Genomic DNA, 144179 nt, shown 5'->3' with positions numbered 1-144179 from the left:
CCTTGATTTAAGAATTTGAATTTGTCTTTAAATTCTAGGGAGGACTTCTATCCTTGCCTCTCAAGACTCAGATTTATCTTCCTGGACTCTTTCACAAATTAATCAAAGAAACTGAAACTTATGAAATAATTGTGACGTGAATAGATTAGATTTTATTCACTCTAACGCACCCCTCTTGGGGTATGAGATTACAACATATAAACAACATATAACAAACTATAGTATAAAATTGAGCAACGAAAGCATCATGAGATAGCAACCTAGGCCTTTTAAAAGTTGAATGCAGATAAGAAAATCTTTATATTTCTTTAACAGCTTTAGATGGAAAAGATAATATCAAACAATTAAGGTATTGATGACAAAAGTAATCATGTACCATCAGTATACTACTGACACTTTTGAATATATTTCTTCACATTTTTTATTGTCCACAACCAGTCACATACTACTACTGAAAGCAGTATTAAATATACCAGCAAAGGTGGCCGTAAAAGATAAGTGGTGAAAGTAGCTGGTCAACATCATTATGACACCAAAATCTCTCTGGTGAAAGCAAGAATTCTCTCTCAAAATGTACTCCACCCTTACTGCTCTAAATAGTTCCATGTCTCTCTGCTATGTGATAACATTCTTGGGTCTGAGACTCTGGTAAACATTAGATAAATTTCTTTTAATAAACCATCATGACTAGGATACACAGGGCCCCCATCTCACAAAGAGTAATGATGGATCCCATTAATCTAATCTATGGTAATCCATCAATGTAATAATTCTTTATATAGGAAATGAACACAACACCCCTTTTGCAAGATTATGATGCATGCCCATTGCAATAACATGCATTCTAGATGTTGGTGTGGCTGGCTTTCCATAGTTATTATTGATTGGATCAATCACAACACTATGTGAGACGGGGCATAGGAATGCCTTAAGTTCACAAATGTTATCTAGAGTAGATAGCAACCTACATGTATGCACTGCATTATAATATGAATTGAATTTAATCATCTGTTTAACCAAAATCCCATGCATTGTGCTAGTGCTTAGATCTGCTTTAAATGAAGTTTCATATATTCAGCTTGTAGAAAGTTTATAGTAGCTGTTTGATTTTATCCCGAATACTGCATCAACTAGGAACATTTAATTACATTTAGCATACAAACAAATAAACCTATTTGCTTGCACACTTGTTTTTATGGTATTTATTTATATGAATAAGAGTCTGATAAATCCTGTTTACCAATACCTTTTAAAAAACTTTTTTCTTGAGACAATAACTTTTAACTTTTGTGACTTCGATATTAATGACAAGTAGGAGCTGCACGGACCTACAGGTCCATGGTGGGAGTCTAAGAGACACTTTCTAATTACTTCCAGAAAAAAAAATCACTGCAACTATTTCATCAAATTTCATTTTTAGACATCATCTGATGCCCTTTGATAGAAATCTATATACTTCTGGAAAATGATTATAGATTATCTTTCAAACAAAAAAATATAATTTGATCCTCTTCTTAAAAGATGCATGCTCAGTAAGCATAAAGATTTAGAATCGGAACTTAAATCAAGGGCAAGTATAACTTAATCAATCTACTCTGAATCCATTCTGAAACTTAATTCAGTTATTCCTCAGTGGTCGGCTTAACTTTGACCCATTGTGAGAACAAGGTCAACATTCCAAAGGACCCCTTCCAAAAGAAGCATGAAATATCTCTTGACCTAAAGATTTAGATTTGATCTGTCTGTGTCAAGGTTGACATGAAGTAGGCGTCAAAATTACTCATCTGGTCAACAGATGGAGACATAAAATTGCTTGGTTTGTCACTATGACCAGTGACAGTCATTATAGTTTTCATCATAAAATTATTTGTATATCTTGGTTATTTTTTATGATGTTGATATTTATTACTTGCACCTGTTTCAAATCACTTTCAAGAGACCTACATGTTGAATTCAAAGCCTTTTTGACAAATAATATCTACAACTTTATCTGGCTTTATCCAGAATCCACAGCTTAGAATAATATCCTCCCTCTCTTTCTGATGATGTCTATATGTCTCTGTCTGTCTCTCTCTCTCCCTCTCTTCCTTTCCCCCTCTCTCTCTCATTCATTCTCTCCCTCACAGGCACATACACACACACACACCCACACTTTCCTCTACCCATCTTCTACCATACTACATTGTCTTCAGCTATCAATAGATACATGGTCACAAAGGGAATGCAAAGAGAGGAAATATTGAAGGACTGACTGGAGAGAGAAATGCTGAACCCTTGATGACCTGGTAGTGAACTTTGGGAGATGGCGAGGCAAATGACCCATTAAAAAAAAGATCCACCCCTCATCCATCCATGCTTGAAGATATACACTTGCATTTCTGTACCGCACTATTTGCACACTTTGAAATCAAGCTTCATCAATTCCCTGTATTTTCCAAGGATAGCTTCTTAAACATTAATCTCATTTCTCCAAAGACCATCTCATCTTAGTTGGAATTCATCAATATGTTAGGAGGAGGCCTATAGGTATAGTACATGCAGACAAGACTCACTATACATGTATGCCTTTTATTCCTGCAAGGGGAAAACAATATTGTCTTATATATCAGAAACAAAGATGGTGTTGTGGTTAAAACAAGTAAAAAAAAAAAACTTTCAGGGGCTACTTTTCACAGCATACTGCCTAATTCTGCAACATTGCATAAGCTTTAACATTACAATGAATTGGAATATGTAGTGCTATTTATTTTAGCTTCCAGAGCTCTTTTGAGCAGTTCAGGGACAAAATTACTCAAGCCCTCACATATTTTTTTTTCCTGGTTCTGATTCTTCCTCTTAAAAGTAAAGGGTTGAAGGTTCTAATCCCAGCAATGGTATTGATTCTTATCGTTTTAAATATTTTTCATTAAACTTTCATTCAATTGTTGCTCTATAATATCAATGCCAGGCCAGAAATTCCCTTTAAATGCAATAGTGATGTGGTGTATAGGGATAATAATAAATAATACACACATTATAACACCATACAAGCCTGAAGCAAGTATCATTACCATTGCCTCATACTATACAAAACTAATGAGCCATGGCAGAGATATTTATATGAGGATCATTTGCTACAATGCCAATGTGTACACATAAATACATTTTAAGTATATTGCAGGCTTTACAGAATAAAATGCTTGCAAAATGGGTTGGTGGAAATTGGAAAAGTTAGAAATTAAAAAGGGAAGAAATTGAGAGATCACCACACATTGAATAAGGTTTGACTGCATGGTTATAAAATACTTGTACATGATTCATACGTATATTCCATCATACTATTTTAAATAGGATAACCAGAAGTCTAAGGTCAAAGACAAGCGAAACCATCCGTTCCATTCATACATCTTTCAACTGATGCTGACACACTCCAAGATTTACAAATACATCAATGTCATATCAATATTTCAACTTTAGTAAAAGCCAAAATCAAATAAACTATTAAACTGCATGTATGTAAAGGTTGCTTTACAGGGGTTCTGTAACACAAAGCTTAATGATTAAATTAATCGTAAAATTGATCTTAATGATTGATTGCAAATTGTTGTCAAATGCAAATTTATCACCTTTGATGTACACACCATGGTTTGTGCAAATATGAAAACTTTGTATTGTCACAACTTTCTCATTTATTAGTATTGATCAATGAAATTCTCAGTGCCATGCTTACTGAATTTCCTATATTCATTCAAATCAACTATTTGTAGGGGGGATCTTGACCTTTGACATCTGAAAGGTTAACCATCAATAAACCAATTTTATCAGAGCGGGAAAAGAAATATTACTTTTTTATTATCAGGTGCTACTTCTCACAACCGATTGCCTGAATCTGCAACATTGGAATAGCTTGAACAATGCAATGAATGGGGAATATCAGGGGCTCCTATTTATTTTCCAGAGCTCTTTTCAGCATTTCGGGGCCAAAACCTCCCCAAGCCCCGTGTATTTTTTCCCCATTTTCTTCTGTATCTTGGCTTGTAAGACTTTGTCTGAGCTCAAAGGGCTATATCGCCCAAGCCCTAAATGAAAGAGCATTGTATTAACTTCTCTCAGGAGAACACATCCTCCATCGATCCAACCCGCATCTCTTTCTGAGACGGGGTGTTCTATATTGAGCTCTGTTTACAAGAAACTCCCTAACCAAATCTATCAGCAATAAGAGTAAGATGGCATCAACATAAGCCCTGCCTCCGAAACATAATTCACAGATATGGACTTCGCTCTTATATCAATATACCTTGTACTGACTCCATACAAAGCATATAAACAAAGTCAGAACGGTAGGGAATATATTTATTTGTGCCGCAATCTATCTACAGCTTGAATTGATGCAGTATTTTATTTCCTCACACAAGGTTTCCAAACAAACATGAGTAAATAATATAATCATATTTTTCAATGCTAGTTTTGTGAACCACCAGCATATAATCTGTGTAGTATTATTTCATGTTTCTTATGCATATTTTTTTATGCATATCACGTCTTAACCGGAAAACCCATTTTTTTTAGGCGTTTATCTGGTCTTGAGTGTGTATAACAATATGGATGAGTTCCCTCCTCCTCCCCCCCCCCCCTCCCCCAATTGAAATATTGGTACAAAAAGGTAGTTACATGTATGAAGTTATAAAATGGGTACCCACACATCTGAACTGAAGAAACAAAATAATATAATTTCTAAATCAAACAATGTGGTGCAATTTGGAACCAGTGATACAGAACCTATTGTGCCTTAGTTTCTTACATCACATATATATGAATCTTTATTACCTCTCCTTATAAAATAAACCTGATATAAACAAACAAGAAACCTTTACTATCCTTGCAATCATTCATGTCTGTTGGGTATGTTTATTCACCCTCCTTATCCAATGAAAACAAAACAAAAAAAGACTTTCTAATTGATTCTACATTGGATGCATCCTTTCCCCATCAATCACCGATGCTCTACACACCTACGTCAGGCATGCAGTAAGGTATGCAAGGTATGGTTCTGTCTATCAATCAATGTATTAATAGGCTAGTCTGATCTCCACACACATTTAGATGTCCCTCCTCATTACAGAAGGTAAATTATTAATTCGTCCACTGCCAACTCGTCCACTCACCACATGGTCTACCTTCATTTAGTCTAATGCCATTACGTCCATCAACATTTCGTTTAACAACCAATTGGTCCAATAACCATTTGGTCCAATCATCACTTCGTCTAATCACCATTTCGTCTATTACCATCTCGTCTAATAACCAGTTGGTCTAATACCCATTTTCTTTTCATTCATTTCGCACAATCAACTCTTTAGATTAATTAGACCAAATGGTATATGGACTAAATGGCTATTGGACCAACTGGTTATTAGACGGAATGGCATTAGACTAAATGAAATTAGACCATGTGGTGAGTAGACGAACTGATGATAGACCAAATGGTAGTAGACGAGTTGGCAATTGGACGAATTGGCATTAGACGAATTGGAAATAAACCATTACAGAATATACATGTAGTAATCGTCATTTCAGTTAAAGGTAAAGTTCATCCCAACAAAGGTAAATAAATGAAGAAAAATGTTTTAAAAACACATACAGAAAGTTTCAGCCAAATTAAATGTAAAATTAGGGTATTATCCCATTTTCATTGGCACTATACAGCTATAAGGGCTCTAATTACATTACACTCTCCCTACGTCTTTTTATCACATGAAATATAACAAATACAAATAAATATTTTGAAATATATCACCTATTTTCCTCCAATATCATGCAAATTTTTTGTGGAGATTTTCCCCATCATAAATTCTATCTGTTTTATAATTTTTAAATAATAAGTGTGTGACAATCATTTACAAACTGATCTGTTACTGCAGTATATTGTTTTAATTTATAGAAAAACTTCAAAATGTCATTTTAACCTTTCTTATTTTACATCCAATTTTGATAAGATTTTCGGCACTGGTTCTCAAAATTAGTAAGTAAAATAGAAAGCAAGACAAGCACAGAGTCATGTAGATAAAGACATATTTTTTAAAAAACACTCAGTTTTAAATACAATCCTGATTTTAAAGGTTACCTTTATTAGACCAGTTACAATTAATAAATTTGTATGTAATTGAAAATGACTCTAAGTGGCGTTGTACCAGCGGAACCCCTGCGTGTTGTATAGGATGGCACAGCTAATTAGCGCTCGTTAAGTCTACATCAGGTTCTCATGCGCTCCTCAAATTGGCAAATACAGTACCCTCACTACCCTGGCTATGCAATTAATATCTTGAATCCATATCAATATTTAATATCAACTGAAAGATATTGAGCAGTCTAAGCATGGACTTAATCTATACTTTAAGTATACCATACACTCTATAGCTTTGGGATTTACTGGGGGGGGGGCCACTTTGAAGAAAAAATGGTGTATCACTAACATCAAGGAGCTCCTTGCTAACATTCACAGAGAGCCTTTTTCCTTTTACAACATCTTTTGACAAGCATAAAATAATGACTAAGTTAGTAATTGAGTTGGAGAGAGGGTGGATAGAGCAGGCATTGCCCCCCCCCCCCCTTGGATGTGCTAAGGGGTCTGTGAAATTATTGGTTTTTCTATACAACACATAGGTCTATATGAAAATGAAAATATTGGAATGAGATGATATTCATAAGTTGCTTTTAATTTTCTCTCTGATCTATTGGTAAAATGTAATATCCTTCTCATATAATTAGAGAGTAAAATCATATCATTACTTATATTGTAAAGCACTTTGGGCATGTTAAAATGGAAATATATTAAGTGTTAAAATGTATGTATAGGCTACTTTGTACAAATTCTAACTGCCATATTCAATTAAAGACAACTACTCTAAAGATAGTAATAAAGCAGAACTAGTCTGCAGAAGGTTCCTTTCTAAAATTAGGCCAACCCATGAAGGGATGGAATCCCCATTTCATGCTTGTAATTGCATGTCCGAACGAAGATCCTTAAATGGTTGGAAATTTGACAACAGCAAGTTACGTTCTTTGCTTGATACTGTGTGTTATTCACTCCTGCATCTTGAATGTCATGAAAGCACATTAACAAGAACAGCAGATAGATTTATTATGTACCCCATGCCATTCCGGCTATAGTGTTGTTAGTGAAGATTTTTATCATTTTGTTTATGCTAAGATTGAAATGGTTGACAAGGAAGCCATACATTAAATGATTTACTACCTTAAGATAGCAGAGAGATTGCAATATTGTTACAAAAATGTTCGTCTACCATAGATGTTGAAGAATTAAGATTACATCTTCCCTGTCAATTATTCAACCATTGTATACATTGCATACAGCTTTTGTGAATGTGTGTCAAAAATGAGATAAATTGCACAGAAATTCTAACAATTGTGACATTAAAAATATCACACATTAGCAAGAAAATGTAATTGACCTTTGAAGGTATTTTTTTGTAATGACATTAATAACCTCATGCCCATATTCTGCTATCTACATATCTGATGCTATTCTTGAACAAAGAAACTTTGAATGTTGACTCTCCATTTGTTCATCATAATTGCAGATCCCTGACCAGTAGATTTAACAGAATAAAAGGGGTGATATAAACCAAAGTTGTTGGGGTTTATTTTCGAAATCAAGATTATCAAGAAAGACTAAGTATTGGTGTACATGAGAGAAAAGGGCAGTCTAAAGAAAACTATCACAAACTCTCCTTATGGGGTAATCCTAAATTCAATTCAATAATCCTCTTAATTGACAGAAACTCCTCCAACTTCAAACCAATTATCGAGCCAAAACTGAAACTTGAAATTCAAATTGCCCCTATATCCCTCTTGCCTATATTGACTACTTACACATCTAAAAGGAAAGTCAAAAACAAATATCCGCTGCATTCTCCTCAAGATCAACAGAAATAAAAACAAACTTTCTACTAATTCCATGACAAATATCACATATAACAAAAGAGGTTTAAGTGCAGAAAAGCAGCAGAATAGCATGGAGTTGTAGTTGCACACACAATTCAAAGCCTTCAAAGTTTCACTTTTATAATTATGAAAATAAAACATTAAAAAAAATAGAAATAAATTTTCATGTCAGATGTTAGCATGATGAATAATACTGAGATTGGTAATTTCATAAAGTAAAACATTACTTTTTTTCTGACCTGCCTGTCAGAGTATAGGTACTGCACAGCAGGTGATTTCAGACCCTCCTAATCACCAAAATACACATAAATTTAGGGAAATCGTTCCTGCCTAAAAATACTTTTCAACCTGAACCAGAGAAAGTTCCGGTAGATATGAGCCAACAAGGGGACTCTTGCATTCCTATACAAATCATTCTTCTGGTCTCACCTATGAAGTGCTCATGAATGATTTGCTTTCATTTTGATTTCATTACCTTGGTACTTTCTTGTGAGAAGATTCAAGTAGTCCGGGAAATTCACACTGAAGAAAAATTCATTGTAAAGAATATCAAAATAATAATAAAAAGAATTGGTGAAGAATTGAAGAAAACCATTGGAAAAAATGAAGAAAATTATTAGAATTTAAAGTTTTTGATTTGTGACATCATATAGGAGCAGCTGCCCTATACTGGTAGGTTATGTAATATAAAATCCATAAATTTCAACTATTTTATGGTTCTTCATGACTTTTTTTTTTCTTTCAGGAGCAGGTGTGAAATAATTTCTTTGTTGATACACTCAAGGTTCAATAAAAACAATTTTCTTTTTTTTAAAGAAAATTTTCACTGATTAATGTCAGAAAGCTGCTTGCATATGACGCCACTAATAAAAATATTACAATTCTAATAACTCCTTTAGTAGTTGATGGATTTTCCTCAAACCTTCACCAATAATTGTTATAATTTTCTCTCCAATTTTTACAATAAACTTTTTTTGTCAGGGTGAACTTAAATTTGGTTTACACTCGCACATTACCAAGAATTTACTGCCTGACTGGGTCTGAAAGCTCTTTATTGCCAGGGTTCTGGGTTGCCTGCCTTTCAGCAATGTGATCAGATATTGGGGCTATCTTACATCCCTTCTCCTGTAGCCTGAAATAACATGATTATCAGGAGGATATGTGTGTGTGTCAAGGCATGTACCTGGACGACACTGTACCTAACATCATTTCCTACCAATGGGACTGTGGTAATCAAAATAAGTCTCTCATTCTAGGAATGAAGATAGCCTCACTGGACAATGTCTCGGTTAATTAACCTATTTGTTTTATCGTCTTACTTCCGGAATTACTTAAAAGATAATTAACAGCCACCATTCTATAATCGCTATGATTCATTTTCCTGAAGCCTGGATTGTGGTTTATTGTCTTCATGTGCAAAAAGCAGTAAAAGCATTATTTGGGGCTTTACATCCTTCTCGCGTCAAACTAACTCTCCTATTGTCTGTTGGAGGATGTTCTTTATGAAGGAAAAAGTATCATTAAATGACAAAAATTATGAGGTCATGATGATTTGTGGTTTGATTGCTTTCTTATAATACCAAACAAAATTTCACAAGTTTCATACATTGTAAATTGTCTTTAAAATAGTCAATGCAGTAAACTTCAAATAAAATGCTGAATTCACATTTCAGTATACCAATTAGAATTCTAACTAATCACCCTTGTAAGGTAACTGGTATGTAACTAGCCTTCATGTAGGCCTCCTGTTTACATGGTCCCTGATAGTCCTTTTCAAGTTAGTTACTAATGGAGTTGAAATATTCCTTGTCTTTTCCTTGCTCTCCATCGGCCATCTGAACTGCTATGTATTTCCATCAATTATTTTTCATCTAAGATCTACATCTATGGTCTGTCACAAATCTTGACCTGTATCAATTTCAGAACCAAATCTTGATGTGAAACATGAACTCATACATGATTTTCATTAATGTACTTGGCTTCCCGAGCAACATACTATCATAAGGAACTAGGGATTAAACATTAGTATGTCTAATGCTAGATTGGCGTTACACCCAAAATTTCATTTCCTTCACATTCTATAGACGAACAGAAACATTTCTTGCTTTAGCAAAGTTAAGAGACTAATAAGCGATTACAATATCCTCACACCCAACTGACAGAAGTATAAGATTATCTCCTTCATGAAAATGTTAACTCGAAAGAGAATACAAAATGATCTAATCAATGATTTTTGGGAGGTCATACTGGTCCAGATAATTGGCTTATTACATGACGCTCATATTCAGGAAATCATGATAAGTCGTTGAAGAATACGAGTTTGAGCATTCAAAGAGTGTCTGACTCGTCATTATGACACATGCAGGTGATGTGCTGAATGTAACATGAAATAAATATGACATCAATCTTAAGGGTTTCAAAGACAGACTATTAGTATTACCGACAGTAATTGAATAGGTAGTTATAATGAAATGTGTGATGTTAAACAATTGTCATCTATAAATCATCAATCAATGATTAATAGAAACCATTTCAAACGAACAATTTGTAACCACTTTCAACTCATTATGCCTACTAGATGAGAACATGAAGTCTTCTCTATTTTGTTCACTAACAGTATGTTCATGTTCATTTTTCTTTAACTTCAAAGTCCCACCCCTTTTTTCCCGCTCTCTCTCTCCACTTACAAATTGTGCTGATTGCACTTATATTCGTCAACAATTTGCATGGATTAATAAAATCATGCTGGCCAAAACACAATTCCATTTATTTGATGTTCAGTGAATACAACATCAATGAATGAAATACTGGTCTACTACGATATAAATCTTTGAAAATGAAAAAAAAAATGATTTCTAAATTTTTATATACCAAAGGAAAATAATTCTCACAAAGAAATATCTGAAATTCAAAAAGCTAATAAACTAGAATGGCACACCAAGTTCAAGACATGAGGAGAGCCTGCATGTTAGCTGCAACCCTCCATGTTTACTAAGCCTGCTAAATTAATCACCATGATTTTTTAATCTATCAGGGAAGATGAGGGATTTCACCAATCTCTCTTCATTACACCCATATACCGCAATCCACTCAATTAATATCTTATCAGGAGCACGCTGCTTCAAAATACCAGAAATAGCTCCATTCCAAGTGCACAAAAACCTGTCTGTGTTCCCCTTCACATGCAAGACTAGCAGAATTCCATTCTGATCGGAGTGATAAGATTTTGAATGATGATAAGAGATGTCTTTATATCATTAGAATAATCTCCAAGTCATTAAATTAACCTTTTAAATGGAATCATTGTTCCATGTTTACGGGCAAGGAAATAGTTCAGTTTAACAAACAAATTAGCTCTCATATCAAATGTATCAATGATCATTGCAGGAAATACTTATTTTTATTTGTTTGTACAATACAAATGGATTAATTATGTTGTTTTGCTCTTAAACTTCCATCATCTCATCAACACAACAGCCATTGCCAATGGCTCTTATTTACAATAGACAAAGGGACACACCTTGTGAATTTTTTGGCAAAATCATTACATTTTCTCACCATTTTTTTCACAACATCACACATCTAATTGCTCATAAAAACTTCAAGGACAGGAACTAATCAGAAAGCACTATGGTTATGGATGATGTATCTAGGATCTATTTTAAAAAAAATCATGATCATTATCATTTGGCCAAACACATAATTTAGATAATCCATCATTCAGTATCAAAATGTTTCATATGCATCATTTGAAACAATGCAGTGAATTTTCACACATTATGGAATTATTCAACAATATCATTTTCTGGACATAATAATATTTTGCTTGCCTACAAAGGTGACAAAGATGAGAATATGATTTTTATTTTTACAAATAAATGTGCAATTACCAAAATTTAATTTGATGAATATATCTTGTGTAGATGCTGGAGGTTATTCATACTTACACAAAGCTCTACTTGTTTTATGGTACAGTAAATGTGAATTTGCACGATGTTGAAATCTGCACACAAATTTTGAAGAAAACTTTCATGTTTATTATCTGTCATATTTATTCAACTTCAAGGATGGGAGTTAACGAATGAAGTTGTTGATATGTTCCGTTTCTAAACTTTCTATCGAGCCATTGACTGCTAAATGACTTCATTTCCATTGCCCTTAACACAGGAGCTTAATAATTCTTGCAAGGGATGGGTTAATGGAAAACAAGTTTAAACACCTTTGATCCTTACCTGGAACTGCTGTAATAGATCCCAGAAGACCTCAAGATGGTACAGCAACGGATCCGCAATCTTGAGGATTACCGCACCAAGGCAGGATATTACCAGTAAGGTCGAAGCTACATCCCTGCATAGGTACACCAGCAACCCCACCCATCCCTGAAACCCATCCATGGTAACAATCCACCTGCTACTACTAACTTAAATCCATCGTTTCATCCGTCTACCGGCTGAATTCAATTTCATGTTCATGTTCTACTGCTGCTACTGGTCCCTCACTATGTATGCAGGAGACGTCTTATTGAATGCATGCTCATGTTTCAGAGGAAGGGCAGAAAGATCGAATTGAAGAATCTATTCCTGGTCTGCTATATTCCACTCGTAAGAGAGATGGTGAAGTAATTGCAGAGCTAAGTTTCATTCCATGTAGTCGACAGCGACAACGGGAAATCTCCCTTTGTTTTCATTACAGACAGGTTATCATTCATTAACACGCTGCTTCCACGATAACTACAAATGAGATAACCCTTCACAGAACACACACATGAGGCATCCTTCCTCCCAGTCCTTCAATGGGGTTATCGACTGTCCCACCTCACTGCACTGCACTGCCTTGAGAGAATTCAGACTTTTGACACAAGACATTTACTGATGAAACTTCTTCAATTGTAATAGACACAAACTAAAATATCTTGCAAAAGCGCAAGTATATTGATGCACAGGTCTGCATGGCCTTATGTAACCAGGAATTTTTAGACTCTTTTCTCCAAAAAAAGAAGAAGAAAAGATGAGACAGGGAGAGTCGCCAGGTGCTCTAGATCAACAGTTAATAATTGTAGCGAGTCAATGACCCATTCAGTGGTATTCCTCTCTTCTTTCAAATTATTATACTCTGCCGAAACACTTCAGGAAATACTGTTTAGTAAACAGTGTGCAACTAACTGTGAGATTTGGAAGCAAAGTGTGAAGACTTTACTTTCCTTTCAGATGAGGGAAAACAGTGTTGATAATTTCAGCCTTTGAATAAATAAAACAAAGAGTAAACAGCTAATGAGTGACAGACGGGGAGGTAATCTTTAAGTGGGCATTGACAAATTCAAGGTGTAAATAGACCTAGGTGTAGGTAGTGAACTTCTTTGTAGGAAGAATTGAATCAAAGATGCAGCATGGAAGAATTAATGGATGCAGCTTCCTCAGTATGGACAAATCTCCAGAAAAAAATTAGTTCAGCCCTCAAAAAATAGAAGGAAAAGTCATCTCCTGTAAAGAAAAATATCCTCATAAAAAATTACATCCAGACAAGTACTCATCCTCGTTCCATTTTCAAACTCGTGTCATACTCCAATACGATCCTCCATAATCTACATTAATTATTCAGTGTTCCATCTACCCATCATCACTAGTATGGGACCATGCAAATACACCGTCTCTCTTGATGAACGTCTTGAAGAATCAAATTATGCTGATAAATCCTGAAGGGTTGGTTATTGGTCCATACTGAAGCAAGTAATTAATGAAAAGTGAGGTGATTAGAGATGCAGCATCGGAACAAGGTCTCAAATTATCTAATCTTCATGATGAAACTGAACAAATATGATCCATGTGCTCGGTTTATGAATGCTGAGGGAAGCTAGCTTATGCAGTGAACAGCCCAGCTGATCATCTGAAGTGAAATGGCATCAGTGCAATAAACAACATGTGCTGTCAACGCTAGTAAGTTAGTCTCAAATTCCAGACTTGAGTACTGCACTACGCTCATCTCAACACGATCTGAAATCTCCCACTTCTTGGTGCCTGGTTGAATCATATTGAAACAGAATCCACTTCCATGGTTGAATGATGTCACTGATCTTTACCTAACAAACTGACCACTGTTTTGTGACAATATTTGACCGTTATAACCTGTTATTCAGCCACGAGACATCCCTTTCAACAACAATAAACAGAAGGATCGCTCTCTTGCAGCATCACAGAGATATTGTTTTCAAATCTTTCATACTTCAACTACAGATGTGGCCTTGTTGATTGGAGTAATCTAAACCTGAATACAACAATTTGTTTGTCCCAATGGGTAGTAAAGAATGACATCAACAAAGATACAATCCCCGGGCCTAACCAATGGAACAACTAACATGAAGGGGGCGTGGCAGGTTAACAGAGGCAGTCAAATTCCATACTTACATGTCAAAAGCACTGATAGTTTGGAAGGGTTAAGGGACATTCGTTTACAAGCTCTAAGAAAAAGGGTGCGACTCTGAGCAAGCAAGATCCCTTTGCACACTGAATATTACCTTCATGATATGCTTCATGGTTTTTTTCTCCTAATATCGACATGTCAATGGGTTTAGAAAGTAGACTATGGATGGGAAGGATAGGGGTCTGGTTTGTTGGGCGTGAATGAGTTGAGGGACTGTGTGGTGAGAGTTACAACAGATGCTTTCACCACCAGACAGCAGCAGCAGCAGCAGTCACAATGATACATTCCTCATGTTCTCATATTCACTAGTAACTCTGGTAACACAATCATCAAACAGGTTAACAAAAGCTTTCATGGAACAGCATCTGATATGTTGTTTGTTACCATTTCCATAGAGTTCTATCAAGGAGATATCCTATGCCATTACCCCTAAAAATATATAGAATTTTCTGTACAATCATTATTGATAAATTGAACACTAAACACATGATGACCCAATTCCTGTAGCAAAGCGGTTTATAAAAGAATGAATACTGGGGGAGTCCTTTCAATTAGAATTACCGGTCCCTATAAAACATCAATTGATTTACATTGGATCAAAAGTTATTTTAATACTATTTTGTCAAAAATATCACTGCCCAATAGTAGTGATATCATTTCAAAATGTGGGTCGGTATGCCTTCCTCCATCATAAGACACAGTAATATGTATACAAGGAGCTGATTGCAAAGAAATTGTTCATTATTTTGCGATATACCACAGATGTTTATTTCCGTTATTTCTTTGTATATTGAACGAAATATGAGATTCTTGTATGTAGGCCCAACCACAAGAACAGGAAGCTCTTCACATTACTTATTCCTTTCCTTGTACAACCCAACTGCCCTAGATTTTCGTTCTATTCAGGGTATTAATTTCTCATTCTGTTCTCCAGCTCCCCATCTGAAGAAATGATGCTCCTCCAAAGTGCAATAACTCCTGTTTGTTCGCTAATCTTTGCTTAGCTGCCACGTTAGCTGGCCTGAGAATCAATGATCATCGATTGATCAACATATTGAAGACATGATGATGGTGTGGAGATGAGAAAACTAGGAAGGGCAAATCCTCAGGGTTGCTTGGAGTCCTCAAGAATACATCAAATTGCTAAGGCTTCCAGGTCACAATAATCATCCAGTCATCAATCTTGCACCAAACTTGGAGATGATTATCATTCAGAATGATTTGTCTGCTCTCCGAGACCTAGCCATTCGTCAGAACAATGATCAGTCTCTATGCCAGATTACAGGTACCACTGGAAGCAAATATAGGACTGAAGTCACTAAAATGAGTTAAAACATCCAATATTGGACTGACAAAGGATCAACTAATCCCGCCCTGAAACAAGCTTAAATACATGCTGGACACAGCTCATCAACTCTTAATCCTGCCTATGCTGCAGCGTATTAAATACCAATAAAAAAAAAGACTAGATTTCCAAATCTTGACAGCTAGTGCAACTGTCAAATTGATTCTCGGCCAAAGTCACATCCAAGAATACATTTCACGAATACTGTGACGAGAGAGATATCTGTTCAAAGGCGGGAGTATGATGTTTCTTCCACTACTAACAGATAGAATCCCCAGAGGCAAGTGTCATGATACAAGGCGAGACACTCTTTCGTGAGAAATCAGTCATTCCCCATTCATGTCAAAAGATAAATAAGCCAAGTTGTTCTGCAGTGAAAAGAACTCAAAGAAGAAAGAAAATAGAAATGAATATTATAGGCAGAGCTCTTCAAATGACTGAATTTTTCTCTGTTTTGCAGTCATATCTATTATTACTGCCAATTTTCCTGCGATCATTTCCATTCAGCTCTGAAAGGCTATGATATCATAGCTACACTACAGAATATTTGGCATGCCACTGATTGAGAATGGTTTCAAATCATCATATAAAAGCTACAACAAATGTTTTCTACACCATTCAATGACTATACTTTTCCTGACATCTCTAGCAGTTAATTTCTGGGGTTTTCTTTTGCTTTAATCTTGTCTATATTGTTATGGAAAATGACATAAAAGAACAAGGCACACACCCACAATGGCAGGAGACCCATAACTTATGTGCGTGCAGAGTAAATTGAGCATAATGGATAAAATAGTATTCTTTTCAGCTAGTCGTCACAAATCCTGTTTTCTCACAAAAGAAGTCAATCAACTTCTTTAGTTTCCATGACGTCAATCAAAATCCCCTGATGCCAAAACCGGGCTATATTTATTTTGCCATGTAAAAATGGAAATAGAATGTAATAAACAATCTAGGAAGAAATTGAACTTGAAGCATCTGTCATGTTATGACCCTATTACCTGAAGCCTGACGGGAAAGTTTAGATTTCACAAAATGCAAATTTATAACAAAATAAAAAGTGTACAGATTAACTATGAAAATAAATTCATTTTTAGAATATTCATAAATTTAAAAGAAAATAGCAGAGAAACAATGAAAATTAGATATTGTAATAGAATAGATATTCATTGACAGAGACTTCAGGAATCAAAATGAGATGCAAAATTGTTACCCATCATCCCCCCAACCCCACAGACACAAAATATCACTCTCAAGCTTCCAATTCTGCGCGTTCATTCATCTGAACATGTATACAGACTCCTTATGTAGAGAGCATAAAATCCAGGGAAGTTGGTTTGCCTTGGATTTTTTACTACTTGTGGTAGACTGAATATAATGACGAATGAGCTTCTAGAGTAGAATATGAATGCCATCAGGACTTCTGGTAGGTCTTGGTCATCTAAGGGTGCGTTTATCCGCCACTTTTTTACCCCAGAATCATGATCTGAATCATGATTCAAATCATGATTCTGCAGAATCACGATTGCGTTTAGTCGAAATTGAATATAATCATGATTAGAATCACAAACATGAAACACGAAAAAAGGGGCGTTTGGAAAGACGTTTCTGCAGAATCACGTACGAAAATGTTCGAATAAACGATATCGTGATTACAATCATGATTCTATGACCTCACTGTTGTGTCGGGCTACCAGTTCGGTTTGATTCTTGCCAAGCTCAATGCGCTCTATATGCTCATTGTATGTACATGATTATGTACTATGCATGCATTTCTTGTCATGTTCAAGTTCTGTGTTGGTCATCGCATCGTCCACTACTTTTCATTTTTTGGTCATGTCTTCAACTTCAAGTTCTAGTAAATTAATTAACTGGACAGACAATGATCTCAGTTGTTGTTGAGTATACAGTATTAATATTAAATTGGATCTACGCTGAAATTAACTTCCGAACACCATATTGGATAAACTAACAAGATGAATAGAAGCATATGGACCCTATATGATAGAAGTAAACAAAATGAGGTATAGACTGAATTCTGGAAGCAAAAGATATTTCGAGAGCCGAAACACGTGCGAAAAACTTCCTCTGTCAAACTGCGCACTAGTGATGCGCACTGGATTGGCCCGATTCTGAGCAGAAACAGCATTGGAATGAAGGTCGTCTAAACGCTGATTCTGTGATATTGTGATTCATGTTTGTGTTTTGAATCATGATTCAAATCATGATTCAAATCATGATTCTGGCTTGAGGTCGCATAAACGCAGCCTAACAGTGGTTCCTAAACTCCCAAAGGATGTCTTATTAAGGTTTAGTGAACATCTGATCTTCAATGTATTTGTAAGTACTTCAGAGACCAAATCAACCAACCTAAATCTTGTGAAACTAGAAGTAATAACATCTACATTGATGGTCCCATTTCCCTTCTCCTGTTTTCATACCAATGGTAATCAAAACTGACTAACCATATGGAATGTACCAGTATGTGATATTACAGAGGATGAATAAGGAATTATACTACGTTTAGTCCAAAAGTGAAATAATACAAGCTAAGAACTACCAAGACAAAAATTGCAATAGTCAGTTGAATGGAATCCTTGAAGCTGACCATGCCCCCCCCCCCATTTCCTTACTAATAAGCCAGTTCGTAGTTCCTTTCTGCGCATGATCAAAAGATTCTACGCATGATCAGAGGAAGGTCATTTGTACTAAAGTGACATGGTGGTTTAAAATTTAATGAGATAAGCACCAACTTTGATGTCTTGATTATTCATATATTCTTTTGAATTGTGGTTTTCATTTACATCCACAAAAAACAACAATGCGTCCACGAACGACTGGTATTTCACAGTTTGCCAAGTACATTGTGCAACATGCTATGATATGCATTCAAAGTAGGAATGCAACAAATACCTTCATAAAGTGTTCATTTGTGTGCAGGGCGCCTTTGTAAAGCAGTTTTAAGAACTGAACAGGCCTACCCTGCAGTATAAAATAAATAAAACAAAATAAATAATAAATAAATAAAATATTCTAGTCACCTGGTCTATTCAATTTCTTCATCCTGCTATGTAAGGCAAGCTTACGTAATATTTTGCTTTGAAATCTGCCTATCATAATGAAAGAAATGAAAGGTAATTTGACCAAAATTGTCCATGAAGTAACTACGAACTGGTCTATTGAAAAGCAGTAGACAAAACACCTATAATTTATTATCTTGTCAAGATTTTTTTCCTAAAGCACAATAGTCCCATCCAGTCTACAGAAGAGCCCTGCAATGGTCAAAATATGTGAAATCTATAATTTTTGGGTAAAATTATTTGGTTAATATTTCCCAAAATACTAGCAGTGATGCTTGTTTTTATTTGAGAAAATTTTAGGATATCAAAGTTTTATCATATGACTGAGGATTATAAGACATATTTCTTACCATACAAATATTTAACATTTCTTTTTAGTTTCGTCTGTACAATATGGATGAACTTCAGCTTGAAATACAATAATTTTTAGTCAAGATTATAATTAATGCCAAAAACATTATGGACCACTGCAGAACAGTTCCTTTCATTCAGAAAAAAAGAAATTTTGACACTGAAAAAAAAACTGTAGTCCAAGCGTTCAGTTATTATAGCTGGATGGTTTGAATCATCTGCAGTATCTGCCTGAAGACCTGCTAGAAGGGCTTTCATTTTACCATGGACGTAGGTCCATGATTTTACTGACAAGTTCTGTCGGCTACTCAAAGATCATGAGAGCTTGTCAGGTCTCCTGTCTACACCTCCCAGCAGGGATTGTCCTTAGGTCAGAAATCATTTAAATTATTTCTGAATTATCTGACCAATTAGCCGCACAAATTGACAGAGTCCAGCACTGAGAGCCCCTCTTCGGCAAACTTCATCAAACAAATAAGAATGGAGATGTTATGATCAACTTTTATTTGTGTACATATTCAGAAAGTGACTTGTGTCCTCCTGAAGATACAGGGTGTACTGACAGAGAAAGGAGGGAAGGCAGTCAATACATTAATTTTCTTGCATTCTATATGCAAGTATTTCAAAGTTAAAACACCCAGCCATCTTTCAATATACTCTTTCTTTCTTTCCTTCTCTTTTCAAATAAAATGGAAACCAGACAAGCACACAATGTGTATTCTAACATAAATCACAAATATAAAACAAATGTTCATGCCAACTGAATGAAGTTTATCAACAAATTCAATTCAAATTCAAAGTAATGAATGAGTATACTGTAGTGTAAAGTTGTATTTACAAACTGCTGTTAAAAAAACATTATTTGATAAATGGAATACAACTTCACAAGCAGACTATGATATTCTTCTAAAGTAAGTTACTATGGCTGCGTTTATCCGACCTCAAGCCAGAATCGTGATTTGAATCATGATTGGAATCATGATTCAAATCACAAACATGAATCACAATTACTACAGAATCAGGGTTTAGACGACCTTCGTTCCAACGCTGTTTCTCCTCGGATTCGGACCGATCCAGTGCGCATCACAGTGCGCAGTTTGACCCAGGAAGTATAGGTCAACGTTGGACACTTAATTGGAGGTCGGCGACGTACATGTGATGTGACAACGTGGGGCGCGCGCCTTGGCAAGAACCGGAAATAGCTCGACACAATGACGTCATATAATCATGATTCAAATCACGATATCGTTTATCCGAACATTTTCGTACGTGATTCTGCAGAAACGTCTTTCCAAACGCCCTTTTTTTCGTAGTTCATGTTTGTGATTCTAATCATGATTATATTCAATTTCGACTAAACGCAATCGTGATTCTGCAGAATCGTGATTTGAATCATGATTGGAATCATGATTATAGGGTAAAAAAGTGGCGGATAAACGCACCCTTAGACTCAACCACAATATCTTCATTACTTTTGCCTCCAAGATATTATTGTGTTGGGTTGTTTTTTTTGGGGGGTAATATAATTTTTTGCTGAAGTTTAAAATTTAATAAAGCAATCAAATCCATTTCCTCAATATAGTCTTTTGAAAAATATATCCTTCCAAAATATGAAGGAAATTATCTTTATAAAATAGAAGACTATCATTGCTCCTTTTTCAAGAATATCATATTTCTATATTTTTCCAGCAAGTTTTTCGAGAGGTATTGACCGGAAAAGTATGGAAGATTTTTTTTTTTCTTTAGTTTGTCTTTGGCTATGGGATGGAGCCAGTGACTTGGCCCCCCTCTGGGGGTGAAGAACTCTTTGTTCAACCGCTTCCAGTCTTCTTCATCCAGTGATTCCAGCGGTATCTCTCATCATCCTCCCTACCACTAGAGACCGGAAGAATCACCATGGAGGTGGTGTCTCCTACCAAACCCTTCTCATTCATCTCTAGACCCCAGTTCAAAGAAGGTCATTATCAGATACTATTGACCTCAGATGAAACATGTCTGGAAGACTGGAACAATACAGTGGTAGAGTGGTTGGCACTGAGGGGGTTTAGGGGTTCAATTCATCACTAAGGGCTTTCTTTGCCATCTGTATTCAAAGAAAAAGTATTGAAAATTCAAACCCCATGCCTCAGGTTTAAAAAAAAGATACAGATGATGGAGACAACATCTTCTTGATGATAACATCAAGTCTGTAAACCCTGATTGTCAAACAAGCCATTGTAAGGAAAGGAATAACTATCTTTCTGGAGATTTATATAACAATTTTCAACATTTTCCTACCATCTCCAGACAAGACAATTAAGTGTAGCCAATGTAGTTCAGCAGAACAACTGATGGTACAGAGAATGGCACTGATGGTACAGAGAATGGCGCTTTTGGTCTGAGGACGCCTCTAGATGCGGATAAAAACATCAACCTTTTTTAATAGCAGGACTTAGGCCTCCTCCATCTCAGTCCACCTCTCATGTGGTTTCAGGCCGGCCTCAGTCCTGCAATTACATATAAAAGTGTAATGACAAAGTAGACTAGTGAGATACCGACTTTTTAAGGGTCAAGTCCACCCCAGAAAAATATTGATTTGAATAAATAGAGAAAAATCAAACAAGCATAATGCTGAAAATTTCATCAAAATCGGATGTAAAATAAGAAAGTTATGACATTTTTAAGTTTCGCTTATTTTTCACAAAACAGTGATATGCACAACTGAGTGACATGCAAATGAGACAGTCAATGATGTCCCTCACTCACTATTTCTTTTGTTTTTTATTGTTTGATTATACAATATTTCATTTTTTACAGATGAGACAATAAGGACCAACTTGACTGAACCATATAGTATTAAACAATGCTAGTACCATTTGTTCAGTTAGAAATTAAGTTTTTTTTCACTTGACAATGTAGAGAAAATTAGAATATTTCATATTTCACATAATAAAATACAAAAGAAAAAGTGAGTGGATGACGTCATCAGTTTCCTCATTTGCATACTGACCAGGATGTACATATAACTGTTTTGTGAAATTAAGCGAAACTTTAAAATGTCATAACTTTTTTATTTTACAACCGATTTCGATGACATTTTCAGTGTTATGCTTGTTGGATTTTTCTCTTTTTATTCAAATCAACTTTTTGTTGGAGTGGACTTGTCCTTTAAGCAAAAGTGACATGAAACGCCCTGGTCAGCTTTGAAAAGGGCAACATGAGGCCGGCCACTAGACCGGCTTAGAAGAAATCAGTCGCACGTGTAACAGGGGTAACAGACATATCTCAGTTCCTTGCAAGAAGAGGTTGCGGTATATTATTTAGGGAATTGACCATTGGAGGATATTTAGAATGAAATTTTACCCCATGTTGTCAAGTCACATTTAGATAACATCATACAGGTTTATACAACATGGTAATGTAACTCCTAGAAAACTCCCTGCTTATTGCCAACATATTACTTCATCCCAACTGAACAAGCACTGTATGGTTCATTTCACATTTGCCATACCCTGTACTATTTATTTCTTGCAGGCAGACAAAATATACTTATCTATGAGGGCCACCCACCTTCCCAAGGCGCAGACAATATTCCAAGCCGCTATTTTCAATAAATAGGTATGCAGGGAGCGACAGAAAGGGACATTTTTCATTGATTCTCTCAAGAATAAAAATTCCTTGCTTCCTCTACCATCGATGGCATTGTCCACCAAACAATATCAGTAAATCCAACAGAGGAACTCTAATAGAAATTTTAAAAATCACTCAATTCAGCAAAGGAAGAAAGAAGTAGGCGAAGGAGAAGATTCCTGCTTTGTGTTTATGTTCCTTGAGATCCGATTATGTGAATAATAAATCGCAATTAATCCCAGTTTCTTGCTTGCCACAAATATTTTCATTCCATTCAGATAGCATGCTTAAGATGATTAAAAGGGAGGAATACCTATTTAATGAATCTGCCTACCAAACATAAAAGCAGATTTTCATTCCATGACAGAACAGTTTTTTTAATAAGATACCATACATTATTTACTGGTACTTTAAAAGAGCAAAGACATTGCATGATTGTGTTTCAAAATTCTGATGTCAAGCTAATCAAGACTTTGTGAATGACTCGAAGAGCCAAATACAAAAAATTAATTTTTCAAATAAAATCAGTTTGAACTTGATGTACGTTGATAATTCATACACTAATATCATTATACCGGAGTGTTGGTTCAGTTGGTAGAGTGTCCGTCACACAACCAGGAGGTAGAGAGTTCAAACCCGGGCTAAGTCAGATCAAAAGATGGGTGGTTCTGCTACCCTGTTCATGGTGTTTAATAATTCAAGAGCTATACGTACATCGATCTGGCGCTGCACAGCGGCTGCCGGGCCCACGATCAATACTTCTGTTTCAGATTTCTATTTTGATCAATAGAATATATGGATTTTCATAAATTTGAAACACTTTTATACCATAGTAAATATTTTGTTTTAGGTACACAGACAGTCATAGGGCCTACTTGTAATTTACTTTAAGTTCATTGAAAGAGAAGGTCATTGGTCAAATTATAGAACTTGTGCAGTACACTATCTTTATACAATATTCATTACAAAAAAATATTGTCCAAGATGATGTCCAAATCTCATTTCTCACTGAATAACGAGGAAAAAATCAAACCTATACGAAACTTTATCCTACAGGATGAAATCCTAGCCTGTAAATCTAAACCATTTCCTATTATCCGCAAGAAGTGTTTAACAAAAATACCAGTACTCTCTGGGATTTTCCAGTGCTGATTTATGATTTATATTGAATTTAATTTGGAGCATGGTGTTATCATCTTAAAATCTGGAATTACAAGACTTGAGAACCGAATACAGAAGAGGGGGTGATATTGACTGTCGTTGGTATGTGGGAAGATCAAGACTCTTGGAGCTTGTTCAAACAGAACTAGATACCTCTCTCAAAACACTCAAAATATTCCTGATAATAAGTTAGAAAGCTGGAAGTGAAATATAAAATATATCTCACAGACCCAGACAACAGAAGTCTGCAGCTCATGGTCTCTTTATACAGACCCTTCTCCTAAAACTAAAAAATATGCCCTTCCCCGCCCCACTCCCAGTAAAAAAATATCAAGGTCCTATATTTTGACAATTTATCTCTGGCTTACATCTCCATGTAACAGAATATTTTGGTTCAATGTTAAATGCTAAAACAAATATTTGCTCAATGCTAAACAAAGTTGTTTTGATTTAATTCATGCAAATTATCATTAGCAGTGAATTATGTTGACCCCTCAGGGGCTCAGGGCCCTCCACCAACTTTTGATTTATTTTCATTTGTTCCTTTGACTTTGCCAAGATTACTTTTGTTTCACCTGGCTTTTGCCATTTTGGCTGCAATGGTGTCGTGGTCTTGTGGTTACGACTCTCGTCTTTCAATCAGAGGGACGTGGGTTCGAATCCTAGCCATGGCATGTTTTCCTTCAGCAAGAAATTCACCCACGTTGTGCTGCACTCAACCCAGGTGAGGTGAATGGGTCCAGAATTAATTCCTGAATGAACCAAGTGCCTTTAGCAGCTGGAGCTAAAGCTGGGGTAATATATAGTGCGCCATGAGTAGGTAACTAGATAATTGGCACCACATAAATGCTATATATCATTATTATTTAAAAAAATGCTGCTTCAATAATCCTGCCTTATCAGAAGCTATAAGAGAACAGGGCCCAGGTGAGTGTTTCATAAAGCTGTTCGTAAAGTTACGCACGACTGGTGACCTTTCTTGTGCCACACTATGATCCCTATGTAGCTCTCTTAGCACCTAAGATCATGTTCCAGTCATACGTAAAGTTGTGCGTAACTTTACGAACAGCTTTATGAAACACCCACCTGTTAAACAAATCTTAACAATGATCTAAAAACAATTTTTCGATGATTGGTTGCAATGACCACCATCAACTGTGAAAATCACACATACAATCAATGGTGTCGATACGCAGAAAGTTCTGTTCATCTGGGGGATATTACGTAATAATACAAAGCGCCATCCCCCTAATAAATAGAAAGCGAAAGCGAATGTACGCCCATGCATATAATCAATCACTACACTTTGTGCTACAAGCCCTAGAATCAAAATTAACAAGATATCATACACCATGATTGAAAATCCGTATTTTTAAATCCATATTTCAGACATCAGAAATGAAATATTCCGAAAATTTGTTTTGCCCAAGTGGTCGCGGGTCTGGCAGCCACTGTGCAGCACCAGATCGATGAAGCTCTATCATTCAATCGTTTAATGCCAAACAGGGTAGCAGCAACTCCCATCTTATAACATCTTTTGGCTCTGATGCGGCAGGGGTTTGAACTCCCAACCTCCCGGCCCGGGGGGGGGGGGGGGGGGGGCACTCAGTATATAATGCATAGTGGGTATGTGCCGCGGAGGGGACCCCCATTTTTACACTCAAATTTCCGTTCCAAGGCATAGCATTTTTGTCTTATTGAGAAAAAGAACAAAGAAAGCCGCTCCAAAGCATAGCATTTTCTTCTTATCGAGAAAAAAAGAAGAAAGAAATCCGCTCCAAGGCTTCGCATATTTTCCGTTACGGCCGTGTTGATCTGCTATATGAGCCGCCGTTTTGGTGAAAAGCGGCCGCAGAGCGCTGTCCGACCATCGCATCTGCGGTAGCGCACCCGGCGCACGTGCCGCCGGGCTATGAATACGCAATCACACGCAGTCGACCCGTTCCAAGGACCCCCGTTTTCACAAACATTTGTCGTTCCGAAACCTGTTCCGAGGACCCTCCTTTTTACAATAAGCCCGCTCCAAGGCCCCCGTTTTTTGTCTCGCCCGCGGCACATACCCACTACTTTTTTGGTCGAGTGCCCCCCCCCCCCCGGGCCTCCCGGTTGTGAGACGGACGCTCTACCAACTGAGCCAACACACCGGTTAAGTCCAAATCTCACGATTATGCTTGTAAATTACTTTTATATTGGACAAAATAAGCATGCTCCAATTACACTGATGGTCAGTCATCACGGTCTGTGATCTACTGTGCAATCTTTTTTTTCTTTCATTCTTCTGTTAAGCATAGAAAAGAAAAGTGTCCGCTGTTCCATACCATTCCATTCCATCTATTGTGCAATGTATGGAAAGAATAATTGTCTTTTCCATGCTTAACAAATTTTACAGCTCGAGAGAAGTGAATAATCCTCTCATCAAAAATCAAATTGTAGCAATTTATCACTTATTCAGGGAGAGAATGCTCTATAATGGATGATGTATGACCGTACAGAGCAGATTTGTTGTGCAATTAAGGAGATTTTGCAATAACTGCTAATATTTCATTGCCTGTGAAGTGGACCCTATTCACATTCAACTGTACAAAAACACAGATATATAATAGGCTGTTAATTTAATTTACTTTTCCACTAAAATCCCAGGTAAAATAAACATATAATTTTCAAACAAAAATCAAAAGGACCCCAAGAAGAGCATAAGGCTTACCCAGGCATTATATTTGGGAAAGGACAATTTTTTTTTTCAAAATGGATCTAAATGAAATTAACATGCAACAGTAATACCAAATCTTTTAGACTACAATAACATAAGAAAAGAGGAAAATGCCACTCCACCAGCATTTCAGTTCTCAAAATAATACCTAAAATAGACATATTAATAACAGTGAAAATCCATACAAAAAGGGATGACAGAATTATGATCTTCCACATGTTTATTTTTGTGACTTCCTTGAATGATGCTCCATAAAGTGTGATTTGTGTACTGGTTTATGATGAGTCAATGGGTCTTTTTTCATGAAAGTGTGTATGAACAATATGTCTGAAAATACATTTGATGCAGAGGTAAATATCTGAAAATGTCTGTTTTTAATATACTAGTAACAAAAAGTCATGATCACTCTTTCACACAAATGTCCTTAACACAATAACTGAATCTCCATTTTAAACTGTCATTGTAAAACTCAAGTTTACTTGAAAACTGATCAATAATATAATTATCGGCGCACTTCTTATCACCTTCATCCATTCCATGACACTTTCTTCCTTTGATACTATAATTGGCTACAATGATCAGGATTTGGACGGGATAATCCATTAATCTGCTATATAACCTTTTATGTTAATCCTCTTGCCTGTCAATGATCTTCTTAATGAGAGGCTCAGGTGAGCTGCTCTATTTTTTTATTCCAGAGCAAAGATCAAGGAGAGCATTTCATGAAACAAATAGTCAAGAGATTTTCACTGACTATTTGTTATATGCTACTGAAATCCTTGTATCTGATTGGCTCAGAGCAGATTTGTCAGTGAAGATCACTGACAAGATGCCTCATGAAACACTCACCAATTCTTTCCATCTTCTGAAAGGGATTAACACTGATAAGGAAATAAATAGATACCCCCAACATAAAAGTACAAATCTTCTTGTCAATAGCTTACACTTCAAGTTCAAGTATAAGAAAGAATGAACAACACTATTCAAACTACACAACTGTGTCTTTAATTATTGTCAGCGAGATGGAAATGAATGGATAGTTGTCATTCATGACAACACATTGACCTTACACAAAACGACATCAATTGGACACTTTCATTCTGCACTTTCCATTCTGACCAATCTTCTCTATGTCAAATCATAAACATGATTCTTTTTTTCTTCATGATATATATTGTTTCCTTTTTCAAATCTTCCCCCTCTCTTGTAACTTTGGTTATCAAGACCCATAAGCACCAATTTGTTGGCCTGTGTGATTAAGTACCCACTACTATGTTTTACTCCATGTCTGCAAGAAATTATTTTAAAAATATAGGATGAAATATACAGAATCACAAGTCATATTTCTTATTCAATCATTCCCAAACAATTTCATTCAAGTACGACAATACGGCAACCCGGTGGACTGTACTTTTACGGATGGTGATGATGATGTGTACATGAAGACAGGCCTACCCTCTAAATTCAAGTGATTTAAATAAGTCCTGAATTTGCTGTGGTTAGTGAATAGTAAAACTGCCAATATATATTTATATTTTAACCTCATATATTCAAATTCTAATCATTTTCAATTAAAAATAAATCTCAATGATTCAAATCAAAAACACGTGATCAGCTGGTCACATCCCACACGAATTTATTTCCAATTCCAACAATTTTGAAAGTGCACTTCTCTGGATTAAACATGGAGGTCTCTCTTTTACCTGCATGTTTTAAGATCTACTAATTAGTGCACTTACTTTTATCATATCAAGTGAATTAAAAAAACTTTGTAGTCGTAGCAGGTGCAAGGAGTTGCTTGGTATGCCACCTGTTTAGTTGTAACCACTTCAGTAGCACCACCTACCACTATCTTTAGAACGCGACTTACCTCTATTCTAGCACTACCATCATCACTCCTATCATCAAGACTCCTCCTGATCCTATTGGGTAACAGATCTACCAAAGACCTCACTAAAGATTGCACAAATTCAGCAGCCATGATCAAAATCCACTCCAATGTACTCATCTCATGACCGAGCAAAGGTAAATCTCACTCAAAATCCGTCCCCTCTCTCTCTTCTTCAACCCAGCCACAATAGGAGAGCAAGAGTTCAGGTTCTGATACCGGTGGTGCTGATGATCGTGCGATGGGGGGCTCTATACGGTGCGATGGGGGGCTCTATACGGAGGGGTACCCGGAGGCATGAGGGAGGAGACATCCAGGTTATTACTCCTTCTGATACCAATCCAGCATTCTCCAGTTCAGCAGTCGGGATGGAGATTACCAAGATACAGTTACCGAAAGTACACTCCAACTACAGGAAATCGCTACAATTCGGAATCCATAGAGTATATGCATGAGCTTCAACAGTTGTCAGTCAGTAGCTCATCAAAGTGTAGCATAGATATGACGTAACAAAGAATTGAGAGATGTATGTATTCTTGTTTACCCCTGCGTGTGAAGCGGATTGTGTCTCAAAAAGAGATTGTCTGTTTACACAGATGCATGACTTCTGTATATATCTCCAGGGAAATATAGTCTAACCAGCCACTATATGCTTCTTAATACTCCTAGTACAGTATTTAATTCTGCTAAATTACAATGAATGAAATAAAACTCATAAATTTGACATGTGATTCTTCTTCTGGATAAATATAAAGAGCTGAAACTTATCTAAAAGAGACAAGATAATAACATATTATATTTACAGCAGGTGCTGTCAAAACATATCAATTTTTAAGAATATTGAATTACTGATTGTACTATACGAACCACTCTTGACAGTTTCATCAGTAACAATGTTTCTTGCTGAACTGCCTGGGCAATTTCTCTTCAACTTGATCATTGAATTTCATCACCATGTTTATATAATATGAATAAAGTTTAGATAACACAAAATATAGCAAGACAGACATCTGTGCATATCTCACATGATATATCTTCTGTTTTTTTAGCTTTAATTGTAATTGTATATAGCTTGTACGTGAAATCGATCACAATACATCAGTCCACTGAGATAATCTTTTGAAACTAAATATTTTTATTCATCTAAAAAAAATCATGTTATAATTCTTTAAAAAGTATTATAAAAATAGAAGTAATGGAGATCTAGGTATACATTCATCTGCATGTTACTTGTACTGAAAAAAAAATGATTTAAAATTAATATCGTAATCTAATTTCTAATTTTCTCAGAAATTCTACAGTTCTTGGAGTGTAGGCAAATATCTAAAGGAATCTATACAAAATGGATTAGAAGGAAATGCTTGTTATCCTCCTTTACAAATATGCAAGAGCCTTTTATTTAATATAAGTCAATTCAAAAGTTCAAACTATCTTTACATGCTTAGTGAGATAAACACGTATGGTTAAAATCTTAATTATTTCGCAATGCTTGTGATTTCTTGTGAAAGTATAGATTCACTTGACATAACTGCCCCCCAAGAAAGTACCTACAAAAATGAGGTCACCAAAAATCACATGTGATTGCATGTGCAACAGGACTCTTGGAATACGAGTTACGCTTTATAATTGTTCTGTTTTCAAGCACTCAAACACATTTCAAACCAATTATATGGGATCTCTTTGTGGTTATTATCAGTTTATATAAAACCCCAGCCCAAAATATTCAAGACCTGAATATCAATTGGAGGGTAAGTACTGGAATCTCGTGAAGCCATGCTATGATTTACCAGGAGGCGCGGAAGGAGATCAGGCTATTTCCTTTTGTTACAGAAAAGCTTTTGTTATGGAACAGACAAGGTTTAATCCCTCTTCACCATACTGCAAGAGTCCTTCAAGGATTGGTCACTGAAAAAGTCTGAATGCAAATTAAAATACCTTTCAATAGGCACAACTAAATTTAGAAATAAATCATAGAATAAACAGCGCGCGACACTGGCACTGGTCCGACGGTCCCAGACCAGTAAAAATTGCTGTCGGGCCAGTAACTTTTCAGAAATAGCCAGATTTACTGGTCTGACATGACCAGTAAAAAATATTTCAAACTATTAATATAAATCATATTTTCTCCTCATTAGTAAATAATAAAAATGGCTTAGGCATCTTAAAACATGGCTTTCCAAAATTGATAAATGATTCTCATGAATTATGTTGTGTGTGTGTATATGTGTACTGTTTGTAAGAATTTTTTTTTGGGGGGGGGGGCAATAAAGCCCAAAAAAAGACAGCAAAATAAACAAGTCTTTATTTATGTTTTTCTTTATTTTGGGGGACCAGTGAATTTTAGATTTGGACCAGTAAAAAGTGGAAAATCTGGGTATCTACTGGTCCGACATGAAGGTTGGGCTAGTAGAAAAAAGGGTTAGTGTGGAGCCCTGGAATAAAAGGTTGTTTCCATAGTCATACCCATATTTTTCCCAAGAGGGGCAAGAATAAAACGGACAATAAAAGTTCATTAGCATTTATGAAAACAAGATGAGCAAAGCAATCAATCTGCTGATGAGGGTTTTGTATTGCATATACCATAGCTATATCATCAGTAGAATATTTTACTGAATGATGCTTAATGTTCCTCCTTCTTTATCAATTAATTTCTCTTATCCTCCCCACTAGCGTACCTAAGGGGGGCAGACTGCCCCCCCTGACGAGTCACAACTCATGCAGGGGACGTACCCCTGCCCCCCCTGACAAGTCACAATTGATCCAGGGGACGTTCCCCCCCCCCTTTTGAGAAGCAAAATTAATAATTTGTAATGTAAATATGCAATTAAAGAAAACCGACGTGTGCCCCCTCTTTTGAACTTGAAGACCTTTTTTTTTTTTTTTTTTTTTTTTTGCTTGTCAATTTTTTTTCTGGTACGAAATCCTTCATTTGTGGTTGAAGACTCTTTTTTGGGGGGGACTTGTCAAGTTTTTTCGCGGACGAAATTTCCTCCAAAAACTTTGCCCCCCTTTTGGAAAATCCTGGGTACGCCGCTGATCCTCCCCCACCTTAAATCCCTTCACTTTCTTCCCCTCCACACCACCCCACCCACTCTCTCTATTTCTCTCTTGCATATCTTCCATCGTACTCTCAATTCTAATACCCCTTTCATATTGCGCCTTTCACCGGCGAACTTCACCGGCGAAGTTCGCCAGCGAAGGGGAAAGTGTCCAGTATGAAAGGTACACAGGAGAACTTTACCGGTGAAGTTCGCCGGTGAACTTCTCCACCTCTAGAGGTGGAGAACTTCGCCGGCGAAACTGTTTCACCGGTGAAAAGGCCAGTATGAAAGCAAACCGGAGAACTTCTCCTCTTTAATGACGTCAGAGGTCAATTTTTTTCTCTCCCAAAGTCCCCTGCACCGAGATTCCGCGCGCGATAGTTGCAAGCTCAGCTGAATGCTATGGCCAAGTAGATACCCTCGAACATTTTTTTTTTTTTACTAACAATATTTATTAAAAAGCACTTTTTACATGTATAAAATGTGCTAAGATATAAAAACAAGGTGATATTGTTTGTTTTTATCGTAATACTTCCAAAATATGTTGTAATTAATTTTTTTGATACCTTTTTGTAATAGGTTAGAAGTAATGTTTACAATTTTCTTTCGTTTGTTCTGCAATCGCCCGTTGACTTTCGCCGGGGAAGAAATGTCAGTGCGAAAGGGTACATTTTTTTCTTCGCCGGGGAAGTGAGGAATGGGAGGCGGAGAAGTTCGCCGGCGAAGTTCGCCGGTGAAAAATGAAGAGGGCACTATGAAAGGGGTATAATACAAACTATAGTTTTCTCTGATGTTGGCATTTGCAATAAAATAATAACTTCTATAAAATACATAACTTTTCAACAACATGGAAGTTAATTCTACAGGGTCATGCCACTAGACGAATGATTAAAGCATGTACATGCCAACAGAAAAAAATAATAATTGGGGCAAACTGAAATTTGCTATTGAAAATCATTATGATCCTCTTTACCTTGCCCTGATAACTGACTTTTCTAACATCTCAATTGTGCCCCAAAATAACAGAAATTCCCATGGTACATGTAATACGCTGGTGGGTGAAGAGTAGTCTGCAGGCACAGACCCTCATTGAACTTTGATTAACAAGTGTGTCTCCATGCAAAGACTAGCACATACAAACTTGCTGTTTCAGGGCCTTCAGTACACAAGGCATGAGTAGGCTGTAATTCAGACCCTTTACTCGAGTGAAGGGTTTGCACAGCAGACTAGGTGATGAGCAAGGTGATAAATTGCCAATACATCTATTGCCGACTCGTCTACTCATCCCACGGTCTACCTCCATTTAGTCTAATGTCATTCCGCCCATCAACATTTCATCTAGCAATCATTTGGTCCAATAATCATTTGGTCCAATCGTCACTTAGTCTAATCACCAATTCATCTATGACCATTTCGTCTCATAACCAGTTGGTCTAATATCCATTTTATTTTCATTCATTTCGCCCAATCAACACTTAGTCCAATTAGACCAAATGGTATATGGACTGACTGGATACTGGACCAACGGGTTATTAGACGAAATGGTAATAATTGGACCAAGTATACAGTGGACGAACTGATGGTAGACCAAATGATAGTCGACGAATTGGCATTAGACCAACTAAAAATAAACCAAGCAAAATCTAAAGAAGTAGTTAGACATTAGTGGATGAACAACTGGGTGCAAATGTTATTGTAATTATCATACCATTTTCTCATCAAATTTGACAAGAATTCTTTCATTTCTGCAAAATAACAAGAAATATGACTAATCATCTAATCACTTTGACTACAAGTAGTTTGTTTTAGAAAATCTAGAGTGTATTCCATGTTGAATTGTCAATGATTGACAGTGTGCTCATACTTCATTTTTCAAAGGCAAAAATGTTTGTAAACTTTTTGAAAAAAGGTATGCCGTCAGTTCATTAGATTACTAATAATGCCAAACTTTTACTTTTTTTTTTACAAATTCACATGCATGGATGTTAGTTACAGCTTGAAGGACTGACATTTGCATGACAAATGAACAATCCTATAGTTCAACTTAATATACAGATGCATTAGTGATGCTTCATTATGTTTTTCTTGTAAATTTCACTGTTAAATGCATATGATAAGTTTTTATAAGGAGTTGAACTTCCTTTTGAATTTTTAAGTTTCAATATACATTCTTGCCCCAAACAGTTCAGTGATATTTCAAGTAAACACACCCCTTGAAGGCCCCAAAAACTTTGCCCCCCTTTTGGAAAATCCTGGGTACGCCGCTGATCCTCCCCCACCTTAAATCCCTTCACTTTCTTCCCCTCCACACCACCCCACCCACTCTCTCTATTTCTCTCTTGCATATCTTCCATCGTACTCTCAATTCTAATACCCCTTTCATATTGCGCCTTTCACCGGCGAACTTCACCGGCGAAGTTCGCCAGCGAAGGGGAAAGTGTCCAGTATGAAAGGTACACAGGAGAACTTTACCGGTGAAGTTCGCCGGTGAACTTCTCCACCTCTAGAGGTGGAGAACTTCGCCGGCGAAACTGTTTCACCGGTGAAAAGGCCAGTATGAAAGCAAACCGGAGAACTTCTCCTCTTTAATGACGTCAGAGGTCAATTTTTTTCTCTCCCAAAGTCCCCTGCACCGAGATTCCGCGCGCGATAGTTGCAAGCTCAGCTGAATGCTATGGCCAAGTAGATACCCTCGAACATTTTTTTTTTTTTACTAACAATATTTATTAAAAAGCACTTTTTACATGTATAAAATGTGCTAAGATATAAAAACAAGGTGATATTGTTTGTTTTTATCGTAATACTTCCAAAATATGTTGTAATTAATTTTTTTGATACCTTTTTGTAATAGGTTAGAAGTAATGTTTACAATTTTCTTTCGTTTGTTCTGCAATCGCCCGTTGACTTTCGCCGGGGAAGAAATGTCAGTGCGAAAGGGTACATTTTTTTCTTCGCCGGGGAAGTGAGGAATGGGAGGCGGAGAAGTTCGCCGGCGAAGTTCGCCGGTGAAAAATGAAGAGGGCACTATGAAAGGGGTATAATACAAACTATAGTTTTCTCTGATGTTGGCATTTGCAATAAAATAATAACTTCTATAAAATACATAACTTTTCAACAACATGGAAGTTAATTCTACAGGGTCATGCCACTAGACGAATGATTAAAGCATGTACATGCCAACAGAAAAAAATAATAATTGGGGCAAACTGAAATTTGCTATTGAAAATCATTATGATCCTCTTTACCTTGCCCTGATAACTGACTTTTCTAACATCTCAATTGTGCCCCAAAATAACAGAAATTCCCATGGTACATGTAATACGCTGGTGGGTGAAGAGTAGTCTGCAGGCACAGACCCTCATTGAACTTTGATTAACAAGTGTGTCTCCATGCAAAGACTAGCACATACAAACTTGCTGTTTCAGGGCCTTCAGTACACAAGGCATGAGTAGGCTGTAATTCAGACCCTTTACTCGAGTGAAGGGTTTGCACAGCAGACTAGGTGATGAGCAAGGTGATAAATTGCCAATACATCTATTGCCGACTCGTCTACTCATCCCACGGTCTACCTCCATTTAGTCTAATGTCATTCCGCCCATCAACATTTCATCTAGCAATCATTTGGTCCAATAATCATTTGGTCCAATCGTCACTTAGTCTAATCACCAATTCATCTATGACCATTTCGTCTCATAACCAGTTGGTCTAATATCCATTTTATTTTCATTCATTTCGCCCAATCAACACTTAGTCCAATTAGACCAAATGGTATATGGACTGACTGGATACTGGACCAACGGGTTATTAGACGAAATGGTAATAATTGGACCAAGTATACAGTGGACGAACTGATGGTAGACCAAATGATAGTCGACGAATTGGCATTAGACCAACTAAAAATAAACCAAGCAAAATCTAAAGAAGTAGTTAGACATTAGTGGATGAACAACTGGGTGCAAATGTTATTGTAATTATCATACCATTTTCTCATCAAATTTGACAAGAATTCTTTCATTTCTGCAAAATAACAAGAAATATGACTAATCATCTAATCACTTTGACTACAAGTAGTTTGTTTTAGAAAATCTAGAGTGTATTCCATGTTGAATTGTCAATGATTGACAGTGTGCTCATACTTCATTTTTCAAAGGCAAAAATGTTTGTAAACTTTTTGAAAAAAGGTATGCCGTCAGTTCATTAGATTACTAATAATGCCAAACTTTTACTTTTTTTTTTACAAATTCACATGCATGGATGTTAGTTACAGCTTGAAGGACTGACATTTGCATGACAAATGAACAATCCTATAGTTCAACTTAATATACAGATGCATTAGTGATGCTTCATTATGTTTTTCTTGTAAATTTCACTGTTAAATGCATATGATAAGTTTTTATAAGGAGTTGAACTTCCTTTTGAATTTTTAAGTTTCAATATACATTCTTGCCCCAAACAGTTCAGTGATATTTCAAGTAAACACACCCCTTGAAGGCCTCATAATCCATACAGTAATGTCTAGCAGACTCTAACGATATTTACAGAAATATCCAAGGTAATCCTGACCTAAATGTAGATCAGAAAGTGTTGGAAATAGGTCTGGTTTTTTTAAATCCATGCTGAAGTGCCCATGCGCATATAATTAACGTGATCAACATGGTAGAGCATAAACGTGTAATCTGACCAATGCAGTGATTCCTTTTATAGCATGTCCACAAACAACTGGGAATTTAAAGGTGGTTTTAAAGATAAATTCCAGTTTTGGGAACGATCTCAAAATGACTTTTTACAGAATTTAATATATAATGATCACCAAAGTGTCTGTTTGTATGAATAAAAAATATGTGCCAAAGGATTCTGGAAGAAATTGTGTAATTACTGAGAAATAAGCAAAATAACTGCGGATTCGGTCACTTCTGTGTTGGCGATCTTCAGTGTGATCGTTTTTTAGCTAGATATTATGATTTCACAAAGTTCAGTTTATGTAACTGTACCGGATCCAGATCCACGATGATATATCAATACTTTACCTTGGTTTTACAGACTTTCTCACGAAATCAGTGTTTTACTGCAACTACGTTCATTTAGCTTTTAATAAGTCAAACTTTATAGAAACATATCACCCCGGGACTCTTGGAAGACAACAAATCCATTCAAATATGTAGGCATTCTACCATCACAATGCGCATCTTTCTTCTTTTCCTTTTTTTTTGGGGGGGGGGGATCTCGTTACAAGTTTGGGGAGGAAAATACTGACCAATTTTTCTCTGGTCCCCTCATGGGCCCACTGCATTAATGAAATCCTGGAACCATACTGTCTCTGCTGTGTATGTTTACTTGTTACTCTGAAGATTATTACACTGTACCTCGGTCACATTTACGGCGGCCGTATGGCGAGTCACAAACAGTCATTTTAAACATTTTTTTATGAGCTACAAATAGGTGGTTTGAATTAAAATGAATAAAACTGCTGTTGCTACATACATGTAGGTGAGGAATTTAGGGCACAAAATAAAAATACTGCAATTTTCCAACACAAGAGGGAGCTATTGAATTCTAGAATTTTACTACCTTAAGGATTTCAGTCTGTCTTGTAGAAAGTTCTTTCAGGGGAATTGTTCCTGGCTTCCTTTTTTCACCCCAAATGACATTCTTATTCAATGTTTTCCTGACATAGATCCATTTTGGTATGACAGGGTTGCTAATGAACTATAAACCAATTAGAATATGTTGTTAAGATATTGCTGATGGTAAATGTAGATATGCTGCATCAAACTCAAGAATGCTTTGCGTATCAAAGAGAATAATAGACAAATTGAATCTGTTAAGTAAAATTTGTATTTAAAGCTTACTTATATAATTTATTCTATTCAAATTTGAGTCTAAAACTTATCTAAATTAATATCATAGTATTTCTAGCAGCTTTTTCAACTTGATTTTTTCCTCTTTAGAAGTATTAAAAAGAAGTAGCAGTGGTAGTATTACTAGTAGCAGTAGCAGTAGAAGTAGGCCTATAGTAGTAGTGTGAGAGTACTATCAATATTTCCATATGTCATTATCATTTCATTACCATTCCTACCACTAATATCATCATCAAGTACTGTCTAATATTGTCATAATTTATTCTAACTTGTTGTAGTTAAAAACTGATGAAACATAACATAGATATGTATTCACATTCTGCATTACTATGCCATGCTGTTGGGAAATTGTAAATTTTGTAATCCCTCTTTTAATTCCACTGAGCCAACAATATTTTTGGATAAAATTGCTTGAGGGAACAGTAGTTACCGTATTTCAACTTCCTGCCTTTGCTTATTAATTTCATAAAATGAGCAACAAAGCAGAAAGTGATTGGGAAGGATTGAACTCTGACCTTATGACTGACCTTTGAACCTGAACTGAAAGCAAGGTATGAGTGGTGGATTATGGTTGCTAGGTTATGCCTAAAGAAAACAAGAAATTGAGAGCTTAGCAAACTTTCTCCCAGCCAGGTCATTCATCTCCATAATACTGCACGAAAATTGTAAAAAGGGAGTAATTGACAGATCAACCAAATTACAAGTTCTAGTGATTTTGTGTTTGTCGTACAAAAGAACATATTAATAATATGAATATATGGAACACTGAACGGTGAATTTTGAAAAGTAATTCTACAGAGCCAAGCTGAGTGTCATTAGAAATTGAATGAATGCAACAGAGATCCACAGGCATTTTCCATGTACTGCATACACTCTAAGATTAAAGGTAAAGATCACCCTAACAAAAAGTTTATTGTAAAAACAGAAGAAGACAAAATGATATTGGTGAAGGTTTGAGGAAAATCCATCAAAGATTTGAAAAGTTATTAGAATTCTATTTTTGGATTTGTGTAATCATATGCGATCAGCTTCCCCATATATCTTGTATTACAAAAATCAATGAAATTTTATATATTTTCAAAACAATGAAAATTGTTTTTATTGTACCTTAAGTATATCAACAGACAAATTATTTCACACCTGCTCCTGGAAAAAAAATATTCTTGAAGGGATATTCCAGGCTGAAGATATTCATATATTTATTATATTAATCAATAGAGTAAAATTCACAGAGCAAAATGCTGAAAATTTGATCAAAATTGGATAAGAAATAACAAAGTTATTGAATTTTAAAGACTTGCATTCTTCCGGTCAAACAGTTCTAGGCATGTCTTCATGAATATTCAATGAGCAAACTGATGATGTCATATCCCTACTTGTTCTTTTGAATTTCATTATATTGAATTAGGTTTATTCAACATTTTGCTACCAAGAACTAAAACAATTGGATTGACAACTGATTAAGTGCATTAGTTATTTATTGCCGCAACTTATTTTGTTACAATGGAGACACATCATTTAATACACATGTATGAAAAAAACGAAACAGATGATTTCAAGTAATAACATAAGAAAAAGGAAAGTGGGGATGTGACATCATCAGCCCACCTAATGAATATAACTGTTTAAAAAAAATATTGCTAAATTTTGAATTTCAATATTTTTATTATTTGTGATCCGATTTTGATGAAATTTTCAGCATCTTGCTCAGTGAATTTTACTCTATTTATTTAGATATAAATATTTTCAGCCTGGAGTATCCTTTTAAGTCATCATGAACCATCAAAAATTGAAATTAATTCATTTTATATTATATAACATAAGGGGCAGCTGCTCGTACATGACGTCACAAATCAAAGAGTTCAACTTCTTATAACTTTCTTAATCTTTGGATTTTCCTCAAACCTTCACCGATATGTGTTAATTATTCATTTCTGGTATTTTTACAACAAATTGAATGCACCTTGAGTTTCATACTATATCTGTTTTAAACTGCTCTCCTCCATGGGCAAATCTTAGGAATGTTTAACAAATGACTAATATGATATTTATTTAGCATCATTGTATTGAATTAATATTCTCTTTCACAACAAGCATCACTCCTGTTATTTGCTTCCTTTTAGCCATTGATAGGGTAGAGCAGAGTTCCAAATTTGAGTCAAAGAAGTGTACTTTTATGACTGGTCAGGAAAATAATATTAAGAATAGAGTGTGATTCTATTTGCAAAAGAGAAATTGTAAGTCTCTTTGTGATTTTACTAAAAACATCACAGGTTTTATGAAAAGAAAATTGGAAAAATGCCCAATTCAAGGAGAGTGCCAAGTCCTGTAGAGTCCCCTATTGCCTTTCTCTCTTTTTTTTTTTAAAGTTTTCATAGTGACATTATTATTCATCTGAAAGAAGTACATGACCCTTATACAGTATGAGAGTTTACAAAGGGCCTTTTCACACGTGAATCTTGAATCATCATTGTAATAATGATTGCGATCGTAATCGTGACTGTAATTAGCATTCATGATTCTAATCATGTTCTAGTTTGGTTTCACACGTGCTAAATCTTTGTCAGTAGCCTTATTTTTCACTGGAATCATGATTCAAATTACGATTTTTTACCGTGTGAAAGGGCAGTAAATATCACTGTCTATTTAATGAAGATGTCTCGAGATAGAACATAACAGCACTCTCAAGTTCAGTATCAGTAATCATGATCTTATTCTTGATCTGCAAGCTGTCGGTCTTGGTGAGCTAGGAGTTGTTGTCCTTTACTTCAACCATGGACCTCCTTCAACTCAGGATCAGCTTGAGATCATTGATTTTTAATTATGATTTGACTATTAACCTGAAGAAAGCCTAAAACATGGTATATATACTCTGCAATAAACATTTGAAGGTTTGGTGGGAAAATTAAGTCTTGGTTGAAGTGTCTGAGCTGTTCCAGACTACGTACTTTATTACTGAAAGCTGATTGAACTTTGAAGGAGTTTTAACAATGACAACCAAAAATGTATCTAGTCTATCACAGCAAAATCAAGATTCTATTAAACCAGTCTTGATACAGACATAGCTCAAAGCTAAATGTAACTGAAATAGAAATCCTTGTTATTTCATTACATGTCAACTAAATTGATACCCAAACAAGCCTATTTTTTATGAAGGCCTACATATAGAGTGCAGTATTTTGCCAAATCCAGAAAATATCAAGTACTGCATACAATACAATTAATAAAAAATAAGCTTATGTCTTGTGCAATGTCTTCATGAAGACCCTTACTTTAGAAAAGAGCACCCTTCTATCACGGATCTGCCATGATTTAATATGCATGTATATATGTATCTTGAATAAAAGACAAACTGTTTTATGCGGACAGGGCATTGAGAATATGACCTTGAGTTAAATGTCTAGAATCATTGACTCATAAAGTTATACTAACAAGGAGACTATGCAACAGCAATCAACCGTGTACTAGTTTTCATATTAGACATCAACATTCATTCAGCTAATGTTTACATCATAAGTCTAATTATATCTTAAGATTCCGATAACTGTGGTTGAAGGACTTTGATCATGTAAACAGTCTGAATTATTAAAGTATGTACCGTAACTGAAGTTTAATGACAACCTACCATGTATTAACATGTAACGTGCATATTGCATTCTTATCTGCAGTTAAACATACATGCAATAGATATAGGGGTATTTTTTCCCTCAAGCTAGACTCATTATTTTTCAATTTATTCCTCCAAATTGATTATTTATTTTGTTAAATTGAAATAACAAATCAACTTAATACATGTATATTCCAAAAGGTGTACAGTATAGATGAATTGATGAAGCTGATATTTTATTATGTAAGATTCTATGATACAATTTATTTCAATGAGAGATCAATTAAGTTAGATGGTATTGGCAATCTTCCGACAGAAAGGCCCTTGCAAACTGTAGGCTACATACCATAAAACTACTGCACTTTTGAAAAACAGTGTACACATTATGAATACTTCAGTTCACAATAAATGCTTCAAATGGAAGCATTAAATTTTTACATAAAAATAATTCATCATAGATTCCAGATGACAACTTCCCATCCCCTCCCCCATTCAAAAATTCAGATAAAAAAATATATCTCTGCCAACTCCACCATGGATTTCCTCTCTCACAAAAACACACACAATCAACCATATGATATTCCATTGAAAAATTTACAAACCGCTGAATCCAGATTTGCTATTTTGACTCTTCTACACAAAAGGTAACAAGAAGACAAGAATAGATTTATTCAGCAAGGGTGGAGGCTTTACATCCTTTTGTAAGCTCAAGGCCACCCTTTTTACATTCCCCTACTGAATACTGGGCCTTAGAAAATGAACTCACAAGAATTTAAAAAAAAGAATCATGGGGTTTTCAAATGTTGCAGACGCTTGGTAGAGATATAGAAAAATATGCAAAGTCAACCAACACTTGTTCCAACTTGAAAATGTGACTTGTGGGTATCAAGGAAGTATAGAAAATTTTTAAACATATAGTATGTATTACCAAAATGTGTAACTATTTACATTAAGTGTTCAAGTACCCATGCATCTTCCAACATGAATGATCATTACAAGTAAGCCCCTATTTACAAGTGTACTTTTTGAAGAATGATTTTAATATTTTTATAATTGTTGTAGAGGGGGTGGGTAGTATTGCATCAAGTCCAAAAGCCATTTACTCTCTTCTCTGCTTACAAGAGGATGATGGTTATACAGGTGAACATTTAAGGAGCAAATTGCCTATTCATCTTATTGCCCCTATGTCTTGGATTTCCCCTTTTTCCTCTTTTTTGGAAGGAGAGGGTTGTTCAACCTACAGATACTTTATTTGACTCCAGAAATATAAAAACCAAACAGTGACAGATTCATGATTTTCAAAATAACGGGAGTGAAAAGTAGTAGTGTAGTGAGTCAAACATTTTGATGGGGCCAGGTATGGCAGATTAAGCAATATTTTGTTTCTTGGAGGTGAAATATTTAGGGCCATGACCCAAAGGTCCCCCCCCCCCCTGTCTTCTTAACGCCAGAGGTGCAAAATGCAAAGTGCAGATTTGAAAGAATGGGGCACATAGATTGAGTTAGGTTGTTTAATGGATAATTCTAAAAGGGGGCATGCATCCCTTGTATCCCTGCCTGATTCCAAAAATTAATAATCTTACTACATATGGAAACCTAGAAATTTATATTGATTTACTACATAAAATTGTTTCATATGCTTGAATGGCACCCATATCCACTACTGCTGCTGTCTCCACCTGACAAAGCTTGACATATGAAGACAATTATAGCCTACTATTACTATAGCATTTTTTCAACATTTTCTCCTGCTACAATTGCTCCGGGCTTAATTTCGTCTAAGATGTAGGGTTAGTGTAGAGTTGCAATAGGGTGTTAGTGTTAGGTATAGGGGAAGGGTATAGTGTTAAACCCAGCCGTGGTTGAAGTTGGTCATTCGATTAGTGTCGCCGGAGCAATTGTCATGGAACCTGATAATCATAAACAAATCAATTACATGTGTATTTGTCAAATCTTTAACGCTTTATGCATGAAACATGATTACAAGTTACAAGGAGTTCACTTACATAAAGAACATGCTCAGTGAATAATTTATTGAATATTCCTTCTCACAAATATATGCTTTTTGCTTTAATACTACCAGTCAAATCATAAAACCAATAAATGTGGTTTACAACCTGATAAGGTAATATAGGGGTAGGAATAATGTTTGCTAACTACACAAGTGGCTTGGGTTGACGTATGGAGTTAGTGTCTAATAATATACAGCAGTGAGTGCATGTTGGTGAGTGGGAATTCAAGCAAAAAAAATACTAGACTAAAATGAGATTAAAGAACTGGGGAGTGTTTCACAAAAAAATAGAAATAGTCATTCAGTGATGTTGTAAACTCCTTGGATCTGATTGGCTGAGAGCAAAGTTGAGAGTGAAAATCACTTACAAAATGCCAATTCTGAGACACTCCCCAGAATGAGTCAGCTACACACCTTCTGATCCCCAGCTAAAGTGTGAAGAACTATGGACTTTGGAACAGAGTAAGCCCAAACCTTGTTTTTATCGTACAGAGCAGACTGATCACCCCAAAATCTCCCCTTTTCAACTCCATCTTATTCTTGCTTTAACCCAAACTATTCATTTCACCTTAACTGTAGTTCAAACAGCTGCTTGCACCAGACTATGTAACATAACACACACTATTTGAAATATTATTATTCAAGGCCTGTATGGTATATGTAGGCCCCCTATGCATTAAAAAAGGAAATAAGTATCGCGATAGAGTACTTACCAAAGTGTGACGTCATCAATTTTCACTTTTTGCATTTCAGCGTTTTTGGGGAGAGCATGATGAAAAACACCCACAACCCTCATGAATACCTAATTAGCCCCATTGAATTCAATACTTGGCCTGGTTCTGAACCAGGCCAGTAATACATTGACTTAAATGGAGCTAATTATGTATTCATGAGGTCATATCTCAGGCCCCCATGAACCGATTCTCACGAAATTTTGGAAGTGGGATTTTTTCATCATGTTCTACCAGAATATGGTATAAAAAATGCTGAAATGCATCATCACTTCAGTACAACTCTATATATAGCTAATAGATTGTGATTATAGACCACTCCAATCACTCAAAAGTTAGATGGACAAAGATTAGAAAAGATCACAGGTTATAAATTTCCTTGTTTCTTATAAAGTTATTCTTGAAAGTAATTTCTATATAACACCCCTTAATATAGCCATAAAAAATTTACAAATCATGCACACTATTACTAAATCTATTTCCCAGCAATTAATAGTTAGTAAAACTCAAAATTATTTTGGATTTTATTTTAGAATATAATGAGTTTAATGTCATATAAATGAATTGACAATCGTTACCCACAATTATTCTGGATTGGTACTAAAACTGTACTTACTTTGTGTTCCATATTCTTTGAGGTCTTGGTCCACTCTAATTCTTTTCTTCCAGTTGCAGACTATAGGCCTACTTGGTAGGTAAGGTATCAAGTATAATGTAGCTACCGGTCTTGGCCCTGGGCTGGAGTCTATCCCAAGATGGTTGGCCTAAAATATTGGAGAATAGGAATTCGGAAGTCCTGGATACATTGGCACTAATCAAAAATTGGTTGGTTAATCCAGATATTTAACTACTGTACGCTTCAGTTGATTTGTAGATCTCATTGATGATGCTGGTGCACTGAGATTGCCTCTGCTGGCCACCTCCATCAATAAAAAATATCGTCCGAACAGAAAGATTCAACCTCTGCAGTGGTACGGTATGCACGCAACATGATATTGCTCAGCTCAGGTAGGAAATCATTAATAATATTAATGATATCAACGTTCGTTAACAATTTCCACACACCAAGAAAAACTCAAATTTAACACTGTAGACAGTGTAGTGCCAATGCCATAACTAGGCCAGATAGAGTCTTTCTAAAGTTTAAGACAAGTGAACTACCATAGTGGACAAATGAGAGCATCAAACTCAATGTCAAACTGCATGCAATCTTCACAAGTTCAATACAATGTTTTACTTAGCTGGAGTACATGTGCACGCAAAGGTAATACGATATGACCCAACCGGACCGGAACGGGGTACAACACGATCGTTTCTTGCCCTTCTCATCACCCAAGCCGTAGAGGCCACACAGCTCCAGCGGTGTCGAACTTTGAAAGCTCTCATTCCCAACTTCATTAAAGTTAGAGTCTAATCTCAAAAGCTCATTATCGTACCTGCTTCAGCTTTATCAACTACTATGGGTGCACTATCCTTGCTCGAGGGGAATTGGACCATTTCAGCTTACTAAAGAGGCTGCAATTCGAAAACTGAACAGAAATATCCGGTAGATCGAGACCAAATTCATCAACAATCACGGCTAGATTTACAATCACGACTAGACTCCTACTCCGGCCGATCCGGTAAAAATTTGCAGGCGTGGACTCTTGCATTGATACCGGTACTATAGTCTGCAGACACAGACCCTAATTGAAACTCTGATCAACAAGTGTGTCTCTAAGGTCTCCATGCAAAGACTAGCAAATACAAACTTGCTGTTTAGGGCCTTCAGTACACAAGGCATGAGTAGGCTGCACATTCAGACCCTTAAATCGAGAAGGGTTTGCACAGCAGACTAGATATACGGTACTACACAATTGAAAACGACGCCTTCGAGCTTCGTAATTCGTGGACGGACCTGGGAAACCGGGAATCCGGGGGTAATCCCCCTTTTAGCATTGCCTAATATGACGTAACAGTCTCAGCTGATGCTCTCACTTGCACTTGACATCGCTTGACATCCCCGCGGCGCGCGCGGCTAGATCGAAAGAAGAGACTTCACTCTGATCAAAGAATTGTTTGTGTCTGATCAACTTTTTGATGATTCAAGGAATTGTAAATGTATCAGCATAGTACGATTGAATATGAGACCCGGATATGAGAAACATTTATTATAAAGGGCAAAATTAGACCGAGTACCATTTAAGACCGTAGCGCCCGCTCTTCCTCTATCGACAAAACTCCCTTTTTTATTTCTCATACAGTGAGTCTGACTTATGATTTGAATTTAATGAGGAATAGTATTGGGCTTTAGGGAGAAGCGTCCAGCAAGATTTCATTTCCTCAAGGGCCTCGGGACCGGGGGGGGGGGTACAGCAAATCCCCTTGAGATCAACCTTTGATCGCTATAGGATTTTTTTTCTAATTTCATTTACTTAAGAAAATCAATCAGTTTATTCACCCATGACGTACATCAAATTTTCTTTCACGTAAGATTACACACACAAAATATGCATCTGATTAGTAATACTTCCCCTTTACAATGATGACCACAACAAGTCATCATAGTCGATTCTTGGAGTGTGTACTTTGAAACTTTTTTTAAGTAAAAATAAACGAGAGAGGGAATATTTATTATCAGGGGGCGGAACGATTTTGAAAGTGATTGACTGAGCCAATAAGAGTATGGGGTGGGGGCGAACGTGCATACAAATACAATAATTGGTAGACATGTCCAAGTTTTTGATTTGATTTGAAAGAAATGGTTTCGTTTCAGAATTTTTTTTAGAACAAGCTGACAATGTGTCACCTTAGCAAACATAATTATTACCAATGTTTATTTCTTAGATATATATGCATCTTCTCAAGATCTCTTCCTTTCTTGTCAAATTTGATTTGGCTGTAACAAATTATCGATACTAAGTCAGTTTGGCTATATGTCTATGTATAGGAATTATGCATATAACATGCATATAACATGTTCATTTATTGTTTGTCTGAAAAAAAAATGTAAATGTTTATATAGTGTAATTATGCTTTTTGAAAATAAATACCCTGCATGTGGAAGGGGAAAAAAGAGAAAAAGAAATTGATTTGAATTTATTTTACATATTTCAAATGTATACGTAATACTAAAAACTATATATTAAAATCTGAAGACTTAACATGATATAAATCAGACATCGACCATTCGTCTAAATTAAATACAGCGATATGAAATTAACGACAATCGAAAACAACAACAACAAAAAGGATGGCGTGCATTGCATTCAATACATTGCGTGCATGGGCGGAGGAGAGACAGCGGGGAAGAGAAAGATGGAGGCACCGGGTTGAAACGGTCGAGATCGAGAGAGAGGGGGGGGGGTGGGGGGACCACACCCCTAAATTTGTGGTTCTGTCTTACAACGTGATTTTCTATATAATCTACGAACGTTTTGACGTCCCCCCTTATTTTTTTTCGGAGAAAGGTTGGCGGTGCATGGCTGCAATGTTGTTCCAATTGCCCCTATCACATTTCCTGATTTTGAAATAAAAATCTTCAACAAGATTTTTAAAATGGAGCTTTTCAAATAAAGTAGACAGGTTGCTTATCGGCAGGAGTTGAAAAAAAAAAGAAAATAGAGGCAAATACTTTCGGTTTGTGTTATGACCATTCTGCGAAATCCTTGTTGATTACCTTAAGGCTACACATTTTGCTATAGGCCTAGTTTGTACTATGTGAACCATATTTAAGGACAATACTGGAGTGTAAATCATGTTTTTTTTAAATCATGATCGTTCTTTATACTGCTGTAAACTATTCATCATCAAGACTGATGAAAGTTATAATGAAATTGAAAGTTAACCATCCATAAGTATAGGCACTCTGAGTGTCGTGCTCGTCGATATGGTCACGAAATAATTTTCTGACAGGGAACACAATTAGTATAAAGCCACGGTTTCTATATATTGTAACAATTTAAAAAGCAAAATCTTTCTTTATGACTATTCCCCTTTTAAAGGCATATCATGCGCTTATAGAGAGCGAAAGCAACTCATTACCATCAGACTGACATCGATCCTCCATTCAATGATCATGGAGGCGGGGCCTACAAGAGGGATGGGCACGGGAAGGGGTAGTGGGGGATGTTTTACCTTACCGAATAAATCAAAACATTAATTATTAGGTATTGTATACTTGTTCTTATACTCGATATTGTATTCAATTACACAGTATATACACAAACATAAAATGAAAATTGGGAAAGAGATGGAGACCTCCCCGCCCCCATCCCTGCCGCCCATATAATTTTACCAATTCACAAATAATAAAAAAAATGAAACAGCGCATAGTTCTTTCCATTCTCAGTTTCGCAATTAACCATGCATGGCGGAGATCCCCATACCTCCACCCATAGTAAAGTGCAAAGTTGTATATCTTCAACAACAAAAAAGTAAAGTTCCCTGTCCCGATTCATTTCTCTTGTGCCCCCCCCCCCCCCTTCTGACGAGATCGTGTTTATTTTCTTTCCCTTTTGCTTTTGATTCGTCACAAAATTCAAACGTTATGGATCGGTTTCTGTCCCCCTCCCCCCGAATCATGACAAACTGGTTCCACCATTATCACACTGTCAGAAATCATTATACATATCTATCAATATTTCATTTTCCTTTGCGAAGTATGTTTCGCCAGGCTCCGCTCAGTGCAATCCGAGACTTTGATTTCTGGTAAGAAATTTTGCATTTTATTTTAAACTTTATTTTAAACTGTATATGGCGTCAACATTGCTTTCAACAATAATATCTGCATATACAATACAAATTGTTTTAAGTTTGGGAAAACGCCAAAAAATATGTGTTTACGTAAAAATGTATTTAAAATATTTTATCTGCTATAAACTATCTTCTCTAGGATGTTAAAAATGACTCGCACCAATGAAAAAGCAGTCTGAAATTAAATGAATTTATTACTCCCAATCAAACACTCTCAGATTTCAAATGTTAATTCAGCAATTGAACGGTTAGAGGAGTGAAAACCTTATAATATTGCATTTATTTGGTTCGACCCAACACTTAAATTGTTGCATACAACTTTATACAAGGTTGGATATAAAATGTTGTAACTCCTCCAACCTTACATTATATTGCTGATTTAACATTTCACTTTTAAGTGTGAATTATTTGTTATTTGCATTAATTTATCATGTTTATGTTTGAATTATGAATATGTGCCAGTTCATTACTGTGATTGAAATGTAATTTAATATTTGTTTGACCGAGGATTACTGATAGTATACTGACATGCAATTACCCTCACGATCTCCTTCATCCACACATTTCCCAAAATCGACTGCCCGAAGAGCTATAAACAATTTGTGTGTATGTGTGGGGGGTTAGTAAATACTTAAATTGAAGTGCTTTTTAAAGCTATGTCTCTATATACATTATATCATGTATATATATAGGCCTAAACGATAACGCGAAGCGCGAGCTTGTGTGTTTGATAGACTCACTTTCTTCTCCCACTTCTTCTTCTTCTGCCTATCCTATACTTCTTCCTTTCTTGGGCCTATCCTTCTTCTTCCTTTCATCTTTTTCTCTTTTTTTTTTACTTCGACCTCCATTATCCATGCCACCTATTGTAGGTAATAAATAAGCTTAATTGCTTGCCCATGTTGTCTAGAGATCTCATTCATGAAAAATAAATATTTTGTTCATTTGTTTTATAGATGACATAGACTACCGTTGCCCAAGAGGATTGTGGGGCCCCTCATAATACACGCAAAAGTTGATGTAAAATCGACATAAACGAACATCGTCATGGAATTCATTAACTTCGGCAAGATCCTTCTTTTCGTTAGTCTTCTACTATTTCTCAGACGAATTAAATCCGAATCATTCTGTGACGAATTTTGCAATTGTCATCCAGACATCCACATGATCCATTGTAGCGGAGTCGACTTTAAAGAGGCATTGAGTCACAACTACTCCGATGAAATCACAAACAACACCAAGTCACTGGAAATTTCATATTTTGATCAGTCATTGAGACTCGATAATGATACCTTGAAACGGTTCTATGCTTTAGAAAAACTTGCTATAGTGCACTACGGTGTAACTTTCATCAGCGGATATGTCTTCCAAGGCCTATACGAGTTGCAGTACATTCGTCTGTCATTTAACTCTTTGAAGAGCATTCCTATTGTACAGCTTTCCCACTTAAATTCATCTTTAGAAGAATTACATCTGCTACAACAAAAAATAACAAACATTGCAAACTATTCCTTTATACAATTTGGAAATCTTCGTGAGATGACAATAAAGTACAATCAATACTTTTTAGAGATATTCGCTTATGCTTTTACCGGTCTTGCAAATTTAACTTATCTTTGTTTATCTGAAAATGGCATTATGAGACTGCGCAGTACAACCTTCAAGGGTTTGACAAATTTACAAGAATTGGACCTAAGTCACAATCTACTTGTTACAGTTCCGCCTGCAGTTAATGCTCTGAAGTCCCTCATAAAGCTAGACCTGTCTAATAATCACCTTCTAGAATATACAAGCAATTTTCAGTTCTTGGCAGAAATTCTAACACTACAGACCCTCCAGATGGGCTACTGCGCCATTTCTGAAATATCCCCGGAAGCCGTTGACAACCTCAAGGCATCTAATTTAAATGTTGCAAATTTCGAGGGAAATCCATTTAACTGCACAGAAGGCCTTTGCTCTTTTGTAATTTGGTATTTGAGCATGCCCGAACCAAGTACAACGAGAAGCCCTTTCTATATACCTTTCATCACTCTCAGTCCTCCCATCGGGAAAGGACCATACCGATGCAAGACTAGTGGACTGTCCGGGGGACTGTCCTTCAAAGAGTTTTTAAACGAGTCTTGTTCACCGACTCCTCAAATCTTCTCGTCGACCGTTTCTTATCCTGCTGGCGGTTCGATCTCGTGGCATGTCATCATTATTATCGTTAGCATAACTTTTGTTGCTTTTGTCGTTGCCTCATTGTCCTTCATAATTTGGAAATTTAGTCTGGTCAAAAGATATCATCATCACTTTCGAATCCATTACCAGCGTCATGCTAATTTTAGAGCTAGGCAGGAAGAAGACAATGAATATATGTTTGATGCCTACGTCAGCCATCACGAAGACGACAGGCCATTCGTCCAAGATGAGATGCTTCCTCGCCTTGAGGACAATAATGGCTTTGATCTCTGCGTATCTTTCCGCAACTTCCGTCTGGGTTCTAACCTCCTAGAAAACGTGTCTTCTGCACAGGATGTTAGTCGTGCCATCATCTTTATCATCAATGAACGCTTCATGCAGAATGGTCAGTGCAAGCTGGAGCTGGAGATGGCTTCAAGGAGGATGCTAGAAGATGATGAGGAGAACGGAAGACGGCGTCTCATCCTCATCATGATGGATGTCCTGGCTCCAGACCTGATGAACAACACCCTAAGGATGCTTCTCAACTATGTGGCTTACCTCGAGTGGGACCCTGCGGCAGAAGAAAGATGTTGGGGGCAACTTGTTGCCACCCTTCGTGCCATGGAACCGGCGATGAATGGTCCCAACGAACAGGAGGCCGACAATGGAGAAAATAATGGTGGCGAAGCACTCAATGAAATACAACCTATTTAATGAATTTGATGTATCTTCTTCAGGCCAGGCAAAAATATTTTCATAGAGAGATGTTACATAAAAAAATTGTAAGATAATTATTTTTATTCATTTGGTTGTTCATAAGTCTAGATAGAGAGAGCTTGTAGAGGAGAAATTATCATTTTGATGTCAGAAATTACAATAAAAGAAAAGTCAGAACATTTCAACTTTATTATCTCTTTTTATTTTTATAATATTGTATCTTAACAGAGACAAGAGGGCACTAAAGAGATTTTGTATAGTAAATAAATAGGCATATAATAAACTCACAAAACGATTTTTGTCGTCCTTTATTGTAATAGTATTCTTGTCTTGTCTTGATAAATTGTAAATAGCAAAGGATTCTCCAGTTTATATAAAAGGGTGGTCAAGAACACAAGAGTCAAGGTCACGAAATACAGTGGTTTAGATTATATTTAGAAAGAGAGGGGGTACAAAATAATAATCCATATTTATTTTTTTTAGTAAAGAATGTTGAACAGAGAAAGAATTGAATATTGAGGAAATTCATGCTTGCAAGAAGTGGAGAGAAAGAGGGGGAGTGAAATATATACATTTTTTTTTTAAAAGCGATTTTTTTTTTTAAAAGTGAAATATATATTTTGTTTAAAGTGAAATATATATTTTGGAAAAGTGACATATATTAGCTTTCTTTTAAGTGAAATATCTTTTTTGGGGCAAAGTGAAAAACATTCTGTGGAAGAGTGAAATACGTTTTGGCAATAAAAGTAAAACATATAATTTTCATAAAGTGGAATTAATTTTGTGAAAAGTGGAATGTATTTTTAAAAGTTAAATATAAATTTCTTTGATTGAAAAAAATGGTTTAGTGGAAGAGAATTTTTTTTTTCAAGTGAAATATATCTTCAATTGATTCTCTATAGGCGTGCCATAGGCACGGTAGGGAAGGAAATCAAGTAATGTGTATCTGGCATAACGCGTCGTAAGGCGCTGATTAGGGTGCCGATAAACCTTTTCCCGCCTTTTCCAGTGGGGGTGGGGTGGTCCGGGTGGAGTACAGGCCTTTGATTACCGACAGCCTATATCGATACCGATTGCCGACATTCGACGACCATGAGCCATGCAGGTATAAATATATTTATATACGCACCGGCGTTCAAAGCTGGGGGCCCGGGTTTGATTCCCGTATTGAACCAGTATTAAACAATGCATTCTTCATGTTCAGGGAGGAATTAATCGTTGTTTGACTTGACAATGAGGAGTAAATTAGAATAATTCATATTTCATATAATAAAATACAAAAGAAATAGTGAATGGATGACGTCATCAGTCTCATTTGCATTCCGACTAAGATGTGCATGTAACTATTTTGTGAAATTAAGCGAAACTTTAAAAATGTCATAACTTTCTTATTTTACATCGGATTTTGGTGATTTTTTTTTTTTCAAGTGAAATATATCTTCGATTGATTCTCTATAGGCGTGCCGTAGGCACGGTAGGGAAGGAAATCAAGTAATGTGTATCTGGCATAACGCGTCGTAAGGCGCTGATTAGGGTGCCGATAAACCTTTTCCCGCCTTTTCCAGTGGGGGTGGGGTGGTCCGGGTGGAGTACAGGCCTTTGATTACCGACAGCCTATATCGATACCAATTGCCGACATTCGACGACCATGAGCCATGCAGGTATATATATATTTATATACGCACCGGCGTTCAAAGCTGGGGGCCCGGGTTTGATTCCCGGCGGAGACATTTTTTCGGCATCACCAATTTTTCCAAAGGGTAGATAGCTCTGGGGAACCTTGATTTGAAGCTACGCCTACCATTGTTCTCTTCATTCATTTCTTTCACAACATATATATATATATATATATATATATATATAGTGCTTCTCATTATCAAAAGTAACATTTTCTGACGTCATACCCAGTGGCATATATCCAGCTTTCATCAATGGGGGGGGGGGGGGGGCAGAACAATGCATTCGTATTTCTTCCAGATCAATCGCCAAAATCTGATTTTCGTTATTGATTTGTTGTTGTTCATGAGGGTTAAGTCCTTTATAAAGACTGAGGTATATCAAAGGTCAAGTCCACCCCAGAAAAATGTCGATTTGAATAGAGAAAAATCAAACTAGCATAATTTTTAACGCTGAACATTTCAACAAAATCGGATGTAAATTAAGAAAGTTATGACATTTTAAAGTTTTGTTTATTTTTCACAAAACAGTGATATGCACAACACAGTGACACGCAAATGAGACAGTCGATGATGTCCCTCACTATTTCTTTTGTTTTTTATTGTTTGAATTACAATATTTTTATTTTTTTTACAGATTTAACAAGGACCAACTTGAGTGAACCAGTATTAAACAATGCATTCTTCATGTTCAGGGAGGAATTAATCGTTGTTTGACTTGACAATGAGGAGAAAATTAGAATAATTCATATTTCATATAATAAAATACAAAATAAATAGTGAATGGATGACGTCATCAGTCTCATTTGCATTCCGACTAAGATGTGAATGTAACTATTTTGTGAAATTAAGCGAAACTTTAAAAATGTCATAACTTTCTTATTTTACATCGGATTTTGGTGAAATTTTTTTATTTAATAATTTCTTAATTTGGATTTTTCTCTTTTTATTCAAATCAATTTTTGGTTGGGGGTGGACTTGTCTTTAAAGTACATTTTATCTTCATTCTTACACAAGATAAGGTTTTTCATCACAGGGGCCGCGGAAGTAGGGGACTGGGTGAGCTTAAGCCCACCCCCCCCCCCCCCACATACACTTTTTCCCCAAAACCGTGTTTAAAAACGGAAAAAAAATTAAATATTTTTTATTTTGATTTTTTGCATGGTCCAGCCCCTCCCCCACTTTTAAAACCGTTCCGTAGCCCCTTCATAAGGCATGAATATACCATGCGAGCGCCGTTTGAATAAAATTATGAACTGAACAAAATAATTCGACAGCAAAGCGCGAGCTATTTTTTAATATCAAGTTATATACTGACCTGAAAATGGTATATCTCAAGAGGCAATAAAAATCATGAGTATATTATGATGAGAGTCGATTTTTAATTTACATATGTATATATATACAGTGCGTATCAGAAAAAAGTTTACACTTAGTAAAAGTCCTGTAAAATTATATATTTGTAATATCCTGAAGATTTTTCCACATTTTAACATTGTTACAGATCTATTCAAGCAAATGACGATATAACTGTCGAAAAATATTTCCGCTTGAGTGAGCACCACTTACTTTTGAAAAGTTAGTAAAAAAAGATTTGCGCAGAACTTTGAAATAGTTATGCGAATAAAAGTTGACCTTAATCATGTTAATCATGAAGAACACATGGAGTTTAGCTAGTAAAATTGATTTGAAGATATCTTTTACCTTTTTTAACTTGTTTCTTTGCCCAAAACACTTCGAAGAGTGCCATTGCACCCCACCCCACTCCCCCACACACTGAGGCCATCATGGCCATTGTGACGATATTTGCTTTACACTGAGCTGTGATTTACATGAAATGGCTTAGACTTGATTTTCATTTTGTAAATCATCGTCAAGCTTGGGAAAAGTGTGGAGAAACAAGTATTAAATGAAAAATGAAATGTTAACCCACTTTACAGGATAAAAACTTAGTGAAAAATGTTGGAGATGTCTGATATAAGCTTTTGTTTTATTTCCTCAGATCCAGCTGGCACATAAAGGGTAAAGGTTATGCTTACTAAGTGTTAAAATTTTAAGTTGGGTGGCAAAATGGTTACAAAGTACTTGCATGCATCCGTTTTATTTCAATTTACTCAAAGTGCAAGGGAAATGTATGAGAATTGTTTCGCAGGGTAAGTTTGATTTCGCCTTTTCACCTTGACACATCGTGAAAACGAGCATTTCTGCGCAAACAGATTTCTGCGAGCTTTACAAAAATGGACAGTGCTCACCCAAGTATAACATTCTGTCAACATTTTTTACTTTCATTGGATAGATGAGACCCAAACCCAAGAATATATGTGAAAAAATTACCCACATGTTGTATATTTTTTAATTCCCAGGGCTTTTTCAGAGTGTAAACTTTTTTTTGATACGCACTGTATATATAATCATACCTTGGTCAGTTCGGTCTACTACCGTCGGTTTCACGCTTTCGGCGATCTTCAGGCAGACTGATGATTTGACGACTTGGTTGTGTCTGCGTGCTGCGATGGGTCGTCACACCTGATTGGTTTTCTGGGGGGGGGGGGGGGGTCTTTGCCGATGTCTGCATGTGGCGGCAGTTTGAGATTTATATATATATATATATATATATATGGTCTGTGGTCTGTGGTATAGTGGTTAAGGCACCTGCGTTCAGAGCTGGGGGCCCGGGTTCGAATCCCGGCAGAGACATTTTTTCGGCATTACCAATTTTTCCAAAGGGCAGATAGCTCTGGGGAACCTTGATTTAAGCTACGCCAACATTGTTCTCTTAATCCATTTCTTTCACAACATATTTTTAAATAAAAGAGTTGCCAAAGCTGTTGTACATGTACAATCTCACATATATATATATATATATATATATATATATATATATATATATGTATATATAATTATATACTGACTTGAAAGGCATATCAAGCACCGTTTGAATTAATGAAGATACTTGTATATCACTAAGCTTAAATATATGAGCGCAAAGTAGGAGCTTAATTCTCAAAATCTCAAAAGGGCATGTGTCTTACTAGCAAATCGCCACCTGAAATCTTTTTGTATATACATGTATTGTCATGAACAGAGTCATGTTTATTGTTACGAAAGCTGTCTTAGAAAGTCCAGTTTTCAGGTCTACATATAAAAAAATCAGCTCGCGCTTTGTGCTCACATTATTTTATTGGTAAATGCTAGTTTTGGTAACGATATCAAAATGAGTTCGTACAGAATCCAATTAAATGACCACCAAAGTGCCTGTTTGTATAAATAAAACGCATGTGCCAAAGGATTCTGGAAGAAATTGTGTAATTGCTGAGAAATCAGCAAATAAGCACAGGATTCGGGTAGAGCGTCGGGCCCGACGCTCAAAGCAATAATTATACACTGTCCCACGTGCGCTTATCTGTGTTGGGGAAGTTCAGTCTGAACATTTTTCAGCGTAGATTTCAAGATTTCACAAAGTTCAGTTTATGTAACTGTACCAGATCTAGATCCTCGATGATATACTGACAATTAAGCCTGGTTTTACAGACTTTCTCATGAAATCAGTGTTTACTGCAACTACTGGAATTTCTCTTTAAGATCAAGGAGATATTCCTTGGTGAAATATGTATTCTATTCATGAGTCACTGGAAACGGTCATTTCAAGGTTATTTTCAGGTCAGTATATCATTTCCTTTCCTATCCCAAATTTCTCTCTCTCTCTCTCTCTCTCTCCTTTAATTTCCATCACTTTCTTTTTCCCCTCTTTCATCTTCCCTGTTTTCGCTCGTTCTTTTCGTTTCCCCCTCTTCCTTCTCAAGAGACGGTCTACCATTTCCTCCGTTGAAATTAAAAAGACAATTAAATGTTGATGACCGACTCTTGGTTTCCATCGGTACTTGAAAATTATATCCGCCAATCAATAGTTTAGTCCAGGATAGAAGAGGCATAACCTTGTTTTTTCATATATACAATATTTTTGTATTGTTTCTTGCAATTCGAGGGTGCTGATTACGAATCTGAATGATGCCACTCGTGTAACCTTGAGCATTTTCCGCAAATTGGCAAAATACAATATGGCCGCCAAAGTATGCAAATTACCCATGAAAATTGCCAGCAAATTGGCTATAAAAATAATGTATGTAATTGTGTTGCAAGAGTGAAATACTCTCTGAAAAAAATTGACAAAATATTTATTTCTTGATATTCAAAATGGCCGCCACAGACCTCTGTATAGGCCTACCTATGTGATGAATAAATGGGATACTGTCTAAAAAACATAATTTTTAACGAAATATATCATTCAGGTTTAAAGTTCGTGTTTAATACTGCATTTTGACTTTAAAAATGGCCGCTATACACATTGATTGTATTATGTACAACGCGAACTAGGAAATAAATTTTCACACGAGTGAGCACCATAAATGCACGTAATTGTGATCTATGAGTAAAATATTGTCTGAAAGCATAATTTCTAACAAGATATATTAGTTCTTCTGCCAGGTAGTTGATAAATACTGTATTTTGAAAGTCGAAATGGCCGCTACAGGCCCCAACAGTATTGTGTACAATATAAATGGAGACAAATGATTTTAACAGATTTTGGCTATGCTTCACTAAATGGTGTTGTATGGGTGAAATATTGTCTGAAAACATGATTATTAACGGAATATATCATATCATCTAAAATTTAGGTGATAAATGTTATATTTCAAACTGGCTTCAAAATGGCCGCCATATGCCCTTTCGTGAAAATTATCTGTCCTCATTCATATTGTACATAATACAATAAGGGCCCATGGCGGTCATTTTCCATTTCAGAATGCAGCATTTATCACCTTAAATGCACCAGATATGATATATCTCGTTAGGAACCATGGTTTTAGACAACTATTTCACTCTTACATCACAATTATATGGAATACTTATAGTCAAGCAAAGCCAAATTCTGTCAAAATTATATGTACCAGATTACAATGTACATAATACTTTAAGGACCTATGGCAGCCATTTTGAATTTCAAAGTACAGCATTTATTACCTCCATTACCAGTATGTGATGTATTTGTTTACAAATCATGTTGAAGACAATATTTTTAGTCATACATCACAGTTACATGCATTTTAATTCAAATTCAAATTCATTTATTTCACTTCCATCAAACAAAAACAAATTGTATACCATATATAAAACATAAATATTTGTATCCGTTGCAAACAAAATTAATTATACATATGTAGTGAAAAAAAAACACTTAGACGATTTGGGCAACACATTGTAGGTTTTAAATATATATACTATTTTTCAATAGAAATTAAATTTAGATGGAAATGGAGGGACCCACTAAAAAGCAATGCTTGTACAATGTGGGCCCCTCAAGAAATAGATAACACAACAAATAACAAAATAACAAAGTATAAATACAGATAATCAAATGAGAAAAGAATGAATAAATGAGAGGGAAATACTCACAAAATAAATACAAAGTAATAAAAAATATACAGTTTGGTGAAGGACAAAACAATTTTATGATTCTCACTCTTGTAAAAAGTAGATTCCCTAGATGCATGTAACATAATAATTTAGTTAGGGCTTGTATCACTATTTTTAATATCAAAATACAGTATTTATCACTTACATGGCAGAAGAAACGCTATGTTTCATAAAAATCATGTTTTCAAATAATGTTTTATCATACAACAGGATTTTATGGATTTCATAGTCAAGTAAATCCAAATTATTACAAAATTACATGTCCCCATTTACATTGTAGATAATACTGTTAGGGCTTATAGGGGCCATTTTGAATTTCACAATACAGTATTTATCTCATGCATGACAAAAGAAATTATATGTTTCGCTAGAAAACATGTTTTCAGACATTATTTTACACGGTGATCACAATTACACTTTGTATTTTATAGTTCTTACTCTTGTGAAAATTGATTTCTCCAATCGCATTGTACAAAATGTATAATGTGCCTATGGCGGCCATTTTGAATGTCAAAATACAGCATTTATCTCATAAATTGCATTTATTTTTCGCAAAAAATTATGTTTTTTAGCCAGTATTCCACTCGCTTATCTTAATACTAATAATATGCATTTTAGTACTCACTCTTGTGATTTTCTTTTGTCCCCGTTAACATTGTACATAATACTGTCAGGGCATTTGGTGGCTTTTTTTAAATATTAAAATGCTTCATTTATTACATTCATGACATAACAAATGATACATTTCGTTAGCAATCATGTTTTCATCCATTGTTTCACTAAAAATCACAATTACTTGCATTTGGTGCTCACTTTTGCGAAATTTAGTTTTCCCCATTCATAGAATACAGGGGTCTATGGCGGCCATTTTGAATATCTAGAAAATATTTTTGTCAGAAATCGTTTTTTCAGAGAGTATTTCACTCGTGCAACACAAATACCTACATTTTATAACCAATGTGCGGGCAATTTTATGATTAATTTGCTTTTTTTGGCGGCCAGTTTGGATTTTGCAAATTTGCGGAAAATGCTCAAGGTTACACAAGTGGCATCATTCAGATTCGTAATCAGCACCCTCGAATTGACAAGAAACCATAAAAAATATTGTATATATGGAAAAAAAAAGGTTTGGTCAATTGTCTCTGGGGCCTATCCTGGACTAGTTCGGCACACTCATGCTTTGAAATTTGATGCTTCTATATTACTTATTTAGTATTGTTCTGTTTACGGTATAGCAATTGACTGAGAAATCGGAAAAAACACATACTTATATTATTATCTTATCTTATTTATTTGTAGTTTTGTTTACACAAGGGTTGCATTCATGGAAAATACACACAGCTTGATAATTCATTGTATATCTTTCAATTCTCTCTTGATGATCAAAGAAAATTAGGAGAACGAAATAAGCATTGGCGTAAAGATGGAATGTTTGGGTCATGGCCCTCAAAAGTTCTACAACCAAGAACAAAAAAGAAAAAGTTTAAGATATGATGTTATTTACTGTGTCAAGAAAAGTGTCAAGAAATATCTCAAACTTAGATTCTCATGAAAAGGTTGTTTTTTTCTCGCTCGCTTCGCTCTCTCGGGAGATATGTTAAGCAGATTTTTGGCACATGCGCCATACTGTACCCTCTTTTTCGCGCATAATACTGTTCACAGTGGCGTACAGACCCCCCCCCCCCCCCGAAAAAAAAAGAAAGGAATCAGAGAAGGGTGAAATATGATATTATTTCTGAATATTTTTTTATCACAAAAAGATAAATTCTGTCCGATGTGCCATATCTGGCCCCCTCAAAAATTCTGCCTGTTCAATACCATGATATGACCGGGAATTTTTTTACTCTTGCAACCCCCCCCCCCCCCGACCCTGTTACGCCCCTGGAAATAAGGATACAAAACAACAAGGAATCAATGTTTCTGTAGTGGCAGATAATGGGACAAAATAGAGCTGATTTTTATCGAGCAGACAAAATTAATAACATTAGAGCCGTAGTGTAGTGGTTCTGACTCTCGCCTTGTAAACAGGGGGTCGTGTGTTCGAATCCCACCGCGGTCTAGCGTCCTTTGGCAAGGCGTTAATCCACATTTTGCCACTCTCGACCCAGGTGCAAAATGGGTACGCGGTAGGATGCGAAAGATGTTGTATGTTTGATTTTGCCAGCGCCATAATGGTGCTGCGATGAATGCAAGAAATACTCCCCAGGCATGCCAGGGAGTGGAATTTGTGCACTTTTTCGTGCGGGATTGAAATGAATCCAATGACCGGGGTAATAATATGCTGTAACGCGCTTTGAGCCATTCTGGGAAAAACGCTTTATAAAAATTTGCTATTATTATTATTATTTTCAATGTCGTGGAGGCAAAATAATGATAAAAACCTAAATAAAATATTGTGTTCAAAATACATGTACAAAAGGTGGTCTAGTTAAGAATCTAAAAACGCGGCAAAGAAGCTTATTCGCAAGAAAAAAAAAACAGAAGACGACGCGCTTACAGACATGTTTTGTGATAAGCGCTAAACAAATATTGTTAATTATTATTTTTAATGTTATTCTCTTTCATTGCCTACTTCCCCATCGGCATTTAGTTCGTCAGCAATCCCCCCTTCGTTTTGATCATTCCTCACCGGCACCATGGCACGAAGGGTAGCAACAAGTTGCCCCCAGCATCTTTCTTCTGCGACAGGGTCCCACTCGAGGTAAGCCACATGGTTGAGAAGCATCCTTAGGGTGTTGTTTACCAGCTCTGGAGCCAGGACATCCATCATGATGAGGACAAGAAGTCGTCTTCCATTCTCCTCATCATCTTCTAGCATTCTCCTTGAAGCCATCTCCAGCTCCAGCTTGCACTGACCATTCTGCATGAAGCGTTCATTGATGATAAAGATGATGGCACGACTAACATCCTGTGCAGAAGACACGTTTTCTAGGAGGTTAGAACCAAGCCGGAAGTTGCGGAAGGAGACGCAGAGATCAAAGCCGTTCTCGTCCTCAAGGCGAGGAAGCATCTCATCCTGGACGAATGGTCTGTCGTCTTCGTGGTGGCTGACGTAGGCATCAAACATATATTAATTGTCACTCTCCTGAACGGCTCCGTAATCAGCACGTCGCTGGAAATTGAATCCAAAGTGATGACGATTTCGCTTCAGTCTATGTTTCCATATTACGACGGACACTATTACAAAGAGAAAGACAATACAGATAACACCAACTGCTATCCCTCGCAGTGATGTCGGAAAGTTAACAGGGTAAGAAATGGTCGGCAAGGAGTCATCAGGACTTGGTAAACAAGACTCTTTTAGGAACTCTTGAAAGGTCAGTCCACTGGTCTCACAGCGGTATGGTCCCTTTCCTGGAGGAGGACTTAGAGTTAGGAAAGGTATGTAGAAAGGGCTTCTCGTGGTTGTACTAGGTTCGGGCATGCCCACGTACCAAATTACAAAAGAGCAGATATCTTCTGTACAACTGAAGGGATTTCCATCGAAATTTGCAACGGTTAAATTAGATGCCTTGAGGTTGTGAACAGCATCTGGTGACATTTCAGAAATGGCACAGTAGCCCATCTGGAGGGTCTGGAGTGCTGGCATTTCAACCAAGAATTCAAAATTACTTGTATTTTGCAGGAGGTGATTGTAAGACAGGTCCAGCTTTATGAGAGACTTTAGAGCATTAAGTGCAGTCGGAACAGCAATGATTAAATTGTGACTCATGTCCAATTCTTGTAAACTTGTCAAATCCATAAATGTAGTGTTGTGTAATGATCTGATGCCATTTCTACACAAAGAAAGATAAGTTAAATTTGCAAGACCTGCAAAGGCATTAGCGGATATATCTAGAAAATATAAATTGTAATTGATGGTCATCTCACGAAGATTTCCAAGTTGTACAAACGAATTGGCCGGAATGTTTGAAAATTTCTGAAAAATCAGATCTAATTTCGCAAGAGACGAAGTTAGATGGGAAAGCTCGGCAGTTGGAATTGTCTTCAGACCAGTAAATGTCAAACGGAGGTACTGTAAACCATCAAGATCTTCAAAAACATATTCACTCAAGAAAGTGACAGTGACTTGCTCTATATCCAGGGTATCCAAAGCATGAAAGCGTTTGAAAGTGTCATTGTCGAGCCTCAAATTCTTAGAATATGAAATTTGAAGTGAAGTTGTACTGTTTGCTATTTCATCGGGTAAGGTGTGATTTAATGCCTCTTTGAAATCAACCCCAAAGCAGCTAATACGAGGATGATAACAGTCGCAAAGACCGTCACAGAAGGACACAGATCTAACTCGTCCAAGAAATAGAAGAAAACATGATATACCAAGGTAAAATATTCCGTTGCCGTTGTTCATCATTTTCATGACGTAAGATGTTCGTGACGTTTTCTGTTACGGTGTTTATCATGCAATGTAGAAGTGGAGATATTTTGTATGTTACGAACCCCCTCTCACGGAAAATGATAATGTCTGCGAGACAACAAGACAAATAATTATTTATGAATATCATGAATCCAAACCAAAATTACTTTCGTAAGATTTCGAATGTATCGATACGAGTTTCCGGACCTTCAGTGGCATGCAATGGGGGGAGGGGCTGTGGGACTTTCTCTTTCAGTTTATCAAAAATAATTATGGTCAACCTGAAACAAGTTTGATATGATAATTCAAAAAATCTTGAGAGTCAAAGATGTTCAAACTGGTTTTACCATTCCACTATACACCGATTGGGGTTTTGGGAACCTACATTAGATTCTTGGCTTGATGTATACAATTCAGTAGATCCCCTATAAATGCAGTTTTTATCAATATATTTTTTTTCAATATGTTTTTATTAAGGATTTCATTCAAATGAATTACATAAACTGCTGATAAATACAAAAAAAAATACAAATCTTCATTTCATATCAACAAGGATATGCAAAAAAGTACATATACATTTACCAAGAACTGAAGCAAATAAGGACGGAATGAAACTCCTTAAAATTATACTTTTATATCTGAAAAAAAATAACTCAACTGAGTCCTCAACCCTCTATGTATTTCAATAATAATTAATGTTAAATGGCTATATAAATGAATTGCAGGAAAACAGAAATCAACCTAAATGTATTATCATTGCATCCCATTTTAAATCAAGCTTCAACATAACTTTACATAATTATACACACATACACACACCCACCTTAACGCCCATACACACATGCACATACCACGCATACGTAAACAAACATAATACATGTATATACAAATCTGCATAATGAACGTTTAACATTTTGGCGCAATAGGAGAAAGAAAAAAACCCCTGCAAATCATATTGATACAAGAGAAGGGGAAATTGAAAAGAACTAGTAAAAAGAAAAAAAACATTAACATTCACACCAGGATTCACACTCGCACCACACTAGACACATCCCACCTGTTCACATTCAAATCCCTTTTCACCTTCAGTTCATCCCATTTCTGCAAATGTAAACTTAACTTGCCTGACTTCGTTGCCAGGCGTCTTTCTTCTTCTATACAACCCGTTATATATTTGTGTATTTTAATAAATGACGGTACCCGGCCTTCAGCTCTGGAATTAAAAATGGCATATTTGATAAAAAGAATAACAGAATTGACACATATAATTCTACAAGAATTTCCAGGTAACCCTAAGAATATTTCCCTCCAATTCAAAGTTCTTAATTCAGCTAAACAAAAATGATCAATACAAAATTGCCAAAGAGGTTTAACTTTTATGCAATCCATGAGTATATGAGTACGATTCAGTTTTTGTACAACCAAACGAACAATAATTATCTCCCACGAAACCAAATCTCATCAAATGTTCTTTTGTATATATTGCTCCATGTAAAAGCATAAACTGAAATTCCCTTTGTTTTCTTATAAGAGTTGTACTCCTGATATATTCAAATAATTTACAAATTTCTACATCAGTAAAATCAAAATAACTGTGACCATCCTTAAGTGTTAACTTGTATAGCTCTTGTAGCTTAGTAATAAACAAATTATAAATGGTTTTTTATTTAATTACTTCAAAAGCTGTTTCCTGTTTTCCAATATTCATACTTATCCCAAAGTCTACCAAATCAATTTTTTAAAACTTTATTAAACTATTATAATTTTTCCAGCTTGCTGGTATAACGTGCACAATATCTATTATTTGGAGAAGTTGATTTGCGGTAATACCGAGATTTTGAAAAAAAAGTCACAGGCTTCAAGTGGCCATTATCAAAGATTTGATCAACGCTAAATATTCCTTTATTAAAAAGATCATTGTCAAAAATTGTTTTACCTTTTATACAAATATGTTGATTATTGAATATAATAGGGTTAACCTCCTCTTCAATATACGGTATAGGAGAATAAAACACACACACACACAATAATATACGCAAATATATGATAACATAACAAATCAAAGTAAAAACAGAGGGGCCTATATATATGATAATAACTTTCGAAGAAAAATTAATGTACTAAAAAAAACTTCCACATCTCCCCCATGATTATACAATACCATAATTGTGTGCGTGTGTGTGGATGTGTGTGTGTGAGGGTGTGTTACTAATGGAGCATTGTAAGAAGCTTGTAATCAAGTGCAAGTCAATTTTAGGTATTAGAATCAATCACAAGTCTTTTGATTAATTGCAAATTTGCAATTCATTGCTAGTCTACTTCTTGCATCAATAAAAATAAATTGATTTGCTTTAATGAAAACTGACCTATCACTTACTGATTTGCAATTGATTGCAAATATTTTCTTGCAACACCCCTTAAGATATACTGTAAATATAGTTTTCATATACCAGAATAGCTTCGAACGAGTACAGCGAAACACTGAAATGCCACAAAGGATGGTGAAAAGCATTGTAATATGCATGGGAAAGCGGACCTTTCGAATGATTAAAATAATTTTCAAGAATCAATAGAAACTGAAAGTCAGATATCAATATGTTAAAAGTCTATTTAGATGTAGACCTATTCAGACGGGGCATACGGGTGATTTACAAAGAAAAGGGTAATTTCTAGTAGCCAAAAGAAGACCCAAATTGAATATGAGAAACATTGGTTAAATAAAGGGTGGTCGAAAGTCCCACGGAAGTGCAACCCTTTGATTTCGGTCCTGCGACATTTGCTCCTTCTCAGAGGGCATAGATTTAGGATTGTAATGGAGTTTTTGATTCAGAATTATGTTCAGATTACACCCTTAAAATGTTGGGCAACATACTGTCCATACAACAATTGGTTAACAGATTTATCCAACTCTGGATAGTTTTCAACCAATACTGTGTAGTTATTTCACCCAAAGCACACATTATTGGTTTAAAACAACCCAGAATTGGATAAAGTTTTCACCAATTGTGTGGACATTATGTTGCCCAACATTTAGCCGAGGAGATTGATTTTATTTCTCAGAGTTTATCTAAAATTTTGATATTTCCAAAAAGAAATTCTGTAAATTTCACATTGAATTATTATCAGCAAATGTTATTCAATAAAAAAATCAATTGAACTGGAATTTTTGTATCCTTTACCAACACTATCCACGAGCTTTAAGAGTGTATAGGATTAACTTTTATGTTTGACCTTAAGTGCAGATTATCCATCCGAGTAATAGTCGCCGGAGCAAATGTCATGAAACCTTGACATTCAAAGTTTGTGAAAAATAGCCAAATAGCCGTGTAAGTGTCGCAAATGTTTCATCGATTTTCTACACAATAACCTTGGTCATGCAGTGAATGCATACGATTGATGCAGACACCCATGGAAGGATAATCTATATCCTATGTTATTCCTCCTGTCTTTGCGCGAAGCGCAGAAGCTTTTACATTTTTACTTTTATTACTATATATATATCACGCTGACGATTTGCAGACTGTTGGCCCTGCCGATGCAAAGTTTAAAATGTTCAGAAGGTTATTTTCTCTATTGATTCCAGTCATGGACCAATCAACATTTTTCTGGGGTTGACTTGACCTTTAAGGTTGGGCTTACTCCATTCGGTCATCATGGGCGGCGAGTAAAATTTGTGAGGAACTATAGCGATGACGTCACATACAGACTTTTGTGTGTCTTATTGTATTATACCAGCCTAAATGTATTTAATTTTTCGACTTCCAGTAATGTTAAACTTGGTTTGATTCACTATGAAGGATGAAAAATTATCATTATCATATTCTTAGCGCATAGAATATAGCTTAATGTAGAAATATTTGAAATTTCTTATGATGGAATACAAAAGACATACAAAGGAAATATTATGTAAGCATGAGATGTCATCAAGTACCCTCATATACGTACTTACCAGAATTTGCAACCTGATATCATCTGAAAATACAGGAAACTTAAAAAAGGTGTCTTTTATTACATCAAATTTTGAATGCTATATGCTTGTGAGATATTTTTTCTAGACTTGACCTTAAATTGGGTAAATGTTGTCTTGTCTTGTAAGTACTGCACTTGAACGCCTCAAATAGGCTATTGACGTGCAGGCCATTCATGCAGGGGCGTCGATCCATTTTTCAGATTGGGGGGGGGGGGGCAAAATCATGAATCAACGTTCCAAAGGCGCTCGATCACACAAAACAAACAAACCCACACACACACACACACACATGTCTCACCAACAAATTAATGCGAGCGCAAAGCGCGAGCTGAATTTTTTTAGTATACTGTCCTGAAAACAGGAAAAAAGGTACTTGTTTAGGATTGATTGTAGTAACTCATGAGGAGAATACGTATATAATGCGAGTGCTGAGAGTGAGCTTAAATTTCTTTATATTCTGAACTGAAAGCTTGATATTTTAAGCATTTATGGTACCAATGATTAAGACAGGTATCTAAAAGAACAATATAGATGCGAGCGCGAAGCACGAGCTGAAAATTTTGATATTTCGATCTTAAAAAATTGACAGTTTAATGGACGTTTTTAATAAAAGAACAAGATATATATCCAACAAAAGATTATTGCAAGTCGAAGCAGGAGTTCTTTTGAGGTTTAGAACTGAAAACGGGACATTCTATTCACCTATTTAATCATGAAAAGTATGGGTTTTTGCTCAAGATAGCATGCGAGCGCGAAACGCGAGCTGAAAATTTTTACATTCCAATTGGAAAAACGGACATTTTGAGCACGCGATTTTAAATGAAGAACGAGTTGTGTATCTCAATCTCGCTTGCTGATTTATGTGTAACATTACAATCTTATTTTATTTTTGCACATGCGGATTTATTGGGGGGGGGGGCAAAACGATATGTTTGCCCCCCCCCAATATTTTCATTGGTGGGGCGATCGCCCCCCTGCCCCCCCCCCCAGGATCGACGCCTCTGCATTCATGCAATCGCTGCCGCTATATACTTCTTTCAATTAGCATGTTTTTGCTCAGCTGTTCTTAAATGCAGCTAGATCGGGTGCATTTTAATACTGGGAGAAAGTGAATTCCACTCTACAATATTACTATTGTACGAGGGTAGAGGGAATATTTGTAGCAATCCTTATTTACTCTGATTATGGTTTATCAATTAAAGGTTTTATAATATTTAAAATTGATCCCGTCCACTAAACTTTTAAATTTATTGTCGGTATAGTTACAGTCTAAATCAGGACAATTAAAAAAAAACTAAGCCGAGGGGCCGTCTTACAAAGAGTTGCGATTGATTCGATCAATCGCAACTATGGAAAGCCAGCAAAGTCAACATATTAAATGCATGTTTGTTTAAAAAAAAAATCTAGATATGAATGGATATCCATAAATTCATTGATTTTTTGACAATTTGGTGCGTTCTCCTTTGTTAACAAAGGACATCTTGCAAATTTCCTGTAGAAAAATTGTGACATTGATGGATTTCCATAGAGTTACGATTGATTGGATCAATAAATTATTGCAACTCTTTGTAAGACGGGGCCCTGGTTTATCCTTTTCATCGTTTTCTGGCCTGACGAAAGCTGGCGCTAGACCATAATTGACTTTGGAACCATAGATGCACGAACTTGGGACCACTGATCTGTACGCAGTACTAATTGTGTTGAATTATGCCCAATATGCAGATAAGTGACTGAGACATATAATAAAGTGAAACTCCAAGAACTAAAAACGGAGAAGCCCCCCCCCAAAAAAAAAAAAAAAAAAAAAATTAAATTTAAAAAAGTATTGGCCTACAGATCATTTATGCTATTCAAGACTAATTTTGTTTAAGAAAATAAGGTATTACAATATATTCAAAGATCTAACCCCCACCCCAACAAAATGTACAAACGGTTCGAAACACCCAAGTTATAATTCTCTAAAGCCTAATTTACAAGTTGGTCTTCCCGAATGAGCAGGGTTTTTTTGTGAGTGTTACAACTATGACCGAATTATGTGATTTAGGCAGTTTTGATATATGAAGTTCTGTCTTGCTCGCCGGTGCAACTTTCAAACCCTACGACTGTCTCATGCGGCACCCTGCTAACTTCACAATCAAATTAATACATTTTTTTAATTATATAATTTGCATAAAAATATAAAGGAATTCTGTTCTTTTCAGCATTATTATTGTCTACCATAACTAAAATTAAGAAGCACAGTGATCATTTTTGTTAAAGTAATGAAGCAAAACATGACTCTTTTCCCACTTTATTAGCTTTCTAATAATAGACACATGAATACAGTTAATCAATTATTTCATTTCAAATAAAGGGTACGGTATACTTTACAATAACATGCAGTAATAGAGCTTTTTAATCAGTGCATTGAAAATACAGTATGGGTAGAAAATGAACATATGGCTTATTATTGGCTACACTATTTTTGGTATTTTAATTCATTTTTATTTTACTTGAAATTTTAATGACATGAAGATGAAATAAATAATAAAAAAAACTCGGAGACCAAAATAAAAAATAGAGAGATATTTTGTTATTCCACCATATACAGTAAATAGCTACAATTTGCCTACATGAATTTATAATCAAGTACGAAAGAAAATTTTTGACTACCGGTATATAGATTTAGGCATCATCTTGTAAAAGTATCCGAGAGCTAGAGAGCCTAGCTCGCAAGCTAAGAGCTCGCTCGCTCTGATCTCGAGAAGGCAAGGCTACGATCAACCAATCAAAATTCACCGTTGCGCGTCCGAATATAGCGGCCGATATGACATCGAAAATATGGCAACCTTTCGTGTTTACCAAATTCAAAACTAATAAAATATTTCATCACAATAGTTAGAAAATCGTGGATCAAATGCTGTTGAATTACAAATAGAATTCTTTCGTTGATTTGACTGACAAAACATGGCAGAAAACGGTCGCAGCAAATCGCGACAAGGGGCAGTTTCTTCGTCGTCTGCAAGGTACGGCCAAATTAGCAGTGTCCCACAGGCTCAGCGGAGTGACACTGGATCGAGACGCCAAGGCATCGGGGAAGACAACACTTCATTGTCCCGGCTATCAACCGACAGTATGTTGAGAATGCAGTCTGGTTCAAGAAATTCTGTTAGAAGCTTGAGTATGGCTAATGAAAGCATGCAAAGCTTGTTGTCTGACATAAAAGATGTCTATACAGAGCGACTAAGGAAGTTAGAAGTATCAGCAGATCCGGGCCAGGATACAAACCGGGTAAGAATCAAGCCAGCCAGGATTCAAATTAAATAAAAACTAAAAGTTAGGCCTATATCATTACTGAAATAAAAGAAGATGAATGGATGATTGATATGATGGTGATTAAGGAAGCAGGTCAGCATGGTCAGGAGCTTCTGAATTTGGGAATCATTTATAACAGTCATTACTAACTTTTTGCTGGCAGAAACGGGTTTAACTTTAAATAACAAAACTTTGTCAAGACTCTTGGTTCGTTCACTTCTTTTTTTATCGATAAGTTTAAAAATACTGAAAATAGCACAAGACAAGTTTGCTCTAGTCTTAATAAATCAAATGTAGACTTACTCTGCTTTAATTATGATTTCAAGTTGATTTCCATAAAAACAAAAACAAAAAATCAGTATCTACACTGTAGCCTGTGCAATGTAATTTTGTTCGGCAATACTACATCATACATGTATGCAGCTGCAGGATGGGGGGACTTAAAGCTACGCACTTTGTTTACAACGATAAAAACTATGCCAGTTTGAATATTTGAACAAATTACCTTTTACTAATTTGTGGTAAATATTCCAAAGATCCTTAACTTCACCAAAAAGACAATATCACAAAACTTTTATACGAAAATCTCGCCGTGTTTTCCGAACACCTCTTGATTTTGTTGCCCGATGAAGAAGGGGTCCTAAAGATACACACTCGATTTTATCATGCAAAAAATAGTATTCCTGTGCCTTAATTTCTAAAATATTATTATAGGATAATATCAAATTAAAGTGAATATAACTCAAAAATTCCAAACAGTTGTGGGTTTTCTCTGCATTTAGAGATTTACTGTAGCCTATGTAGAAAAAATTGAATAGGCCTACTGTAGGAATCGTTCACTGCAGTCACAGTTCCACACACAGAGTGGGCATTTGCCATTAAAAACTGCATGCACGATGAGTGGTGTGTAGCTTTAGGACCCCCTACCATACGAGATAGAGAGAGAGTGCTTTTTATACGTGTGCTCCTAGGGGAATGAGATTGATTGAGCAAAAATCTGTTCTGCATTGGAAATACTGTAGATCTATGTAGACCCTATGCCGATTATTTTTTACTTTTTTAAAGAGAATTGAGAATCGTGAATTGTTGGGTTATGTTTTTTCAAGATTACTGTAGCCAAAAAACTGTATTGTTGCCCTTAGATTTTTTTTAAAATTCCCCTGATTCCCCCAAAGGCCCAAACATAACTAACTATTAAGGAAACAAGTTTATGCTACCTTGAATGCCGACCAGGATAAGCGAGCTGTCGCAACTCTGTAATTCTTTTTCAATTCAATTTAATTTTTTATTTCACATTTGCATAAATAGACAATGACTCTACATACAATTACAGTATTAAATAGGCATATTACACATAGGATCACACAAAATACAGAAAATACAAATGTATGGAATTTAACAAAGGCCAACTTCCTATCAAAGGCAAATCCCAAATGTTTGTAAACAGACAAAAAGTGTTAAAAACAGAACTAACCAAGGCAAAAACACAAAAAGCAAACAACAAAATGGCTTATTAAACAATTTATGAGTTTATGAGAAAATTTATATATTTCTGTTTTAAAGGAGTTGAGTGAGGGGCAAGATTTGAGATCATTGGGTAAACTATTCCAGAGAGTGGGTCCAACACATTCGATTGTACAGTTTGTAATTCGTGAGAAATTATATTTGAAATTAGGCAAATTAAAGTTTTTTGACTGTCTGGTAATGTAATTACTAACAGATTTGTTTTTCACAAAATCATCATAGAAAGAGTGAAGAGAATTATGGAGAAATAAGTACATGAAAATTGCAATTTGATAGTTGTTTATATTACTGATAGAGAGTAAATTAATTTTTTTGGACAATGGTTGTGTATTGGTTCTTGGGCAGGAATAGACCAGTTCGTAGTCACTTCATTGACAATTATGGTCAAATGACCTTTCATTTCTGTCATTGTGATAGGCAGATTTCGAGCCAGATAAGCATGCCTTACATAGCAGGATGAAGAAATTGAATAGACCTGGGCTCCATAACACAAAGGTTTGCGATGAATTTATACGAAAGAACCGCACTGATTGGTCCCGGGTCAGTATTTTAAACCTAATGCGCATGTAACATTGATAGTGATTGGTCAGTTCATTTAGCGATTGATCGCTAATCTTTGTGTTACGGAGCCCAGGTGACTGCTGTAGAATAGCACATAAATGAACACAATTTGTTGATGCAGAGTGATGTAGCATGTTCTACAATGTACTGGCAAACTGAAATACCAGTCGTTCGTGGACGCATTGTTTTTTGTGGTTGTAAATGAAAAACACAATTCAAAAGAATGTATAATTCAAGACATCAAAGTTGGTGCTTACCTCATTAAATTTTAAACCACTATGTCACTTTAACTAGTACCAATGACCTTCCTCTGATCATGCGCAGAGTGGAACTACGAACTGGTTTATTGGTAATAACTCTTATTGCACGTTACTGCTTAAAGATGAACCATTGCACAATTACCCCAGAGTATATTGCTGTAGGGCAAGACAATTGGTTGATACCGGTATATCATTAGAAGCGTGCGGTATGTATGTATAATGGAAATGATTTTTTTTTAATTGCACCAATGGATTTAGAAACTTTACAAGATATATACGTTATGTGATCTTTCCAAGTCAGTTTGTCGTCTCTGACTACACCCAGAAATCTCATAGAATTAACTATAGGAATCTTACTATTTTGAATATAAATGTCAAAGTTTCTCAAGACATTGTGCCAGAGTGAATGATCATGCACTCATCTCTGTTAGGTCTCCCTGTGTAGGGAAATACATGTAAGGTTGGCATTGTTTGGCTTATTTTCTCTTGTTCTTGGGGACAAATGCTTTATTTTTTGTTACTCTGTCAGTTTCCATTAAAACTATTCCTTATATACCGTAAGGGCACCAGTATTCAACCCGTTTGGAGAGTTTCCTCAAATATATAGAAATATGGAATTTTACAATAATTTCAGACCTGTCTTATTTTCAAGAGCAAATGCTGGTTATTCTTTTTGCGTTATTTTTTTTTCTCAACCCGTTGACTGTGTGCGCGGGCGATCGAATAATACGGCGATGGTTATTGGCACTAGTATTCAACCCGTCGGCACTAGTATTCAAACTAGCGATGAAAGATGGCCCTGTCTCTCAATCTGCCCTTGTCCCATCCAACTAAAGACTAAACCATTTGAGATGAGACCAAACAGGGAATTAGTCAAAGCCAGAGACTTACATAGATCTACATTTAGTTTAGCAATCTAAACCATTTTGAGATTCGCTATGTATCATTACTAGGTTACTAGTGCAATTTAGTGCAAAAGGTCATCGCCGCATAATTCGATCCTCCGCGCATACAGTCGACAGATTGATTAAGAAAATACTGACAACAGTATTTGGAAATAACAAAGGTATGAAATTAAGGTAAATTCCCTATTTCTAAATATTTGGGGGAATTTGTCAAAATCTTTGAATTATGCCGGGTTGAATACTAGTGCCCATACGGTACATGTAATTTGGCTCATAAGTAAATTGAATTCTTTTCATCAATTTTTTTTTCTAAATTGAAATAGAGATTGTTGAATGACAATTTTTTTGCAATTTCATTTTCCACCAGTAGAGGGCCTACACAAAAAATGCTCAAAATTATATTTTTTGAGTGCTCTTGTGAATAAAAAAAAAAAAAAATCTCCAATGTAAGTGTGTGTTGCCTACTGCATAGATCTACATGTAGATTCCCCATAGGCAGGGTGGTTGTGTGATCATGTGGCTCTGATCAGTTTTTGTCTCACCTGCATAGCAGAGTGAGACTATAGGCGCCGCTTTTCCGACGGCGACGGCGACGGCGGCGGCGGCGGCGGCGGCGACGGCGGCGGCGGCGGCGACGGCGACGGCGACGGCGGCGTCAACACCAAATCTTAACCTGAGGTTAAGTTTTTGAAATGACAGCATAACTTAGAAAGTATATGGACCTAGTTCATGAAACTTGGCCATAAGGTTAATCAAGTATTACTGAACATCCTGCCTGAGTTTCATGTCACATGACCAAGGTCAAAGGTCATTTAGGGTCAATGAACTTAGACCATGTTGGGGGAATCAACATCAAAATCTTAACCTAAGGTTAAGTTTTTGAAATGTCATCATAACTTAGAAAATATATGGACCTAGTTCATGAAACTTATACATAAGGTTAATCAAGTATCACTAAACATCCTGCATGAGTTTCACGTCACATGACCAAGGTCAAAGGTCATTTAGGGTCAATGAACTTTGGCCGAATTGGGGGTATCTGTTGAATTACCATCATAACTTTGAAAGTTTATGGATCTGATTCATGAAACTTGGACATAATAGTAATCAAGTATTACTGAACATCCTGTGCAAGTTTCAGGTCACATGATCAAGGTCAAAGGTCATTTAGGGTCAATGAACTTTGGCCAAATTGGGGTATTTGTTGAATTACAGCCATAAATTTGAAAGTGTGTTGGTCTAGTTCATAAAACTTGGACATAATAGTAATCAAGTATCACTGAACATCCTGTGCGAGTTTCAGGTCACATGATCAAGGTCAAAGGTCATGTAAGGTCAAAGAACTTTGGCCACGTTGGGGGTATTTGTTGAATTGCCATCATATCTCTATAAGTGTATTGGTCTAGTTCATAAAACGTGGAAATAAGAGTAACCAAGTATCACTGAACATCTTGTGCGAGTTATAGTAGTTTTCAAACTCAGCACTGCTGCTATATTGAATCGCGTGATGCAGGTGAGACGGCCAGAGGCATTCCACTTGTTGTTTCCATCAATTGACAGGGGCCTGGTCGCAATAAAATTTGTTAAAATGTATTTCCAATTAGAAAAGTATGGGTAGAATGCAGTTCAGGGGAAAACTTACATTGAAATGAAATGCTCAAGAGTGCCATGGAAACTATTTAAAATAACCCTAGAAATCCCCATTATTGCAATGTTTTTTAAAGCTTATCTAATGTTGCAGATGAAGTAAGGCAAGAAGTTATGAAAAGAAGCCCTCCCAAAATAATAATAAAAAAAAATATTCTGAAATTTTCCTACATAATGGGCCAGATGAGCTTATATTATGCCATGGCGTCCGTCGTCTGTCATCTGTCGTCTGTCTACAATTTCAAAATGCTTCTTCTTCGCCATTTTAAGTCCAATTTCAATTCTGTTTGCTTTATATGATAGCTCTAGGTGGGGGATTCAAAACTTCTACACAGAATTTTGAAATTTTTATTAAATATGCTAATTTATGCGCATTTTTCAAAATTCACAAAAAATGCTTCTTCTTTATTTGTGGACCGATTTTTAATTTTTTGCTTCCATCTGGTAGAGCTTCTTTAGGTTCACCAAACTTCTACACAGAATTTTGAAATTTTGACTAGAACAATTTTTATGCTAATTTATGCATACTAAAAATTCACATAAAATGCTTCTTCTTTATTTGTTGAACGATTTTGATTTTTTTTTCTTGCATCTGGTAGAACTTCTTGAGGTTCACCAAACTTCTACACAGAATTTTGAAATTTTCATTAGAAAATTATTTATGCTAATTTATGCAAAATTCATACATCACAGAAAATGCCTCTTCCTCTTTATTTGTTGACCGATTTTGATATTTTTCTTCAAACTGGTAGAGCTGCATGAGGTTCACCAAACTTGTACACAAAATTTTGAAATTTTGTCTAGAAAATTTTTTATGCTAATTTATGCAAATTTTATTCATAAATCACAAAAAAAGTTTTTTCTATTTCATTTGTTGATCAATTTCAATTTTGTTTGCTTTATATGATAGTTCGAGGTGGTGATACAAAATTTCAACACAGAATTTTGAAACTCATTAAATATGCTAATTTATTCATATATTTTCAAAACTCACAAAAAATACTTATTTATTTGTTTTTGATTATTTTTGTTCCATCTGAGAGCTACAAGAGGTTCACCAAAGTTCTACACAGAGTTAAGAAATTTTGACGAGAAAATTATTTATGCTTAATTTATATGAAATTTATTCATAGATCACCAAAAATGCTTCTATGTCATTTCTTCATCAATTTTATTTCTATATCCTCAATTTATGTCACCAATATAATTCACTACAGTGTCAACTGGGCTGAAATTAAAATCGTGATAAATTTCGTTGCAAGATGCCGGATGAGCTCCACATCATTGATGTGCTAGTTTGTTTGTAGGGGGCCCCATGGAATTCTTTAAAACAGAAAAAAACTTGCTTTCCAAATTTGATGAGCATTTTTGGTTGTAAGTGAACAGCTATCTGCTATCACCAAAGATCTGTACAGTCCTATACAGATGTAAAACTCTGCTACACAAAACACAGAGAAAGTTACAAGGGGAAATATGTTTTTACACACATGTAATGATTCCATGTCATGAAATAAAAAAAGTGGGGAGATCACATCAATAGCCCATCGATTGCATATTTCTGGTGGGATGCATATTATAATTGTTTTCACAAAAATATTGCAGAATTTTGAAATTAAATAACTTTAAAAAAAAAAAAAATTTCAGTACCGATATTTTGCTTTACTTTGGGTGTGTTTATGCTTCCATTGCGAGGACAGAATCAGCGTTTTCAAACGTCGATTCAAAACGCCGATCGTAAACGTAGTTCTGGGAGTGCTGTTTATGCTTAACTTTTCAGAGGCGAAATCACGATCTCCAGCTGGCTTCGCATCGTAATTTTCGTTGAGCAGGAAAGCGAAATCAAATTGGGCGCACCTTTTCCCGAAAGTTTTTTTTCCGAGTGTTGTTATTATGTGGAGGTAACATGCGACCATGGAGCAATGCGACTGTATTTGCCCGCGGATTTTCATCTCACCGGAAGCATGTACCAACTACCAACTGACGTCATTTAAACACGTTTACGATCATGGTTCTGTTTATACTTCCCCAGAAAGCCTGATTTTGGTCAAACGACGTTTACAAACGCACCTTTTTGTGAGTTTACGATCGGCGTTTTGAAACGTCGTTTAAATTAAAGTAAGCATGGACACAACCGTGTTATCACGTATGGAAACGCTGATTCTGGCCTGAAAAGTGGAAGCATAAACACTGCCTTTGTTTATTTAGATTGTATTATTTTCAGCTTGGAGTACCCTTTTATTACATTTTCACATAGAATTTGAATAGAAACACGTAGGCCTACACTCTCTGCGAAATCATTTGCTTACACTCAATTCATTAAAATGTTTTGATATTTTGAAAAAAGGAAACCAGATCCTTTTATGTGTTTTTTCTTCAGATCTAGCAAAGAGTAGGCCTATATGTGTAGATGCATTATACATTAAATTGTGTATGTAAATTTTAGTCAAGGTTAGTTATAAATGCATACAGTGTAATAATGCTTTTTTTTCTGCCTTTGCCAGAAAAAGGTTCGCATACTGCAGTCTTATGTGAGTGATCTTTCAGAGCAGAATGATATCTTGGTGAAGACTGTAGAAGAACTGGAAAAAGAGGCTAATGACAGAGTCATCATTTTAGAAACAAGACTACTTCAAAATCAAAAGGTAAAAATATTTGAAATTGTACTCGTAGATGATGAAATTATACCTTGTGACAAAGAAGTGATCGAAAGAATGTAAGTGTTCAACTTCAGCGAAAGAAATACATGACTGCCCAAATCGCCCTAAAATTCCCCCAAAATGCATGCTTTGAGGCGATCATTCTTTCTAGAGTTGCCCCAAGATCTGCAATATTCAAGATCATTTAGAATATTGATTTTCTAACTATGACAAAATTATAATAATTGCTTTTACTGCGTAATTGCTTGTTGCCCCTAAAAAGTAGTCTTTAAAATGAAAGAAATAGCCCCAAATTCTGCAGTCGCCCTATGTGGAAAAAAAAAAGCTAATAAAAATAAAAATTATTTCCTACTCTATTTAGCTTACAACTTTGCTCAGTGTCTGCCTGGTCATTACATGTGTCTCTGGGCTGAACTGAGACTAAAAAATTAATTCTGTTGATCCTTTTTTCCTTTCATTAAATTGTACAATACTGTCAACTAAAAAAGCTGAATAAATACTTCACAGTGATTTTATTAGTAAATTAGTAAATTTACAACCATGAAAATTTGTTTATTTGTGGCGTACATGGAGAAAGTGAATGAAAAGGAAATACATGTACATGTACATGTGTAATCTACTTGTTTCATGATTTTTTGAGCAACAAATCATGTACACCTACATGTACAATATATTATATAAAGGGGAAGATTAAAAAGCCTTCTACAACATACAGGTGTACGTACTATTCAGTTTAAAAATTCAAAGATTTTGTCATACGATCTCAAAAGAACAAATGCTATACATACATGTATATAAAAAATATATAACAAATTTATGCTAAAATGCCATACAAACATATTTCCATATATATGGAAATTACTTTAAAAATATCCAAAAACAACAGTGTAGACCTACATACATTTTGCCCTTTATTTTCATGAAGTGTGGACTCTGCTAGGTTGAAGTTATTGATCATTTGCATCTATAGTACATGTAGTTATGTACAGTAAAATAACTGTAATATTTGCCATAATTTTCTTCGGAATATATTATTTAGCATGATATATCAAATGATGAGTGATTGTATGTAAATATTTGTGAGTGCCATATTCTTTGTAATGTGTATCAGACACTCATTCTCATTCAATTTGTTATGCATGTATGATAGTCTCTTATCAATGTCATTGAACCTCCATGTCAGTGAGGCTTTATAGGGCACATGAGAGTAATTCATCTGCGCGCAAAGCATGTCGGACAGGCGTAAGTAAAGATCACATGACTTTATTGATTAAAATAATTCATTAAAAATAGATCAAATGTTTGTATATCAAAAGAAGAACGATAGAGATAATGCTATGTTCATACTCTTTCATAATTAAGGCATTTGGGGAGGCTAGACTGCATTTTTGTCTTTCATTTTAATTATTATTACCCACAATGCAGTTATGTTTTTTCTGGCAATGAACTGGCCGAAATTATGTTTAGTCTTATTTCAGGCCATTTAACTTTTGATTGAGCTGGGCAAGTACCTGATTAACATATCAAGTCTTAATGTACTGTTAATTGTGACTAATGTCAGTGAATTAAAGCAAAATCTATCGAGGGATTGATTTTTGATGATTTTTTGATGAGCTATGATATAACACGTGAGTGAATGGGGGTCTGTAATACTCATGTGTGCCCTATAGCACGACTACACTTCTACACTGTCGTTGCTATGGCTGGGCGTCGTCTGCTAGAAATCAGTGGTGAGAATGCTTCAAACAGTTTTATACAAAGTGATAGGTTATGTTTAACAGCAGTTGATAAGTATATAACTCGGCATTTGGTGCATTTATCGCTTACGATGCTGAAATGACGCTTTCAAATGTATATTCAATGCCTATTATCATTTATCATGCAGAAATGCGAGTTTCTACTGCCAATAGGAGATCAGATCTGGTTGGTTTGAGAGTGTGAAATTAAATAAGTAGGGATTTCAAAATGATACATAACTTCTAATTATCATCAAGGATTCCTATTTTCAATATTTAGAGCACGCCGAGAAAGAAAGATGAACAAAACATTAAAATACATAAACTTGTCTCAGTCAGATGTTATACATCATAGATTGCGCACTTGAATACTATTCACTTCGTTGAAAGCTACGCGGGGGGGGGGGGGCGAGCTGAGTCGGGGTACATACCCCATCCTCCTAGCTTGTACGCAGGGCGGGGTTGATGGTATATGTCTATAGCACCCCCCCCAACTTGTGAGTTATAATGAGGAAGAGAGGCGATATGAGCACAAGAATTGCTTACACTATTTGTTTGTTATCAATTTTCTTTTATTTACTTTGTTTATTTGTATGCGAATAAAAAAGGTAATAAATCACTTCAAACAAAATTAAACATGCTAACAAGAAGTTGTAACTCCACACAATATATATTTTAGCCCATTGATTGACATCAAACAAGTAGAACTTGTAGCTGCAATACCATAGCCTATAGGAAGCGCACAAAATATATGAATGGAACACTGTATTTTTACATTAAAATCAGGGGCGTCTAATGAGACGTTTTCTTTTCTTTTAACACGTTTAGTCAGATTAGGTATTGAATGCAAGGTATCAATCTCTTCAGGAGAACCCACTCTTTCTTTTGAGACCATTATTTTCAACTTTTTGTCATTTGACCCTCAGTATAGGGCACATGAGAGTAATTCATCTGCACGCAAAGCATGTCGGACAGGCGTAAGTAAAGATCACATGACTTTATTGATTAAAATAATTCATTAAAAATAGATCAAATGTTTGTATATCAAAAGAAGAACGATAGAGATAATGCTATGTTCATACTCTTTCATAATTAAGGCGTTTGGAGAGGCTAGACTGCATTTTTGTCTTTCATTTTAATTATTATTACCCACAATGCAGTTCTGTTTTTTCTGGCAATGAACTGGCCGAAATTATGGTTAGTCTTATTTCAGGCCATTTAACTTTTGATTGAGCTGGGCAAGTACCTGATTAACATATCAAGTCTTAAAGGTAAATGCCAGTTTTGGTAACGATATCAAAATGAGTTCGTACAGAATCCAATAAAATGACCACCAAAGTGTCTGTTTGTATTTAAATAAAACATATGTGCCAAAGGATTCTGGAAGAAATTGTGTAATTGCTGAGAAATCAGCAAATAAGCACAGGATTCGGGTAGGGCGTCGTGCCCGACGCTCAAAGCAATAATAATACACTGCCCCACGTGCGCTTATCTGTGTTGGTGATCTTCAGCGTGAACATTTTTCAGCGTAGATTTCAAGATTTCACAAAGTTCGGTTTATGTAACTGTACCAGATCTAGATCCTCGATGATATACTGACAATTAAGCCTTGTTTTACAGATTTTCTCATGAAATCAGTGTTTACTGCAAATACTGGAATTTATCTTTAATGTACTGTTAATTGTGACTAATGTCAGTGAATTAAAGCAAAATCTATCGAGGGATTGATTTTTGATGATTTTTTGATGAGCTATGATATAACACGTGAGTGAATGGGGGTCTGTAATACTCATGTGTGCCCTTCATTGCAAGTTTCTACTCAACTATTAACTCCAACCCTGCTTTTGATCCTCAGGAGAGTCAGAGAGTATTGTTTTATACAAGTGCGTGATAATGAATAATAAAGAAGTGATTTTTGAGAAACACCCCCATATACATTGCGTATCGATACAAAGTTTACACTTTGAAAATATACTGGGAATTGAAAAATATAAAATATGGGGATAAATGTTTAACTCATATTCTTGGGTTTGGGTCTCATCTATCAAATGAAAGTAAAAAATTTGACAGAATGTTAAACTTAAATGAGCACTGTCCATTTTTGTGAAGCTCGCAGAAATCAGTTTGCTTTCGCCTTTCGCAGAAATTATCATTTTCATGCTGTGTCAAGGAAAAAGGCGAAAGCAAACTGACCTTGCGGTACATTTCTCATACATTTCTTTGCATTTTAGTAAAATGATTTAAAACAGATAAATTCAAATATTTTGTAACAACTTTGCCACCCAAATTCACTTTTTAACCCGAGGTATGCATTACATTTACCTTTTTTGTGCCAGCTGGATCTGAGGATAAAACTGAATATAAACAAAAGATTATTTCAGACAGCTCCAGCATTGTTTCAAGTTTTTAACATTTTAAGTGGGACCACATTTCATATTTCATTTGATACTTGTTTCTCCACACTTTCTCCAAGCTTGACATTAATTAACAAAATGAAAATCAAGCCTAAGCCATTTCATGTGAATCACAGCTACATGTATGTGTAAAGCAGATATCATCACGATGGCATTGGGGGGGGGGGGGGGAGGGGTGCATGTAAGTATGAATTTTTGGGCAAGGAATCAAGTTAGAAAGATAAAAGATATCTTTAAATTGATATTTATAGCTAAAATCCATGTGTTCTTTATGATTAACTTTTATTTTTAGTCATTTATTTCCAATTTCTGTGCAAATCATTTTTCACAAACTTATCAAAATTAAGTAAGTGGTGCTCACTCAAGCAGAAAGATTTTCGACATTTATATTGTCATAAAGCTTGATAAAGAGAACTGTATCAATGTTTAAATGTCGAAAAAGCTTCAGGATAATTTCAAATATATGTAATTTTACAGGATTAATTCAAAGTGTAAACTTTTTTTGATAAGCACTGTATAATGGGAAAAGAGGAGTTATTTAAAAAAAATATCAGTAATGCAATTTATGCCCATTTTTTGTTGTTACTTATTTGAATCTTTAATGATATGATTTTGACTTTGCTATCCACAGTGTGCAGTAATAGTAATTTACATTTAAATTACATTTTAGGTTATAAATTTTCATAATTGAAGTATACAGTGATATACAATTTGAAGCTACCAATATCATGTTGGCGTACATTGTCCGTTAAAAATATATGTACATGTAAGTAACCCCCGTGACTGTCACAGTCACTTCAATTCATTAATACATTACATGAATGTGTGGTAATATGCCCAATTTGTTATCGATTATATTCATTAATTTGTATGCCCTAAAACAGTTATGATATGACAGTTGTAAAATATAAAATTGTTATAAATACATGTATTTGATATGATTTTTTTGTGATTTTTCATAAATTATGTATTTTGTTCACTTAAAACATCTGCATATTTTTGAAGTAGAGGCTTGTTACCTTTTCTAAAACTAGTTTACTGGTAACTGGTTCAGGAAACCAGTTTTGAAGATTGCTTTGCTAGCGTTCCCACTTGATCACACAAAAATGGTTTTCAAAATCATTTCACGAAAGCGATCTTGTTGCTATGGAAACGCTCTCAGTTGGGTGACACGTTTCGTGCGAAATTCGAAACCACAGCGTAGGCATTCTACACCTGTCATGTGGAGTAGCACGCTCAAAATGTGCGAAGATCGCTTCCTGAAGAACGGTTGTGTCCTCACTTGCGCTAAAACCAGTTTACCGAGGCGAAGCGATCTTGAAAACTACATCGCAAGGTGGTTTTCCGAACTTGTTCGGAAGATCGCTTCAAAGACCGCTTCGACCATTCTCACTACGCATTAAACTAGTTTCCACTAAACTAGTTTCCAGTAAACTAGTTTTAGGAACGTAGTGAGAACGGCCTCATATTTTATGTACAAAACCACTTCTCTAGAACTGAGGGTTTCATGACTTAATATTTTTTTTTCGTAGCATTCTGATATCGGTCCTGGGGGGTTTTTCGCAAAGATTTAAGTATGACTTACAGTCGCACTTAAACATTGAGTTTTGCACAGTATGAAAGGCTTGACCACATTGGTCAGATCGTGTCATGAGGACGAGCACTACTGCATATCTATCAATAAGATAGTGTGTATGTACGCGTCGGTATTTAAGTGCGACTAAAGGACGTTCCACAGTTACGTTTGTGCGCATCATGATCTGCGCATATTTTACACTCCGCGCGCTGACGTCACAATGGATGAACTGGTGATTAATCAGCTGTAGGTAATGTTAGCTGATTTTTCTCCTTATCTGCACTAACTGCAGATCCGATGTGTTATTTTATGAAGCTAATAAACTGTAATTATTCCATGGACCATTCATTTTATTCCTCTATAATTTCAAAATAGTTTCTCTGTAGTGCTGCAAAGTATGATGAATATGACCCCGAGTTTAAATAAATGGAAAAGTGGTTCGGAATTTTCCGTCATATAGATTCTGGCGCGTTTTCGGGTGTTTTAAGAAGCAAATTTGCTCTAAAAAGAGTGCTGATAGTTTGAAAACAAGCACATGAACCCATATTTTTTAATGTTTGCACCTCTTAGGTATACCTTCCTCTACAACTTTGCAAAGTTTGGTGAAAATGACATAAGTTTGTTATTGAAATTTGAAATTTTTGAGGTTGATCGATATCTTTCCCGCAATTTTTAAGAAATGAGATTGTTGTTAGACTTAAATGAGCAAACAATCGACAGCAATATAGATAGATTATCCATCTTACGGATACAATTATTAATCATATTGCAAAATTTGATGAAATTTTCATGTATTTTGACTGAGTAATAGATATTTAAACTCATTGTTGCGATCTCGTGAGGTCTAAAAATGCCAAATTCTTTTGGATGCGCAACTCTTAAGAACATCATCCATTTTGGGTTAACTTTGAAGCTCATATAGAAAAAAAATAAGCACATGGACCCATGTTAATTTTTGCATATTTGGAATAATCAGGTGCTAAAATATCTATGTGCAAAGTATGATGAAAATGACATGGATTTTCAATATTTGGGAGCAAGACTACGGAACCATTCGCATTTTAGACGGTATTAACAGACTTTTGCTTGTTTTCGCCGCATTTTTGGCTGTTTAAAGCCAACTCGCTATACTTTGGACACTGATAATTTGAAAACGAGCACATGGACCCCATTATTTAAATGTCTTAACTTCTTCAGAAGATATTCTTCTACAAATCTAGAGAGTATGATGAAAATGACATGGATTTTGAATGTTTGGGAGCAGGAATAAGGAACCATTCGTATTTTAGACATTTTGGACGGTATTAGACTTTGGCCGTTTTAGGTGCATTATAAACTGTTTCAAGCCAACTCGCAACATTTTAGACACTGATAGTTTGATAACGAGCACATGGACCCCATATTTTTAATATTTTAACGTCTTCAGAATATATTCCTCTACAAATCTAGAGAGTATGATGAAAATGACATGGATTTTGAATGTTAGGGAGCAAAACTACGGAACCATTCGCATTTTAAACGGTATTATTAGACTTTTACACGTTTTGGGCGCATTTTCGGCGATTTTCATGCTAACTCGCATCACTTTGGACACTCATAGTTAAAAAACGAGCACATGGACCCCATTTTTTTATCATCCCTATACCTTTGATATGCATTCTTCTACAATTTAGCCGAATTTGATGAAAATGACATGGATTTTGAAAAAAGTGCAGCTTACAAAATACTTTTTTAATTTTTGAGTAGATTCACGTCTTTGAAGATTTGTTTTTTTCCGAGTTTTTGCACCATTCTTGCCAAATGAGGGCGCTACTGACTCTGAATAGATATAGTTTTACCAATTAAAAGACTTTCTTTTACTTTGGTATACACTTTGATATATCACTTGAAAAATTTATGAAGTTTGATGCGGTATCCACTGAGTAAAGATGATTTAAACTCATTTGGTGAATTCGTGAGGTCTAAGAGAGGCATAATTCTCTTGATTGCGCAAGATTGCATATCATTCAAATACGGCGACTTTGAAGACCCGTAGAAAAAAAATAAGCACATGAACCTATATTACTTTTTGCATTTTCATAATGTATAGATACCAAAGTAACTTACTCTCTGCAAAATTTGGTGAAAATGACATGGACTTCATTTTAACTGTGGAACGTCCTTAAGTCATACTTCAATCTTCGTGAAGCACCCCCTGGATATCAGATCAATAAATTCATGAGATACCTGCTGAAAGGGCCCCTTTTAAAATAAGAATAATCAACTTACTGACAGAGGGCACTGAATATCAACAAATTATTAAGATTTTCATTAACAATCAATGGATGGAAAAAAAATTGTTTCAACAACCACTGCTGCCACCACACTTTTGTAAGATTGAAATGTCAGATTCAACACGGATGAAAATGGAAAGCAGTGCGTTTCTTATGAATTATTTACAGCTAAATGTGGTACTCACGTAGAGAATGCGTTTAACCATCATGCTACATGTATTGTACTAAATGGGTCAGGGATATCAACTCTTTGGAAAATGAATTATGGCCATGTGTCTTGAACTCGACCCATTTGTGTTATGTTATACAAATAATGAATGTTTATGAGTGCAATGGACAGAATACTTCATGAGGTGAAAGATGAAATGATCCATTCAACGAGCCAATCATTATTTCATCTTTCACTGAATGAAGTATTCTGTCCATTGCACGAATGAAAAAACATTCATTATTGGGTTTATATGACACATAAAAATTGATTTTTTTTTTCATGTGAAATTTATGAATTTCGATGCAAAACATGCTCATGCAGTGCGAGTTCGGTCTGTTGATCGTTACATCAAATGAGATATTGTATGTTAAACCGAATGGAAATTGGAAAAGCGTAACAACACCACCTTTTTGTGGGGTGAGTTCACGAGAAAGATGCATGATGGCCTTTTCATGTACATGTAATGTACATATTGAGATCTTAGTGAAATTTGTTTTAAAAATGTCTTGGTCTGGGAGTGATGTATATGTACATGTACAGTATGTACTGTTGCCTGGCAAATGCAATAGACACTGCTCTGTGATTTTGACAATGGATTTTCATTTCCATGCCCCCCTTAAGTCTTGGTACCTGAGGAGTACATGTACAATAAAACATGATGTCAATGTATCACAGTTACTGAAAGTCCTTGAACAAGCGGGGACAATTAGTATGTAATCATGACTTACTGTTTTTTTCTTTAAATGGAACATTTACAGTACATTGGGGATGGTCTTTTTATTCTTGATAGTATTTGAATAAATTGACTCACTTTATTACTTTTTAATTTGCATAATGTAAGCTATGCAATCTTTACTTATCTTTTTATTTTTAATAGTTTCTCTCCCAATCTCTTTGTACAAGAATATTACATTTAAGTGTTATGTCCACAGTAAAAATGCTGTTGAAATTTTTTTATACAATGCTGAACTATATTAACACTACAGTAGTTGTTACAAGCGGTTTAAACAAGATAAACAAGTGTTTAAACAACAAAGTTTTATTATCAATATCTAATTCTCAAAATTAAGCACGGTTGTTTGATCTGTTAAACAACTTCTGTAAGGTTCATACATGTAGTAAATAGCATTGTATACGATTTTAAAATAGTGTTTTTACTGTATATATGCAATTTGTCAAGAGGCTTTTTTTAGCAATCCTAGCACTTTGTATAAATAATAACATGAAAAAACAACATTTTCACTTCCCAGGGAAAGTGGAATTGTAATAACATTCTGTACACACAAAAAAGTGATTATACTGTATTAAATTTATATAACTGATAATGTTTATTGCTCTCTAAGTCTCTAGGAAATAAATTTGAAGTGAAACTCGGGGATCTTCAATGTGCATACAATAGGGATAATCATTCCCAATCTCTTTATTCATTCCCTCTCTCCCATCATTCACCCTTTTTGCCTCCAACTCAATTTTCTTTGGCATGTTACCTAGGAAACGGCATCAAGGCAGAGAAGCATGGAGCATGAAGTTAAAGCCCTTACCTTGGAGAAATCATCAGCTTGCCAAACGCTGGATGTAAGTTAAGATTTAATTGCACAATGATGAAAAAAAAGGTTGATATCCTTGAAGATGTCATTATGCGATTTTGATTAATAAAAAGTGAAGGGAAGATAATGTATCATAAAAGACTTAAACATTAAGAAATAGATTTCACCAAAGAGAGATGTGCTTGTAGAATAAAAAAAAAAACTGCCTCTGTAAGATGTAAAGGAGCCCTGGTATTGGCATAAAAAGAAGAGGGAATTAAATTCACCTGTTTTACAAAAACATTTATGTATTCACTAAATAATTATGAGAATTATTGTAAATTGAATTATAAACCATCAACATTATCAATGATAATTTATAGTTATCAATGGTTAGTATGTTTATTATTATTTTTACTGTAGATGTACATGTAGGAAACTTAAAATAGCATTTTCAGATTGCAGTGATACAAAAATTTTCTTCCTAAATCTTTTAGATTAGGCAGTATTGTTCTTTAGAATTTTAACACCAACAATTTAAATGAGATTTGTTTAGAAATTGAACAATCATAGTTTGACAAGTGCATAATAATTTTCAAATATCCACAATCTTTTGATATCCTTTTCTAAAAAGGCGGTAGTTCTCCCTAATATTGACATGATTAACAATGCTTCATCACATTATTATGTACAATTCGACCGGAGAAAGGAATGGGTGTTCATTGAAATTATCCCTTCATGGATTCATCGGTGCAGTAGTGTGTGAGAGATAAAAGTAAGATGTTTTGATAAGAAATTCCATCCGAAATTCATATGAAAAGCAAATAAAACATGCAGGCGGATTGGTGTAAACAGAGTTTCAACCTTTCAGAGCAAACAAGTTTGAATTGAAATCTTCATTAGATATGAACAAAGGTACATATTCACCAATGTGTGTTATGATTCTGGTCCGAGATCCACAACAGGATAGAATTTTATGAAACAACTAGTAAAATAATTTGTAATAACAACTGTTACAAGCTACTAAAATCAATGGATATGATTGGCTTGGACAAAGGGGTTTGATTAATTTAAAAATATCAAGAACAGTGAAAGTTATTGTTAACATGTGTAAATTCATTCAGATTTGTAAAATGAAACTTGTATTAAAGATAAAATGCAAATACAATAGAAAATTGATTTATCTATTCACATCTGGTTATACATCCAGGATCTCCATCATCGATATGACCGTGTATCAGAAGATGCAGCTGGTTTGAGAGATGAAAACAATGACCTTCGACATGACCTCAACATTCTTATTGGGGTCATCACCCAGGCTAGAGCAACAGGAAAATGGGAGGCAAGCATTTCAATTCAATGCTCATTTTTATGTCTCAAGAAATCATTTCTTCACCATGAGAAGATATGTTATAATATATGTTCATAACTTCATATTAAACTGCGTATGCTCTTTATAAAAAAATTGCATCAAAAGAGATTTACATCTAGTAAAAAGTTAAGAAAATGAATTTGTATTTTAAAAAAATAATTAAATGCTCTCCATCCCTATACTGTAGATTTTCCCTATGGCAGATAAATCATTGATAAAAGTCTGTACCACTTTAAACTGTTTGATAATAGTTACTTTTATTTGTCGTTTATGAGTTACTTGTGTTTACTGTTTTATTTACAGCTTAATTTACAATGTAGTACTTACAGTTTACATGTTATTTTACTTGCATGATGTAGTTTTCATCTCTTGACTTGAGAGTAATTCAAGAGGATCAAGTCCTAGGTCCTGCATCTCTAAGGGAAAGCATCAAGTCTTCTGAGCAGATTCTACAAGGTCACATTGGAGACTTGAAGGCTCAACTTGCTAAACGTGATGTCATGATCAGTGAACTCCAAGAACAACTTAAGGACATGAGGGAGGAACAAAAGTCTGCCACTGATGAGGTATGTGTATGTTACATCTGTTGTTTTGAAAAAGAAATATTCCCTTTTCTGTAATATGTGGACATTCATATTTCATTTTAATAAATAAATAATCTGTATTTTAGAATGTTTACTTTGATCACTGTATGAAAGATACTTAAAACTGTTTTGTTTTATGTGACTTTCTTCGTATTGTATGATGCCTACTATGTACCGGTATGTGTAAATAATAAAGCTTTTTTTCTTTTAGCTGTTGGTTTATTTTCATAATTTATTCTTGCTAATTTATTAATTTCCATGATTTATTCTTGTTAATTTATTCTTTCTTAATCAGTTACTTTTTTATATATTGCAACTTATCAGTGACCATTTCTTTATGCATGGCAAATATTTCATTTTATTTTCTTGCAAAATACTTGATGTGGGGTGAGATTTCTCCGTTTAAACTAAAATGGCATTTGCTCATTTTGCTGGTAATTTGTTGAATAGTTCAAGTGTAAAGCAGAACCTTCTGTACTGTGAATGAAATGTGGATCTTTTCTTCCTCTTGTCCTCTTGAATATAATTTGCAATGCAATATCATGCAACAAAGCAAGAGCAAATCAATGTATAGTGCAGTGAAATACACGTCTTTTGAATACTAGCTTGCAAGACGAGATGTAGTGCTTGGATCCGCACAGACCAGTCTAGCTACCATGCATGACCGTGAACAACAAAGAATGGTCAGTGAGACGGATAAAGATATTACTATTATGAAGCTAAAGACGGAGCTTCGGCAGTCTGAACAAAGCCTAGCTGATGAAAAAGAAACGGTGAGTCTCCACTAGATTATGTTAGAGCTTCGGCAGTCTTAACAGGCTCTTGTTCATTTAAGTTGTCTCTAGGTTATATTAAAGCTTTGGCAGTGTGAACAGGCTCTTGCTGATGAGACAGAAATGGTACAGCAAGCCTCCACTAGATTGATCTTTCCTTTGTGTGCTTGATGCATCAGATTTATTAATTGGTTGCTAGGATTGCTTTAATGGTCGTCTTATTTTAATGAGGTGAAACAATTTTATTTCCTTAATACTCTACCATAATTCAAATAAAGGGCAGGTCAACGAGGGTATAATGTATTTATATGATAAACACTCAGATTAGATGTTTGCATTGTCTGTGTATGGAATCAATAGGCGGTGCTGCACCATCCCGAGTTTGCTCAATCTCGAGATTTTAGCCCGATCGGCCCTCTTCGCGATTAATCTCGAGATTCAAGAAACCCCGTCTCCACCATCGCAAGAATAGCAATTCCAATCGCGAGGCATCGATGCATTATGGTCTGACGCCGTGAATAAATAATCCCGAGTGCGTCTGCACCTACGAATTTTTTTTTATTTTGCAAATAATCCCAAGTTGACTTGGGATTGCAATCTCGAGATTAATCCTACGAACTAGCGCGATAATTGCGTCTCCATTGCAAATAATCTCGAGATTGTTTAGATCGGGATAATTTGCCGGATCAGAAATAGCGCGCTAATTTGAAAACTCGGGATGGTGCAGACGGCCCTCACGAGATTGTACATGTAGATCGTTCTTGGTATCAGTGATAGAGTGAAATGGAGAGAGATGGGTGTGGATTCTTTCTTTGTTTATCATTTCCTACCCAAAGCTCTTTATTATTTCTTGTTTGTGAAATAGTGTCATTATCATTGTAGCTACAATATATAGGTACAGTGGTTAACTTGAAATGTTCTCTATTCTATAGATGGTGTACAGTGTGCTTGTTAGAAGATATTTTGTTTGTGTAATGAGGTGGGTTGAGTATTTTGTATGATATTGAATGATTTTGTTTCTTGTAATAATGGTCTTTATTAATACATCAAAAAAACATTCGTTGCAGCCAAAGGCTGAATTGCAAATGCTAGTACAAGGTAAAAAAAAAAGACATATAAATTGACAAAAAACGCAATTATACAAACAAGGTATATATTATATATGGATAAAAAATACATATCAAACAGCCAGTCAATACACAATAAAGAGTGACCTCCGTTCGACCTTGCAAAGGTAACAAGAAACATAAATGAGTGGCGATATGGAATTAGGTTGATCAAATATTAATAAGTATTTAACACGTGTGGAACGGAAACAGTAAGAACAACACAGGAAAAGAATTGAGTAACAATTGTATTTTTGAATCATTGAATAGCATTGTAGATTATTATGAAGAGAACGATAAATCGGTGTAATCGGACAAAAAGGCGGGTTAACCAGGTCGATTGGAGCACTGAAACATATAAAAGATTGTTGGACATGCATCAAAGTTTTTAAAAAAGGACAAGTCCGGCCCAACAACAAGCCGACCCGAACGAAAAGAGAGCCGAAATAAGCATAACACCTTACACTTTCAATTCTCCATCCATTCAAATCAACCACAGTCGGGGCGGACTCATCTTACAAGAAGAGAGAAGGGATAGGGAGAATTGAGAAACAGATAATTGGAAGAAAGAAGAAAAAAGATATAGGAAAGAGGAAGAGAAAGTAAAGATAGATGCAATGCCAACAATATTCAATTTTACATATAAAGAGTACAACATGTTAAAAAAAACACCTTAAAAATGTAAGAGACAAAATTGCAACTCTTTTATCCTGTTTTACTTCACTGCAATTGCACTACATGATTGCACTTTCTTGTAAACAAGTCAAATTATCCAGTCTCCTTTTGTAAAGCTGTCAATTTACTGATTGCTTACAGTGTTCTTCAAACATTCTCTAGTAATCAGCGGAACAAAGGAAATATTATTTTTATGCTGCTAGCAGGAAATAACAACGCAAGAATGGCAATGTAATTGTATTTTTCTGTGCAGAGAAAAGACCATGAGAAGTCTAATGAACAGCTTCAGGCAACCATCCATGAGCTAGAGAGAGAAATGAGCATTCTAGAATCCGAGGTAAGCCCCTTCTCTTCAGAAATACTGTTATACAAATACCAAATGTATTTGAATTTCATATTGATTATTGTTGTATTTTTAAAACATAATCATCCATGGGCTGTTTTTCAACATTCATGTATTTGTTAGGGGTATTGTTTTTTATGCCACGCCTTGTTTTAACATCTCTTTCCAGCAAATATATGCTTATAGAAATGGTGATTTGAAAAATAAAGATGTCTTTTTTTATTTGTAATTTAGTTTAATGCACAGCAATGTGCAGCATGTAACAGGGATTTTCCCTAAATATGTGTATGCTTAACGATATCAACTTAATGTATAAAATTCATTCTGTGAAAAGGAAAATTACTCTATTCATTTCCTGTCACAAATAATCTATTAGAATGGCTTTTAGATCGTTTTCACTTCAGTATCAATTTGACTTTGAATGTTGGGTTGGGTTCTTTACTACATTGTATTGCATGCAGGAAATGTATTGATTGGTATGTGATGTGATATGTAACTAATTTGTTTTGTTGAGTGTGAGATATGAATCTAACTCATAGGATCATATTATATTCTACTTCACTAGTCATTCCTTATGCCACGAACGTCATTGGTTGAAAAGAGGAAAATCATTTATTCTATTTGAATCTATTTAATAATAACAATGTGTTTTCTATACATGTAGTTAATATCTGTACACACGTGTGAGAGACGCTACCTTTTTTTAATAGTTTATATACTTGTATACTCTATTATAATACTAAGCAATGCTCTCTTAAGAAAATGTCTTTAAATAAGTTGGTATATTTTGTCCCATAATGTTTAAAAATTTTACTTATTTTCTCTAATAAAGTGAACATTATCCACAGAGAAAAACAAAGGAGAAAAGGTTGACTATTACGTTGATCAACATAACTGATAGGATATGAATATTGATTTATGTATAAGTGTTTTATTGATGGATGACTGAAACTTCTGGCTTATTAAAAATGAACAGCTTGATAACACTGGTAGTAATATCACACTCCATGTACAGAACAGTTCACACATGGAAGTGGATTAGTCAACCCCATTAAGTTTGAATAAATAAAGCCTGTCATACCACATATCGGTGATGAATGATTGAGATTCATCATCTTTTAGTTAATAGTTTGCTTTTAGTTCATCAACCTAATTAGATTCTAGTATTATCAACATTTGTCTAGATCTTGAGAGAGAGAGAGAGAGGGGGAGAGAGAAAAAAATGTTTAGACACACATCCTGCTCACAAATATTAGAGTTACAAAGACTCAATCATTCAATCTAAAGGTGTTGCTTTCTACACATTTTGTAATGGTTTGTTCCTATTATTTGCTTCATCACAGAAATCCAATCACGCTCAGACTATCACATTGTTGAATACAAAACAAAGGGAATCCAATATGGAGGTAAGATTGTCTATCATATTATTTGAATGCTATAAAAATATGATACAACGTGAACATAGATACTTGTACACTGGAATTAGCTTAGATCAGCAGCAAATGTTATCTGTGTCTGTATTAAGGGTGCTGATATTTAAGCAAGAAGACAAAAAATATAAAGTGGGAAAGTATAGAAATTATTTCCTGACCCAATTCTTAAGCATGGCTTGATGTGATACTTGAATGCAACCTGTCTTTCTTTAAAAAGAGGAGAGAATGAAAAAAGAATTTTATATAAAAAAATGGAATGGCAAAGCTTTTCTTGGTGCAATCTCTTCCAAAATTTTACGCATTTATTGCAATCAGTTTTAAACAAGGTTCGATGTTTGCAATGTTTGCAAAACAAATTCTCAATACTGTTTGTAGAATTACATGCATGTGGGTAGCTGAAGAAATACTTTGCAAGATTGTTGAATTCTTTATGACAAGACTATGCTGATTATGGCTCCATTATCCCCTCAGGTAATATCAAAAGCTTGCAGAGGAAATGAAATTAAATCATTTTTTTAATTCCATTTGTTGTGATAAATGATTAGATCCACAAAAGAGATGCAATTTAAAAAATATAGATTTGTTCGGGGGTCTGTTTATGTTTTCCCTTGTCTGCAAATTAATCATACTGTTATTATCACACAAAATGCTAGAGGCTGGAGAGGAGGGGGGGGGGGATACTTAACAAATTTTGTATGCTTTGTGATTTTCTATTTTGCCACTGAAATTCACTAAATCTGAAAGAAATATAGTGTATCTTGTGATGTTTGTGCATGAATTTCTTTTCCAAACTTGGCCACAGCTGATTTGATTGGGTTTAATTCATTCATTGGTGGACGGTGGTATCATTGGTTATATTTATGTAGTAGACAAAGTTTGTTGGGGGTAGTGCTTGAGGTAAACTAATGCATGCTTATTTTATAATGCTAACAATAATTAACATACAGTATTTTGAGAAAATGGGTCAATTAATACTTTCACTTTTTTATAAATAAGGAAAAAATAAGGATATATTTTTTTAATTGATCGGGATATGTTTAGGCCTATTCTGAATCTTGGATTGATTGATAAAATTTTTGTCTGATTGTGATTTTGATTTCAATGAAGTGCTATATGTTTAGGCCTATTCTGAATCTTGGATTGATTGATGAAATTTTTGTCTGATGTTTGTGATTTTGATTTCAATGAAGTGCTATATGTTTTTAGCATTGATTAGTGTATTCAAATACAGTATGTATATAATATGAATATTATATACCAGATTCATTTGTGGAACTTTAAGGAATATCAAACAAGTATAATTTGTGAAACAGGATTTATTACATAATGTTTTTGTTTATAATTAAGATTAAATACTAAGATTTATTTAAAATAATTAACTTGCTCCTAACTAAACCATACAGCTAGAACAAGTTAGAAGGGAACTGGATCAAAAGCAGTATGCCACACAAGACAATCATCAGATATTGAAGGCTGAGGTATAAAGTGGTATAAACCCTCACTAATCACCACACCAGTGTTATATATCCCATATATTTACCACCCTCCCCATTATTATACTCACCTTCACTTGCTTCATATACACTGTTTATACTCTTTAATCTAGCACTATTTTCTGAATACCCCATATTTATTGCCTGTTTGTTATGTTATTTTTTTTAATTCAATTTTACACATTTTGAACAAAGAATGTGTATTTTTTTTCACACCATCAGGAAGCATAAAGTTCATGGTATTTTTCTTATTTTATGTCACATAGTAAATGGGTAATAATCATCAGGAAAAAAATCAAATAGATTGCATCTGTCGGTTTCTTTTTCAGTTTAAATTGAAAAAGTAGAACAAAAACAAGAGAGCTCATTTAATCATGGCCTTCTTTAACCTGGAAATGAGTTTCATTAATTAGCACCTGCTGTATGTCACGATTCTGTACATGTACATGTAGTTGAGAGTGCGAGTATGATTGTGCACTTACATTTGTAAAGAAATTCTTATAGAAATGAAATAATAATACAACTTATAGAGTGCACATATATCCACTTTGCTGAGTGCTCAAGTGCTGAACATTATTTTTTCTAGGAGAGACATTTGAAGAAGAAAAAAAACCCAACAACAACAATAACCTGATATTATGCTGAAAAACAATATTGAGATGATAAAGTATTTCACTCAGATTTTCATGTTTCCATCATTATCTTTCTTCATATATTTCATATTTTCATCTTTGGAATTTCAGGTATGAGCAAAAAAAAAAAAAAGAAGCAAAATCAGTGTTGCATTCTTGCATTTATATTAGATTTCATGCATGAATTTAGTCACAGCAAGAGTAAAGTTTGTTATGTTTTTGGTTACATTTCATCACTGCTGGCGAGCTCATGATGCATGTGTAAAAGAGTTTTTCTGTCGTGATTTGAAAAAAAGAAGCTCTAGGCTTTGAAACTTATTTAAATAATTATTCAAACAGTTATTGAGGATGCTTTTCTTTACTATCAAACCTCAATGGATGTTGATTTGTCTCGTAGTTTACTCATTATTTATGTTAAATTCTTTAAAAGTTCACTTAACACCCAATTATTATTTTTGTTTACTGTTCCTGTGAAATGCTTGCATTATGCATATTTATATTATGGTGTCTCAATGCACTTTCTGGGGCCCGTTTCATAAAGGACTTGCAACTGTTGTAACTTTGCCATTATGGCAACTATCATGGTAACGTTGATTATGATTGGCTGCGGAGCCCTGTTACCATGGTAGTTGCCATAATGGCAAAATTACAACAGTTGCAAGTCCTTTATGAAACAGGCCTCTAATAGATTAGAATTCTTTTACTTTTTGTTGCAATGTGTAGTTTTCCAATGTTAATCCAGCTGTTTTTAATTTATTAGTTGATCAGTAATGGTCAAGTCAAGAAATATACAGGGTGTATGTATATAGAGATATCACAGTGTGATCCCACACTTACAATAATATGAAGAGCACCTCCAGCTCATTGTTATCGACTGGTGCAAAGATTCTTTCAAATTTGGCCAGCTGAAATTTTTTTGAAAATCAGATTCAATTTTTGTCTCACCTGCAATGCAGAGTGAGACTATAGGCGCCGCTTTTCCGACGGTGGCGGCGTCAACACAAAATCTTAACAGAAGGTTAAATTTTGAAAATGACAGCATAACTTAGAAAGTATATGGACCTAGTTAATGAAACTTGGCCATAAGGTTAATCAAGTATTATTGAACATCCTGCCTGAGGTTCAGGTCACATGACCAAGGTCAAAGGTCATTTAGGGTCAATGAACTTTGGCCAAGTTGGGGGTATCTGTTGAATTACCATCATAACTTTGAAAGTTTATGGATCTGATTCATGAAACTTGGACATAAGAATAATCAAGTATCACTGAACATCCTGTGCAAATTTTAGGTCACATGACAAAGGTCAATGAACTTTGGCTATGTGGGGGGGGGGGGGTATCTGTTGAATTACCATCATAACTTTGAAAGTTTATGGATCTGATTCATGAAACTTGGACATAAGAGTAATCAAGTATCTTTGAACATCTGTCCAAGTTTCAGGTCACATGACCAAGGTCAAAGGTCAATGGACTTTGGCCATGTTGGGGGTATTTGTTGAATTACTATCATAACTCTGTAAGTATATTGGTCTAGTTCTTAGTGTATAAAATGTGGATATAGGGGTAATCAAGTATCACTGACAAGTTTTAGATCACATGAACAAGGTCAAATGTCAATGAACGTAGTATTGCATCATTATATAGATGGTGTTTTTGTGAATAATTATTTTATAGTAGTTTTCAAAGTCAGCACTGCTGCTATATTGAATCGCGTGATGCAAGTGAGACCGCCAGAGGCATTCCACTTGTTCAACATTATTATCATACACCGCACTTGCCCTTTGTAAAACTTAAGTAGATGCTTGCCTTTTCAAACTTTTTTTAGCATGCATTGCTTATTTGTTTGTTTTGTTCACGTGCACAAATCTTGATGATTTGCTTGTGTGACAGAGTGGCTTTTCACCAGCACATGAAGTAAGTAAAGTAGTAACTATTCAATGTACATGTAACCTTTGCGCAAATATATACATGTAAATGTAGTAGCTTTATTTATTCGTAGCTTGTAATCCTCTTTAGATTATAAAAAAATGTTGAATTGCAAAACTCATTTGTTTTTATGCATAGTGCTGTTCCATCAAAAAGAATCCTATATCTCTCTTTCTCTTTAAAAAAGCCTTAAATATTAAGAGGTGTAACACAAGTACTTTTCCCATTTCTTTACAATTTTATAACATGTCTTTATAATAGATAATGCTGTTGTATATCTTAATATCTTTCTTATATCAATTTAACATTGTTTTTTAAAATGCACTTTTGCGTTAATAACCAGTTTTCCAAGTGCACTTTTGCATAAGTAACCTGCTTATTGAACACAAACACATTAATAGTAATATCAATTTAGTTGTCTTATTCAATTTGAGATGGTAAAGTACCACTTTTAAGGCATATTGATTGAGCAACTTTCACAATTTTAACTCTTGAAGGAATGAAATGATTGCCTTTAAATACTTAGATATTTTATGACATTTGAAAAATGGCATACTGCACTAGGTTTCTTTTTCAATTTTCTTGCAGTTATTGTGCATCAGATTCAATAAAGCTACTTCTTGCCTTTATGACTAGCCTTGAGTTTTGCAAGTGTTTTTGCACTTTTCCTAGTTTTTATAGACACCAAATTAATATAACATAGCATAATTAAATACATGTATATTTGCATGCTGCTATTTATCTGACAACATTGATTAATTAAATAAAGCAAAGAAAATGAACAATAAGTGCCATGAGGTATGGTATATCAATCATTTGATTTAAAATCATGTGATGTGAGAAATACCACATAAAGTGCCACAAAATTTTGCATATCAATCATTCGATTTAAATTGATATGATTAAGTATATATTTGCATGCTGCTTTTTATGTGACAAAAAGGAAATATCACTTTGATCGATGAAAAGCAAAGAAAATTAACAAAAAGTATCATGAGGTATGGTACAGTTGTATATCAATCATTTGATTTACAATGTGAGAAATACCTCACAAGATTTTTTTACCACATTTATTTTCATCTTTCACTTTTGAATATTTCCTCTTTTTTCTTTTTGAAATTTGTTCTTATTTGTGCATTCATGTATTCAACATTTACCAACTAATGTATACAGTTGTCTGATTTTGATAATATTTCTTATTAATTCAAGTAACAAAGTGTCTAGATGAATATATGATATTCATGTGAATTTATTAAGTTTATGTACATTACAATGTAGCTGTGTAATACTAGTAGTACTTTTAGCATCTTCAAATTAAATCTGAAAAATATTTTTTTTCTCGTAAATATAAATTAGATTTCAGATTTTAATATTGTAACACTATTAAGCCAGAATTTTGTCAAGTACAAGATATTGTATTAAAGTAAAAATTTATGTTCATTGTTACAGTTATAGTGGATGAAGAAAAAAAAATGAAGCAGAAACTTAATAGAAACTGAACAGTGGGATGTGATTTTATATTAGTACATTGAATGAATTGTAAGCTCTGACAAATATTCATTTTCCATTGTGTCATATAAAATATAGGCTTTTAAATAGACCACTTTACTGGTTATGATTTTCATTGCAATCCTGTCAGCACACACATTGTTTGCATGCATTATTTTAAATCTCTTTTGCTATTTTCCCATCGCATGTTTGCAAATCTGAAATAAGTTTTTTTTTAACTGTCTTTTTGTCTTGGAAATTTGAATAATTATTTTCAAAATAGATTCTTTTCCAAAACTATTATTATTATTCTTTTTTGGTCACAACAATGTGTGTTGTCTGCATGCATCTTTTGTTTCTGGTGGACTTTTTCTCTGCATGCCTTTCATTTGTGCTAAACTTTGATTGTAGGTTATTAGGAGAGATGATACGATTCAGAAACTACGCTCTGATGTGCTCAAGCTTCAAGAAAGATATGAAAATTCTATTGCTGAGGTATGTGCAATGAAGCAGCAACTCTTTGCGGGAAAAGTATTGCGGGAAAATTGCTGAAAAGGATGTATGTTCTAATATGAGTGACATACATCAACGAGGAATATGATGATTTTGGATTCATTCCTTTAAATGCAAGTAGAAAAACATACAGGCGGTTCACTCATGCAATCCAGGGTCCCTGGCTGTGTGATGGTTCTGTTAAAATTTGCATAATTTTATTTTTCTTTTCAAATGTGACAAAACGAATGTGGTTGAATGTGGTTTATTTTGTTGATGCTAGAAAATGTCTTCAATGTGGCGCACTCTTAACTACAGTCATGTTGCTAGACTGGCTGCAGAACTTATTTCTTCTATTCTATTTTGCATGTTAGCCTGTTAATTAAAGTCATGCATGAGTGGTGATGGTCTTTGTAATATGGTAAAATGCTGCTCAAGATGTCCAGAATATTAGTGAACCAATTTGCATGTTTAGTTGTTCAATGCTAATTCTAATAAACTGTTTTATATTTCATCAAATTGATGCTTGAAAGCACTTTGATGGACAGAAAATTGTATGTTCTATCACACTTTCGTCTCAAGAACCAGTTAATGTATTGGTGCTTGTACCTGAAGAGATACATCCAGGGAAAGAAAGTATTCATTATTCATTTGTAAAATCTTCATCTTCTCATCCCCACAGGCCATTACCCAGTATATTAAACACACCCTTGGTTATTTTAATATTCATATACATGTACATGTATGTATATTATATAGTTACATGTTAATAAAACTTCAATTTCAACACCATACATTATCACATACATGTACATTGTACGTCTGCATCATGTATGCACATTGGATTTCAAACATTGACAGATGTAGCAAATTTGTTTAGAAATGTAAGACAAATCAATTATGAAAGTGCAGTGCATCAATTTATAATGCAATAATATACCCTTCTGGATTGATATCATTAAGGTGTGGTTGTACTAATGATTATTAAATTTCATTTTCATTTTTTTAAAATCTATAATGTGGGATGTACAGCATATTAGATTAAAAGTGAGAGGTTGCTTTATTTCTTACTTGGAGCTGACTAAATTAACTTATGTTTCTGGAACTTTAACTGTTATACATTTCAAGGTATTGGGTTCTAATTGAGTGATGCTTTTGAGAGTGTTATGGTTGTATTACATTTTTCATTCAGGGGAAACACATTTCATAATTTTTGTTATTAATCTTACAGATTTATTCCAGATGTCAAACTTTCTATTGAGATCCAATATGCTAATTTATGAATACAGTACAAGTCATTGTGTATAATTTATGACCCTTTTGATTATTGATATTATTAAACTTGTATTTGGTATGACCAGCATGCATATCATTATCAGGTGAACATGAGTTCAATTCTTTTATGTATGATTTGATTAGACTGAACGGCAAGAGAGGAAAGTGAGGCGATTGGAAGATCAGTTACAGCTGAAAACGGAAGAGGTGAGTTCATTGCAGGAATTCAATTGGTACTTGAACATATCATTCTAATGTTCTCTCAACTAAGCTACATTGCAAAATGGGATTAACAGTTCAATACAAGCAAAATGAACAAAATCTACCAATTGATATTTGACTTGTTTGTGAAGATTTGCCATAGATTACTCTGTGATGAATTACATGTACTCTCTATTATTGAATAGTCTTGATTAGAAATTATCAGTCACAGTTTATTATAATTCTAAATTGTACATATGTGTAAGAATGATTCTTGATTGTTGATACAACATACTGCAATATTCCAATTTAGTTTTAAATAAGTATTTGGTTCTGCAAACTCGGAATATAGCATTAGAAATTAGAAACCCCTGCATTGTTTATGTTGATAATGCATCAATTAATGGCTGTTTACTAAGCCTTATTTCTTTACCTTGACAGCCAATCACAGCTTTTGTTTGGCATCCATTGTTTTTTTTTCGGTTCTACCGGTATTCAATAATATATATATTTTTTTCTAGCATTCTGTTCATTCATGTGATTTTACTCTGATGAAGGCATGTAAAAAAAGTTCAGTACGTCCATTTTTAATGCTATTTTCCAATTTAGTTTTATCAAAATGATCAATACCTTTCCATTGCATATATCTCTTGTAGTTGAAGCAGAGAGACAGCAAGATAGATCTCCTGACAACAGACCTTACCTCTAGCAGACAAGAGATCACGCAGCTTGGTATGTCTATCAAGGATCTAGAGAATGAACTTCAGCTCAGTCGACAGAAGTATACCAATCTTGCAGCAGAGACGGAGAACCTGAAGACAGCCTTAGAAATGTCAAGAACGTCTTCTAAGGATGCCAAGGATGCACTCTCTGCTGAGGTAAGTCTAGCTCTTAGAGAATGTTTCCGATTAGGTTCATATAAATGACCTATTTTTCTCTGTTTCATATTCATATCCTGGCTTTATTCACGATTAAAATATTGGGGCTTACAGGAGTGAAAGCCTATCTTTTACAGAAATATAAGATCACACTCCCTTCTCTAAATACATGCATAACTCTGAATGACATCTTTTTATACCAAAATTTGCTATGAATATGATTTTGTACAACAAGTGAAACTTATGCAAAATGTTATTATGATTCTGCATGTAGGTTGCTGAAAGACACGATGCTATTCTCAAACTGAAGAGTGACCTAGGGGAGTTGGAGGTCACGCACAGAGATAGCATGATCCAAATGCAGCATAGGGGAGAGGTCATCACACAGCTGAGGGACGAGGTGGAGCGATTAAAGTCACTGGTATGAATATTCATCTGTCAAATGTAATTTATTCCTTAGGCAAAAGTCTGTGCTGCGATTTTTTTTGGAGGAATCCCACTATAAGGATTGCTATGCGTCTTTTCATTGCATTCTTGCAGTCCCCATTGTTTGGTGACAGCACGGACCTACTGTAGATCCATGGTGACAGTGATGATTTGTGATGAAATTTGCTTGCAGGTGGGTGTTTCATAAAGCTGTTCGTAAGATACAAATGACTTTATGCACGACTGGTGATCCTTTTTCATGTCAAGTGATATATCCATATATAATTGATTTATAACCTAAGAACAGGTTCCAGTCATGCGTTAAGTCGTTCGTAACTTTAAGAACAGCTTTATGAAACACCCACCAGGATCTCTGCAGGGAGGACACAGCTCTGACCTTTAATAATTAGCAAATTACATTGATGATGGATGATTTAATTTTCAGAAATGATATTGAAAATAAAGTGTACAGCATCAATAATCGAGGGCAGATAGATCCAGACTTTATATCATTGGGAGCATATTATACTCTGATGTTCTTTCCAAACAGTATGTTACTCAAAGAAATGGATAGATTTCTTCATGACTTTTTGGCAGCAAAAAAATGGAGAAAAAAATAGAAGAGAGAAAGAGACATTTGCTTTAAAAAGTGAGGGGGTTGGAACTTGTGGGCAAAAGAGAGGGCGCAATGCACATTTTGGGGAGGGGCACATAGGTAATTAGGATGAAAACTTACATGAGCCCTACCAATAGATGTTAAAATCATGTTATGCAGTTTTATTAAACCTCTTCTACTTCTCGCAGTATAGCTTCAGGCCATTGAAATTCCAAACTAGAGCTGATATTCTATCAATTACAATTTCATTAGAATTTTATTCTATATTGTTTTAGCCCATGACATTCTTGAGTATCTAGTTTACACTTATCAATCTCTTTTGCTGATGCTAACATTTGTGGTCAATTTGCAGTTTGAAGAAAGTCGTCATAAAGTGAAGAGAGCAAATGAGAAAATCAAAACTCTTGAACAGCAGAGAAACTCTCTTCAAGAAATGGTAAGATTACATACCTACACTATAAATTCAGATGACATACATAACATAATTTGAATACTCTTATAGATAGAAGCAGGGGTTTTCATGTGTAGCTTTTATTAGTTATCACAGTGAAATAACTGAATGGATTTATAAAGATGATTGGAATTCCATACTATTTTGTTTTTCCTATGGGGGTGCTTTTACTTAGAAATAACACTTTGACTACTGAATACTCTAATTTTCATAAATTTCAACTTACCAACTATGAAAATAAAGTTAGAATATAATTAACTAGTAGATGCTGATATAACACCTACTTTACAGAAGTCTACAAAGCACTCCTTAATAATTACAGTGTTCATTATAAATCTTGCAATATCTCCTTGTAAAATAGAAAAAGTAGTATGATTATTATTTGAATGGAATTGAATACAATGGAACATATACAAACTGCTTAATAAATTTTGGTGATTTGTATTCTTTGACAGTGTGAGAGACTGATTCTCATTGACAATCCATTAATTGGTGTTTTAATATACATTGTCTCTTTACAGGTGAACAGGCTGAATGAAGAACGTGATACAGAGCATAATGAGATAATACGCAGTCAAGCAGACCTTTCTGAAAATCAACAGCGTTTTCAAGGATTACAGATTGAACTAGGCACACTCAGAGATAGACTATCAGAGAGCCAGTCTCAGGTAGTAGATTTTATTTATTCACTCTTAAAGCTAAATGAACGTAGTTGCAGTATAACACTGATTTCGTGAGAAAGTCTGTAAAACCAAGGTCAAGTATTGATATATCATCGTTGATCTAGATCTGGTACAGTTACATAAACTGAACTTTGTGAAATCATAATATCTAGCTAAAAAACGATCACACTGAAGATGGCCAACACAGATAGGCACACGTGGGACAGTGTATTATTATTGCTGGAATAAAGACCCGACGGAAGTGACCGAATCCGCGCCTATTTTGCTTATTTCTCAGCAATTACACAATTTCTTCCAGAATCCTTTGGCACATATTTTTTATTCATACAAATAGACACTTTGGTGATCATTATATTAAATTCTGTAAAAAGTCATTTTGAGATCATTCCCACAACTGAAATTTATCTTTAATCATAAATACCAGTTGTGGTTATGATTCTAAAATGAGAATCCAAAGAATCCAATAAAATCAATGTATGTTATAATATATAAACAAAAAAAAACATGTTCTGGAAGAGAATATGTGATTGCTGAGAAAGGAGTCAAATAAGCAGGGTGTTCCAGCCAAATGTAGTTACTTTTCCATGTACTAGTAATATAAAAAAACAATATTAATTAACTGTCCCACGTGTGCCTTTCTGTGTTGGTGATCTTCAGTGTGATTGTTTTTCAGCTTCATGATTTCACAGAGTTAGGTTTATGTAAATGAACACATGGGGCCGTTTCATAAAGCTGTTTGTAAGTTAAGAGCGACTTTAAGAACAACTGGTGATCCTTTCTTTTGGTAAAATGGTATACACCAAAATTTTCATTGGCGATGGTCTAGCACATAAGAAAGGTTCACCAGTCGCTCTTATCTTATGAACAGCTTTATGAAACACCCCACAGATCTAGATCTACCATGATATCATGACAATTAACCTTAATATTAAAGACTTACTCATGAAAGTATTCTGCAACTACTTTAGTTTTGCTGAAATGGTTAGATGATAAAAGCTTGAATTGTTCTGTTTCTGAATAGAGAACCTGCATTTGAAGTCTCCTAAGACATGTTTGGTGCTGTCAAACTTTAGGATGTTGCTGATAAACTTAGGCTTAAGTATATATCACTCGACAATGTTAGATTGTTTGCTTGTCATTGTTTGTGATTGCAGGTCTCCAACAGAGAAGAGACTATTGACCGATTGCAGAAGCAGCACAGGGATGCTTCGGATACGATGACAAAGAAAGAAGCAGCGCTGCAGAAACTTGAGGTCCAACTCTTGGCTGCAAGAGAAGAGAAAAGGAGATCACAAGAAGAGGTAGCAAATCATTCATTTTGCATTCACCGTTTTTCAATGTTCTGGGAAACTTTTCAAGTGGAAAATTATCTTCTGACTCACTCAGTCAAGATGGTTTAACACTTGTACAATCACAGTATCTTTTCTATCAGCGTAGCAAATTTATGAGGGTTACAAGGCAATTTCACTCTCACACAAATCGCCCCTAAAATTTCCCCAAATTGCATGCTTTGGGGTGACCATTCTTTCTCTAGTCTCCACAAGATTTGTTACAAACGGTATTGAAGATTATTTAGAAAATCAACATGCTAACTAGGGCAGAATAATGTCTGCATTTACTGCATAATTGCTTGATGGTGACAGGCAATTTCACTCTCACACAAATCGCCCCTAAAATTTCCCCAAATTGCATGCTTTGGGGTGACCATTCTTTCTATAGTCTCCACAAGATTTGTTACAAGCGGTATTCAAGATTATTTAGAAAATCAACATGCTAACTAGGGCAGAATAATGTCTGCATTTACTGCATAATTGCTTGTTGCCTCTAAAAAGTAGCCCATAAAATGAAATAATTAGCCCCCAAAGGTCTGCAATTACCCCAATGTGGAAAAAAAAGATAGCCCCTAAAAATGAAAATTATTTCCTTCCCTTTTTCTATAATCTTATTCATCATGTACATGTAATCTTGCATAAGTTGACCTTCTATACATGCAAGTCAAACATATTTGTCCAAGTCGAAGCAATTTTGACCAGATTATGCAAAATATGTGTTATATGCCTCTTCTATTAAGTTCAATTTCGACTTGTAGTCGATACCTGTATTTGTATCATCTTATCTTTTGTATGATAATGTTGTCTTTTGTGTTATGATCTTATATTTTGATATGATTACATTTTCTTTGTATGATCATTTTGTTCTGTGTATTATGGCATCTTTATAGCTTACAAGGAAGGAGTCCTCTTTTTCTCAGCTCGAATCGGACTTGAATACAACCAGACAGCAATACAAGGACGCAGTGGAAGAGAATGGTAGATTAGCTGCTCGTATCCAAGCAATGCATATCACGTCACAGAGCGAACATGATGTTCTTTCTAATGAGGTGAGACAAGGGGGTGTTTCCACGGAGCATCTTGTCAGCGATTTTCACTGATAAATTTTCTATGAGCCAATCAGATGTCATGATTTCAGTAGCTTATAACAAAAGTTAGTGATAACCACTGCCTGTTTGTTTCATGAAATATTACCAAGTTACAAAACAGCAGTAGTACAACCTTGATCAATTAATCAAGTAAATACATATTTATTATGTCTTTTTTATGGAACTTGGGTATTATATATAATTTTGGACTGATTTTGTATTATTTACAAAAAAAGTAGAGATGCATTACTTTTCAGACAGTCATGTAATTAAGGCCAGACTTTGGCACATGGACTAGTCTAATCTTACACCTTAGGGAAAACATTGTTTTTTTTCTATCTGAATAAAAAAGGTCTTTGGTACCAGCCCTTTACAATACTTGCATGTTTATTCATGGTTAAAAATAGTTTCACAGCTACAGCAAGGTATCTTTTTATATGTATGATTTTACACTGTGTTATAATACGATACTAACCTAAAAATGATTCACAAATAAAGGATTTTTATCTCATGAATAAAATTATTTTTGGCTATGTTATACCTATTTTTTGAACTTTTGCAAAGATTTGAGCTGTGAACCTAATGCAGTCCATAGTTTTTGCTTTTGAAGATAATGGGAAAAAACACATGACAGTTCATGAAAATGAAAAAAAAATGGCATCTTGATTTTCTATTGCTGTTAAAAGGGATGATTTGTGAAAGGTAGTGACTTGTTTTCACAGAATACAAGATGGAAGAGAGTATTTCTAAATTGTATTTTTTACCAGGTGTCTAAGAAAGATGAAGAAATCCAAAGATCCAAGGCTGAACAAGCTGCTCTTCATGAACAGCTTCATAAGACTGAAGAGAGACTATCATCACAGGTAAAATTAAATCACACAGAAACACCCTTTATTTCCATCATTAATGACAATCATGATTGATTTTTCTATAGTACCATTTTTTATCATATCAAGCGCTCAATGTGCTTGCTCAAGAAGAAAATCAATTTTGCCTTTATTACGTTACAAAATGTTTGCTAGGGAAAATCCCTCAGAGGAATATGATTGGGTTTTTATTAATTTCAATAAGAATGAATAGTTGTGATATGTTGTACAATCAAGGCATTTTGCTAGGGAAAATCCCTCAGGGGAATATGATTGGGTTTCTATTCAGTTCAAATAAGAATGAATAGTTGTCGTGATATGTTGTATAATTAAGGCATTTTTAGTATCGAACAGAGACGTGTGTTCCACAACTTTGCATCTGTTTAAATTGACAGCATCAAACTCTTTGAATCATGTCTCAAAACTCACCCTTTTGTAGCACTTGTGTTGTGATTGAATTAATTGGATGAGCCTGTGCCTATGAATATTTTTAACAGAAATACAAAACAATATGAATATTATGCAAAGTTATATATCATAGAACTATGTCCAATACCAGAAATGTCAAAATTTCTTATTTGTACTCTATATCACAATTTTGTTAGCATTTAAAAATATACAGAAGCATTGCACAGATATATTAAGATAAATGGCATACTGCATGTTCAAATATAATATCTGATTGCGCACCTTGTCACAGGTGTGCCTTGCATTCAAGTAATACAGATGGGCAATTCCATAAAATGATAAACCTTTTTGTACATCCGACCCCCATTTTTCTCAAATCTTAATTCACTTCATAAACTTACCAAGTCATGGTAAATTAGAGAACATTACAGACTGTCAAAAAAACAAAAAATCAGAGACAAAAAATTTCATGAAGGTCCCACATATAGTGGGTCGGACGTACATATTTTATGGAATTCCCAAGATGTGACCATAATGTCCAAATGATCTTTTCTAGGAGTTATCCCTGGAACAGATGAGGCACAAACTACAGAGCAGTTCATCAGAATTAAAGATGAAAGATGATACCATTGAGAGTCTAGAGAGGGAACTTTATGATGCCAAGTCAATGCATAGCACAGTCAGAGAGGAGGTGAGTGTACTTACACCTAGGCCATCTTACACATGAGATACAATCAATTGTAGAGTTGTGCGTAACTAGTGAACAATGTAAAGCAAAATCGATCCAATTGATTGCAAGTATTAATCAATTGCAGATATTGATTGTATGTTTTTATGCTATATTGCTCTGATTCTTCTGAACTATGTTTGTGCCCAGCCTTTGAATTGACACAGGAATACAAACTGAGCAATCTACTGTATGTCACATGTATTACACTTGTTACTTGTTTTCTTAACTCTTTATCATGTGTGTTATGAAACCCCCAAATTGCTAGATTATGTTTAAAGGTGGTGAAGCCGACCGTAAAATGTTGGTGATAAAATTTTAAAAAATCAAGAATGATTTAAATCCAAACAAGCAAATTTGGGTGTGTTAAGAATGTTCAGTATAGCCTTATGGTTCCTAACAAGAAATTTAGACCATTCAAATCAAACGTAGGTCCAAAAATGAAGTATTTGGGGGCATTGCAAGAAGAGTCGAGTTGCAATTCGGTGGTTTCACAATACAGTGTGCCACCTATATAGGTTGTAGCGGACAGGCTGGAATTCGCCATGCCCCATGGGAAAAGTCGACATCGAAATCAAAAGTGGCATGCGATTATGCTGCGCTGGCTGGTGCAGCTTGGCTGGCTTGCATTTGCTGTCGACCAGGGTCCGTGAGGTGCCATGAAAATACTTTTTAGTTCGTCGACCCTCATTCACTGAAAAACAGCCTGGTCTGCTATTTTTAAAAGGCAGACTAGGCAGTGCAGTGGATGGTAAACACACATACACAGTCACATTACAGTAGATCTACACTAGCACCGTGCGCTGCCTGCACCTGCGATGTCGACCCCAAAGTAGGAAATTGGCCTGTCTGCTGCACCGGTATTAAAGTGGTGCATATTGTGAATCCAATGAATTGAATTCATAAGGATATGCACTTGATTTTGGAACTTGCATTTGATTTGGAATTGATCATGTTTCTCGCAACACCTTATTAGAGCATAAATGAGATCAGTACAACTAAATAGGCACCATTTCTTCTTTATTTAATGTGAAGTTTTACTCTTTATTTAGCCAGCCAAAATTGATGACAGTAGTCAACTGTACCAGGGGGAAAATTTACAGTCCTGTTAATGTTTATCATTGTGATGTATGAATGTTGTAATGGTAAATTTTCTTTTCTTCTGAAAGGTTGAAAGATTGGAGAACACCTTACATGAGATCAACTGTGATTACCAATCACTTCAGAACAAAGAAGAATCTCTCTCACAAACTGTAAGTTTGATTTGGTAAAACTTCCTATTTTTTAACCATTAATGTTCCTATTGGTGGAATTTAAGTTGAATTGTTAAATAAATGGTTTTGTCTCCCCTGCATAGCAGAGCAAGACTATAGGCGCTGCTTTTCCGATGGCGGCGGCATCAACATTGAAATCTTAACCGAAAGGTTAAGTTTTTTTAAATTACATCATAATGTATATTAAGAATTGTGTCGTTCTTGAAATGTATTTTCTTTAGGTTTTCATTGTTGTGCTTCATAGTATTCAAGGATTTCTTCCGTGGAGTTACATGTTATAAAAAGGCAAATAGAGCTAAAATCTATACTGGTATGTGAGATCTTCAAAAATAAAATGCTTACCATAACATGAATAACTCACCATCTTTGAGTGACCTACATGGAGGCAGAGATGTTAATTGTTCCATTTTTGCAGTATTTTTTTTTCACCGTTATTAATGGAAATACTGGAGGTTTAATTCATAATATCCTCCATATCATATTGTACACACCTCTACTGCATGAAAACTGAGCAGGGAGATGTTACATTATAAAAATAGAGACATTTTACTAATCTTGAACAAAGTTGAGACTTACTAACCCTCACCCTTTACTTTGTCTTCATTACGATGAATATTGATGTATCTTTATGTACACGATGAATATTGTACATATAATTTGTTTTATTGCAACAAAATTAAAAAAACTTGTTTGCCAATAAATTATTCATCATTACTACAGATAAGACTGAAGGATGACCTGATTTCCGAACTGAAGAATGATACAGAGACCATGCATCAACAGCACCGGGATCTATTATCAAAGGTAACACAGCATTGGATGTTTCTCTTTATGTTAATATCATGTGTCTTCGCCCAGTGTCAGCATAATGTTTTTAGGGTTGTTCCTCTGTCTTTCTTTTTGTTCACGCGATAACTGAAGAACCATTTTACCAAGTGATTCCAACCCTGGGGCCATGTATGCATATTGGAATGATGATGACTGTATTAGATGTCTGGGTCCTGATATCATAGGTCAAAGGTTACAGAGGTCATTATATACATTAAATGGCTTATTTGTGCGATGAAGGAAGACCCTTTTGACAGATCAACATCAAACTTACAAAAGTTGATTCACTTGACATCAAGAAAAAATTCTGTGTCAGGGGCAACTATTATTCTGTTCATCAACAATAATATTTTTCATTTAATTGAATGGTAAATTACTGGGCTCTTTAGCAATTTATGAGGCCTATAGTATTTTGACATCTGGGGGCAAATCATGCATTTTCTCATTGATTTTTTGTTGTTGCTTTGCTTCATTTTGAGATATCATTATCCTTGTGTATTAAAGAAGAAAAGATAGTCTGTAGGAATATTTGCCTTTGTATAAACACCTTCTATAACCCACCGTTCATGTAATAACCCTTTCCTATTTGTGTCAATACTGCTTTCTATTTTGTAAATGAGTTCTAAATCATGTTTTCTCACCTTGGTAAGTGATGTCTATTTTGATTATTACAGTTTACTTTTATTTCATGTTTGAACTTGAATAATATTTTTTTTCCTCTCTTTTTTTATTGGCTCCCCATAATGATTTACATTTCTTTGCATTATGGTTAAATCTAACTCTCTTCATTTTTTTTCATACTCTATTTTTTGTATATCCTACATTTGTAATATTTCTTTTTCTATTGTTGTTGTAATAAATGATTTGATATGGTATTTCTATAGATGTCTGAACGAGATAATGCCATCCAAAGACTGAGTGCAGATAATACCAAATTTAAATCCAAGCATCAGAGTAAAGCATCTGAGGTAAGACTTGAATATTATATCATGAGTGTCACTAAAAAGGTTTACTCCAAAAGCGATAGTGGATTATCTACTGTGGGGGGTTAAGACAATACTCAATTCATCTCTCCCTAATTTTCCCTCATATGGATGAGTCAATAAAGTAGATGAAGATGGTGGTGGTGGTGGTGATGATGGTGATGATGATGATGATTATGATGACTATGGTGATAAAGATGATGATGATGATGATTATGATGATGATAGTGATGATGATGATGATGAAGATAATGATGATGATGATGATGGTGATGATGATGATGACGATGATGATGGTGGTGGTGATGATGGTGAGGATGATGATGGTAATGATGATGGTGATGATGATGATGGTGATGGTGATGATGATGATAATGATGATGACAATGATGATAATGATGGTGATGATGATTATAATGATAGTGATAATGATGATAATGATGATGCTGACAATGATAATAACATACTTCCTGAATTTGATTGTTTAGATCCAGCGTCAATCTGAGATGATGAAGAAGCTTGAAGATTCACTGACCAAGTCACAGTTAGACATGGAGAATCTGAGAAGAAAACATCAAGAGGAAGTAAGTCTGTTCTCTTATTTTGAAATCAACTTCACCTAATTGATCTGTATTCCTCTCTTCAATTAATCCTTTCACCATTTCTTATATTCAGCATCCTCTTTTTTGTTGGTAATGCATTCATCATTTTTTTCTATGCAAGTGGTAATTTTTGTAAGTATTTCGTTATTATCTGGAGATTTTCAGAAAATTAATTCTGACAAAATTAGGTATGTATAATATCAGTGGGCAACTATATTTATTTTTGTCATTTAATGACTACAGATATGAGGAAACAGAACAGTTTCTATTATTTTTCTTCAGAGTTGCAGTAGTTTTTTATATATTTTTTTTTTTACATATATGTGATGATCAAAGTTGGTCCTATGGTATGAATCATCTACATATACTAACATACACACAAAAAAATCCACATCTCTGTGCAATATCCCAAGTTATGTTTATTATCTTATACTTAGTCATTATAAAAAATAAAACCTTGGATGATGACTGCAGAGAGATGTATTGGAAGTGCAATCATACTCAACTTAGGCAACATGTTTCTTTAACTTATCAACTTGTATGGAGTGAAGTAGAAAAGCATGTTTTTGTAAACCTCAAGTTCTCTATTTTCCTATCAGATACATTATGATAAATATTTTAATATTTCTGTTTGCATTTATTCTTTCAAATATTAATGAGTAGCATTTCTTTTCCCTTCACTTTCCATATGCTCTCAATTGGATGCTCTATCTGCTTTCTACAACAAACCTATTTATTTCATCCCCTTCAACTTCACTGAATGAACACGATTGTTGCTATGATTGTTCCTTGGTTAAATGGTTAAATTACATTTCACATCATTGTTGCCTGTTCTTTTGAATGATTTCACATGTGGTTGTCGATGAATTCATGTCTGGATTGGTCTTGTGTGTATAATGATTGCCTTTTTTCTTTGCTTCATGTGTCAATGATATGGGAACATCTCAATGCTGGCTACCATTGTTGTATTGGGAAATGCATGGATGGCAAATGATTAATTTGATATCACATATTGGGGTATTGTTTTCTTCATCCTGTTGTTGCATGTGAATGATGTAGTTTGTTCATAGTTTGTTGGTAGTACGTTGTCGCGTTGTCCTGGTAACCAGTGTTCTTCGCCTTCTGGTAGAGGAGCTTGATTCTAGCTTTACAACTCTGTGCAGCACTGAAAGCTCTCAGCATGTATCAAGATAGGATAACGGCGGGGATGCGTCTTTTGATTCCAAAGGATTCATGCATAGAAATCAGAGAACAAAAGATGAAGAAACAAAAATGAAAAGAAGTATCCGAAGAATGACATAAATCACTGAATGTCCATGAACATTACTGAAAAAACCCAATATTACATATAATACCGATGATATGAACACTTCTTGTCTCTGTTGTGGCAGTCATAATAGTTGATTGATATTTAACTTGATGTACATGTATAAGCTGTTATTTTTAGTTAGAAAGTGCGTGTATGTCGATAAAAAAAGAAGATAGCATACAACACAAGTAATTTCACAAAAAGATGAGTAAGTTTCAATATTGAGTAGATTTCTTTCAGAGGTATATTGGAAATATTGACTGGAATAAGATCATGTTGTATTTATCTTTGACTTATCTAAAAGTGATCAATGTTTCTGGTGTTCCTCTTAAGCCCCATAAGCCCAGTCAGTGCGACGCAATTGCATTAACTCTCTATAAATTCAGCTTTAATATTATGCAGGTATTATGTCCATTTTGTAATGTTATCCTTTGCCTGCAGCCATAAAAGCATAAAAAACTGCAGAGTCTATTATATAGTACCAGTACTTCAATTCTATACAGTGCCTTTATATTTTCATATATTTTCTCTAGCCTACTGAGAGCAAAAATATTAATTACAAGGATTGTTGATACTATATTGATATAAAATTAAATCTTAGACTTTATTTAAGATGTTTGTTACTGCCTCCTATTTTAATATGAATACATATTTCTTTTGTGGCTGGTCTAGTATTCCAGATTATGATTTTGTGGAAATGATAATAATATCTAAATTTTCAAGATATATTTTTTTTTGGGATTGTAATCTGATGTATATTCCTCCTGCTCTGCATGTATTCTCAAATGATATAAATACTATTGAGCTAAGATTAAAAAGCCCATAATTTTTGTATTAGAGTACTTATATTTGTTTATTGAGTATTGTATTTTGAGTGCAAATGTAAATATCATTGTTTGAATCCTTCTGTCAGGCATTTCATAGTAAAGCATTTCTTCACATTTGGGGACCATCTTAGGTTTGATTCTCAATTCCCAGTCATTTTTTGTCTACATTGATTGACACATTCTCTTTGTTTACCACTTAACTCTTTGCCAGCAATGTGCATTACTTCTCCCAAAGACATTGAAGATATTGCCTTTTGATGTATTTTATACATTTTTTAAAATTAATTTGTAAAATGAAAACAGGCTGTAATGTTTTACATATCATATGATAAATAAAATGAAAGAATATCAAATTACTTGATTAATGATCCTGTTTAGCTTTGACTGTCATTTGTGTTCAATATCCTAATATCAAACCTGACTGTCCACCGGTGCCTCCCCGATGAGATATCGATTTGGCCTTAGTCAAACCGAGCTGTCCACCGGTGCCTCCCAGATGAGATATCAATTTGGCCTTAGTCAAACCGGGCTGTCCACCGGTGCTAGAGGAAAGGAGAGGGGAATACTATACTTCATTCTATTATAATTTATTATAGAGTTGAGATTGATTGAGATTTACACTTGAATCGTTATTGGCTGCTGAATCTGGCATATATGGAGCTGTAGAGTATGTTTGCATATCTGGGGCCTGTCTTAAATAGAGTTACAATTGATCCAATCAATCGTAACTGAATGGATATCCATCAGTGTCATAAATTTTTCTACAGGAAATTTGCACAATGTCCTTTGTAAACAAAGAGAAGCACAGTGAAATTTTAAGAAAACAATGCATGAATATACATTATAGCTAGAAAATATTTTGAACAAACATGCATAATAGATGTTGACTTTGCTGGCTTTCCATAGTTGCGATTGATCGGATCAATCGCAACTCTTTGTAAGACGGGCCCCAGGTATTCCACCACCTTGTTGCATTCATTGCACTTTAATTCTGGTGCTTTTGTGTGAAATGAAACAGTATTTGCAAGATGCAATATTCTGTCATTGTGATTTTCTTCACCTGTAGTAATATTTGGTGCATGCTTAGAAGAGCACAGAGTTAGCCTAGATCAGGTTCTAGATCTACTGTCGTTTGAAGTCCAGGGCCCCATCTTACAAAGAGTTTAGGTTGATCCGATCACACTCAAGTATATGGAAATCCATCAATATCATATTTTTTAAAAGGAAATTTGCTCAATGTCCTTTAAAACAAAGAGAAGCATACTGAACTGTCAAAAAAACAGTGAATGTATTGAATATACATCATTTCTAGAAAATATTTTGAACAAACATGTAATTGTAGATGTTGAAGTTGCTGGCTGTCCATAGTTGCAATTGATCTGATCAATCGCGACTCTAAATCTGCAGTTTTATGCACATATTATTCAATAAATACAGCTTTTAAATGATCAGTCATTCATAATTTGCATTTGCATTTGACTTTTTTTTGGTGACATGGCCCAGGTAGCACTTATGCTCAGTATTTTGAGTCAAAGGATTCTTTCTGGATTCATTTGGTTGTTTGTATCTTAACGTTATATTGAGGAAGTCTTGTGGTCTTGGAAGTGGTTCCATGAAATTTGCTCTGGCGTAAAATTGCTGCGATGGAAAATATGCATGTTAAGCAAAACATAGAGTCCAAAACTAAGTAAACCCTAATGCTTATCTTTACATTATTCTGAACCAAAAACTCTATTACAATCCTAACTCTAACCCCATGCCTTCTGGGATATTAAGACCTAGGAGCAAATGTTGCAGGAGCATGTGTTGTGTCACCTATGAAGTTGATATTTATGGTATGGTGCATGTGTATCATTGCTTGCTCTATTCTATTGGTAGATATGTATACAATGATCAAATAATCTCTGTTGGCTTGCATCCAGTTTTGATAAAAGATCACTACTGTATCATCTTGCACACAAAGAGAGATTCTGTAAAGTTCTCTCCATCAGTCAGTCGGTCAGCAATTCAATTTTTATTTTAATCTGGCTTTGTTTTCTCTTTAGAAAATGCTGTAATGTCATATCTGCTATGATGTTATGGAAACTTAACTGCACACAAATGACTTGACTCTTTCTAGTCCTTGGTTTTATAATAAGTTTGTATTTTCATTATTCTCTTTTGAAACCAGGCTCTTCCACCATTAATTCATAGATGCTAAAGCAAGAGAATAAAGTAAAAAAAAACAGTGGTCAGTAGTATTAAAATGATTTAGGAATGTCTCATTGGAAAAATCTCACTAAATGCATGTGAATATTATATAGCATTGTGTTAGTGTATATATGGTATCACTGACCTGCTTGCATTATCTGCATGTGATTGTTGCTCATGTTTGTCCATGCATGCATGTTTTTCATTCCTCTCTCCTTACCAGGCAACAAGACAAGAGGAAGAGATAGCTCACCTTCAACGAGAACTCACAGAAGCTCAGCAACAGTATGCATCATGCTGTGAAGAGGTTGGTTGAATAATAGGATGTTTTATGATCTTTATTGTGAATAATAATTTTTACCTATTGTGTATTTAGTTCCTTTTTTCAATGCACAAATTTTATTATTTTTCCTGACAAATGGGAAAATGCTAGTATGATATGAAGGAAGTTATGAATACTTGTATACTCCTAAATTTCCCAAATATAATTTTTTATATGTGTATATGAGCAATGATATATGGTTAATTATCTTGAATCTTGACCAACAATACATGGATAATTATTATTGTAACAGATGCTGTATGTACCTCTTTAGATTGTTCCTATTGTTTGATTATTGTTCTTTATAATAGTTAATGAAAGCTGAAAACCAACTAGAACTTGCCAAGTCTGATGCCGCCCGTCTGGGCATGCAAGCAAGACACGATGCTGATGAGCTCTTGAAGCTGGCCGAGAGAGTTCAACGACAGGAGCTGGATCTCTCTGTCACCCTGGAGAAACACCGGACCTGTCAAGCAGAGCTGGCCTCCAGAGATCAGAGTCTCCTGAGGCTCCAGGCGGAGCTGGATACGGTTCAGCAGCAGTATCAAGGCAGCGAAGAGGAGGTGAGGAGTATGGAGATGATGGGGAATGTTGAATTTTGTCTTTAAATCCATGTCCTGTCATATAAATCAGATGGAAATACTCATACAGTTATGTAGGGAGTGTGGCAATGGCTATTGAAGCTGTGTGTAGAAATCGGATGTGGCTCTCAAACTTTAAAGAAAGAAAATGGAAGATGCTCTTAGCATCTTAAGATTTACTTTGCATGTACATGTACATGGTCAGAAGAAAAAAAAATCAGTCTGAATCATATTAAACATGATCTTTTGTATTTAATATGAAATGATTGGTTATTGATTTAGTGAACAATCATTTTATCTTTTTTTTTTCTAATTGTAGATGTATTAGAGTTGCTTTGATGGTGTGGAGTGTTATACTCCTCATATTGCTGAATTGAATATTTTATATGTCATGGCATTGTCACCCTGAAAGTGGATATAATGCTGACTCTATCTTTCAAAATACTGTATATAGAACAATGATCATCATGCTGCAGCCAATGGCCCAAATGTGTATGTGAAATATTTTGCAAACGTTGTACTTTTCGTTCACAGACAAAATCATTGCAAGAGGAACTCCATCAGCAGCAAGCAAGTTTTAAGAATCTTCAGAATGATTGTCATAATCTCAAGGACCAGATAGAAGAGAAAGACAGGAAGGTGAGGCATCCTTCTTGACATTCAATGCTGTTATAAGCTACTGAAATCATCGTACCTGATTGGTTGACAACAATTTGTTGATAAAATATCACAGCTGAAATCACATCATGAAATACACCCCTGGAAATACCCCTTGGATGGAAACAAGCATGTTGGTCATGTTCAGGGTATGAACATGCAAAATGTACTACTTAAAAAAAAATTGATTAGGAAATTCAATACCTTTTTCTTAAATCTGCAACGAAACATTGGGTATCATATATCATAGCACAAGAATGTATACAAATTGCTCATGAAGTCATATGTCAGTTTGAACATCTTGATGAAAGACACCCAAGGGATGCTTATCAATGTGAAATCCTGGGTTAATGATATCGAGGCGGATGAAATACGGATTGATTCCAAATATTTTCATTTTCCCTGTCCCTTTATATATTTTAGTTGACATCAGACAACAAGCATATTGTCCAACTTGAAGAAGAGAGAGATCTAGGAAGAAAAGATGTAAGTAATGAATTTCTCAAACATCTGATGGTATCACTGTAACAATCTTTTGTTGAGATTTGTTTAGATAGGTTTGAAAGTTTGTGATTTACCCTCCTATGATAGGGTTAAGGCCTGGTCCCACTGGCCGACGGACACAAAATGTACTCATACCGGATACAGCGGACAAGCAAAATTTCTGGGTGGCTCCATCCGTTTTCATCCGCTCCAGACAATGGACAAAATGAGCGAACAATGAAATCACAATGGAACATGAAACATGAAACACGTATGCAAAGAGTACGCAACGGATACGTAATATTTTCCAACGTATGGCAATAATCTTTTCCGTTTTATATCCTCTCTGCATCTGTAAGTGCAGTGGGACCAAGCCTTTACTGATGATAATGATACTCCCTCCTGTCACTTCTTTCTCTCTTATGCATCCCTGTACAGACCAACCTCTTTCCTTCTTCAGCATATCTTTCTTTGTAATCCTTGGTCTTCCTTTTCATCCCTTTATGTTTGCTAACTTTAATTGATAATGGATGTACAGCAACATGTGAACTTAATAACTTTTAATTATTAGTAAGCATTATTTAGAAACATTTTAATATAATCAGCTTTGATTTACCCCCTTTTTCCTCCTTTCTGACTGCATTGACAGAACTTTTCACATCAAGCCAAGATCCAGAAACTAGAGACGTCTCTGAAGGTTCAGCAACAGCAGTACGAGGAAGAGATCCATAGCTCTAACCAGGAGCTGGGACGTCTGCGGAGGGAGCTTGAAGAGTCTGAAGGGAAAGCTGGAGAGGGCGACAGACTAGTAATCCAGTATAAACAGACTGTAGAAGGGCTCAAAGAAGATCTGGCCAGGACTCAACAGCTTCATAAGTCAGCCATGGATCAGGTAATGTCTTCTATTCTCAGAAACGTCTTGATCTTTGGCATATCCTCATTATCATGTCAATGTTACGTTTGAATTTCTAAAATGCATTCATAATGTAAAAGAGGGTGGAAACCAATTAAAGTCAGGCTACTTTTCATATTGTGTTCTGTAAAGCAGCAGATATTTCAAAAGGCTGTAAGAATATTTGATATGTGTACATCCTTGTTTCGTCAAGATAATTTATTCTTGAAGCATTGATGACATCTTTGAAAGAGATATCTCATATGATTTTGTTGTAGATTTTATAGAATGTAAATAGATGTGTCTGTATTTCTCATCTTGGAAGCTAGAAAAATAGTGAAAGCAGATGACATCGTTAAAATTTATCTCCATTCTCAATATCACATCATCTGGATAGGTTGCCCAGTGTAATCGCTCAGCAGAGAAACAGGAAGAGATCCTGGCCAACGTCAGACAGGAGCTAGCTGGGCTCCAGGATCAGCTCCAGCAGACGGAATACTCCAGGCAGGATCTCCAGGCGGAGCTCACTAACTACAAGGAAAGGCACTCCAGTCTGGTAGCTCAGCTTCAGAAGGTGGAGAACAGTTCAGCCTTAGCCTCACAGAAGATGGAGCAACAGATTAGTGAACTCAGTTACAAGGTAAATATGTGTACTGAAGAATAGAGATGAAAGAAGTTCTGAGGGAGACTTAAAAAACCCAGCCATGTTTGTCCCTCCCATGACATTCGATGCCAAATAGCGATAGACCGAAAGCTTGCTCTAAAGACCAATGTTACATTATTGCAACGAACAGTAGACCCTATAAAAACTGTTCACACCTTATTAACCAAAGACATCTATAAAATTGGTATCAACTGAAAGGATGACGATTGGACCTTTGTTCCATAATGACGGTTAAACTGGGTTTGTATGAAAATCCAGGGGGCCGTTTCATAAAGCTGTTCGTAAGTTAAGAACGACCGTTGATCCTTCCTGTGGTAAATGATGTTCACCATTATATGTTCATTGGTGATTATTTAGCGCATACGAAAGGTTCACCAGTCATTCTTAATTTACGAACAGCTTTATGAAACACCCACCAGGAAAGTCTACTAATTTAGTGGAGGTGCCATTGCAGAGTGGTCTAAGGTGCCTGACCAGACACGTGAAAGTCAGGGGTCCAATACCCGGCCACAGCACCTATGCCCATGAGCAAGTCATTTAATCAACAGTGTTCTTTTATCCTGCATTCAAATGAATAAAATTGCTATGCATATTTTTTGTAACAACGTATGCAGATAGTTTTTTTTTTCTTAAGGTCTACTAATTTAACCTATAGATTTTTGAATTGTATGATTTAAATTACCTCTGTACAGTGACCAAAAAGGTATCATGTTATTATGATACTACAATTATGTCATTCTAATTTTGTATCTGCAGTTGAAAGAGCGAGAGGAAGGTAGCGAGAAACTGAAGAAGGACATCTCAAACTTGGAGCAGCAGCTGAGAGAGACACAGACTGAGAAACACAACAGTGAGATGGTGATTGATTCATTGACTGAAGAATTGAAGAGAGTCCAGGCTGATTTCAGGAGCACCAAGGAGAAACTAGGACTGACTGAAGACGGGCTGCAGAGCATCAAGGCTAGACTCAATGAAAAGCAGCAAGAGGTAAATCTTAGTGTGAGAACATATAGCATAAATCCATTGGAAAAGATTTCCTTTCCAGATAATAATGATAATATGGTCAATTTGTATAGCGCAGCTACTATTATTCCGTATACTCTACTGCGCTTGATAATTGGTATCATATTATTACCCCGTCGCCATATAGGTGCTAAAGCAATTCAAGGAATAATTCCTCTGTGGTACCCATTCACCTCACCTGGGTCCAGTACAGCACAATGTGGGTAAATTTCTTGCTGAAGGAAAACATGCCATGGCTTGGATTCGAACCCACATCCCTCTGATTGAAAGACGCGAGTCGTAACCACGATGCCCCCAGAAAGATGAAAGGGATGGTATATAAGAGCTGTGAGATCGATGATGCTGTATGAGAGTGAGACATGGTGCTTGAGTGAAAATGAGATGGGGATATTTAGGACAGACAGCAATGATGAGAGCGTTATGTGCGCTGTGATGTTGATGGAATGGAAGAAGATGGAGGACTCGATGCCGATGTCGGGTATATAATTATTTGTCCCCATTTTCTAGTTCATATAAAATATTGTAATGCTATATAATTATAGCAGCTTGAGTGGTCGTGAAGTGGAGTCAGAATGGAGAAAATGAGGTTGGATGTCCATATGCAATTTCTGTATCATGAAATTGCTGTTATACACCTTTACATTTGATTTAGTAATTTTGTAATGTAATGAGTAAGAATGGTCAAATGTGAGTAATGATATATCAAGGGAAATGAATAATTCAGTAGTCCAACTGTTGATACCCTGTTATTCTGTATGCTGTATATATTTGTTTGTTTTTCTAGTTGAAGAGATATGAAGAGCATATGAAGAGAGTAGAAGGTGAATTCCAAACATACCAGGATACTCATAGACACCCTGTACAACAGGTATGTTCAGCTTCATGAAATTGATGTTTCTTTGTTAAACTTTGAATGTATATCATAAGAATTTCAACTGGATTCTTAAAATAATAAAAATAATATAGGATTTGTATAGCGCAAGTATCCACCTTGCTAGGTGCTCAAGGTGCTCCTACATGTATATTAACACGGCTAAGCTAGTCTACCGATTCTGGTGCACATAGCTTTTTGAGGAATCACTTCCTGCCGGTACCCATTGACCTCACCTGGGTCGAGTGCAGCACAGTGTGGATAAATTTCTTGCTGAAGGAAAACACGGCATGGCTTAGAATCGAACCCACGTCCTTCAAATTGAAAGACGAGAGTCTTAAACACTAGACCACGACACCCCCACACAAAAAAAAGAATTTATACCCTGAACAGTCCTGTTGTAATTATCAACAAGTTTACCAAATTGTTTAGTAATGATAATTTTGAATGATAACCTTTCACATTCTATATTTTACATGTTTTTGCTTTTCTAATTTATAAATCTAACTTTATTACCACATAAAAATGAACGGCCCTCCACCTTTCTTGTGATATATGCAACCAATAAAAGTTTATATCCCTCAATAGTCTTTAATAGGTTTGGGAATTATTAACCCTTTCCCCTTGTATGTGATAGGTGTTAGAGATTGATGAGAATTCCAAGCACCTTGAGCGTAAGCTCCACCAGTCTGAGGATCGCATCAGTTCTAAAGAAGATGAGGTGAATGAACTCCAGGCCAAGCTGGACGATCTTGGATCAGAACTGGGAGTAGTCAAGGATCAGAGGAATGGATTAGAGAAGGAATATGAGAATCTACAACAGAATCTCAGACAGGCTCAGACGTCTCTCGTAGATGCTACTCAGAAACATCAACAAGATGTAAGGAAATGATCTTTTAGACCCAAACTCACAAATGAAGTTTGAAATAGAAGAGGGTATAAAGTTGTGGACACTGAAGAAATTCAGTGTCACTAACTTTCACAATTAACTACATTAACAGATTTCCTTAAAAGGAATAATCAATATTCTTGTTCAAATTCAGAGTCTTTGGTGACAATGAATTTGTCGTGAAATTTCTTAATTTTATTAGTCTCCGGTCTCCGCCAAAAAGTAACCAGTGTGTACCTGTACAAAGCTCTGTTATGGCTCGGGTTGAATTGTAACTATTGGTAGTGAGCAGATGTTTATATGATGCATGTTTACTCTCTCCAGGAGTCCAAACTGGAGGAGTTCTCCCACAAGCTGGAGATGGAGCTGAAGGAGGCCAAGAAATCCATCAAGATGCTCCAGGAGGATCTTAGGAGAAAGAAGGAGACGGTCAAGAAGATGGAGAATGAGCTTTCTTCCAACAGGGAGACTGTTAAGAGAAGAAATCAGGAGGTCAGTTGGTATAGCTGTTTCTCCATGTAACATGCCTTAATCATTCTTAATCATTTGGTGCAATTTTTGTCTGCAGAATTTAGAATTAATTTACATTGGTGTCACAATGAAATAGGGTTAAGTACATTTGACAGCAGCCGTCATGATACATAGAGATGAATGCCCCTCCTCCCAAAAAAAACACAAAAAAACAAACTTAATACTGCCGGATGTTTATGGATTGAATTACACAAGTTTTAGGCTCCCTTGTCTAATAGTATTCTCAATTATTTTGCTAGGTTAATGTATGAAAATACCCAGATTCATGCTTGCATAGTCTTATATTTTTACTCTACATAGGGTGTATCTAAGTTCATATAGTGACCCCCTTTTTTGTTTATTCACTTTGGGAACAATGAGAAGAAATGCTTATATACTTTGGATGATCAAAGCTTTTAAGACATACAGAGTTATGCTTGTGTACTCATGGTTAATTTTCCCCAGTTGGATGAACTTCAGAGGAGACTGCGTAAGCTTGGGGAGGAGATTAAGACATTAGAATCCTCTAATATGAGACTTGAGAAGGAGAAAGCTCAGTTGATGGGAGAACATAATTCCCTCAAGGATGAACTAGGAGATACAAGAGAGAACTACAAGGACTGTGCTCAAGAGGTATGTGAAGGGGTAGTTCACCCTGACAAAAGTTTTATTGTAAACATAGAAAAAATAATAAAAACTATTGCAGAAGGTTTGAGAAAAATCCATCAAAGAATAAATGAGTTATTAGAATTTTAATTATTTGACTTGGGACGTCATTTGTGAGCAGCTTTCCTACATATCGTATGGTAAAAAATCAATGAAATGTCATTTTCTCAGAAAATTATAAATGGTTTTTACTGTACCTTTAGTATATCAATAGACAAATTATTTCACACTGTTTCTAAAAAAAAAAAAAAAAAAGTCATCATGAACTATTAAAAAATTGAAATTTATGCATTTTATATTACATAACATATGGGGCAACTGCTCGTTTATGATGTCACATATCAATCATTTTGAATTCTAATAACTTTCTTTATCTTTAATGGATTTTCCTCAAACCTTCACCAATATTTTTCATTATTGTTTCTGCTTTTTTACAACAAACTTTTATTAAGGGTGGACTTTCCTTAAACATCATTGAATACCTTTAGGTTTTTTTTTTGTTGATGAGAATCTTGTGCAATCTCATAGATAAATCAACATGTAAAGTGATATTTTATTTCCTTCCCTGCTTTTGTCTGTGTTTTGAGGAAAATGTGGATTATCGATTATTCTGCAAAATTGTTTACCTAAGGGAAATGGAAGACAAGGTAATGTTTTCGAGGATGTATGTATTCAACTTGTTTCTGCTTGTAGATCAAGTTAATTGGATCCATTTTTGTTACCTGAAGTGAGATGGTTTTCGTAGTGCTTAACCTAAGATCATGCCAACTTGTCACAGTTTGAAAGCAAAAGGCGAAACATTGGTGGTCAGGCTCTAGAATCCTGCATCAAATGATGATCTTGTCTACGCGCATGAGCACTGCATCAAAAAACAGCCACTTACCTCACAGTCAACTAATGAACATGCAAATTGATAGCTCGGTATTTGTTTGGCATGACTTTTTCCTTAATCTTTCTGTCCCCTTACATTAATTGACGAAAACCGCTATAGCTGACCATTTGTCAGCACATTGCTTATTTCAACTTAAGATTCACCCCCCTCTCCCATTGTGACTTTGTTGTTGTAGTTGGCCCACCATGAAGAGAAGTTGATGATCATGGAAAGTAGCCTTCAATCAACTCAGGAGCAGCTTAGTGGACGTGTTACTGAGGTAGTACGGTATGAACAGCTGACTAGACGTCTTCAATCAGAGCTCAGATCGGTTCAGGATCGGTGCGGTGTTATGGAGAATGAAGCTGTAGAACAAAGGACAATGGCTGAACGGTAGGCAGAGACTTGGAATGAATGATGAAGGATGATGATGATGATTATTATGATGATGATGATGATAATGATGATGATGATGAATGATGATGATGAGGAGTAGGAGGAGGATAATGGTGATGTTGATGATTATGCATATTAGGATGATGATGATGATTATGCATATTAGGATGATGATGATGATAATAATGGTAGTAACTTGTCTTAACCCTGGGTAACCATATCACAGCTGTTTTCCAGCAGACCCTGCCTGACATGATGATGATGATGATAATAATTACAATAATGATGGTCACTTGTCTTAACCCTGGGTAACCACATCACAGCTGTTGGCCATTTTCCAGCAGTCCCTGCCTGACATGTTATTAATTACCCATCTCTATTCTGACCTGTATGATATATGAAGCATGCTTAGAGATGTCATTCTGATGCAATACAAAAGAATAGTATTATTATTTTCAAACAGGATTGCAGCCCTCTCAAAGTATAGTCTTGTGCAATGAAGGGGTACAAGTGTTAAGCATGAATGAAATACAAATTTGTCTCTCTATTCTACTTATTCTATATGATAATTCTATGTTTTTTTATATATTCTCTATAGATTGAGGAAAGAATTAAACCAGGCGATGGAAGAGATAGAAGATATCCAGAGAGATCTCATGAAACAGACCGGAGCCAATCAACAGTTTGAATCACAGCTCATTGATTCAAATGAAAACAACAAACGTCTTCAGACAGAGGTAATTAAATCCCAGTTCCATTATTCTCCTAAACTACCATCCAATAGGTGGTAAATCCTGCTGATGTATTTGGGTGCTGAACATTTTGCTAAGACTCAAAATAGTCTGGAGTATTCCTCTTGAATTAGAACATGAACACCATCTATTCAAAATAATGCTTTTTCTTCAGCAATATATGGGTTCCCACCTTTATCAAAGAAAGAGCTTGTATTAAAAAGTTAACCCTTGTAGGCAGGGATACTTTAATCTAAATGGCAACAATGTTGCTTGTGAAATAACTTTTATATTTTGTTTTCAAGTAAACACAAAGTTATTTATTTTCCTAATTACTGCATAATTGATGCATGGGATCCCATATTTTCCCACAAATCCCACTCGCAGATAAAAGACTTTGAATACACCCTTTATTCCTGATTCATTGTTTATAGATGCTATCATTTGATTGTCTTTATAATAGTTGATCCAGAAGGAGAATGCATTGAGGAGCAAACAGGAGGAGCTAGAGGTGGAGCAGCAGCGTTATGATGATGCCTCTAGGCAGCTCCAGGAGACAAGGATCAACATGGATCAGATGGAGGAGGAGTTGGTGGAGATGAAGAGGAGACAGAAGGAGATGGAAACAATGGTAATTTTCACTCTGATTTTCATTCTTCCTTTCCTTCTTCTTCCTCTTACATTGATTTTTCCTTCTTTTTACTTCTTGTCCCCTTTCTCAGATTATCTTGTCTCTATCAGCTTTTATAATTTATATGTCTGTTATACTCCTTATTGTGTTTTCTGTGTTTTTCTCTCTGATTTTCATTCTTTCCTTCTTCTTCTTACTTTGATTTTTCCTTTTTATTTTCTGTCCCCTTTCTCAGATTACCTTGTCTCTATCAGTTTCTATGATTTATCTGCACTGTTTGTCTGGTTTTCTGTCCCCTTTCCTTTCGAGGCCTTTATGAATTTCAAGCTCTAAGCTTCAGATGGAGGTCTCCAACATTTCAAAATATATTATAATGTCGATATATGTTTATATATTTTTTTTCCTGCTATTTGTTTTCATAATAAAAAAAAGAAATTCATCAGGTATAAATATATTTCAATTGGATTGTTAAAATATATGTATGCATATGTTATTCATTATGTCATTTGCTTATTGTTATGTTATGCTGAGAAAAATCATTACACTTTTATATACTTTTGCTATTGAAATGTGGAAATAAATAAATCAAATCAAATCTGTCTGTTATACACCTTGTTGCAAGCACTGTTTACATATTCTAATTAAATCAGGTTTATTTATTCAAAACCCCCAAAACATCACATTATAATCATATAGATAAATTCAAACAACACATAAAATGAGTACATATACCTGTACATTTTTTTTTAATGATTGTTTGTAATTCATGTCAAAGTGATGTAATATTTTATGCTGTACGAACACTTTTGACAGATAAATGAGAAAGATCAGCGTACTCTGAATCTCGAGGGTGAGATCAATTCCCTTCAGTCCAAGCATCATACATCCAAAGATCAGCTCGCTAATCAGGAGAGCCAGCTCAGGGTTTGTCAAGCTAATCTGGAAATGGCTGAGAAACAGAACAGACACTATGCGGGTGAGGTGGCTCGATATGAAGAGACAATCGCTCAGCTGCAGACGGATATGGATCAAGCCAAGGATCAGATCCAGACCTACCAAGAAGAGGTGAGTTGAGTAGAATCTATGGACTGTATTCGCTCGGGTTTGATTCAAACTCTGGTCTAAACGTTGAAGGTTAATTATGGAGAGCCAAGTTTGACATGATTTTTCTAACATTATTGGTCAGTATCAGCTCGTTTGATGTACAATTTATTCCTAAATGCCTTGGAATAAGAACTGAAGTAGTTTTCTTCACTAGTAAAGAATGAGGAAAAAGAACAAAAAACTGGAAAGCAGAATATGAGCTTATGTAATTGGATACAAATTTAAACAAGTGTCGATCCATTCTGGGGATCTTTGCATCAATATTAGTACCAACTGATAGGAAACCTGTTTGTCTTGTTTTAGAAATAGAGACTTGATCTGGCATAAAATCCCATTTTTACTGAGCTGTCTTTGACTTTCCATGTTACAGTATTTTGCCATTATTACACAAAAGCAATAAGTTTTATGAATCAGAGAACATACCAAAATCTATTTTATTTGTAATAGAAGTCAGTCTTTAGCCTAATGTATCTGACAGAATGTGTGCAAGTTAAAAAGTGACTGGAGAAGTTTATTCTGAGGACATTCATTTTCAGAAAATTTATTTCTGTCTCGTGTGGAATAAAAGGATCGTATTCAAATATTTATTGTTTCTTTCCTTAGTTGGCACTGAGTCAGGGTCAGTTACAAGATGTCAGACATCAGTTGATGGATGTGAAAGGTCAGCATGGGGAAGCTATGGATCAGCTTGGTGAGAGGGCTACACTGGCTGCCAAACTACAATCTGAGCTTTCCAAGGCAGATCAACAGAATCATTCATTCTCAAAGGAGGTAAGATTGTAGAGGATGGTCATTGGAAAATATGCAAGATCTGAATTATTATCTGGAAGGGATGAAGGATTTGATTATTTCTTTTTCAGGCAGCTGAGTGTCCAGTAAATGAATCTGATTTAAAAAAAAATCAGTGTGCAATTCTAGCAAAGAAAAAAACAATTTATTTTGGCTTTCATGTGATGGAGTCTTCATGATGTTTCAAAGCTTCAGACTGTCATCAGACTATCCAATCTACCCTTAATATAATGTATAGCTGGCTCAGTTAGTTTTGTTAATTTTACATGAATTTATACAATAAAAAACCTCATATGTAATCAAAATAATTTATCTATAATTTATCAATAATTTATCTTCATGTGTTCATTGTCTATGTTAGGTTGAGGTTTATGAGGATCGAATGCGCAAGCTACGTTCTGAGCTTCAAAAGGTTCAAGAGCTAAACAGACAGAGTGAAGATGAGCTGCACAAGTATGAGAGCCGCTTCCAAGAAATGAGCGCCAAACTCACCCAGGCTAATGATAAACACAGAGCAAGCCTACAGGAGATTGCGATGAGAGAAGAACAGATTGTTGTGCTGAAGGTGGAGTTGGCCTCAATGCAGGAGAAGTTTAGACATCGCAAAGAAGAGGTGAATCATCACGAAAGAAAAGATTTTTTTTTTTAAATCAGGAATGTGATAAATGTATATCTGTTTTTTTTTTCCTACCTGTATTGGAATCTTTCATCTTTGTAAATTCTTAATTAATTTTTGAACTATATATTGAAGCTTGATTAGATAGATGTGATATTGAGATATGTATCAAAATAGATTTGACCATCCCTAGGACTTTGTTTCAAGTGAGTTTCTACTGTCTCCTCCTTGATTACACTATTTCCCTTTTTAGTATTTGGTTATTACTCTCAATGTAATGAAAAGCATCATCATTTAATCATTTAATGGTTTAAAATGGTATTTGGTATTCCTCCATTGCAAGCAAATTCATATTTGATGTTTTTTCACCACTATTGAGATTGTATTTGTATGAAAGAATACATTATGTCTCATATTTGGTGATAATGCCTTCATAAATCTTTCTTGTTACATCTGGGCCCGGTCTTACAAAGACTTCTGATTGATCCAATCAATCTCAACTCACCAATATCAGAATTCTTTACCAAGGAAAATCATGCATTGTCCTTTTGGAACAATGAAGAGCATACTGATTTACCAAGACACTCATACTTGCAGAACAATGATATATCATAGTTAGATAAACTTTAAATGGACATATGCATTCTAGATGTTGGGGCGGCTGGCTATCCATAGTTGTGACCCTTGATGCAACTCTTTGTAAGATGTGTTCCAGGGCCCCGTCTTACAAAAAGTTACAATTTATCCGACCAACCTCAACTATATGGAAATCTTATCATTGTCATAATTTTTCCTACAGAAGCTTAGCACAATGTCCTTTGTATGCAAAAAGAAAGGACACTGAACTGTCAAGACAACGATGAATGTATAACTTATATCTAGAAAACATTTTGAACAAACATGCATTTTAGATGTCGACGTTGCTGGCTTTCCATAATTGTTGATGTTGATCAATCTCAACTCTTTGTAAGACGGGGCTCAGATCTGTCTCACTAAAACTGTTCTTTTGATTGCAGATGGATAGGATTCAGCGAGGACTATCAGATGCACAGCATAAATGTCAAGAAGCTAAGCTTGAAAATGAACAGCTTAGAACATCTCTTCATGAGGCTAGGAAGAATGGAGATAGACTTCATAAGGAGAGTGAACATGTCGTCTCTAATGTCAATACATGGGTTCAAGAACAAAAGTAAGTTAGCCAGGAGATCTGTTATAGATCCGTCTTTTACTGTATGAAAGAGACAGAGATATGGAGAAACAGAACTTAATGCAATAGGAAATTGACAAATGGGATTTTAGAATGAGTGTATGCTTGTTTTTAAGTCTATGGGCATGAATGGATGTGAGTTTAACATTTGGCTTGTGAGAAGATCAGGATGCTTTTGATTTTTCTCTCTGTTTGAGAAAAGTACGTAATATTTGAGTAGTTGTTTGTTATTGTTTTTATTTTATTAATAATTATTCGGCCACAAAACATACAAATTGTACAATGTAAATACAATTGGAATAAGTAGATATAAATAAGTAAAATGACAGAAAAGAAGAAGGTAGTAAAAATGGATTTCCATGGGCCAGGGTTCACAAAAGTTAGATTCAATACTGTTGCCCAGAGGCATTTGCTTTATCAAGAAAACAAATTTAGGTTCAAACCAATTGCATTTTTTTCAATCTCATATTACACTGTAATGATTGGATGAAATTTATCTGAATGTTTTATTATTCCATTCCCTTGAAATCTATACCCTTTTTTTTACACACGGAATGTTTTGATACTTTCACTTTGTAGACAAGCCAATGAGAAACTTGGTACGAAGATCAAGGAACAGAATCAAACCATTAGAAACCTGACAATAGAAAAAGAGTAAGTATCAAATAGAGAATGTGTGTTTCTATGCTAGCATATGAATGATATTTTGTTGATTAATCTTGAATTACCCAGATAAAATATGCTTCTTAAAAGCAGCATCCAAACTTGAATTATTGTGTTCACTTTTATGATATAAGCTATGTTCAAAGTTTCCTATTCCACTAGTACATGGAGGGTTCCATTGCATTTGCTCCGGCGACAATTGCTCCACTATAAATTCCTCACACTAATTGAATGACCAAGTTCGACCCTGCTTTTGACACTATACACTACCCTATTACCCTAACCCTACATCTTAGAAATTCAGCCCGGAGCAATTGTCGCAGGAGCTAATGTTGTGTCATTACATGGAGATGTATAAACTTTCAATTTATTTGATAACATAAAAAAGATTAATGGACGATTGGATTTTATTTAATGTGTAAATGTGTAAACAAAAACAACTGTTCTTGTATTTAGAAAAGTGGTGTTTGATAACCTGATATGGTTTGATTTTCAGCCGTTTGACGGAGAGCCTGAGCTCAGTACAGGAGATGGTGAATCGTCTAAGACTGGAGAATGAAGAGATGAAGATAGCTACAGAGAGAATGAAAGCATTACAGAGTCAGTCCTCTCATCAACAAGTCTTACTGCAGCAACTCAAAGCAAGGCTAGAAGATAATGAGTGAGTATTAATAGATTATGAGTGAGTTATTATACATTCAAGGAGATTGTTCAAAAGGTGGAAAGGAGATTAGGGGGGAGTTAAAGATCTGCCACGGATTGCATGTTTGCCTCATAAATTTTCATGATGGTAGAAAAAAAATCTAATTGGTTGCATAGAAGAAGGTCACTAAATTTTTCTATTCTGTCATTTAAATTGATTATGCTAATTTATGGTTGTAATAATAATTTTTCTGTAAGTTTTTGAATAATTCCCCATACTGGTATTTGTTTCTTCGTAGATATTTTGTAGGAATCTGATCAAGTTTGCTTTTAAAGAAAATTAGGCATCACTTTTTTTCTTATGTATTTTGTTTCATGAATTCAAGGGGAGCGTTACATGAAAGGACTTGTCGGACATTTTATCCGACAAGTCTCGTTTTATCCGGCAGTTACCATAGTAACAATGCTTCTCAGCCAAACGAAATCGCAAAAAGTTTCTGACAACTTGTCGGACGAAAATGTTGAAATGCCCCCTGATGTCTTTTTCCCCTTTTTTGCGCAGGACTAGTCAAGAGGAAGAGCTTGGTGAAAAGATGGCGACTATTGAAGACCTGCACGGGAGACTGAAAGCTAATGTAGACTCAATCCAGCAATTAAATCAGCAGCTAAACACACTGAATAGAGAGAACATTAGACAGAGAGCTGAGCTTGAGAGGGAGAGGTCTGCCAGGCAACGTCTTGAAATGAAACTGGATGGAAGAGATCAGACAATATCTAGTCTACATGCTCAGGTTGGTTTAGTGGAAAAGGAGAATGCATTCTCATTTTGCCTTTGGTCAATTACAAAAAAATATACAAACCATTGTGTACGTCCAACTCTTTATTTTTCTCCATTTTCATTTCAATTCATAAACTACCCACCTCCTGGTAATTTTAGAGTTTTCAAATTTTTCATGTGAACTAGAAAAAAAGAGACAAATCACCTCATATTATGGGGGTCAGACTTATTTATTCTACAGAATTGCCGCTTGGTATATATGTTGAAATGCTGAGTAAAATAATAATGAAAGGAATCGGTCTCCATTCATGTGTTCTTTGGTCTCAACAGGTGTGTAGTTTTTTTGTGACATTTGATTCAGAGCATTCTTTGATGTTAGCTTCTTTGTGATTGAACCAATTACTTGAACATGCCTTTGAAGGACATATGTAATAAACTTAGCAGTTTGTTTAATCCCAACTCATTTTCATTGGTCTTGCTTTTGTCATTTTGTGACTTTGGATTCTTAAACCTCTGTGATTGAACCAATCTCTTAATTATTGGCATGTGCTTTAATAGTGAAGATTATTGAGGCTAGCTTGTGTAGAAATATTGTCCATTTTGACTGAGTGGAATTTGTGCAGTGCCCTTGTAAAAGTTTGATGTATAAATATATATTTTTAACCCATTTTATAATAAATGAACAATAGACGTTCAGGATCCATCAACAATCATATAATCCTATCTTTCCTTTTTTCCCCCCGATCAGATGGAATCTTCTAATTCGTACTACCAATACCCCCACCACCATACACCACTCGTCAACGGTACGCCATCATCCCGTAAGATGACCGAGAGTCATTCAGAATCAACGGGTCTCTCGGATTCAGCCTATGCTTCTACTCTAGAGAGAGGTGGAAGTGGAGTGTAGCTGTCATGTAAGGTGAGATAGTGATTTAAAACCAGGGGGTGGAAGTTGTGCATGATATGATTGCCTCATTTACACGAGACATCATAGATTCTTGTGACTTTAGGGAAAAATTAAAGAAAGATAACATTATATTCTACTTTCATACTTCATTTTATTGGTTGATGGAAAGAAATCAATATTGTCCAATACCTATTTCATTTCAGTTGTTTGAAACATAAAAATCCATGATTTCTGAATGTTTTTTTTTTTTATCTAGTTTCCTATATCCTTATATTGGAATATTGGACAGCATGGGAAACCAGAAAGAAAAATTTCTGACTGGACTTTGCCCCAGTTTCAAATCTGATCATTATCCTGTAGATATAAGTACTGAATAAATCTTGTCTTCTTACCTTGCTTGTCACACTTACAGATCTGGTCCCAACACTTTGACACAAACCAAATGTTCTTCGAAGTATAGTGAGATTGTACATATTTCCAGAATGTCCATTCTGTACTGAGCATTAGGAATAATATCATTCATCTAATTTCTCTGTTCTATTTCAATTATTTTGTTTCTGTTAGATATATGTGATGGAATATTTGCCTATTATTGTTTTGAATAGGGAATTTAAACCAGTAATATACCTCTTAAACTTGCCATTTTAACGACATTTGAATGTGTTGCTTCCAGAGAGAATATGAAGGATTTATTTGTTTTTATTAATCTGATTGTTGTTGTTTTACAGTTATGAGGCATAGATTTTGAATGGATTCTAAAATTTTGTTTTTAAGAAATTGTTAAGGTCAGTAACTTGTTTTCCAACTAGAACTGATATGCGAGATAGATTTAAAATAACAAAAGGAAGAATGCTCAGAGATCGGTTATTTTATTACAATTCAGCTTGTTTTTCATCATCATCATGATGTTCTTCATCATCATCAAAATCATCATCTCCATCATCATCATCATCCTCATCATCATCATCATCATCATCATCAATATCATCATGATCATCACCATCATATTTTTTTGACATCTCTAGAGGTTATAACCACCATCTTCGACACAGTACTTGTCACTGATTATTGGTTTATTTAATAGGCAACCATGCTGCTTTTATAAAGACAGAATGAAAGTACTAAAATGAAATACCTTGACTATTGTATATAATCTGGATATATGTCAAAGTAACATTAATATATGTATAATTTAATAAATCTTGAATTCTTTTACATTGTCCAGACTTGACAGAACATTCCAAATGGTAGTGGATTACTATTCACCGATCTAACTTCTCATCAATTAAATCTGTAGTCCGTCCAATCAGCATTATTTAATTGATATTGATTCAGGTGTAATATTTAAATTCTATAAGTTATTTGTACAGTATTTCATTTTCAAATCGTATTGAATGATGTAGGTTTAATTATTGGCCAGTTTGATTTTAAAGAAAACAAGAATGTTTCATTGGAGATTCACTTCCTTTGCTTTTAAAATAAATAATAATACATTTATCTCTCATGAATAGGATACATGTATGTGTTTTCTCCTGTATACTTCAAATAAATTATAGTTTTAATTCTTCATTATTTGAATGAATTTGGAGCATTAAGATAATTGCCGATGAAAGTGACTAACGTCTTTTTTTGCCAAATTTCATTTCATTTCACCAGATTTAAGTTTAAGTGTACATAGAGATAAAGGCTGAAAATATATATTCTATTGCCTTTAATATTTGGAGTAAGCCTGGAGCAATAATTAATTTGATTTTAGGTGCTACAGACTGTAGGGTGCTCCAGATGTTCAGGCACAGAAATTACATAATAACTGCTATGCACCCAGCAAGACTTCCTGTAGAGTAATAATCACATATATGTTTTTGAAATGCTTCCAAATGATTGTGTGTATTATTACCCTGGTTGGTCCATTCAGATATGGGGAGAAAAAACTGTCCAACTTCGGCAAAAGGAAGCAAGTGACACATCAGTCAAATCGAGTTATTGTTGTTTCTGAAACACCCTTTGTATGGTGCACGTTCAGGCCAAATTTGGGGAAGAAATTATCGTTCTATGGAAAGATATTGAAGAAAATATTGATGCCTATGTAAATGATGAACACACATTGCTCATTTACAACAAATGATACTTTTGTAACTTGCTTCCTTTTACCATAGTATGGCAGAAAAGTTCGGAAACATGCTTTGTACAAAGTCAGTGGGTTGAGGTGCCTAATAATCTCAGAGGCTTCAAAAAGAAATGTTGCTGAAACTGTGCTATGCTGTAGCTGTGCAGAAAGGTACTCCATGATTTGCTGGAACAGCTTGAATATGAAGAGCCAAATATGGGTTGCCAATTATTTTGTTTACAAAATGTAATTGGAATTCCCACAGACATTAAAGGGTTGTGGCAAAAAGTAATGATCTGTATTGAGGCCCTGTGTCACTAATTCAAAATCAGCAGGAATCGAGCAGAATTAGCTAGAATGAAAAATAGACCGGGGGGGATGGTTTCAATTCAATCTACTGGAGTTCAAATAAAAATGACCAGGCAACTCATCATACACTAGTGTCACACTAGAGTCAAAATGACCTGCAGTGGAGTCGGATTGAAAAATTTATACTACATACTTGGATACTCGAGGGGCATTCTGAATGCATTATGTGGGCTTTCAAATATTATGGCCAATTCTTATGGCTGTCCCGAATGTTTTTGAGGTGCATTCAAAGTAGAAAGAATATTGAGAAAGAATATCAAACAGTGTTCAAAGTACATTCTTGCTGAATGCATTCTAATTATTTTTACAACATTCCAGCAGCATTTGAAACATATGTAACGCATTGTGAGAGATGGGGCCCCGTCTTACAAAGAGTTATGATTGATCCAATCAATCCTTATGATTGATCCTATCAATCCTTATGATTGATCCTATCAATCCTTATGATTGATCCTATCAATCCTTATGATTGATCCTATCAATCCTTATGATTGATCCTATCAATCCTTATGATTGATCCTATCAATCCTTATGATTGATCCTATCAATCCTTATGATTGATCCTATCAATCCTCATGATTGATCCTATCAATCCTCATGATTGATCCTATCAATCCTCATGATTGATCCTATCAATCCTTATGATTGATCCTATCAATCCTCATGATTGATCCTATCAATCCTTATGATTGATCCTATCAATCCTCATGATTGATCCTATCAATCCTTATGATTGATCCTATCAATCATAAGGATTGATAGGATCAATCATAAGGATTGATCCTATCAATCCTCATGATTGATCCTATCAATCCTCATGATTGATCCTATCAATCCTCATGATTGATCCTATCAATCCTTATGATTGATCCTATCAATCCTTATGATTGATCCTATCAATCCTTATGATTGATCCTATCAATCCTCATGATTGATCCTATCAATCCTCATGATTGATCCTATCAATCCTCATGATTGATCCTATCAATCCTTATGATTGATCCTATCAATCCTTATGATTGATCCTATCAATCCTCATGATTGATCCTATCAATCCTTATGATTGATCCTATCAATCCTTATGATTGATCCTATCAATCATAAGGATTGATCCTATCAATCCTTATGATTGATCCTATCAATCCTTATGATTGATCCTATCAATCCTTATGATTGATCCTATCAATCCTCATGATTGATCCTATCAATCCTCATGATTGATCCTATCAATCCTCATGATTGATCCTATCAATCCTTATGATTGATCCTATCAATCCTTATGATTGATCCTATCAATCCTTATGATTGATCCTATCAATCCTTATGATTGATCCTATCAATCCTCATGATTGATCCTATCAATCCTTATGATTGATCCTATCAGTCGTAACTCTATGGAAATCCACTAGTGTCATAATTTTTTTCTACAGGAAATTTGCAAAATGTCCTTTGTAAACAAAGGAGAACACACCAAATTGTCAAGAAATCAATGAATTCATGGATAAATTCATATCTAGAAATTTTTAAAAACAAACATGCATTTTATATGTTGACTTTGCTGTCTTTCCATAGTTGCGATTGATTGGATCAATCGCGTAAGACGGGGCCCTGAATAGCAGGGGGGAAATGACTATCTGGTGGTCAAACAACAATCATTTCATTCTGCTCAATTCTGAATAAGTGTGATGGGGCCTAAACAATGTTAATCTGAATATGTAACTTCAGTCCAAGTGATCATTAAATCTCATTTGGTTAGTTAATTGTGAAATGACATTTAGCTTTACAGCTGTATGAATGACCTCTCCCACTATTTTTCATGTCATTTTCATATTTTTAGCACAAATTTATATTTCAGATTACTCATGAACTTTATAAAAAGGATAGTCAGGTTGCGCCTTGAACTAATTATACAACTGTGATAAGTATTGTTAATCATTGTTAGGTGGTGCTTTTGATATGTGAATGACATTCCACCAACATTCCAATATGCTCCATTTTTCAACAGTATCAGTATTTCCTCATCAATGCCTTAGATCTGTTGATACCTTCATACATGGAGCAAAATTATACAAGTTTGTTGATTTTTCTTCCATGTATGTATGTATTATACATGGTTCAAATGTACCCGTCTATGCTAATTATTGAATTTAGCCTTTTTATTTGTAATTCAATGAATATTTGCTGCCTTTAATCTCTTCCTTTTGTCTTATACCTGAAAATATTGATTATTTAATTGTATTTTTTTGTATTATAATTCAAGACCCTTGTATAAAAGATGAATTTACAATTCTGATGATTTTTTTAAAGTCTCTTCCACACATGGCACATCAAAGCACGGTAACATTATCATCTTCAACGAATATGATTCATCGGAAAATGAAGCGAGGCAAAATACCTTTGTTGTGCAAATCAAATTAAGGGGATGTCCACCGAGATATTGATATAATTTCAATAAAAGTGTTCAGAATAAAATGAGAAAAACAGGTTTATAAAGGTTTGACAAGCTCCATCAAGAAGATTTTACTTTTATAGTTTTGATTTTGTGTTGTCAAATGTGAGCAGTTGCCCCTCATGTCATATAATAAATCCTTAAATTCACATATTACAGAAAATATTTTTCATAGAAGTATGAAATACTATTTCTGATGATACATTGAATGCCCAGGTAGACATACTGATTTCATGAATTCATTTTACATGACATATGGGGAGCTGCTTGCATGTGACATCACAAAATGCCTACGTAAAAATGGAGTTTAATGTGAACCATTTTTTTACATCAGGGTAAACGTCTTTAAAAAGTTGGCACAACGTACATTGTCGAGAGTTGCTTGGACAGACTCATTACATCATAATTGGAATCAACTTTGGGTGGTCTTGTTAAAATACTTGAATGCATTATGTGCATTTCTCCGTGTTTGAAAACTGTAAAACCAATGTTGCTGAGATTAATTGCATCATGTGTGAATGAGGCATTAGAATGTGACCAATACTGAAAATGATTTTGACTATATAAATGTATCTAGAAATATGAAGTGTATATTTGTATTGCCAATTTGTATTGTAAATATTTTGTGTTATTTAAGTGAAACTTATCCTCACTAATAAATTTATGGACATTTCTTGTACAATAAATTACAAATGAATACGACTGAAATCAAATACTTTTGTACTTTATGTATTTATTTTCTTCTGTAAACAAATGATACAGACATATTAAAAAGCTCCATATATTAGAATACATAAAGATACAGTACATGGCAATGCACGAAGATACATAAATAGCAATGCAGGATTGAGATATAGGGAGGCATAACTGAGACACAGATCAATTCTGAAATCATTACCAACTGAAAATAAATCCAAAGAGCAATTCATGAAACAATTTGTTACTGATTCTCATTAATATATTTTAAAACTACTTAATCGATTGTTGCATCTGAATATCATAGTCTCCTTTTCTGTAGCTCAGAGTGTTGAGTGAATACAAATAAGAAGTTGAAAACAGATTAAATTGCAAAGACTCCTTAACTTTTGAACAGAGGAAATTCAGATGAATAGCTGAAAATAAGTGATCAAAAGATGCTAATTCAATAACCGAGGCCCATATTACACAATGCGACTGGATTTAATGTCCTTACAAATCGTACTAATAAATAATCGGAGAATCAAAAGGAGAAGCTGGGTGTTTCACAAAGATTTAAGTCTACCAGTACAGAAAAGTCACACTTAAATTTACAGTTGTGGAAGTTTATTGCACCTTACACTTAAGGATAAAATATTCACATGTTAAACTTTGTGAAACACCAGAGGAATCTTTACTTGCACAATGAAATTGGAATAAAGAAATACAAATAAAATAAAGATGATTTGTTTTCACTTCATATAGTGAACAAGTTACAATTTCAATATAGATTACACATTACAATGTGTATACTTTGGTGTCCTGCCACTTTCAGAGTTTATAGTTGCAAAATGCACAGCTTTTTTTTTCTTTCTAAAGTTACCCGTTTTATCTAAGAAGGTATATTTATGATTTATTTACCCAAGGTAAACTAATTGAGCAATTCTACTTTTTTTTCTCCCACCGCAATCATATGTTGCGACCCCCTCAAATCTCTTATGTCCTGATGAGTATATAAAATAATACTTGTGTCATATCTTTTCTTAATGTCAACGGTTTTTCATGAAAACCCTCTTAAATGCCTTGTTTCTTATTCAGAAAATAAAATATTTTTATTATTTTTCTGTCCCTCCGTTGCGTCAGAAACTGTTGAGCACTTTATATAACGCAATTTGTTGACAAACCGAATCCGTCTTACATGGTAAACACACCACAAATTACCGACGATCACTTCCCTCAGCAATGGTCTTGGTGTTTGGGCCGGAAATTTTCAACAAAAGGAGCAAATTTATGGAACAGGTGCATACCTTTTTTCATCATATCTGAACAGTCTAGATTTCAATGAATTGTGCAATCATTGTATTTTTAAAATGTTTGTGAGAAAAAAGGTGATGCAATGTACACCTATATCAAAACAATAGTGCCACTAGCATAGGGTAATAGTGCCATATTCTATAAAATGTGTATGCTGTCATATCCATCACCATATTTCTGGAAGGGCGACCCAGATGTATGGTTTGCGCAAACAGACGCGCAGTTTGTTACGCGCGGGATAACCAGCGAACATACCAAGTATGCTCACGTAATTGCTTCACTCCCATCCGATGTGGCATTAGAGATGAGAGACATTTTGATCAATCCGCCAGCCGTTAATCAATACACGGAGCTGCGAGCAAAGCTGATAAGTCGCATGTCTTCGTCCGAGCAACGAAGAGTACAGATGCTACTTAACGAAGAAGAGCTGGGCGAGGTTCACAACAAAGTAAGAATATTGCGATCAATTAAAATCTATGCATGAGTGCATCCTAATGCTGAGTTAGTCTGCATCCACAAAATCTATAGATCTTAGATGACAAGAAAATGAATGAATCAGCTATCTAAATAGTTTGTTTTCCAGCCTGGAGAGTGACCTAAAGCGACTCCAGCTTGTATTGATTTAGAACCGGTGTCACCATTTAATGACTCCGATGAGGAAAATCCAATGGTACATACTTTACCTGCCACTACGCATTCTCCTACTCCACTCTCTCCCGCTTCGTCCGTTCCCCCAAGTCCTAACGTTCCCAAGACCCCTCCTCCAGCTTCGGTTCCACTCCCTCCACAGACCCCACCCAGGAAAGTCATAATAGAAGATGAAGATGTCCAGGAAGTGTTGGTTAAGGTAACGAGACCAAAAACGAAGGCTGGTACCTTGAAACTCAGATCGGTCACCGTCGTGACCGAAACCTTTTACCATGTAAATGGTGTGGAGAAGAGAGGGAATGTTCAGACACATACTTCCCATTTTGACTATGATGACTGATGTAATTACATGTACATTACTACATGTACAGGCTTGGAAATTCTTGTGTATATATTCTTGAATGTTTTGTTTTTATATATTATATTCAATTGTTGTTTATCTTATAAGAAATGGTATATATATTGATGTTATCGCAATTGCTGGGGACAGCAATTTAGAAAGAGGGGGGCAATGTAACGGAATCACTAAAAAAATACAATAGCAAAACTTACGTAACAAACAAATTGTGACGTCATAATGCACCGTTTTTGGTAGCGTCGTTTAGTTCGTAATTTCTGTTGTGACGTAGCACTGGTCATGGATACTCCTGGTCAGAAACCCTTAGCAACGCCCCTAAATTGCGTAATAAATAAAATGTGCGTTCCATTTCTTGCCCCATAAAAGTTACTTTCCATAACGAAAATTATCATTGATTCAGATAAAGATTTGTTGTTCACAGTGCCAAGGTTACTGTTATCTCGACTGATATATTTTCTTCCTGACAACTGAGCAAACCTTTCAAGGTATATCTTAATAAAGATGAATTTTTGGAGCAGAAGGCTGAGAGCCTTCGTAACTTAGATATATGTCACCAGGGGTCTCTAGATGAGGCATCCTTGATCTTTTAAGAAGATCATACTACTGTTAGGAATTGGACTTAATGTTAACAGATGAATATTAATTATTTTCGGATCTTACCTGATTATAGATCCTGGATCTTTTATAGGAAAGATAGTTGAGATTAGGATTTTGATGAGTTCCTGATAGTTCAGGCAAAGTTGTAAATAAGTAAATTATTCTATTATCTAGGATGCCTCCTAGGATAAAGGCAGTCATTTACTATTTTGAATAATCAAAGCCTTTACTCCTTTCTAAAAATAGACATGTATAGTAAAGGTAGAGGAATTATTAGGGATGTATTGATTTTTCAATACAATCTTTTCATGAGACAATTAGGTTTACTGGATAGTTTTCTTTGAAAGGTAATAAGGAAAGAATCCTTGGATGAATTCAGATTTTCCTAGGATTTAAGTTTGTTTAAAAAGATGTCAAGTAAGTTCTGATAGTTGTGATAGGAAGGAATGTGACAATCTGAGACTTGTCCTATCTACAGACTTAGGTTAGTAAATGTTAGTAGATGTGCCAGTTTGTGTATTTGGTGGGCTAGTCTAGGCTAGTCTTAGCACTTTCATCAGACCGCAGCTCCAATGCTAATAGCGCAAGAAGTGCTAGAAGATAAGCTATGTCCCTATTTCCAAACGAACTGAAAGGGCTAAAAGGAAAATAAGTCGAGTTTGGGGTAATAGTAGCAAGGAGTAAAGGGATAAGAAGGAGCAAAGCCTGAAGCTCTTGATCCCAGAAAATGCACAGATTGATGATTTTATTGTGGTAATTGATGGGTTACGCTTTAATATCCTGAAGTCATTTCAGATGTTAATGTAAACATCATAGAGGTCAATTGTATGGCAAGGGTTGGGGTCAATCAATTCTTTGGCCCATAAAAGAAGAGAAGATCTGGTATGATAATGATAAAGTCCAGAGACGGGGCATATTGAAATTAAATTCTGCCAGGGCTGTACGAAAAAGGAAAGCAGGTTTACATGCTTTGAATTTGTGGCCTGACTCAGTTGAAAAGGCAGTAGATCATGTCACATGGTATATTCATTCTGAGAGGGTGGTCTATGGTAGATTGAAAAGGCCAGTTGTAAAGGCGGTCACCTGGCCATTGAATGACGCTACTATCCAGCTGGTTGAGGCGCCTCCAGCAGCTGTAAAGCAGCAGGGAGGTTATAGGGCTCAAGGCTCTGGACGGCACGGGGACATCCCGATAGACCGCGGGTCCGATAGACCGCGGGTCCGATAGTCCGCGGGTCCGATAGACCGCGGGTCGGTTAGTCCGCGGGTCCGATAGACCGCGGGTCCGATAGACCGCGGGTCCGATAGACCGCGGGTCCGATAGACCGCGGGTCCGATAGTCCGCGGGTCCGATAGCCCGCAGTGTGTGTAAAATTATGATCAGATATATCAAATGTCATTGAGAGGTCCAAAGGTCAAATGATACGAGACCATGGGGTTCTATCAGGTACGGATCCATGGGGGGCCGAGGGGGAACTGCCTCACCCCCCACCCCCAGCTCAAAAAAAAAGAGGGGGGAAGAGAATAAAAAGAGAGAGAGGAAGATGGGAAAAGAAGAGAATAGAAAAGAGAGTAAGAGGGGGGAAGGAGAGGGAGAGAAGAAAAAGGGGGAAAGGAAAGACAAAGAAAAAGGGAGAAGAAAAGGGGGAAAGAAGAGAAAAAAAGAGAGGAGGGAAAAGGAAGATAAGTAAAGAAAGGAGAAAGGAAAAGGAGGAAAAAGAAGAAGAAAAAAAGAGGAAGGAAGAGAAGAATATTTAAATAGAGAGGAAGATGCATGGGAAGAAAGATAAGAAAAAGATAGAGAGAGAGGAAGAGGGGAAAAGAAGAGAAGAAAAAGAGAAAGTAAGGGGGAGGAAGAGAAGAGAAAAGTGAGAGGAAAAGGGAGAAAGAAAAGACAGGAAAAAGAGAAGAAAAGGGGGAAAGAAAAGATGGGGAAAAAAGAGAAGAAAAGGGGAAAAGGAAGACAAGAAAAAAGAGAAGAAAATGGGAAAATAAAGAGAAGAAAAATAGAGAGAGAGGAGGAAGGAAAAGAAGAGAGGAAGAAAAGGGGAGAGGAAGAG

General features: G+C 35.2%; 2 protein-coding genes and 1 pseudogene across 3 annotated transcripts; 2 read left to right on the top strand and 1 right to left on the bottom strand.

Moving 5' to 3' along the window:
* Positions 1-49513: 49513 nt before the first annotated feature.
* On the top strand, positions 49514-51364 carry LOC129273261 (toll-like receptor Tollo). Its single transcript, XM_054910285.2, has one exon. It carries the CDS (start codon positions 49535-49537, stop codon positions 51362-51364), a length of 1830 nt encoding a protein of 609 aa, XP_054766260.2. The 5' UTR covers positions 49514-49534.
* Positions 51365-61049: 9685 nt separating this feature from the next.
* On the bottom strand, positions 61050-62875 carry LOC129282228 (toll-like receptor 7; annotated as a pseudogene).
* A 6697-nt stretch (positions 62876-69572) lies between these two features.
* On the top strand, positions 69573-139240 carry LOC129282238 (uncharacterized). 2 transcript variants are annotated; one of them, XM_064114358.1, is made up of 48 exons: positions 69585-70112; positions 77535-77675; positions 87392-87475; positions 88637-88768; positions 89158-89364; positions 89988-90155; positions 92190-92273; positions 93623-93685; positions 95116-95190; positions 99663-99746; positions 101163-101225; positions 101876-102097; positions 102372-102518; positions 103492-103575; positions 104112-104258; positions 105428-105574; positions 106495-106653; positions 107460-107555; positions 108523-108657; positions 109863-109946; positions 110688-110771; positions 111680-111763; positions 112267-112362; positions 116930-117013; positions 117340-117591; positions 118144-118248; positions 118690-118752; positions 119399-119641; positions 120039-120281; positions 121062-121292; positions 122113-122196; positions 122837-123079; positions 123413-123580; positions 124064-124231; positions 125332-125528; positions 126130-126268; positions 126726-126893; positions 127707-127958; positions 128601-128768; positions 129148-129399; positions 130419-130591; positions 131189-131263; positions 131769-131933; positions 132477-132705; positions 133441-133614; positions 134015-135535; positions 136078-136423; positions 137679-139240. In XM_064114358.1, exons 1-45 carry the CDS (start codon positions 69789-69791, stop codon positions 133600-133602), a joined length of 6774 nt encoding a protein of 2257 aa, XP_063970428.1. In that variant the 5' UTR covers positions 69585-69788; the 3' UTR covers positions 133603-133614; positions 134015-135535; positions 136078-136423; positions 137679-139240. The 2 variants fall into 2 exon arrangements, with proteins under 2 accessions (XP_063970431.1, XP_063970428.1); XM_064114361.1 differs by lacking the exons at positions 95116-95190; positions 99663-99746 and having other exon boundaries at positions 69573-70112.
* Positions 139241-144179: the final 4939 nt, after the last annotated feature.

Source organism: Lytechinus pictus, chromosome 2 (genome assembly GCF_037042905.1).
Source record: "Lytechinus pictus isolate F3 Inbred chromosome 2, Lp3.0, whole genome shotgun sequence".
NCBI lineage: Eukaryota > Metazoa > Echinodermata > Echinoidea > Temnopleuroida > Toxopneustidae > Lytechinus > Lytechinus pictus.
Note: the sequence above shows the minus strand (reverse complement) of the source record. Positions and strands in the feature narration are given on the sequence as shown.

Coding starts and splice junctions, on each gene's coding strand:
- LOC129282238 (XM_064114358.1), top strand. CDS start 69,789: ATGGCAGAAAACGGTCGCAGCAAATCGCGACAAGGGGCAGTTTCTTCG. Junction 111,764..112,266: donor ATCAGAGTAAAGCATCTGAG/GTAAGACTTGAA, acceptor TTGATTGTTTAG/ATCCAGCGTCAATCTGAGAT. Junction 125,529..126,129: donor CAAAGGACAATGGCTGAACG/GTAGGCAGAGAC, acceptor TATTCTCTATAG/ATTGAGGAAAGAATTAAACC.
- LOC129273261 (XM_054910285.2), top strand. CDS start 49,535: ATGGAATTCATTAACTTCGGCAAGATCCTTCTTTTCGTTAGTCTTCTA.